At 37.0% G+C, this 144179-nt stretch overlaps 2 protein-coding genes across 2 annotated transcripts; both read left to right on the top strand.

Annotated features, from left to right (window-relative positions):
* Positions 1-27565: 27565 nt before the first annotated feature.
* On the top strand, positions 27566-106246 carry LOC110781002 (uncharacterized mitochondrial protein AtMg00810-like). Its single transcript, XM_056839599.1, has 4 exons — positions 27566-27605; positions 93619-93677; positions 93795-93939; positions 105609-106246. Exons 1-4 carry the CDS (start codon positions 27566-27568, stop codon positions 106244-106246), a joined length of 882 nt encoding a protein of 293 aa, XP_056695577.1.
* A 31345-nt stretch (positions 106247-137591) lies between these two features.
* Positions 137592-140295, top strand: LOC110781082 (transcription factor bHLH30). The gene is made up of 3 exons (XM_021985336.2): positions 137592-138027; positions 138216-138482; positions 139625-140295. The coding sequence occupies exons 2-3, from the start codon at positions 138234-138236 to the stop codon at positions 140048-140050; spliced, it is 675 nt and encodes a 224-aa protein (XP_021841028.1). The 5' UTR covers positions 137592-138027; positions 138216-138233; the 3' UTR covers positions 140051-140295.
* Positions 140296-144179: the final 3884 nt, after the last annotated feature.

The raw sequence follows: 144179 nt of genomic DNA, 5'->3' as shown, positions 1-144179 counted from the left end.
AATGGAATTAAATACTCTATCTACGGATATTCGGAATCGACGGATCTTGGTTTCAGTGGGAGCTAATATCGTCACAAGCAAGAAAATGAATACTCCGGAAACGATGATATTGCCGGAAACGGAAATATGGATCGTATCGGAAATATAAATATTATCCAAGTCGTAGATGTTGCCGGAAACGGAAACATGGTACGTATCGGAAAATATTATCGGAAATATTGCTGGAAACGGAAATATTGTCAGAATCGGAAATATTATCGGAATCGGAAAATAGTTCCGGAAACGGAAATATTAAATATTTGTTCGAAACGGAAATTAATTCCGGAATCGGAAATATTAAATATTGTTCGTATCGGAAATGAATTCCGGAACCGGGAATTTAATCGGAAGCCTATCGTACGAATAAGCATCGGACGAGGCCTGCCGGACGAAGGCCCAGCACGAAGCCAGGCCATCGCCCAGCAAGCAAAGACGCGCGCCAACGCCCAGCCCAAGGCAGCGCCAGGCCCACCGCAAGGCAGCCCAGCGCGCCAAGGCAAGGCTGCCCAGCGTGGGCTGCGTGGGCCGAGCGCACGCGTGCGGGCGCCCTCGTGGCTCCGTGCGTGTGTGTTTGTGTCCATGCACAATTCCTAAATCTATTAGGATTTGGTGTGTGATTAAATTCCTATTCCTATTAGGATTATTTAATTAATTAGAGTCCTTGTAGGATTCTAAGTTTAATTAAATCGTATCCTACTAGGATTCCAATTCCCTTTCCAAACCTCTATAAATAAGGGCCTAGGGTCATAATTTATAAACACGATTGAAGTATTCAAAAGGGTAAGTTTTGAAAGAAAAATCAGCCATACACTTGCAAACACAATAGCCGAAATTCCTAGTAACCTTAAGGGCGATTCTAGTTGGTCTAACTTGAGGCGGATCCGGACGTACTGTGGACTATCTACGGAGGGACGATATTTGGAGTCCTAAAGACTTGTTCTTATTCGGTTCGGGCGCAGCTAGGGAAGGCACGCTACAAAGTGTATGCATCTATACTATGCTAAATGATTATGTGTAAATAATATGCTTTCCTGGCTTTATGGTTTTTCCGCATGATTTATGTATTGTCATATGTATCATAACCTAACAGTGGTATCACGAGCCTCTTATTATTTTCATAATCTAAATTGCATAAACATGGTTAAATATTACAAATTTGCAAGAATTAATTAAAAGGGGTGATTAATTTTCGTAATTGTTAATTAATTGCAAATTGCGTTTATTTAATTGTATGTACGCAGTTTTTCGGCAGTTTCTTCGTTACTCATCCAAATCGAGTGATTTTTGTATCAATTCCGCATGTAAAAGGTATTCTAAAATTTTGACAAAAGTAGTGGTTTTCGGCCGAACCCAGAATTCTCAAATTCGAAGCCTAACTATGACTTTTCGGAGGTTTTAGTTTTTCGAACGCAAAATTTTGTAAATTTAAGATGTTAAATTAAATATTTGCGATTCTTGTTGATAAATCTTGAATTTTTGATTGACCTACTGTATATGTTTAACAAGTTTGAATGCCTATCCTTGTTAATTATGCAATCTAATTTGTAATTATGATTAATTTGTTGAAAATTGGAATAATTTAGAATTAATTTGATTTTCATAATTAGTTAATAATTTAATTAGATACCTATAATTAAAAACCACCATAAAAATTGTAAATTTGTGTTAAATTTTAAACTTTTATGACCTAGACTTGAATCCATGTTAATCGGAAATCAATTAATTAATAAATTTTCGATTTTTCGCCCTAAAATTATGAAATTAATATGATTTATTAATTTGTCATTAATTTTGAAAATAAAATTTTAAATTTTTATGCGATTCGCTCATATAACTTGCACGCACAAAGCAATGGACACTACGTGTTACCCTTAAGGGGTGTTGTATAGTGCGGGCATGCGACGACGAGCAAAGGAGCTCGTCGCTCATGCGGTACGAATGCAATAAGCAAGGCTAGGGTGCACGAGCACAAGGCAGCAGCCCTGCCTTGTGTCGTGTGCTGTGTGCGATGGGCGAGTGGGCAAGGGCGAGAGCAAGGCAGCGAGCAGTCGCGTGCAACGCGCACTGCCTCACGCAGCGATCGAAGCCTCGCGCACAGCGAGCGCTGGCTCGCGTGCGACGAGCGCTACGACTGCATCGAAGCCTCGCGCGCAGCGAGCGCTGGCTCGCGTGCGACGAGCGCTGGCGCGCGCCCAGCGATGGTGAGCAGCGAGCGTGCTTCGATGATGCCTTGCGATGGTGAGCAGCAGCAGATGCGACGCAACACATAGGCTGCGCGCACATGGCCAGCGATGGCTGCGTGCGTGTGGCCTATGGCTGTGCGTTGCATGGTGATGTTGCGTACCTTATGTTACGATTAGATCGTTTTGAAATTTTAATTTGAAATTTTCAGTTTATTTAATTTTAATTAATTTTAAAGTTAATAATTTAAATTATTTTCTTGGATTTTAATTTTGAATATTATAATTATAATAAATTTCATTTATTCTAATTATTTTACTAAAATTAAAATCATGAATTAATTTAAATACGACTGAAAATAAATTAAATATGTGGATTCAATTATAAATTTATATGAGCTTTAAATTTTAATTAAATTTGTATGTTTCCGGTTAGACTAGAAATACATTTTTATGTTTAAAATTAGTAAAGCATATGAATTTATTGGTTTAAGTGGGAGCCCTTTTAGTCATAAACTCTTGATTAGGTCTACAAATCCTTAAGGTTAAAACAACTTGATTAGAATTAATAAGGACTGAATAATTTGTAGATTATTGGTGCCTTTGATTAATTTCTGCAAATATTTATGTGATGCATAACGTGTTTTACTAACCAGCTATGTGGGCCATTCATGATAATGAATGGGTGAATGGTATATATTGTATATGTACTGTTTTGCAGGTTCTGAAGTGACTAGTATGACCCAAATAGGATAGAAAATATGGTCTGCGTACCATTAATTTGAATGTAATTGGTCTAAAGTACCAAAATTGTTTTTCAATTCAAATATGGTCTGCGTACCATCAAATAGTTGTAATTAGTTTAATTATAGCTTATCCTATTTGAAGAAAATGGTGCCTCCCACGGAGATTTTTGAGACGGACTTTGAAGTTGAAGCTTCAAGATGAAGTCGGGCCATACTAGATCACATTTATCTTATGCATGCTTCAAGTTATTTATTGCTTTAAATATGTCTTAATTATGCATGAGATTGTGGCTTGATTATGTTGGATGATTAAGGATTTTAGTTCACTTAAAATCTAACCAACATAGTAAGAGCCTTAAGTTCCAAACTTAAAAATTGAGTTAAAAGGTGCCATGCCAAAATATACACTTGCTTGGATATCCTTTACATCAATCTAGTAATAGTTTTCGCTCAGCGAGGTGTTACTTATTGGTCCTAAAGGGGCAAGGTACACAAATAATTGTGAGTACATGTTAGTTTTGGTGAAACTCAACGATATAAGTAAGGAGTCCTTTTATGTCGTGGCAAAATCGATAGGTTTACCTAATAAGTTCTTAGACATGCCTATCAACCAATAATAGTTTCTAGACTATTAGCAAAAGGTTTTTGCTTACCTAAGAGGTTTTAGGATTGAGTCGACAAACTGTGCTTAATTCTTCAATGGATTTTAGGATCTTGGAATCATTTTATTCACACCTGTCGGAACAATAAATTCGAATAAAATGCTAATAACTTGTTTGAATTGCATGATTGCTTTAATTTTCAAGTTATTATTCATGATAAATGTTTAGACTTTGCATGCTTCAATGTATGTTTTAATTATTGAATATCTTGCACTGCAATAAATCCTTTTAGAAAGGTAACAGTAAATTTCCTCGATTGGTAGTGAATCCAAGAACGATTCACGGAAATGAGAGATGTGAGCAATTTTAAAATGTACGTTTCTTTTAGCGACTTTTATGGTTGTTTTCGAGTATCAAAGTTGAATGGCAAACCGATTGGTGATTGTGAATTCAAAATACAATGTAGTTTTGAGATCATAAAGCATTGAGTTTAAACGCTCAGCCTTACCAATGGTTAACAACCTAATATCTTTGTCCATTTAATTCTCGAATGAGTCTAGTCCCTAGACATTCGAATAGATCGATGCTTAGAGAACTTTAGAAGCTTCTGGTAAGATCATCTAGTTGAAACAAAATATTCAACATAAATTAAAATGGAAAAGAACCTTGTTGGTGACATTGGACATGTCTAAACAAAGTATAAAAGTCAACACTAGAGAATTCAATTCTTAAGACTATAAGAAAGGGTACAAGAAATAGGAAAACAAAGGAACAAATGAAAGGAATTTACAATTCCGTTTCTACATCAAAGTTAATGTTTAAAGAGAAATGAACTAGCAATCAAACTTCCTTGGTATCATATACCGCTTGAGGTTCTTACTTCGGTAATAACTCAAACAATGGAAGCTAGTGTACACTAATGGCCTACAAGTAGGAAATGAAGCATGGCAATGCTACATTAGTTGTAGGGTCATCTAGTTTGTTTTAAAGTCCTTTCAAAGGCTGGAACTTAATGGCTATTTTGTTCCACATTCAGCATACCTAAATTTCTGTTTTCAAACACAGAAAGACTCACATTCAGAAGAACAAAAACTATGTTTGTTTGTTTATTTGAATGAAATGGTCATTTACGGGTTGAGTCAATATGCTTGATCAAAACAAACAAATCTTTAACAATAAAACTTTACTAGGTTCAAATCAATCTCTTGATTTGAGTTCCACTAACCTGTAGCATTGTTTCTTAGACCATATCAACAAGTTAACATTCAAAAGCTCTATTTTGATGGACTTTTGAAATTTGATTGATTTCTAGATCAATTTAAGACAACTAGTCTTACTTGTTGAAAGTAACAAAAGTTATGAACTATTGTTAGAACGCCTAGACAATAGAATTCAAAGCTAAAGAAAGATTTTATGACTTTATTATTTCACATGGATTTGAGTTAATATAGGTTTATTTACTTAAAGTGATATAAACTTGAATCTGTTTGGCTAGTTCAAAGATTCAGAAGTATAAAATCCCCTTGGCAAAAAATCATAAAGATCTAGGATAGATCATGTTAATGATTACTTGAGACCAAAAATAATCATCAATGGTTGTGTGTTGTAATTTCACGATCTAGCTCCATAAGATATGGCATATCTAAGTTGGAACGATTGAAGTCAATTAGTACTTGATTCGATCAATGATGAATCATAAAGACTTTTCCTATAATTTCTAAAACAAAATGCTCCACTACCACCAACTAAACCAAATTCGTCAAAGCTATTGAAAAGTAATATCAGAATATCTTTTCAAATATATATATCTAGAGAGTTGCTAAACTCAGTGGGAGCTTAGTGTTTGTCATTCGACAAACTAAGGCTCAAGTATAGATATATGTTTCATTGTGATTTATTCAAATGAGACACAAGGGTATTGTTTCTACCACGAACTTTTGAGAACATAATGTTTGTTTGCTCGAAATAATGTCCTTTTGGAGATTCGTTTCCAAAATGACAAGTGGGAGAAAATAGACCTCGAAAGTCTTCGAGGCGAACAACAAACATAAACGGACATTCCGGAGGCTTTTCGAAGTTCTTTAGAAAATCCGAACACTTATTCTTTGAGGACCTTAGAAGTGGCTTTAAAGAATAGACATCTCTTAGAAGACATTACAAGTGCTTCAAGGAGAACAGAATATTCAAAGGACTTTCAAGTGGCTATTGATATTCTGTTGTTTGATGTTCTAAACCCATGTAGGCATAGAGTTCAAGTCACTATGATATTCTTCTATTAGATAGTGAAGAAACCTACAACTTGCAGTCAAACTATTATCATGTAGATTAATGAGTTTGTGACTTGTAAGAAAGCTATGACGAAACCCAGATTCCCTAAAATGGTTAGAGGCCATATATAGACTCAAATGTTTTAGATGGTTAGAGGCCATAAAACATACTCAATGTTTTGATGACAAAATTGAAATTTTGTTGATTTGCAAGAATAGTTTCACACCTATTGGTTGCAAGTTTGTTTTAAGGATAAAAACCATCAAATATGAAATTGTGTTCACACACAAAGCTAGATTAGTTGCTAAAGGTTACAAGCAAATTCACGATGTGGATTGTGTTGAAACCTCATGCAAAATCGTAATGCTTAAGTCTATAATTCAAGCAATGATTGCATATTGGTACATATGGCAGTTGGATGACAAAACATCTTCCTCAGTCAAATGTTGGAAGAAACTATGTACATGGTATGTCATAGGATTTGTGGATCCAAATAAATACTTGAAAAGAAAAGCTAGCTTATGAAATCTAAGTACAAATTTAAGCAAGCAATTGGGAATTGGAAATGTATTTTAGTGAAACTAATAAGTATTTTAGTTTCATAAAACGTACATAATTCTTATAGATATATAAGAAGTTTAGTGGGAGTACGTAAAACTTAATTGGTCCTATGTGTATCACACACATATCTCTCTATTGTGAAATAACATTCAAATGCTAATGACTTAGATTTGAGATTATTCATCAATGATGGACCATGGTGAAACTTAGTACATAGTGGGTATTAAGATCTATTTACAAAGATCTTATATTATTGTTTTGGATTAAGTAATGGCATTTACTAAATCAAACAAGAAATACTCCATTGGAGATATTCGACCCATGTGAATAAATCTAAGCAAATAATGTTTGAACTATGTATAAGCATTTACTAAGTTAAACATCAAAGGATCTAAATGAGATTCCTAACCTATATTATATGTCAAAGAATTAAGCGGGATTTAGTATCTACTGAAACTAGAATGAGCTAAAGTTATATGAATAGAATTCAATTGGGAATTATTCTGCAAAAGAATTTATCATGTATGATATAATATGAGGATTGCCAAAAACGTATCGTATGACTTTAGGCATGACGAACATATACCAATCTCTATTGATCTAAGTGAAGATCAACTAGATTGAGATCAAGAATACTTATGGTACTTGAAAAGGTACATAGGAATAGTTCTTGATTCAAGGAAATAAAGATATGCTAAATATTGATGATACACGCATAAACACTGGCAAAGGATTAAGCAAGACCCTTTGGAGTTAACCATTGATCAGGACGAGCTATAGAGCATCGTGTTTTGAAATGGCAACATGGATTGGAGACCATGAGTTGTTGCGTGGGAAATTAAATATTAATTTCTATGTTCTAAGATATAGCTGGAAAGTCTTCCACAAATCTGTGAACTGCTTGGATAAGTAATTCCAAACAAAGCATCACTAGAAACCTATAAAGTTGAAGTAAAAGTACTTATTGCCTAAGAAGCAATAAAACAGGGTTGTTAATGTTAAAGAGTTCTTCACTGAACTTGGGTAGATCACATGTCTGCTGGCTTGATGGTTCTTCATTGAAAAATGCGTAGAACCACTCTTGAAGCAAGAAAAGCCTAGATCACAAAATAAACATACTCAAAAGATCTTATCATCTATCTCGAAGAACATTCGATGAAAAGGATATTAAGATTGGCAAAGCATGATAACTAAACCTATGCAACAAGTGAGAAACAACACTCACATTGTGGCACTGGAAATCAAGCATAGCTTTGAATTCCATGAACTGTTTTAGAAGATGGGTTTGAGGCCCATGGTTGTAAAACATTGGGGTTGAACATTTATCATATATGAAATGCATTTTCATATTTCATTTAATCTTGGTTTAGTATTAAATGATGAGTCCCTTCAATTTGACGATGTATTCAAGATAGACTGTCAGGACCAGTCCTGTGACTAAGAAATGTCTATCAAGTGAACTTGAATGTCAAAGGTTGTAAATGGTCCCTGGTCGGAGTTTTCTATAAAATTGGACGCATAGAAAACGTTAAACGACTAGAATGCAAGATGACTAGTAGTTCTGTTTCTTGAACTATGTGGACATGGCAATGTCATAATCATTTGCATAGATACTTACTTTGAGAAGACTAGTATCGGACAGACCTATGAAACTTTACTGTAAGAGATGAAAATCTGTCATAAGTAAATTTCATTAAAATTATTAGACACTAAATCCTCAATACCTGAGTGATTTGAGATTATTTGTTTGAGAACTGGTTGCTTTGACGTTGACCAACCGTCCCACCGTAAAAGGAGGCTATAAAGGCAACGCTCAGGTAATTACCTATCAAACGAAGTCTAATGTCAAGATCGCAAGATTAGGATTGTCCTCCCATAAATCGGGATGAGATGCTTAAAAGTTGTACAAGGCCACTCGGAGAGCTAGAAACTGTGAAATGCATGGCCGTGCTCGGATGAATCATAGGCTATGATTATCTGTTTATTTGATCAGTTGAACTCTGAAACCGAGAAACACCTCTGGACATAATAAGGATGACAACTCTTACCTTATGTTCAAGAGCAAGCATCGAGCGACAAAGGAATTAGGAAATGCACACTTGTCCCTAAGGACAAGTGGGAGACTGAAGGAAATAATGCCCTTGGTCCAAGTATGCATTCAATGTTAAGTCTAATAAATGCGGTTCAGTATTAATTAACAAGTTAATAATTCAGTAAGATCAAGTGAGCTAAATGCCTAGCTAGAGGCCGCTTCAGTTCAAGTGGAATTAATGATATTAATCCACAGCGTACTCTTGACTGAACCCGTAGGGTCACACAAATAGTACGTAAACGGATCAAGTATTTAATGGCATTAAATACTCTATCTATGGATATTCGGAATCGACGGATCTTGGTTTCAGTGGGAGCTAAGATCGTCACAAGCAAGAAAATGAATACTCTGGAAACGATGATATTGTCGAAAACGGAAATATGGATCGTATCGGAAATATAAATATTATCCAAGTCGTAGATGTTGCCGGAAACGGAAACATGGTACGTATCGGAAAATATTATCGGAAATATTGCCGGAAACGGAAATATTGTCAGAATCGGAAATATTATCGGAATCGGAAAATAGTTTCGGAAACGTAAATATTAAATATTTGTTCGAAACGGAAATTAATTTCGGAATCGAAAATATTAAATATTGTTCGTATCGGAAATGAATTCCGGAACCGGGAATTTAATCGGAAGCGTATTGTAACGCCCCGACCTCTAATTCAATTATTAAAGCATAATTAGCAGCGGAATTAACCTAATTGGTCGGGACATTACCTGCCGTAACTCCCTTTTTGGAAATTACAAGGCAAACATCAATCATAAGCCATTAAATACTCCAAAATATATATAATAATCCTTTATATTATCAAAATAAAAGTACATAACTTACTAAAAGTCTTTAATTAAAACTATTAAAACTTTAAGCATAAACTAGGTGAATATTATTAACGTGAAATTCCTCGCCACTACTCGTGTCCATCGTCCCCATCAGTACCTAAAACAGAAAACGAAACGGTGAGCCGAAGACTCAGTAACAACTACCCTAGCAACGTAAATTCATTTCAACTCATTTTATTTAATAACACAGGGAGAATAGAAATAAGTAAAACATTTAATAAAACATCATATTTAATTCATTTATAAACTTTGCAATTTAACATGCTAGTTGTCGGCAAGTACGAACCGTGAAGGATTTCTCCACTGGGCCTGGGCCCTGAGCCTGGGCTCATCATCGTAACATGGGCCTGGGCCCTGAGCCTGGGCTCATCATCGTAACATGGGCCTGGGCCCTGAGCCTGGGCTCATAAACCATGGGAGCCTGGGCTCGTAATCCATGGGTGGACAGGTGTCCGTGGTGCATGCATGACCGGTAGATAGGAAGATGGTAGTTTATATACCGCCAGACAAACCAGGTCTTTCACTTTCATTTTATCATGTTTTATGTATTTTTACTAAGCCTTGGCTTGTATTTCAGTTCGAAATAACATAACTCATTTAGCTCATAAAACATCATTTTGATCCTGGGATCAATAAACATATTATTTCTTTCAAAGCATTGCATAAACATAATTTTATGAGAAAACTCAATCAAATCATATTATAATAAACAATTCAAACAAATCATATTTCATTCCCACAATCCATAAAACATGACAAAACATTTAATTCATAAATTCAATCATAACGTCATAATTTCATAAATCATATTTATAAGGGGATTGCGGGTACTAGCAATAGCCGTTACCTCACTTCCGCGATTTGCTAAGGGTTTTCGTTGGTTCGTTCGTCCTGAGCTCCGAGTCCAATTTCTTAAAAATATTAAATAATTGAATTAGTACCAAATTGATAAATAATTTAACTTAATAATTTCGAAACTTTATAATTAACCAATTTTCTAATAATAATGTTAAAAATATATATATATATATATATATATATATATAATTTCATAGTTTTAATGAAAATATAATAAAACGCCAATTTTAGTGAAGAATATAATTAATTGAAATTTCAATCGAAAAAAATGTATATATTTTCCTTAATTAATTTACACGAAAATCTTATTTAAATTTTGTCCTTGATAAATCCATTTAGTAACTTATTTTAGTTAAATCGATAATATAATTTAAAATCAATATTTTATAAAATCATAAATTTTATACGTAATGAATTTTTAAATAACGAATTTTAATGAAAATATTATTAATCTAATTTTCAATCAAAATATATAAATATTTCATAAGTTGATTTTCATGAATATTACTTAAATTCCGTTTTTGTTGGATAAAACTAGTAATTTATTTTATTAAAATGATTAACTAAACCTGAAAAATATTAAACCATTTATTAGTAAATATTTAAATCATAAACATTATCATAACATGCAAATTCATAATTTTGGAAATCTGAAATTAACAAATTAGCTCAAACTCACCCAAAGGCCCAACTGAAATGGCCCAACCTCAAAATGGGTTTGAGGGAAATAAAAACAAACTCTTAAAATCTGATTTTTGGTTTTGGGTTTTCTGGGAAGGAGGCACGACAGGGAGGATGGAGAGGAGGAAAGAGAAAGGGAGGGAGGCGATTGGGGCTGGGTGGTGCCGATTAATGCGACGGTGGTGTTGGTTGGTCCACGGCGGCGAGCGGTGAGGGGAGGTGGTAATTTGCGCCCGAAAAGGGGGAAAGAAACAGGGGAGATTTGTGTGGTGGTTTGCGGCGGTTCTGGGAGGAGTAAGGGGGGTGGCTTGCTGGTGAAAGTGAGCGGCGGAGGTTAGTGTGAAAGGGTGGTGATGTTGGCCGGTGGTGGCGGTGGTGTGTGGGTGGTGCAGCGCGACAGAGAAGGGAAAGAACAAAGGAGGGGGCAGGGGATATACGAAGAGCAGGGAGGTGAGGGTGGTGCGTGCGGTGGGTGTGGCGGCGGTCGTGGTTGATCAGGGTGGTTGGGATGGTGATAGGTGGCAGGCAAAGGTGGTGGTAGACCGTGGTTGTAGTGATCGTTGTTGGTGGTGGTGGTTCGAGCAATTGGAGGAATAAGGGGGAATGGTTTTCAGTTTTGTGAATTGATTTTGGGTTGAGAAACAAAAGGTGTTGTCTGATTATAAAAGAGTGAAGAACAATGTGCATTCCTTGGGCTCCAAGGAGTGAATTTGGACAGCATTTGAGGGAAGGAAGGAAGTATTGACTTCCTGGTTTGAGCGTGGGGAGCAAGAAAAATAAAGCTGACATTTTCAATTTTTTTTTTTTTTTTTTTTTTTTAATAATAATAAATTCACAATATTTGGCCAAAAATCCAGAATTTGTAATAAAATGTTTAATTAAAATAATTCCTTAAAAATAAATAAATTATCGTTAACGAAATTAAATAATTTCGGTTTATAAATTTATCGTTTAAAATAATTCGTAAAAACGATTAAAATAACGAAATTCGATTATTCGTAATTTAATTAAAACGAAATTAAGTTAATAAATATATTTAATTTTAATAAATCGAATTTAAAATTCCGGGGTATTACACGTATCGTACGAATAAGCATCGGACGAGGCCTGCCGGACGAAGGCCCAGCACGAAGCCAGGCCATCGCCCAGCAAGCAAAGACGCGCGCCAACGCCCAGCCCAAGGCAGCGCCAGGCCCACCGGAAGGCAGGCCCAGCGCGCCAAGGCAAGGCTGCCCAACGTGGGCTGCGTGGGCCGAGGGCACGCGTGTGGGCGCCCTCGTGGCTCCGTGCGTGTGTGTTTGTGTCCATGCACAATTCCTAAATCTATTAGGATTTGGTGTGTGATTAAATTCCTATTCCTATTAGGATTATTTAATTAATTAGAGTCCTTGTAGGATTCTAAGTTTAATTAAATTGTATCATACTAGGATTCCAATTCCCTTTCCAAACCTCTATATATAAGGTCCTAGAGTCATAATTTATAAACACGATTGAAGTATTCGAAAGGGTAAGTTTTGAAAGAAAAATCAGCCATACACTTGCAAACACAATAGCCGAAATTCCTAGTAACCTTAAGTGCGATTCTAGTTGGTCTAACTTGAGGCGGATCCGGACGTACTGTGGACTATCTACGGAGGGACGACATTTGGAGTCCTAAAGACTTGTTCTTGTTCGGTTCGGGCGCAGCTAGGGAAGGCACGCTACAAAGTGTATGCATCTATACTATGTTAAATGATTATGTGTAAATAATATGCTTTCCTGGCTTTATGGTTTTTCCGCATGATTTATGTATTGTCATATGTATCATAACCTAACACAACCTTCCATCTATACAACTCACCGGTCATCTCACGACGCCACTAACTCGAGTGGCCTATGTCTGTGAGGCTAGTTATATAGATCTTCTCATGACACCATTAACTCGAATGGTTCCGGTCTATGAGGCTAAGCAAAGAAGTACCGTATCTACAGAGCATCTCATGACATCAGTTAGACAAGTGACCTCGGTTTATGAGGCTAGACACATCCAGAGATTTTCCTCACATACATCATCCCTTTAGGGATGGCTCACCACACGGGTTTAGTATCTCTCAAACCCATACCTCTTGATGAATCAAGTACCTTCCTTCTGTCCAACCCTTTCGTAAAAGGATCCGCTAGGTTCTTCTCCGTTCTAACATATTCCAGAGAAATCACACCATTCACAATAAACTGTCTTACAGACTCATGTCTGACACGAATGTGTCTCTTCTTGCCATTATACACACTATTCTTCGCAACAGCTATGGCAGCTTGTGAATCACAATGAATAGGTACAGAAGGAGTTGGCTTACCCCATAATGGAATGTCTGCTAACAAGTTTCTCAACCAATCGGCCTCCTGCGTCGCAAGATCTAAAGCAATGAACTCCGACTCCATGGTAGACCGAGCTATGCACGTTTGTTTAGATGACTTCCATGAAATTGCACTTCCACACAAGGTAAAAACATACCCACTTGTCGAGCTCACCTCATCACTGTCTGTCACCCAGTTCGCATTACAATACCCTTCGAGCACCAATGGAAAACTAGTGAAGTTTAAGCCCCATTCCATGGTGCCTCTAAGGTATCTCAATAGATGTTTGAGGGCACTCTAGTGCTCCCCGCTTGGATTATGGGTATAACGACTGAGTCTACTCACTGCAAAAGCAATATCAGGTCTTGTGCAATTCATCAGGAACATAAGACTACCAATCACCTTGGCATATTCCTCCTGAGAAACACTCGTTCCATTATTCTTGAACCGATGGTTGTTCGGATCACACGGCGTCCTCACGGGCACCACATCAAAGCAATCAAACTTCTTCAATATCTTCTCCACATAATGGGTTTGAGACAACATGTAGCCCTTGTCGATTTTAGTGACTCTCACACCAAGTATCACATCAACCTCACCCAAGTCTTTCATCTCAAATTTGGAGGACAAGAAGTTCTTAGTTTCATTTATGGCATCAATACTAGCACTGAATAATAACATATCATCAACATATAAGCATATAATCACACATTCAGTACCAAACATCTTTGTGTAGACACACGCGTCACTGCCATTCACCATAAAGCCAAAACTAAGAATAGTGTTATGAAATTTTTCATACCATTGCTTCGGTGCCTGCTTCAAACCATATAACGATTTTTTCAGTCTACATACCTTATTCTCCATCCCAGGAACTACATGTTAGGTTATGATACATATGACATTTACATAGATCATGCGGAAACAACCATTAACCCGGGAAACATATTATTTACACATAATCACATAGCATAATTAGATGCATACTCTTTGTTGCGTGCCCTCCCTAGCTGCGCCCGAACCGAACAAGAACAAGTCTTTTAGGACTCCAAGTGTCGTCCCTCCGTAGATAGTCCACAGCACGTCCGGATCCGCCTTAAGATTGACCAACTAGAATCGCCCTTAAGGTACTAGAAAATTTCGGCACTTTTGAGCAAGATGTGTGTTTGATTTTCTCTCAAAAAAAACTCACTTTTGAATACTTTGAAACTTGTATATAAATTATGACCCCTAGGCCTTTATTTATAGAGTTATGGAAAAGGAATCGTAATCCTAGTAGGATGCGAATTAATTGGAATTAGAATCCTATATGAATTCTATTTAATTAATTTATCCAATTAGGAATAGACATTTAATCATACACTGACTCTTGCTGATTCAGGAATCACGCATGAGCACAAACTCACACACACACGGCAGCCACAAGGACTGCCCATGCGTGCGAGCTGCAGCCCACGCAGCAAGGCCCACGCATCCGTGGCCTTGGCGCGCGCTGGGCTTGTGGCGTGCGTGCTTGCTGGGCGACGGCCTGGCTTCGTGCTGGGCCTTCGTCCGGCAGGCCTCGTCCGATGCTAATTCGTACGATACGCTTCCGATTAAATTTCCATTTCCGGAATCTATTTCCGATACGAACAATATTTAATATTTCCGATTCCGGAATTAATTTCCGTTTCGAACAAATATTTAATATTTCCGTTTCCGGAATTATTTTCCGATTCCGGCAATATTTCCGATTCTGACAATATTTCCGTTTCCGGCAATATTTCCGATTCTGGTAATATTTCCATTTCCAATAATATTTTCCGATACGTACCATGTTTCCGTTTCCGGTAACATCTACGACTTGGATAATATTCATATTTCCGATACGATCCATATTTCCGTTTCCGGCAATATCATCGTTTCCGGAGTATTCATTTCTTGCCTGTGACGATCTTAGCTCCCACTGAAACCAAGATCCGTCGGTTCCGAATATTCATAGATGGAGTATTTAATGCCATTAAATACTTGATCCGTTTACGTACTATTTGTGTGACCCTACGGGTTCAGTCAAGAGTAAGCTGTGGATTAATATCATTTATTCCACTTGAACTGAAGCGGCCTCTAGCTAGGCATTCAGCTCACTTGATCTCACTGAATTATTAACTTGTTAATTAATACTGAACCGCATTTATTAGACTTAATATAGAATGCATACTTGGACCAAGGGCATTATTTCCTTCAGTCTCCCACTTGTCCTTAGGGACAAGTGTGCATTTCCTAATTCCTTTGTCGCTCGATGCTTGCTCTTGAACATAAGGTAAGAGTTGTCATCCTTATTATGTCTAGAGGTGTTCCTCGGTTTCAGAGTTCAACTGATCAAATAAACAGATAATCATAGCCTATGATTCATCCGAGCACGGCCATGCATTTCACAGTTTCTAGCTCTCCGAGTGGCCTTGTACAACTTTTAAGCATCTCATCCCGATTTATGCGAGGACAATCCCAATCTTGCGATCTTGAGATTAGACTTCGTTTGATAGGTGATTACCTGAGCGTTGCCTTTATAGCCTCCTTTTACGGTGCGACGGTTGGTCAACGTCAAAGCAACCAGTTCTCAAACAAGTAATCTCAAATCACTCAGGTATTGAGGATTTAGTGTCTAATAATTTAATGAAATTTACTTATGACAGATTTTCATCTCTTACAGTAAAGTTTCATAGGTCTTGTCCGATACTAGTCTTCCCAAAGTAAGTATCTATGCAAATGATTATGACATTGCCATGTCCACATAGTTCAAGAAACAGAACTACTAGTCATCTTGCACTCTAATCGTCTAACGTTTTCTATGCGTCCAATTTTATAGAAAACTCCAATTAGGGACCATTTTCAACCTTTGACATTCAAGTTCACTTGATAGACATTTCTTAGTCACAGGACTGGTCCTGACAGTCTATCTTGAATATATCGTCAAGTTGAAGGGACTCATCATTTAATAAACCACAAATTAAATGGAAAAATGAATTTCTTTCATTTATTGTGAATGATTAACCAATAATGTTTTACAAAGATTTAAACTCTAAAACTTTAAAACATTAAACAGAGACATCAAAGCCATTCTCCAATATGCTTGATTCCCATAGCTGCAGTGTGCGAGTTGTGCTTCGCTTGCGGCAGAGGTTTAGTTAATGGATCTGATATGTTGTCATCAGTTCCAATTTTGCTTATCTCGACTTCTTTTCTTTCAACGAACACTCGTAGAAGGTGAAATCTACGAAGTACATGCTTGACTCTCTGGTGGTGTCTAGGCTCTTTTGCCTGTGCAATAGCTCCGTTATTATCACAATACAGGGCTATTGGTCCTTTAATGGAGGGGACTACACCAAGTTCTCCTATGAACTTCCTTAGCCATATAGCTTCCTTTGCTGCTTCATGTGCAGCAATGTACTCCGCTTCAGTTGTAGAATCCGCAATGGTGCTTTGCTTAGCACTTTTCCAGCTTACTGCTCCTCCGTTGAGGCAGAAGACAAACCCAGACTGTGATCTGAAATCATCTTTGTCGGTTTGGAAACTTGCGTCCGTATAGCTTTTAACAATTAATTCATCATCTCCACCATAGACCAGGAAGTCATCTTTGTGCCTTTTCAGGTACTTCAGAATGTTCTTGGCAGCAGTCCAATGCGCCTCTCCTGGGTCTGACTGGTATCTGCTCGTAGCACTGAGTGCGTACGCAACATCCGGGCGTGTACATATCATAGCATACATTATTGAACCAATCAATGATGCATATGGAATCCCATTCATTCGTCTACGCTCATCAAGTGTTTTTGGGCACTGAGTCTTGCTTAGAGTCATTCCATGAGACATGGGTAGGTAGCCTCGCTTGGAGTCCGCCATTTTGAACCTATCAAGCACCTTATTGATATAAGTGCTTTGACTAAGTCCAATCATCCTTTTAGATCTATCTCTGTAAATCTTGATGCCCAATATGTACTGTGCTTCTCCTAGATCCTTCATCGAAAAACATTTCCCAAGCCAAATCTTGACAGAGTTTAACATAGGAATGTCATTTCCGATAAGCAATATGTCGTCGACATATAATACTAGGAAAGCAATTTTGCTCCCACTGACCTTCTTGTATACACAAGATTCGTCTGCGTTCTTGATGAAACCAAAGTCACTGACTGCTTCATCAAAACGTATATTCCAGCTCCTGGATGCCTGCTTCAATCCGTAGATTGATTTCTTTAGCTTGCATACCTTTTTAGCATTCTTTGGATCCTCAAAACCTTCAGGCTGTGTCATAAACACAGTTTCTGTTAAAACGCCGTTTAAGAAAGCAGTTTTGACATCCATCTGCCATATTTCGTAATCGTAATATGCAGCGATTGCTAACATTATTCGAATAGACTTTAGCATTGCAACTGGTGAAAAGGTTTCATCGTAATCCACACCGTGGACTTGCCTGTAACCTTTTGCAACCAATCTAGCTTTGAAAACTTCAAGTTTCCCATCCTTGTCCTTTTTCAGTTTGAAAACCCATTTGCTTCCAATGGCTTGGTAGCCATCTGGCAAATCGACCAAATCCCATACTTGGTTTTCAGACATGGAGTCTAATTCAGATTGCATGGCTTCTTGCCATTGCTTGGAGCTAGGGCTCGTCATAGCTTGCTTGTAAGTCGCAGGTTCATCACTTTCAAGTAATAGAACGTCATAGCTCTCGTTCGTCAAAATACCTAAGTACCTTTCCGGTTGAGATCTATATCTTTGCGATCTACGCGGGGTAACATTTCTAGATTGACCATGATTCTCACCAGATTCTTCTAAAGATCTCTGAGTTTCATCCTGAATGTCATCTTGAGCATTCTCTAGAGTTTGTTGTTCGACTCGAATTTCTTCGAGGTCTACTTTTCTCCCACTTGTCATTTTGGAAATGTGATCTTTCTCCAAAAAGACACCATCTCGAGCAACAAACACTTTGTTCTCAGATGTATTGTAGAAGTAATACCCCTTTGTTTCCTTTGGATAGCCCACAAGGATACATTTGTCAGATTTTGGATGAAGTTTGTCTGAAATTAATCGTTTGACGTATACTTCACATCCCCAAATCTTAAGAAAAGACACATTTGGAGGCTTTCCAAACCATAATTCGTATGGAGTCTTTTCGACAGCTTTAGACGGAGCTCTGTTTATAGTGAGTGCAGCTGTATTTAGTGCATGTCCCCAAAATTCTAATGGAAGTTCGGCCTGACCCATCATTGACCTGACCATGTCTAGCAAGGTTCTGTTCCTCCGTTCTGACACACCGTTCCATTGTGGTGTTCCAGGAGGAGTCAATTCTGATAGAATTCCACATTCTTTCAGATGGTCATCAAATTCATAGCTCAGATATTCACCGCCTCTATCAGACCGCAGTGCCTTGATCTTCTTGCCTAATTGATTCTCTACTTCACTCTGAAATTCCTTGAATTTGTCAAAGGATTCAGACTTATGCTTCATTAGGTAGACATAACCATACCTACTGAAGTCATCAGTGAAAGTGATAAAGTAGCTGAAACCACCTCTAGCATTTGTACTCATTGGTCCACATACATCTGTATGGATTAAACCCAATAGTTCATTTGCTCTTTCTCCAACTTTAGAGAAAGGTTGCTTTGTCATTTTGCCAAGTAAACATGATTCGCATTTACCATAATCCTCTAAGTCAAATGGTTCTAGAATTCCTTCTCTTTGAAGTCTTTCTAAGCGTTTCAAGTTTATATGGCCTAATCGACAATGCCACAGATAGGTGAGATCTGAATCATCCTTTTTGGCCTTTTTGGTATTTATGTTATATACTTGTTTGTCGTGATCTAATAAATAAAGTCCATTGACTAATCTAGCAGATCCATAAAACATCTCTTTAAAATAAAACGAACAACTATTGTCTTTTATTATAAAGGAAAATCCCTTAGCATCTAAGCAAGAAACCGAAATGATGTTTTTAGTAAGACTTGGAACATGGAAACATTCTTCCAGTTCCAAAACTAGCCCGGAGGGCAACGACAAATAGTAAGTTCCTACAGCTAATGCAGCAATCCGTGCTCCATTTCCCACTCGTAGGTCGACTTCACCCTTGCTTAACTTTCTACTTCTTCTTAGTCCCTGTGGATTGGAACATAAGTGTGAGCCACAACCTGTATCTAATACCCAAGAAGTTGAATTAGCAAGTATACAGTCTATAACGAAAATACCTGAAGATGGAACGACTGTTCCGTTCTTCTGATCTTCCTTTAGCTTCAAGCAATCTCTCTTCCAATGCCCCTTCTTCTTGCAGTAGAAGCATTCGGATTCAGAAGTGGGTTGACTGACCTTCCTCTTTGCAGATTTGGCGCCAGTTTGCTTAGTTGGGCTGGCCTTGTTGCCACCTTTCTTAGCATTCCTCTTCTTTCCAGATTTCTTGAACTTGCCCCCACGCACCATAAGCACATCCTGCTTATCACTTTTGAGCGTCTTTTCAGCGGTCTTCAGCATACCGTGAAGCTCAGTGAGCGTTTTGTCCAGACTATTCATACTGTAGTTCAGTTTGAACTGATCATACCCGCTATGAAGAGAATGGAGGATGGTGTCTATAGCCATTTCCTGAGAAAATTGCTGATCCAGCCGACTCATATTCTCAATGAGTCCAATCATTTTGAGAACATGTGGACTTACGGGCTCGCCTTTCTTAAGCTTGGTCTCAAGAATTTGCCTATGAGTCTCGAATCTTTCGACTCGAGCCAGATCTTGGAACATGTTCTTTAACTCACTGATGATTGTGAAAGCATCTGAGTTGATGAACGTTTTCTGCAGATCCGCACTCATAGTGGCGAGCATTAGACATTTCACATCCTTGTTGGCATCAATCCAACGATTGAGGGCTGCCTGAGTGATCCCGTCGCCTGGAGCTTCGGGCATCGCCTCATCTAGGACATACTCCTTTTCTTCCTGCATAAGAACTATTTGCAAGTTCCTTTGCCAGTCAAGGAAGTTTTTCCCGTTCAACTTCTCCTTTTCGAGAATTGATCGAATGTTGAATGAATTGTTGTTTGCCATATTAAAAACTACAATTGAAAAGAATAAACAAATAAATAACCATTCACAGTTTCTCTTAATAAACTTAAATTCTAGCATACATGCATAATTCAATGTTTATTAAGCATTTTATTCAAGTTATGTGTTCCGGCAGGTGTGAATAAAATGATTCCAAGATCCTAAAATCATTGAAGAACTAAGCACAGTTTGTCGACTTAATCCTAGAACATCTTAGGTAAGCAAAAGCCTTTTGCTAATAGTCTAGAAACTATTCTTGGTTGATAGGTACGTCTAAGAACTTATTAGGTAAACCTATCGAATTTGCCACGACATAAAAGGACTCCTTACTTATATCGTTGAGTTTCACCAAAACTAACATGTACTCACAATTATTTGTGTACCTTGCCCCTTTAGGACCAATAAGTAACACCTCGCTGAGCGAAAACTATTACTAGATTGATGTAAAGGATATCCAAGCAAGTGTATATTTTGGCATGGCACCTTTTAACTCAATTTTTAAGTTTGGAACTTAAGGCTCTTACTATGTTGGTTAGATTTTAAGTGAACTAAAATCCTTAATCATGCAACATAATCAAGCTTTTGATCTCATGCATTTTAAGACATATTTAAAGCAATAAATAACTTAAAACATGCATAAGATATTTGTGATCTAGTATGGCCCGACTTCATCTTGAAGCTTTGACTTCAAAGTCCGTCTTGAAAATCTCCGTGGGAGGCACCATTTTCTTCAAATAGGATAAGCTATAACTAATTACAACTATTTGATGGTACGCAGACCATATTTGAATTGAAAAATAACTTTGGTGCTTTAGACCAATTACATTCAAATTAATGGTACGCAGACCATATTTTCTATCCTATTTGGGCCATACTAGTCACTTCATAACCTGCAAAACAGTACATATACAATATATACCATTCACCCATTCATTATCATGAATGGCCCACATAGCTGGTTAGTAAAACACATTATGCATCACGTAAACATTTGCAGCAATTAATCAAGGTCACCAATAATCTACCAATTATTCAGTCCTTATTAATTCTAATCGAGTTGTTTTAACCTTAAGGATTTGTAGACCTAATCAAGAGTTTATGACTAAAAAGCGCTCCCACTCAAACCAATAAATTCATATGCTTTACTAATTTTAAACATAAAATTGTATTTCTAGTCTAACCGGAAACATACAAATTTAATTAAAATTTAAAGCTCATATAAATTTATAATTGAATCCAAAAATTTAATTTAATTTCAGTCGCATTTAAATTAATTCATAATTTTAATTTTAGTAAAATAATTAGAATAAATTCCATTTATTATAATTATAATATTCAAAATTAAAATCCAAGAAATTAATTCAAATTATTAATTTTAAAATTAATTAAAATTACGTGAACTGAAATTTTCAAATTAAACATTCAAAACGATCTAATCGAAACGCAAACACCCTACGCGTTGCACGCCCATGGGCCGTACGCACACAGCCATTGCTGGCCATGTGCGCGCAGCCCATGCGCTCGTAGCATAGCTGCTGCTGTCCCAACGCAAGCCTCCGCACAGCGCCCCATCGCACGCGAGCTATCGCTCGCAGTGCGCGCGCGAGATCGCTCGCTGGGCGCGCTGGCTCGCTCGCTGGCGCGCGAGATCGCTCGCTGGCGCGCGAGATCGCTCGCTGGTGCGCGCGAGCCATCGCTCGCTGGCGCGCGAGATCGCTCGCTGGTGCGCGCGAGCCATCGCTCGCTGGCGCGCGAGATCGCTCGCTGCGCGCGCGCGAGCCATCGCTCGCTGGTGCGCGACATCGCTCGCTGGGCGGGCGACGTCGCGCGCTGTGCGCGCGAGTGATGCTGTGCGCAGCGCTCGTGGCACGCGAGCTTGCGCTCGCTGCGCGCGAGGCTGCGCGCACTTGTGCGAGGCAGCGCGCGTTGTGGCGCAGCTCGCTTGCTGCCCACACGCGACTGCCTTGGCTCGCCCCTCGCCCATGCCCATACGTTCATTGCTCGTGGCACACGACACAAGGCAGGGCTGCTGCCTTGCGCTCGTGCACTACGCCCTTGCTCATTGCATTCGTGCCGCACGGGCGACGAGCTCCCTTGCTCGTCGTCGCATGCCCGCATTATACAACACCCCTTAAGGGTAACACGAAGCGTCCATTGCTTCGTGCGTGCGAGTTATTTGAACGAATCGCATAAAAATTTAAAATTTATATTTAAAATTAATGACAAATTAATAAATATTATTAATTTCATAATTTTAGGGCGAAAAATCGAAAATTTATTATCCAATTGATTTCCGATTGTTATGGATTCAAGTCTAGGTCATAAAAATTTAAAATTTATCGTAAATTTACAATTTTTATGGTGGTTTTTAATCATAGGTTTCTAATTAAATTATAATTAATTATGAAAATCAAATTAATTCTAAATTATTCTAATTTTCAACAAATTAATCATAATTACAAATTAGATTGCATAATTAACAAGACTAGGCATTCAAACTTGTTAAACATATGCAGTAGGTCAATCAAAAATTCAAGATTTATCAACAAGAATCGCAAATATTTAATTTAACATCTTAAATTTACGAAATTTTGCATTCGAAAAACTAAAACCTTCGAAAAGTCATAGTTAGGCTTCGAATTTGAGAATTCTGGGTTCGGCAGAAAAATACTATTTTTGTCAAAATTTTAGAATGCCTTTTACATGCGAAATTGACACAAAAATCACTCAATTCGGATGAGTAACGAAGAAACTGCCGAAAAACTGCGTACATATAATTAAATAAACGCAATTTGCAATTAATTAACAATTACGAAAATTAATCACCCCTTTTAATTCTTGCAAATTTGTAATATTTAACCATGTTCATGCAATTTAGATTATGAAAATAATAAGGGGCTCGTGATACCACTGTTAGGTTATGATACATATGACATTTACATAGATCATGCGGAAACAACCATTAACCCAGGAAACATATTATTTACACATAATCACATAGCATAATTAGATGCATACTCTTTGTTGCGTGCCCTCCCTAGCTGCGCCCGAACCGAACAAGAACAAGTCTTTTAGGACTCCAAGTGTCGTCCCTCCGTAGATAGTCCACAGCACGTCCGGATCCGCCTTAAGATTGACCAACTAGAATCGCCCTTAAGGTACTAGAAAATTTCGGCACTTTTGAGCAAGATGTGTGTTTGATTTTCTCTCAAAAAAAACTCACTTTTGAATACTTTGAAACTTGTATATAAATTATGACCCCTAGGCCTTTATTTATAGAGTTATGGAAAAGGAATCGTAATCCTAGTAGGATGCGAATTAATTGGAATTAGAATCCTATATGAATTCTATTTAATTAATTTATCCAATTAGGAATAGACATTTAATCATACACTGACTCTTGCTGATTCAGGAATCACGCATGAGCACAAACTCACACACACACGGCAGCCACAAGGACTGCCCATGCGTGCGAGTTGCAGCCCACGCAGCAAGGCCCACGCATCCGTGGCCTTGGCGCGCGCTGGGCTTGTGGCGTGCGTGCTTGCTGGGCGACGGCCTGGCTTCGTGCTGGGCCTTCGTCCGGCAGGCCTCGTCCGATGCTAATTCGTACGATACGCTTCCGATTAAATTTCCATTTCCGGAATCTATTTCCGATACGAACAATATTTAATATTTCCGATTCCGGAATTAATTTCCGTTTCGAACAAATATTTAATATTTCCGTTTCCGGAATTATTTTCCGATTCCGGCAATATTTCCGATTCTGACAATATTTCCGTTTCCGGCAATATTTCCGATTCTGGTAATATTTCCATTTCCAATAATATTTTCCGATACGTACCATGTTTCCGTTTCCGGTAACATCTACGACTTGGATAATATTCATATTTCCGATACGATCCATATTTCCGTTTCCGGCAATATCATCGTTTCCGGAGTATTCATTTCTTGCCTGTGACGATCTTAGCTCCCACTGAAACCAAGATCCGTCGGTTCCGAATATTCATAGATGGAGTATTTAATGCCATTAAATACTTGATCCGTTTACGTACTATTTGTGTGACCCTACGGGTTCAGTCAAGAGTAAGCTGTGGATTAATATCATTTATTCCACTTGAACTGAAGCGGCCTCTAGCTAGGCATTCAGCTCACTTGATCTCACTGAATTATTAACTTGTTAATTAATACTGAACCGCATTTATTAGACTTAATATAGAATGCATACTTGGACCAAGGGCATTATTTCCTTCACTACAAAGCCAGGGGGATGCTCCATGTAGATTTCCTCCTCCAGATCTCCATTTAGGAAAGCTATTTTAACATCCATCTGATGAACAATTAAATTAAATGCAGATGCTAACGCAAATAAGATACGAATAGTAGCTATCTTAGTCACAGGAGAGTAAGTATAGAAATAATCAACATCAAATTTCTGAGAGAATCCTCGAATCACAAGCCTGGCCTTGAACCTTTCAACTGAACCATCAATCTTCTTTTTCCTCTTGAAAATCCACTTGCATCCTATGGCCCTACTCCCTTTCGGGAGCTCCACCAACTCCCATGTTTGATTTGTCAAGATGGATTCGAGTTCACTATTGATCACTTCCTTCCAGAAACTCGCATCAACGGACCTCATAGCTTCTTCATAGGTTTTGGGGTCATCATCTACTACCTGTAGACACACCATTATTTCATCCAAACCATCCATACTTTCCATCTCCGCGAGGAACGCTGTGAGAAAGTCAGGTCCAAAACTTGTTTCTGTCCTTTGCCTTTTACTTCTCCTAGGTTGCACTTGATCATCAACCCTAGAGGAAGTTTCAAAATGTTCTGCAGAAGGTCTAACTTGGGAAGACTGTCCTGCAGGTGGGGTAGCAAAGGAAGAATCATTAGTATCAACATTAGTTTTTAAGGGAAATACCTGCTCGAAGAACTCAGCATCACGAGCCTCGCATATCGAGTGATCATCAAGTCTCATGAACCTGTATGCTGCACTGTTCTCCGCATAGCCTACCAACACAGTATCAAATGTTCTCGATCCTACAGTAGGCCGTTTGAAAGATGGATAACCTACTTTTGCCAAACACCCCCACACCTTCAAGTAGCTCAGATTAGGAGCAAAGCCCTTCCAATACTCATACCGGGTCTTGTCCAGCTTTTTATGAGTGACCCTGTTCAGCACAAAGTTTGCAGATAGCACTGCTTCCCCCCACAAGTTATCGGGAAGACCTGAACTCAAAAGCATTGCATTCATCATTTATTTCAACGTTCGGTTCTTTCTTTCAGCTATGCCATTTTGTTGTGGGGTATAGGGAGCTGTCACCTCATGAATAATGCCTTCCTTCTCGCACACTTCCTTTAGAAATGTCAACCCATATTCTCCACCTCTGTCAGACCGTACCCTTTTGATTTTTTGATCTAACTGATTTTCTACCTCTGCTTTATACACCAGGAACTTGGACTCTGCTTCATCTTTAGACCTTAAAAGGTAGACTTTGCTATACCTTGAAAAATCATCAATGAAAGTAATGTAATAGCGTTTTCCACCTCTACTTTCCAAGTTCTTGAAATCTGCCAAGTCAGTGTGAATTAACTCTAGCAATGTTGTTTCCCTCTTTGTGACTGGTTTGTATGGTTTCTTCACAAACTTTGACTCAACGCATACACCACATTTATTGTGTCCATCAATTGTCATATTCGGGAGCATATTTAAGCTCTTCATACGTTTCAATTTGCTCACCCCCACATGTCCCAGTCTACTATGCCACAGATCAATGGACTCAACAATATAAGTAGAAGAAGAATTCTTATTAATGGTAGAATCAAATACAAAGTCAAGAACAAATAAACCCCCATTCAGGTATCCCTTTCCTACATATTCGCCATTGCGAGTCAGAACAAGCTTATTAGCTTCAAAGACTAACTTAACACCTACTTTGTTTAGCAAAGCACCAGAAATTAAATTCCTACGAAGGGATGGTACATACAGTACATTGTGTAAAGCTAGTGTTTTGCCAGAAGTGAGCTTGAGAAGCACCTTGCCCTTGCCAAGTACCTCAGAGCTGCTTGAATTTCCCATGTAGACTTGTTCTCCCTCTTCAGCTTTCTCAAATTCCACGAACATGTTTTTGTTGGCACAAAAATGTCTCGAAGCCCTTGTGTCAAAAATCCACTCAGTTATGTTTTCCACCAGGTTCACCTCAGAAATCACAGCAACTATCACATCATCTGTCTCTGCAATATGAGCCTCACTCTTTGGTTTAGCCCTGTTGTTACTCTTCTTGTTCCGACACTGGTACTTGTAATGTCCCTCCTTTCCATATCCATAGCACACACCTGTGAACTTCTTCTCAATTCTCCCTTTCTGCACAAACTTGCCTTTCTTAGCGTTTCCTGAACTTTGTCCCCTGTTCAAGTTTCCATGACCTGCATTCTTATCAGAATTAACATTAGTTTCCACAAGATTAGCTCTCACAGCAAGTTCATTCTTGGGTTTTAATGGAGTATCTTTGAGCCGGTTTGCTTCTTCAACCTTCATATGACTCAATAGCTCAACAAGAGTTAGATCCCTTTTCTCATGCTTCAGACGGTTCCTGTAGTCAGACCAAGAATCAGGCAATTTCTTAATCAATACATTTGCCTGAAGAATTTCGCACATCTTCATGCCTTCAGCAAGAACTTCACCAACTAGGGTCTCATATTCATGGACTTGCTCCATGACAGGCTTAGTATCAACCATCTTAAAATTGAGCCAATTTCCAGTAACATACTTCTTCTTCCCAGCATCATCTGCACCATACTTGTTCTCAAGAGATTCCCAAATTGCCTTAGCCGATTTTTCTTTAATACAGAGATCAAAAATTGGGATAGTCATGTGGTACACCATGTGAGCCCTAACAACCTTATTGTCTTTGTCATACTTTTTAACATACTCCTCATTACTCGTAGCAGTTGTACTACTAGTTGATTTTCCAGTTTGAACAGGTGTATCAAGAACATTAATAGTTTTTTCAGTTGAGGTTGTAGGGATGGGACGATCATTGAACAACACATAATCAATATCAGCTTGTTCAAAATAAATTAACAATTTTTGAGACCACCTCTTATAATTAGTCCCGTCAAGTGGTTCTAATTTTGACAGATCCAACATCAAACGAGATTGCGGTAATCCAGACATGATTTCAATAGTATAAATTCGCTTCTAAATTGTGAGAAATAAAGGCTATTGAAATCAAATAAATAAGAGAAATTTAATAACTTTACTTGATTGATAATCTCCGGATTACAATGATTGTGTCGTGATATGAAGGCCACTGACTTAGAAGCGAATTTCGCCACTACCGGTACAGGCTCTCAAGTGACGAACGCCCCCCAAGGTTAACACAATCCTCCTCTAAATTCGTGCACCCGAACTCAGAAGGTGAAACTGCTCAAGAACTGCTCAGATCTCTAATTGGGTTTAGGGTTTGTGTTTTTGGTATATTGTGTTTTTTGTGTGTACCAAAAAATTATTTCTTTTCGAAATAATATATATACTCGGCACTTCATATTTGAGGGAAGCCCAGCAAACATAAACTCACAATCTCCAAAAGAAAAGATAGGATTAGGTGGGCCACACCATGTTGGAAAGGTTTTAATATATGTGGAAACCCACAACTTCACAAGCACTAGGTCACGTGGCTTTAGTAATTAAAAAGCAAGGAGGCAATTACAATTTGTAGCAACAATTAATCAACGATCAGCATGCTCCGCGGGTTGGTTGTGGCAAAGTGATATTTGCCACGGTGCAACTGTGGTTCAAACTGATTCCTTCGCATAATTATAGTCTACGAAGAAAATACTTTGCATTATCATTAACAAGGACATTGTCGGTGTGGCTATTCTACGGCTAGTAGTTTAATTTCTTTTCCTTGTACGTAGATTTCTCCTCATTTTTATCAAAAAAGAATGAGGGAAAGCCACTAACATACAAACAAAAGAGACATAATAGACATAGGAGATGAACATGCTCGAGGAATTGCCTTGATTTAAAACAGTGGCTCGGAGCCTGGAGAATTATGTAAGACTCAAACTAGCTAGAGTTAGAACTTGAACTCACACCACATACATTACAAGGGAAGTGTGAAAGATGATGATGGTGGGAGAATGACTGATGTGCTTGTAATTAGCATATTTTAAGGGGACAATTAAGATCTCTTTTGTGTATATATTAGCGTATTTTAGTTGTATTTAGAGCTATTTCTACTCTTGCCTTTCTTTGTTTGTTTTCTATAGAGAGGCTCTCTCTCCTTATTTTTAGGACAAGCTAAAGCGACGCTCGGAGTATGGATATCCCGCTAATCTAAAAGAGAGCTGACCAATGAGGTTCGGGTTCAAGCTTCGGGTCATCCTTGTCATCCTCGTCATCCCACCTCATCACTATCATTGAAGGCTCCCACAAATGAAGGAAACGTATGGGTGGAAAACTTCCACCAAATCGAGTCTATGCACTTGAAGTAACTGTAGGGGAATTGAAGGAAATAATGCCCTTGGTCCAAGTATGCATTTAATGTTAAGTCTAATAAATGCGGTTCAGTATTAATTAACAAGTTAATAATTCAGTGAGATCAAGTGAGCTGAATGCCTAGCTAGAGGCCGCTTAAGTTCAAGTGGAATTAATGATATTAATCCACAGCTTACTCTTGACTGAACCCGTAGGGTCACACAAATAGTACGTAAACGGATCAAGTATTTAATGGAATTAAATACTCCATCTATGGATATTCGGAATCGACGGATCTTGGTTTCAGTGGGAGCTGAGATCGTCAAAGGCAAGAAATGAATACTCCGGAAACGATGATATTCCCGGAAACGGAAATATGGATCATATCGGAAATATAAATATTATCCAAGTCGTAGATGTTGCCGGAAACGGAAACAGGTACGTATCGGAAAATATTATTGGAAATTGAAAAATTGCCGGAATCGGAAATATTGCCGGAAACGGAAATATTGTCAGAATCGGAAATATTATCGAAATCGGAAAATAATTCCGGAAACGGAAATATTAAATATTTGTTCGAAACGGAAATTATTTCCGGAATCGAAAATATTAAATATTGTTCGTATCGGAAATGAATTCCGGAATCGGGAATTTAATCGGAAGCGCATCGTACGAATTAGCATCGGACGAGACTTGCTAGACGAAGGCCTAGCACGAAGCCAGGCCTACGCCCAGCAAGCCGAGCGCCCAAACACACACTGCCAAGCCACGCCAGGCCCAGCGCAAGGCCAGGCCCAACAATGGCCTTGGCGCGCGCGCGCGGGCTGATGCTAGTGGGCTGCGAGCAGTGCCAGCTCGTGTGGGCCGCATGATAGGTTATGATACATATGACAAAACATAAATCATGCGGAAAAACCTTAATTCCAGGAAACATATTATTTACACATAATCATTTAGCATAATTTAGGAGCATACACTTTGTAGCGTGCCCTCCCTATCTGCGCTCGAACCGAACAAGAACAAGCCTTTAGGACTCCAAATGTCGTCCCTCCGTAGATAGTCCACAGTACGTCCGGATCCGCCTCAAGTTAGACCAACTAGAATCGCCCTTAAGGTTACTAGGAAATTCGGTTAAGTGTTTGCAAGTGTTTGGCTTATTTTTCTTTCAAAACTTACCCTTAGAATACTTCAATCCCGTATCCATAAATTATGACCCTAGGTCCTTATTTATAGAGGTTTGGAAAGGGAATTGGAATCCTAGTAGGATACGATTTAATTAAACTTAGAATCCTACAAGGACTCTAATTAATTAAATAATACTTTAAGGAATAGGAATTTAATCATACACCAAATCCTAATAGATTTAGGAATTGTGCATGGACACAAACACACACACGCACGGAGCCACGAGGGCGCCCGCACACGTGCGCTCGGCCCACGCAGCCCACGCTGCGCATCCTCGCCTAGGTGCGCTGGGCCTGCCTTGCGGTGGGCCTGGCGCTGCCTTGGGCTTGGCGTTGGCGCGCGTCTTTGCTTGCTGGGCAATGAACTGGCTTCGTGCTGGGCCTTCGTCCGGCAGGCCTCTTCCGATGCTTATTCGTACGATACGCTTCTGTAGACACCTACTTTTGTCCCCATTCCCGAAAGGGAAGGTTCGATGATGAAAATGTAAATCTCCACTTGACAACGCATCTCCTATAAAATAACGAATCTCAATTCCCCTTTTCATTTCACCCGAAACCTGCTATTTATGGAAACCTGCTAAAAATAGTAACTGCCGTAAAGGGTAGTTGCTAAAAGTAGTAAGAATAAAAAGATAGAAACCTGTCAAAATTAGGTGTTGCACTCCAACATAAATCCTAACAGAGATAGAAATTGTAAAAGGAATTCTATTCCTATCGCAGTTCGATAAAAGAGTTAACGTATTAATTAAACTCATAACGAACCTAGAGTTCGTAAAGGGCCCAGACGCATTCCGTCGTAAATTGATACGCACCAAATAACTCGGATTAAGTCTCTTAATGAACTCCGTACTCTAGAGTCCAATCTGAAAAAGAATTCTGCCAGAACCTATTTTCAACGCCCAGCCCTGGGCGCCGAAATCTTTGACGCCCAGAGCTGGGCGCCGAAAATACCAGGGACGGATTCTTTTCCTAATCCGTTTCATATTCAAATTCCTGAAAAACTATCTTTCTACGCCACTTTTTCTTATAAATAGACCCCTAAGTTCGACGTGAAAGGAACACACAACAAACAATTATATTCTGAGTATTGACTCCAACCCTTAGCCTAAGCCTCACGCTGCGAAATTGTTCACGCGTTCTGTCGCAATCGATCCATAAATCGAACAGAACGTATCCTGTCCCATAATTTGAGATTCGTTAAATAAAAAGGAGAAATAGCAAAGTCAAAGTGGTTAGTTTTCTGAGAACCGTGACGCACCTCTCAAGGGTGCGTCGTAATGTGTCCCTTTTCGATGATTTAATTGCTTTCCTCGCCCTTTTTATGAACTGTTAAACTAACTAATTCTGATTGTTCTATCACGCTTAATAAATATAATATTTTTGGGAAATTGGATTATCATGCTAGGTCCCTTAATGCAATCTAAATCAGATAATCGCGATCGATCTAGTATTATATGTTGCATATTGCTAAAATCAACTCAGATTAGTTTAATAGTTAACGCATGTCCCTTCAATTATTTATGCTGAGCTAGTAAGGATATCCTGCCTCTGGAGTTATCGACGAGCGAGTACTCCTCTCGGTAGTTACAGTCCCCCGAACCCTCAATCTCTACCTTGCGGGTGTATGTTGAGAGATCCCCACACCAGGGATCACAAGGGAACCTACGGCCGTCGTGGTCAAACATAATTGCACTCCCTTTATGTCACGATAACCCGGTTTTGTCAGTTTTTCTCATTGTCGTTAAAAACTGAATGGCGACTCCTATATTACTAGTCAATTGGGTGTATACTCACAGGAAATCCAATTACACTTGATTGAATAAAAAGAATCGTCACACCCACGAGGGACAAGGTCACGCATTAGCCTCGTGCTTTTTCGACCCCCTCACAGTGGCGACTCCACTGGGGATAGTGAAGGAAATACTCGTGCTTGTAGGTAATCAAAATAGCCGAAGGGTGAAACGATCCTACCCCGCGTTTATTTCCCCATCAAGTTGGGACGACCTGAAAATCAGCATATTAATGTGAACGGGCAGAACCGCATAACGAATCTCGGCTCCCTCGGGAGTTGGGACTAAGGATACCTTTTTTCGCCAAAAGGGGGGTGCATACGCCGCGCATGTTGCCCACTCGGTACTTGTGCAGGTAGTACACCTATCACGAACCCAATCGCTCGCTCATTAGGTCCCTCTCGCCTGCATGCCCCCTTGGCTTGCACTTGCGGGTTGGCCTCTTGGGCGAAATTCGTCTGTTGAAGACACTACCTCGACCGGGGCATGTGTTGGATCTACGATAGAAGCGGTACCAAGCCAGGCGCAAATACTACCCATAGAAGCCTATCATGAATTACGTGACATATTTAATTTTCAAATCCATGTTTGTAATGTAGTTATGTGTAGTGAACTATGTGACTATGTTATGATTGTGCGTACGAATAATAATGTTAGCAAACCAACGACCCTTAAAAACTGCCCAAACATTCATAAACCAATTGGCCAAAGAGTTATACCAAAATACATGTTCCGCAAGCCCGAACGGTCGCCACAAAAATAAGCGACGCTCGGGATGGCCTGTAACGAATCCCACAAACGCTGCACAACGCGTAAAGGACGTTATAAGGCAAGCACACAAAATTAAAGTCGCAAAAACAAAAGTAGACGCAAACAGAAAACGAGAACCAGCCAGGGACGCATTTTAAACGCCCCTAGCTGGGCGCCGCAATTTCTCACGCCCACAGCTGGGCGCTGAAGTTTCTGCCTGGCCTTTTGGTCAGGCACAGCAGCCTCGGTGCCTGCGCATAAAAAAAAATACGTAGCAAAAAAAAAAAAATTTTGAAAAATTTTGCTGCGAGGGCGTATGAAAAGGCACTCGATTCTAAAAAGCGACTTGTAAAAAATAAAATAACTCTTTGTGTCGTTGTTAGGCCTCCTACGACGACAATGCTCGGCACCAAAACTGAACATGCTAATTGAAATAACCTTGAATGTCACATGGGCAAAGTGTTCAAAAAATAATGTTCAAATGAATTTTTCAGGAAAAATAATGTTCGAATAAAAAAAATCCGAGTCTAAACTAGGCTATGCCAAAGTACAATCTAAATCCTAAGTCTTAGTTGTCTTATCCATAGAATCGGTCCTAATACTTGGTGTCGTTCTGCAAGTTAAAAGGTTAAACCATATTGAGTCTTCCCTCCTAACATTTAAATCAATAAGCACCCATATGTAATTGTTATCCCTTGCTAAGAATCCACGACCTCAATACTCTCTCACCAATAAAAAGAATATACTATAGTATTTGCAAAATGGAAACAGTCACATTCAAGAAATCATCCCCCATAGTCGCACAACCCCAAAGTGAACCTAAGGTGTCAATACCATTGGCAAGAAAAATTAATGGCCTCAAGGCTTATAATCACATTGGGTCACGACTATCATAGTCCTCTCGAGTCACTCGCTCCTTGAAATACTACTAAGTACGGACTAAAAGATTTTACATGAATGCAACATGACCAACCATGAAAATACCCAAATCGGCATACCATAAGGCTACCATTGGGGTAAAGCAATACACACTAAGAGAGAAGCCGCACTAATGATTCTAGTCTTGCAAAAATAAAAATTCGATCTCCCCAATTAACTACCTTGCCAACATTAAACAAAATGGCGCATGACAAATGAACACCCAAGGGTTAAAATCTAAAGTGTCAACCAACGAAAGTTATGGTCCAATTAGCCTAAGTCTGAGAGTTTCTTGGTCAAGTATTATAGGCTTACGCCACGTCATTATTTTGAGTCTAGGCCACCTCCTTGTATTCATACACGGGTTATAATTAGAAAGATTAATGAAAGTTTGAGTCTAAATCACAACTTCCAATTAAATCCCAGAAACTGGAATCTGAAAAGAAACAAAAAATTACTTTCGATGTAATTCTTTCGTTAAAATTCAATAAGGTAAAAACAACATTTTGAATCTACGCTATTTGCATATTTTAAGAAACGACTAAATACGCTTGCAAAGTAAGACAATTTAAAGGTCCACCCTAGGCCTACTAAAATTAAAGGTCCACTATAGGCCTACCAAACGAGGCTCACTCAGTCTCGCCTCGTGACTCAAAGACCACAACCATCTACCTTTTAGCCCAAATTAAAAATTGAAGAATTTATGTTGGGGAGGAATCCCAAGAAAAAAGAAAGAAAAAATAGAAAGAGAAAAGGGAGAGCGAAAAGAGAAAGCCAGGGAATACTTATCTCGTAGTGCAACATTTACCTAAGTAAACGAAGGAAAACAATTGAGTCAACCAATCCAAATCATAAAATTCTACGATGTCTACCCTTTCCAATCCTTATGCTCTTAGACGCCTTTGCTCTGGGGTCCCTGTTCAGCTCATTTTAACCTAACCATGTTCTCATTTCCATGACCCAAGAAACCATTACCTCGACTCTTGTTCTTGAACTTGTTGTCAACCGCAAACCACGCACGGCCATTGACACGTGCGTCATACCCCTTATTTCCAAAACCCGCTCTTATACCACCATTAGCATAATGACCATATAACTTGTGTGGATACATCCTGTTGATATACCCTTGAGCCGTCCCCATGCTACTCATTGGCCTTGACTGATGTAAGCTCGTGACACTAGCTTGAGGCTGCAAATTGTGAGTCCTAGTAGATGTGATCCTCATGCTTGACTAATACCCATACAAACCATCCTATCTCATTCGACCCAAGCCGTCTTGAGTCACGAATAAAAAAGGAGACAAATGAAAAGTACATTCTATGCTCAACGTGCAAAAAATATAATATAAAAAATATGAATAATAAAAAAGAAACTTTGCAAAGCGCCTCTAAAGTTAGTCTAAAAAGAAAAAGAAGCATCTAGCGCACCAAAAAAGATCCGCCCAGAAGTCATTTTCAGCGCCTACAGCTGGGCGCCGAAATCTTTAGCGCCCCAGCCTGGGCGCTGAATCTCTCTGCTTGCCAAATTTTGTCCAGAAGTGCTCGTCATTTTATCCGCACATACACGGAAAAGTAACGAACACTTGGAGGGGTACAACACGTATTCAGATATACGAACCACCAAGAAATACATGTACTCAAAATAAAATATATAAAACAAATTTTTGGCTTACGGCAAAGCAGCAGATTAAAATAATAATAAACTTCACTTATTCTACCGTTTCAAATAATATGTTTCCACCTCAGAACGTACTTGTTTAAAATCGGCATTCTAAGAAAGCATTTTCTGGCTAAGAACTACGCAAGACCTGATTCCAAATTAAATCTATTTAAGGCGGATACGTAGGCAATCCATGATTCGGTCCAACCAATTTGCAAAAATATTAAAGCCTATAGAAAAACAAGAATAAAGATAGAAGTCCCTTATTGAAATTTAATTACTTGCAACCCAAGTCGAAAAAATTTAAGTCAAAGGAAGAATCCAAGTCATCAAGATGCCAAAATAAGCACACATCGAAAAATAATGAGGGCACGTACCCTTGCCAGAAGGAGCACTCACACTCCTAGGCACTTAGCCAAGACTCAAAAAGATCGCTTTGCCTCAATTGAATGGGGGCTAGCGCAAGCGTCTATGACCTCTAAAGTACTCGACTTGACCCTCCCTAAAGCGAACTAACTCACTTAAAGACTTTCTTTCACCACTAGACATAGTCGTTTGCTTAAAGACCTTCTTTCACCATTAGACACAGTCATAATCGCCAACAAGTAGTAAAGGCAGTAAGCTTGCAATAAAGAGGATTGTTCTACGGCGTCGCCCCATCGTTCCTTCGAACTCAGGGCACCCGTTCATGGTAATTCAAATGCTTGCTAATCCCCTTTGGAAAAAATAAGACATTGTCAATAGGTCTTGGCACTTAACCGAGGCTCACCCTACTCAGACATGTGACACGGGCATCTAAAATCGAAATCTGAAAGCATCATTAATGAGAAGACATAATAGCAACTGGGGGCTAAAAAATTGAAATGAAAGAGCTAGGGAAAGAACTAAGTATACCTTGACCTTTTGTGCAGACATACACCAAGTAAATCTAAGTCTATTTGAAAACGGTTTATATTCCCGCAATTTTGGAAAAGATGGCCCTAAAAGCCTAAAGCATATGCCAAACGGGCGCAAGTGTATCTTGACGCCTGCACCCTGGCTTCCAGCAAATCCTTAGACAGCATTCCAAAAATCGTAACAGTATTTTTGATTCACTCGTGTAATCCTGTACGAACCCTTCTATAAGTCAACTTACTTAGGACACCTCGGATTGTACACAGTAGGATTCGGATTTTAAATAATTTCCAAATAATTTTCAAAGACTTCTTCGAACATAATAAAGAGTCGTTGGTTTAATCTAAGTATGCGTTGCAAGTGAGTCAAAAAGATTTTTAAATATGATTATGGGTAAAGAAAGGCACCTAGATTTTGGTCAAGGCACACTTCGACATGTGACTACCTTGACCATGGCAATGTCGCACAATACGACATTTACAAGAGAAGTAGCAGATCACTACTCGAACGTACCTCGCACTAAACGAGTCTTGTTCAAACTATTCATGATCCGTGTCACCATGAATACATAAAAAGCGTATGCAAAGCATTATAGCACCAAGCCAATCCCGTAGCTACAATTGGGGCTTGAGAAAAACACTCTAAAAATGCTCGAAATGACGATTTTATCGCAAATTCTCGACGCTAATGCTATACATATGTCATAGGGGCTCAATCCTAAGCTTTAATCGTGCAAAACGAACCTTAGAATGGCTACAACCCCTCCCAAATTCTAAGCACTACTTAGAATATATAAAGTCACCCCACTAACAAGGGTAACTGAAAATCGCGAGTCACCAAAACTCCGATCAAACCACTGCACATAACGCTCCCCCTATAAAGCGCCGTTACACAGTCTACATCGTTCCAAAGCAAAAGCGAAAGAAAAAATACTGTCAAAGTTCTGCCCAGAAATCATTTTCAACGCCCAGAGCTGGGCGCCGATATCTTTAACGCCCCAGCCTGGGCGCTGAATCTTTCTGCTAGCCAAGTTTTGCCCAGATATAAAAATAAGAAAGAAACACCTATGAATCCTCGCATCGAACGAAGTAATAAGCCGTGCAAACCCACGCAGAAAGTGCCACACTTGTTCGGACACCTGAACGAGGCATGATGAAATACTCCAATGCAAAAAATAATAATATCCCAACACCTGGAGGAATGTTCTAAGACACGCCGTTAGGCCACACAAGCCTACGTCGCACCATAAGTTCAACCATCCCACGGTACAAGTCTAAAAGAAGAGTAAGGCATATTGCACTAATGTAGGCACGACCAAGAGCACGTGTAAAAGAGGCAAAGACTACTTATCGCCCAAATTCAAAATGCAAGCCACACGACTTCTACATTAAGGATTAAAGGTAGCAAAATATTACCTACCACGGAAGGGATAGCTCGCACCTACACGAGCGGAACCCCAAGGCATCTTTCTCGAAAGAACCTACAAAAATCGTACGGCAAAAGGAAAGCATCCCAACATGCATACTTGGGAGCTCCAAGCTACGAAACAACCATAGCAAAATTAAAAAAAAATCTCGAAGCAAATGTTTGAACAATCGAAAGGGCACGATGTTTGAGCCCACTTCATGAATGGGCCTGAACCCTATCAAGCTTCTAAGAAAACTATTCAAAATCAGTCGTTGCTCAAAAAAAAAAAAATGAAACAATGCAAGCAAACTGATTAATGGACCGCACACCACGGCCATTCTATGAACGCTCGTTCGCACACACATATCATCTTTTCTAAGTATCGAACATTTACGAACGCGTTCAAAAGAAAAAAAAGAGGAAAAACAAGAGACCGGCTGTGTCATCAAGAAACCTTGCCAGAAATTATTAGCGCCTAGCGCTGGGCGCCGAAATCATTAACGCCCAGGCATGGGCGCAAAAAATGATTCCTGACCCAAAAAACAGCTCTAACTTCTAGTGGGCCCTGCCATACTCATTCGACTTGAAAATTGCCGAAAGTCGCACCTCACGACTTTGTCAAAGTAGCACACCACTACAAAGATCGCTCGCACTTACGAGCACGATCCCAAACACGATCAAAGACATTACAAAATGCGTAGGAACCTCTTTGACAAAAAATGACCGTCAAGCACGAGTGCTTGGGGGCTCGAAAGAAAATATATATTTCAAAAGAAAGTGTGCAAAGTTAAAACGGTATTCCCAGACCACACTGTAAGAAGTCCCGTGTTTGGATAATCTCAAAAAATAAAACCGGATTACGACCTCAAAATAAAGGTCGCCGTTGATACTTGTACATGGTCCCCTAATCAAGGACCTAGGTAGCGGCAAAATTGAGCCGTAAAGACTAGCTCAAACCATGAAAAGGTGATGACCACGAGACTATGGTCCATCTAAACACATTGTCAACCCACATTCAGGTTGCAACTAAATCCGAGCATCCCTCGGAAGAATTCGCTCCTATAAGAATGAATAAAAAGAAATTCTCAAAAGAAATCACAAGAAAAAATGAAATAGGGACTTGCCCACCTCAATCGGGCAAGATCGCGAACCACGCGAGTTCCCAAATCGAAAAAACGAATTCAGGGACGTCCACCCTCAGCGGACAGTGCTCGCCCACCCTCAGCGGGCGGGGTCTGCGTCACTAGCCGCGCAGGTCCATAGTTTTCGAAAAATAAAAGTCTTCAAATTCAAAACAGGCTCGCCATCTTCAGTCGGCGGGGTCTACGGCGCAAACCATGTAGGTCCTCATTTTAAAAAATCAACACAAAACAAATTTCAAAATAGATTCGTCCACTTCTATCGGACGGGGTGTCCACCCTTAGCGGACAGGTTCGCCATCTTTAGCCGGCGGGGTCTACGTCACAAGCCGCGTAGGTCCTTATTTTCAAATTTCAAAAAATAGATTCGTCCACTTCTATCGGACGGGGTGTCCACCCTTAGCGGACAGGCTCGCCGTCTTTAGCCGGCGGGGTCTACGTCACAAGCCGGGTAGGTCCTTATTTTCAAAATTCAAAAATAGATTCGTCCACTTCTATCGGACGGGGTGTCCACCCTTAGCGGACAGGCTCGCCATCTTTAGCCGGCGGGGTCTGCGTCACTAACCGCGCAGGTCCTTAGTCGCTACAGCGATAACTTTTTTCGGTTTTCCCTTTTTCCAAAAATTAAAGGATCGGTTTTCCGTTTTTCCAAAAAAGAACGATGTGCTGGATTTTCCTTCGTTTTACGTCCCATAAAAACAAGGGGGTTTTCTCGTTTAGCTAGCCCTGAAAATGAGAATCTTTAAAAACATTTTTACCTCGTGATTGGGCTTGGCCAGGCCCAATTACACTTTATAGCTTTGATTTCGAAAAACTCGGTAGCTACTCCCAATGACAAAGTGAGGGAGTTTCTGCGCACCTTTAGATCCTTCCAATGACAAAGTGAGGAAGTTTCTATACTATTCGTTGACAAATCCCAATGACACGTGAGGGATATGTCGACACTTCAAGTGATGACCCTTAAGTCAAATGTTATCACTCGGGGGCTCGTGAGACCCTCGCCAAAACAGGTCACCATGGCTTGTGCGACGCACTCCGTCTAATACTTTGACCATCGTCTTATTCCAAGACTCAGTCAAAGTGGGGGCTAACTGTAGACACCTACTTTTGTCCCCATTCCCGAAAGGGAAGGTTCGATGATGAAAACGTAAATCTCCACTTGAAAACGCATCTCCTATAAAATAACGAATCTCAATTCCCCTTTTCATTTCACCCGAAACCTGCTATTTATGGAAACCTGCTAAAAATAGTAACTGCCGTAAAGGGTAGTTGCTAAAAGTAGTAAGAATAAAAAGATAGAAACCTGTCAGAATTAGGTGTTGCACTCAAACATAAATCCTAAAAGAGATAGAAATTGTAAAAGGAATTCTATTCCTATCGCAGTTCGATAAAAGAGTTAACGTATTAATTAAACTCATAACGAACCTAGAGTTCGTAAAGGGCCCAGACGCATTCCGTCGTAAATTGATACGCACCAAATAACTCGGATTAAGTCTCTTAATGAACTCCGTACTCTAGAGTCCAATCTGAAAAAGAATTCTGCCAGACCCTATTTTCAACGCCCAGCCCTGGGCGCCGAAATCTTTGACGCCCAGAGCTGGGCGCCGAAAATACCAGGGACGGATTCTTTTCCTAATCCGTTTCATATTCAAATTCCTGAAAAACTATCTTTCTACGCCACTTTTACCTATAAATAGACCCCTAAGTTCGACGTGAAAGGACCACACAACACACAATTATATTCTGAGTATTGACTCCAACCCTTAGCCTAAGCCTCACGCTGCGAAATTGTTCACGCGTTCTGTCGCAATCGATCCATAAATCGAACAGAACGTATCCTGTCCCATAATTTGAGATTCGTTAAATAAAAAGGAGAAATAGCAAAGTCAAAGTGGTTAGTTTTCTGAGAACCGTGACGCACCTCTCAAGGGTGCGTCGTAATGTGTCCCTTTTCGATGATTTAATTGCTTTCCTCGCCCTTTTTATGAACTGTTAAACTAACTAAATCTGATTGTTCTATCACGCTTAATAAATATAATATTTTTGGGAAATTGGATTATCATGCTAGGTCCCTTAATGCAATCTAAATCAGATAATCGCGATCGATCTAGTATTATATGTTGCATATTGCTAAAATCAACTCAGATTAGTTTAATAGTTAACGCATGTCCCTTCAATTATTTATGCTGAGCTAGTAAGGATATCTTGCCTCTGGGGTTATCGACGAGCGAGTACTCCTCTCGGTAGTTACAGTCCCCCGAACCCTCAATCTCTACCTTGCGGGTGTATGTTGAGAGATCCCCACACCAGGGATCACAAGGGAACCTACGGCCGTCGTGGTCAAACATAATTGCACTCCCTTTATGTCACGATAACCGGGTTTTGTCAGTTTTTCTCATTGTCGTTAAAAACTGAATGGCGACTCCTATATTACTAGTCAATTGGGTGTATACCCACAGGAAATCCAATTACACTTGATTGAATAAAAAGAATGGTCGCACCCACGAGGGACGAGGTCACGCATTAGCCTCGTGCTTTTTCGACCCCCTCACAGCTTCCGATTAAATTCCCGGTTCCGGAATTCATTTCCGATACGAACAATATTAATATTTCCGATTCCGGAATTAATTTCCGTTTCGAACAAATATTTAATATTTCCGTTTTCGGAACTATTTTCCGATTCCGATAATATTTCCGATTCTGACAATATTTCCGTTTCCGGCAATATTTCCGTTTCCGTCAATATTTCCGATTCCGGCAATATTTCCATTTCCAATAATATTTTCCGCTACGTACCATGTTTCCGTTTCCAGCAACATTTACGACTTGGATAATATTTATATTTCCGATTCGATCCCTATTTCCGTTTCCGGCAATATCATCGTTTCCGGAGTATTCACTTGCTTGTGACGATCTCAGCTCCCACTGAAACCAAGATCCGTCGATTCCGAATATCCATAGATAGAGTATTTAATGCCATTAAATACTTGATCCGTTTACGTACTATTTGTGTGACCCTACGGGTTCAGTCAAGAGTAAGCTGTGGATTAATATCATTAATTCCACTTGAACTGAAGCGGCCTCTAGCTAGGCATTCAGCTCACTTGATCTCACTGAATTATTAACTTGTTAATTAATACTAAACCGCATTTATTAGACTTATCATTGAATGCATACTTGGACCAAGGGCATTATTTCCTTCAGTCTCCCACTTGTCCTTAGGGACAAGTGTGCACTTCCTAATTCCTTTGTCGCTCGATGCTTGCTCTTGAACATAAGGTAAGAGTTGTCATCCTTATTACGTCCAGAGGTGTTTCTCGGTTTCAGAGTTCAACTGATCAAATAAACAAATAATCATAACCTATGATTCATCCGAGCACGACCATGCATTTTACAGTTTCTAGCTCTCCGAGTGGCCTTGTACAACTTTTAAGCATCTCATCCCGATTTATGGGAGGACAATCCCAATCTTGCGATCTTGAGATTAGACTTCGTTTGATAGGTGATTACCTGAGCGTTGCCTTTATAGCCTCCTTTTACGATGCGACGGTTGGTCAACGTCAAAGTAACCAGTTCTCAAACAAGTAATCTCAAATCACTCAGGTATTGAGGATTTAGTGTCTAATAATTTTAATGAAATTTACTTATGACAGATTTTCATCTCTTACAGTAAAGTTTCATAGGTCTGTCCGATACTAGTCTTCCCAAAGTAAGTATCTATGCAAATGATTTTGACATTGCCATGTCCACATAGTTCAAGAAACAGAACTACTAGTCATCTTGCATTCTAGTCGTCTAACGTTTTCTATGCGTCCAATTTTATAGAAAACTCCGACCAGGGACCATTTTCAACCTTTGACATTCAAGTTCACTTGATAGACATTTCTTAGTCACAGGACTGGTCCTGACAGTCTATCTTGAATATTTCGTCAAATTGAAGAGACTCATCAATTAATACTAAACCAAGATTAAATGGAATATGAAAATACATTTCATATATGATAAATGTTCAACCCCATTGTTTTAGAACCATGGGCCTCAAACCCATCTTTAAAACAGTTCATGGAATTCAAAGCTATGCTTGATTTCCAGTGCTACAACGTGAGTGTTGCTTCTCACTTGTTGCATAGGTTTAGTTATCATGCTTTGCCAATCTTAATATCCTTTTCATCGAATGTTCTTCGAGATATGATGATAAGATCTTTCTGAGTTTGTTTATTATGTGATCTAGTCTTTCTTACTTTGATAGTGGTTTTACGCATTTTACAATGAAGAACCATCAAGTTAGCAGACGTTTTTCTTGCTTCAAGAGTGGTTCTACGCATTTTTCAATGAAGAACCATCAAGCCAGCAGATAGGTGATCTACGCAAGTTCAGTGAAGTAACTTTAAACAACCCTGTTTTATTGCTTCTTAGTCAATAATTACTTTTACTTCAACTGTATAGGTTGCTAGTGATGCTTTGTTTGGATTTACCTATCCAAGCAGTTCATAGATATGTGGAAGACTCTCCAACTATATCTTAGAACATAGAAATTATTATTTTAATTTCCCATGCAGCAACTCATGGTCTTCAATCCATGTTGCCATTTCAAAACACGATGCTCTTTAGCTTGTCTTTTTCAATGGTTAACTCCAAAGGAATCTTGCTTGATCCTTTGCCAGTGTTTATGCGTGTAGCATCAATATTTAACATATCTTTATTTCCTTGAATCAAGAACTAATCCTATGTACCTTTTCAAGTACCATAAGTTTTTCTTGATTTCAATCTAGTTGATCTTCACTTAGATCAATTGAGATTGGTATATGTTCGTCATGCCTAAAGTCATACGATACGTTTTTGGCGATCCTCATATTATATCATACATGATAAATTCTTTTGCAGAATAATTCCCAATGGAAATTTATTCAAGTAACTTTAGCTCATCTAGTTTCAGTAGATACTAAATACAGCTAAATTCTATAATATAGGTTAAGAATCTTACTTAGATCCTTTGATGTTTAACTTAGTAAATCCTTATACATAGTTCAAAACATCCTTTACTTAGATTTATTCACATGGGTCGAATATCTCCAATGGAGTCTTTCGTGTTTGATTTAGTAAATGCCATTACTTAATCCAAAACAATATTATAAGATCTTTGTAAATAGATCTTAATACCCAGTATGCACTAAGTTTCTCCATGGTCCATCATTGATGAATAATTTCAAATCTAAGTCATTAGCATTTGAATGGCATTTTACAATAGAGAGATATGTGTGTGATACACATAGGACCAATTAAGTTTTATGTACTCCCACTAAACTTCTTATATATCTATAAGAGTCATGTACATTTTATGAAACAAAAATACTTATTAGCTTCACTAAAATACATTTCTAATTCCCAATTGCTTGCTTAAATCTGTACTTAGATTTCATAAGCTAGCATTCATTTCAAGCATTATTTGGATCCACAAATCCTATGACATGCCATGTACATAGTTTTCTTCCAACATTTGACTGAGGAATACGTTTTGTCATCCAATTGCCATATGTACCAATATGAAATCATTGCTTAAATTATAGACTTGAGCATTACGATTATGCATGAGGTTTCAACACAATCCATGCCATGAATTTGCTTTTAACCTTTTAGCAACTAATCTAGCTTTGTGTGTGAACACAATTCTATGTTTGATGGTTTTTATCCTTAAAATAAACTTGCAACCAATAGGTGTGAAACTATTCTTGCAAATCAACAAAATTTCAATTTTGTCATCAAAACATTGAGTATGTTTTATGGCCTCTAACCATCTAAAACATTTGAGTCTATATATGGCCTCTAACCATTTTAGGGAATCTATATTTCGTCATAGCTTTCTTACAAGTCACAAACTCATTAATCTTTGTGATAATAGTTTGACTGCAAGTTGTAGGTTTCTTCACTATCTAATAGAAGAATCGCATAGTTTCAGTGACTTGAACTCTATGCCTACTTGGGTATAGAACATCAAACAATAGAATATCAATAGCCACTTAAAAGTCCTTTGAATATTCTGTTCTCCTTGAAGCACTTGTAAAGTCTTCTAAGAGATGTCTATTCTTTAAAAGCCACTTCTAAAGTCCTTAAAGAATACGTGTTCGGATTTTCTAAAGAACTTCGAAAAGCCTCCGGAATGTCCGTTTGTTCGCCTCGAAGACTTTCGAGGTCTATTTTCTCCCACTTGTCATTTTGGAAACGGATCTCCAAAAGGACATCATTTCGAGCAAACAAACATTATGTTCTCAAAAATATGTGGTGGAAACAATACCCTTGTGTCTCATTTGAATAAATCACAATGAATCATATATCTATATTTGGGCCTTAGTTTGTTGAATAACAAACACTAAGCTCCCACTGAGTTTAGCAACTCTTTAGATATATATAATTGAAAAGATATCCTGAAATTACTTTTCAATAGCGTTGACGAATTTTGTTTAGTTTGGTGGTAGTTGAGCATTTTGTTTTAGAAATTATAGGAAAAGTCTTTATGATTCATCATTGATCGAATCAAGTACTAATTGACTTCGATCATTCCAACTTAGATATGTCATATCTTATGGAGCTAGATTGTGAATTTTTCTACACACAATCATTGATGATCATTCTTGACTTAAGTAATCATCAACATGATCAAACCTAGATCTTTATGATTTCTTGCCATGTGGATTTTATACTTTTGAATCTTTGAACTAGCCAAACAGATTCAAACTTATATCACTTTGAGTAAATAAACCAATATTCACTCAAATCTAGGTGAAATAATAAAGTCATAAAATCTTTCTTTAGCTTTGAACTATATTGTCTAGGCGTTCTAACAATAGTTCGTATCTTTTGTTACTTTCAACAAGTAAGACTAGCTCGTCTTGAATGATCTAGAAATCAATCAACTTTCAAAAAGTCCATCAAAATAGAGCTTTTGAATGTTAACTTGTTGATATGGTCTAAGCAACAATGCCAAAGATTAGTGGAACTCAAATCAAGGGTTTGATTTGAACCTAGTAAAGTTTTTATTGTCAAAGAGTTGTTTGTTTTCAATCAAGCATATTGACTCAACCCGTAAGTGACCATTTCATTCAAATAAACAAACAAACATTGTTTTTGTTTTTCTTGAATGTGAGTCTTTCTGTGTTTAAAAACAGAAATTTAGGTATGCTGATTATGGAACAAAATAGCCATTAAGTTCCAGCCTTTGAAAGGTCTTAAAACAAACCAGATGACCCTACAACTAATGTATCATTGCCATGCTTCATTTCCCACTTGTAGGCAATTAGTGTATCCTAGCTTCCATTGTTTGAGTTATTACCGAAGTAAGAACCTCAAGCGGTATATGATACCAAGGAAGTTTGATTGCTAGGTCACTGCTCTTTTAAACATAAACTTATAGGTAGAAACGGAATTGTAAATTCCTTTCATTTGTTCCTTTGTTTTCCTATTTCTCGTACCCATTCTAATAGCCTTAAGAATTGAATTCTCTATTGTTGACTTTTATACTTTGTTTAGACATGTCCAATGTCACTCCAACAAAGTTCTTACCATTTATGTTGAATATTCTGTTTCAACTAGATGATCTTACCAGTAGCTTCTAAAGTTCTCTAAGCATCGATCTATTCGAATGTCTAAGGACTAGACTCATTCGAGAATTAAATGGACAAAGATATTAGGTTGTTAACCATTGGTAAAGCTGAGCGTTTAAACTCAATGCTTTATGATCTCAAAACTACATTGTATTTTGAATTCACAAGCACCAATCGGTTTGCCATTCGACTTTGATATTCGAAAACAACCATAAAAGTCGCTAAAAGAAACGTACATTTTAAATCGCTCAGTTTCTCTCATTTCCATGAATCGTTCTTGGATTCACAACCAATCGAGGAAATTTACTGTTACCTTTCTAAAAGGATTTATTGCAGTGCAAGATATTTAATTATAAACAATAATTAAAACATACATTGAAGCATGCAAAGTCTAAACATTTATCATGAGTAATAACTTGAAAATTAAAGCAATCATGCAATTTAAACAAGTTATTAGCATTTTATTCGATTTTATTGTTCCGGCAGGTGTGAATAAAATGATTCCAAGATCCTAAAACCATTGAAGAATTAAGCACAGTTTGTCGACTCAATCCTAAAAAATTTTAGGTAAGCAAAAACCTTTTGCTAATAGTCTAGAAACTATTCTTGGTTGATAGGTACGTCTAAGAACTTATTAAGTAAACCTATCGATTTTTCCACGACATAAAAGGACTCCTTACTTATATCGTTGAGTTTCACCAAAACTAACATGTACTCACAATTATTTGTGTACCTTACCCCTTTAGTATCGACAAGTAACACCTCGCTATGGCGGAAAACTATTACTAAGATCGATGTAAAGGATATCCAAGTAAGTGTTATTTTGGCATGGCACCTTTTAACTCAATTTTTAAGTTTGGAACTTAAGGCTCTTACTATGTTGGTTAGATTTTAAGTGAACTAAAATCCTTAATCATGCAACATAATCAAGCTTTGATCTCATGCATATTTAAGACATATTTAAAGCAATAAATAACTTAAAACATGCATAAGATAAATGTGATCTAGTATGGCCCGACTTCATCTTGAAGCTTCAACTTCAAAGTCCGTCTTGAAAATCTCCGTGGGAGGCGCCATTTTCTTCAAATAGGATAAGCTATAATTAAACTAATTACAACTATTTGATGGTACGCAGACCATATTTGAATTGAAAAACAATTTTGGTACTTTAGACCAATTAAATTCAAATTAATGGTACGCAGACCATATTTTCTATCCTATTTGGGCCATACTAGTCACTTCATAACCTGCAAAACAGTACATATACAATATATACCATTCACCCATTCATTATCATGAATGGCCCACATAGCTGGTTAGTAAAACACGTTATGCATCACTTAAATATTTGCAGCAATTAATCAAGGGCACCAATAATCTACAAATTATTCAGTCCTTATTAATTCTAATCAAGTTGTTTTAACCTTAAGGATTTGTAGACCTAATCAAAAGTTTATGACTAAAAGGGCTCCCACTTAAACCAATAAATTCATATGCTTTACTAATTTTAAACATAAAATGTATTTCTAGTCTAACCGGAAACATACAAATTTAATTAAAATTTAAAGCTCATATAAATTTATAATTGAATCCACATATTTAATTTATTTTCAGTCGTATTTAAATTAATTCATGATTTTAATTTTAGTAAAATAATTAGAATAAATGAAATTTATTATAATTATAATATTCAAAATTAAAATCCAAGAAAACAATTTAAATTATTAATTTTAAAATTAATTAAAATTACATAAACTGAAAATTTCAAACTAAAATTTTAAAACGATCTAATCGTAACACAAGGTACGCAACATCACCACGCAACGCACAGCCATAGGCCACACGCACGCAGCCATCGCTGGCCATGTGCGTGCAGCCTATATGCTGCGTCGCATCCATCGTTGCACACCATCGCAAGGCGCCTCGAGGCACGCTTGGCCTCTGGCTCGCTGCGCACGCCTGCCCTCGACGCACGCGAGCTTGCGCGCGCTGCGCGCGAGTGTTCGTCGCTGGGCGTAGCACTCGTCGCACGCGAGCTTGCGCTCGCTGCGCGCGGCAGTTGTGTCGTGGCGCAGCTCGCCTGCTTCCCACACGCGACTGTCGCTGCCTTGCTCTCGCCCTTGCCCACTCGCCCATCGCACATAGCACACGCCACAAGGTAGGGCTGCTGCCTTGTGGTCGTGCACCATAGACTTGCTCGCTGCATTCGTACCGCATGGACGACGAGCTCCCTTGCTCGTCGTCGCATGCCCGCACTATACAACACCCCTTAAGGGTAACACGTAGCGTCCATTGCTTTGTGCGTGCAAGTTATATGAGCGAATCGCATAAAAATTTAAAATTTTATTTTCAAAATTAATGACAAATTAATAAATCATATTAATTTCATAATTTTAGGGCGAAAAATCGAAAATTTATTAATTACTTAATTTCCGATTAACATGGATTCAAGTCTAGGTCATAAAAATTTAAAATTTAACACAAATTAACAGTTTTTATGGTGGTTTTTAATCATAGGTATCTAATTAAATTATTAATTAATTATGAAAATCAAATCAATTCTAAATTATTCGAATTTTCAACAAATTAATTACAATTACATATACAGTAGGTCAATCAAAAATTCAAGATTTATCAACAAGAATCGCAAATATTTAATTTAACATCTTAAATTTACAAACTTTTGCGTTCGAAAAACTAAAACCTCCGAAAAGTCATAGTTAGGCTTCGAATTTGAGAATTCTGGGTTCGGCCGAAAAATTCTAATTTTGTCAAAATTTTAGAATGCCTTTTACATGCGGAATTGACACAAAAATCACTCGATTTGGATGAGTAACGAAGAAACTGTCGAAAAACTGCGTACATATAATTAAATAAACGCAATTTGCAATTAATTAACAATTACGAAAATTAATCACCCCTTTTAATTCTTGCAAATTTGTAAAATTTAACCATGTTTATGCAATTTAGATTATGAAAATAATAAGAGGCTCGTGATACCACTGATAGGTTATGATACATATGACACAACATAAATCATGCGGAAAAACCTTAATGCCAGGAAACATATTATTTACACATAATCATTTAGCATAATTTAGGAGCATACACTTTGTAGCGTGCCCTCCCTAGCTGCGCCCGAACCGAACAAGAACAAGCCTTTAGGACTCCAAATGTCGTCCCTCCGTAGATAGTCCACAGTACGTCCGGATCCGCCTCAAGTTAGACCAACTAGAATCGCCCTTAAGGTTACTAGGAAATTCGGTAAAGTGTTTGCAAGTGTTTGGCTTATTTTTCTTTCAAAACTTACCCTTAGAATACTTCAATCCCGTATCCATAAATTATGACCCTAGGCCCTTATTTATAGAGGTTTGGAAAGGGAATTGGAATCCTAGTAGGATACGATTTAATTAAACTTAGAATCCTACAAGAACTCTAATTAATTAAATAATCCTTTTAGGAATAGGAATTTAATCATACACCAAATCCTAATAGATTTAGGAATTTTGCATGGACACAAACACACACACGCACGGAGCCACGAGGGCGCCCGCACGCGTGCGCTCGGCCCACGCAGCCCAAGCTGCGCAGCCTCGCCTTGGCGCGGTGGGCCTGCCTTGCGGTGGGCCTGGCGCTGCCTTGGGCTGGGCGTTGGCGCGCGTCTTTGCTTGCTGGACGATGGCCTGGCTTCGTGCTGGGCCTTCGTCCGGCAGGCCTCGTCCGATGCTTATTCGTACGATACGCTTCCGATTAAATTCCCGGTTCCGGAATTCATTTCCGATACGAACAATATTTAATATTTCCGATTCCGAAATTAATTTCCGTTTCGAACAAATATTTAATATTTCCGTTTCCGGAACTATTTTCCGATTCCGATAATATTTCCGATTCTGACAATATTTCCGTTTCCGGCAATATTTCCGATTCCGGCAATATTTCCATTTCCAATAATATTTTCCGATACGTACCATGTTTCCGTTTCCGGCAACATCTACGACTTGGATAATATTTATATTTCCGATACGATCCATATTTCCGTTTCCGGCAATATCATCGTTTCCGGAGTATTCACTTGCTTGTGACGATCTCAGCTCCCACTGAAACCAAGATCCGTCGATTCTGAATATCCATGGATAGAGTATTTAATGCCATTAAATACTTGATCCGTTTACGTACTATTTGTGTGACCCAACGGGTTCAGTCAAGAGTAAGATGTGGATTAATATCATTAATTCCACTTGAACTGAAGCGGCCTCTAGCTAGGCATTCAGCTCACTTCATCTCACTGAATTATTAACTTGTTAATTAATACTGAACCGCATTTATTAGACTTATCATTGAATGCATACTTTGGACCAAGGGCATTATTTCCTTCACCGCAAGGCCTGCGCGGGTTTGTGCGATGCTCGTGCTCGTGCAACGTTTGTGTTTCAATACAAATCCTAAAGCTAATGGAATTTGTTCTATGATTAAATCCTAATCCTAATAAAGATAGAATTTGTTTAATAGAGTTTTAATAAGATTCTAATTAAATCAATTAGTATCCTAATAGGATTCCAAGTCCTTTTCCATAACTCTATAAATAGGTGCCTAGGGTCACATATTTACATCGAGAATTGAAGTATTCAAAGGTAAGATTTTCAAGCAAAAAATCAGCCACAAACACTTGCCTATTAGCCGAAAATCCTAGTACCTTAAGGGCGATTCTAGTTGGTCAAGTTTAAGGCGGATCCGGACGTGCTGTGGACTATCTACGGAGGGACGACACTTGGAGTCCTAAAGACTTGTTCTTGTTCGGTTCGGGCGCAGCTAGGGAGGGCACGCTACAAAGTGTATGCATCTGAATTATGCTAAATGATTATGTGTTAATAATATGTTTCCTGGCTTTATGGTTTTTCCGCATGATTTATGTTTATTCATATGTATCATAACCTAACAGTGGTATCACGAGCCTCTTATTATTTTCATAATCTAAATTGCATAAACATGGTTAAATTTTACAAATTTGCAAAGAATTAAAGGGGTGATTAATTTTCGTAATTAATTGCAAATTGCGTTTATTTAATTATATGTACGCAGTTTTTCGGCAGTTTCTTCGTTACTCATCCAAATCGAGTGATTTTTGTGTCAATTCCGCATGTAAAAGGCATTCTAAAATTTTGACAAAAAAAATACATTTTTCGGCCGAACCCAGAATTCTCAAATTCGAAGCCTAACTATGACTTTTCGGAGGTTTTAGTTTTTCGAACGCAAAAGTTTGTAAATTTAAGATGTTAAATTAAGTATTTGCGATTCTTGTTGATAAATCTTGAGTTTTTGATTGACCTACAGTATATGTTTAACAATTATGAATGTCTAGACTTGTTAATTATACAACCTAATTTGTAATTATGATTAATTTGTTGAAATTCGAATAATTTAGAATTGATTTGTTTTTCATAATTAATTAATAATTTAATTAGGTATCCATGATTAAAATCCACCATAAAAATTGTTAATTTATGTTAAATTTTTAATTTTTATGACCTAGATATGAATCCATATTAATGGGAAATTAATTGATTAATAAATTTTCGATTTTTCGCCCTAAAATTATGAAATTAATATGATTTATTAATTTGTCATTAATTTTGAATTAAAAATTTTAAATTATTATATAACACGCCCATAAATCTTGCACGAACAAAGAAATGGACGCTACGTGTTACCCTTAAGGGGTGTTGTATAGTGCGGGCATGCGACGACGAGCAAGGGAGCTCGTCGCCCATGCGGTACAATGCAGCGAGCAAGAGCCATGGCACACGAGCACAAGGCAGCACGCTGCCCTTGTGTCGAGTGTTGTGCGCACAGTGGGCGAGTAGGCAAGGGCGATGGGCCAAGGCGCAAGACAGCAAGCAGACGCGTGTGGGCAGCAAGCGTGCTGCGCCACAACGCGCGCTGCCGCGCCCAGCGAAGCAAGCAGACGCGAAGCAAACAGGCGCGACGAGCAAGCGGGCTGCTCGCAGCGTGGCCTGTGCTTGCTGCGTTGCGTGTGGCCTGCTTGCTTAGTGCTGTACGATCGATCGAGGGGCGTTAAGCCTCATGCACTCGACGGGGCTTGGGCGCAAGCCCATGTGACTGTCGTGTTACGATTGAGTCGTTTTGAATTTTAATTTGAAATTTGCAGTTCGAAAATAATTTTAATTAATTTTAAAATTAATAATTTTAATTGTTTTCTCGGATTGTAATTTTGAATATTATAATTATTATAATTTTTTTTATTTATACTAATTATTTTACTAAAATTAAACCTTGAATTAATTTAAATTCATTTAATTCAACTGAAAAATAAATTAAATAAAATGGATTCAATTATAATTTTATATGAGCTTTAAATTTTTATTAAATTTGTATGTTTCCGGCTAGACTAGAAATACATTTTTATGTTTAAAATTAGTAAATCATATAAATTTATTGGTTTAAGTGGGAGAAATTTTAGTCATAAACTCTTGATTAGGTCTACAAATCCTTTAAGATTAAACAACTTGATTAGAATTAATAAGGACTGAATAATTGGTAGATTATTGGTGCCCTTAATTAATTGCTGCAAATATTTATGTGATGCATACAATGTGTTTTAACTAACCAATTATGTGGGCCATTCATGATAATGAATGGATGAATGGTATATATTGTATATGTACTGTTTTGCAGGTTATGAAGTGACTAGTATGGCCCAAATAGGATAGAAAATATGGTCTGCGTACCATTAATTTGAATGTAATTGGTCTAAAGCACCAAATTTGTTTTTCAATTCAAATATGGTCTGCGTACCATCAAATAGTTGTAATTAATCTAATTATAGCTTATCGTATTTGAAGAAAATGGCGCCTCCCACGGTGAAATTCAAGACGGAGTTTCCAATCCATTTTTAAGACGGACTTTGAAGTTGAAGCATCAAGATGAAGTCGGGCCATACTAGATCACATTTATCTTATGCATGCTTTAAGTTATTTATTGCTTTTAAATATGTCTTAAATATGCATGAGATCGAAGCTTGATTATGTTGCATGATTAAGGATTTTAGTTCACTTAAAATCTAACCAACATAGTAAGATCCTTAAGTTTCAAACTTAAAAATTGAGTTAAAAGGTGCCATGCCAAAATAACACTTACTTGGATATCCTTTACATCGATCTTAGTAATAGGTTTCCGCCATAGCGAGGTGTTACTTATCAATACTAAAGGGGTAAGGTACACAAATAATTGTGAGTACATGTTAGTTTGGTGAAACTCAACGATATAAGTAAGGAGTCCTTTTATGTCGTGGCAAAATCGCTAGGTTTACCTAATAAGTTCTTAGACGTACCTATCAACCAAGAGTAGTTTCTAGACTATTAGCAAAAGGCTTTTGCTTACCTAAAAGATTTTAGAATTGAGTCTAAATACATAATGTGCTTAATTCTTCAATGGATTTTAGGATCTTGGAATCATTTTATTCACACCTGTCGGAACAATAAAATCGAATAAAATGCTAATAACTTGTATGAATTGCATGATTGCTTTAATTTTCAAGTTATTACACATGATAAATGTTTAGACTTAGCATGCTTCAATGTATGTTTTAATTATTGTTTATAATTAAATATCTTGCACTGCAGTAAATCCTTTTAGAAAGGTAATAGTAAATTTCCTCGATTGGTAGTGAATCCAAGAACGATTCACGGAAATGAGAGAAAATGAGCAATTTAAAATGTACGTTTCTTTTAGAGACTTTTATGGTTGTTTTCGAGTATCAAAGTCGAATGGCGAACCGATTGGTGCTTGTGAATTCAAAATACAATGTAGTTTTGAGATCATAAAGCATTGAGTTTAAAACGCTCAGCTTTACCAATGGTTAACAACCTAAAATCTTTTTCCATTTAATTCTCGAATGAGTCTAATCCCTAGACATTCGAATAGATCGATGCTTAGAGAACTTTAGAAGCTTCTGGTAAGATCATCTAGTTGAAAAAGAATATTCAACATAAATAAAATGGTAAGAACTTTGTAGTGACATTGGACATGTCTAACAAAATATAAAAGTCAACACTAAAGAATTCAATTCTTAAGACTATAAGAAAGGGTACAAGAAATAGGAAAACAAGGAACAAAGGAAAGGAATTTGCTATTCCGTTTCTACCTATAAGTTTATATTTAAAGAGAAGTGACCTAGTGTTAGGTTATGATACATATGACAATTCATAAATCATGCGGAAACAACCATTAAGCCAGGAATACATATTATTTACACATAATCATTTAGCATAGTTTAGATGCATACTCTTTGTTGCGTGCCTTCCCTAGCTGCGCCCGAACCGAACAAGAACAAGTCTTTAGGACTCCAAGTGTCGTCCCTCCGTAGATAGTCCACAGCACGTCCGGATCCGCCTTAAGATTGACCAACTAGAATCGCCCTTAAGGTACTTAGAATTTTCGGCACTTTATAGGCAATTGTATGACTGAATTTTGCTCTCAAAAACTCACTTTGAATACTTGAAAACTCGTTTTAAATATGTGACCGTAGGCACCTATTTATAGAGTTATGGAAAAGGATTTGGAATCCTATTAGGATACTAATTTATTTAACTATAATCCTACTAGGACTATAATTAAATAAACTAAATCTTTTAGGATTAGATTTAATCATATGACGAATCCCGGTTGCCTTAGGATTCGAGTAACACACTTCGAGTAATACACTAGCACCGCACGCAGGCCTTGCGGCCCACGCACAGCGCCAGCCCACTCGTCGCAGCCCCCCGCGCGCGCCCAAGCTTCGGCTGGGCCTGGCTTCTGCGCTGGGCCTGGTCGTATGCTTGGCGTGTGGTTGTTGCGCTTGGTTTGCTGGGCGATGGCCCGGCTTCGTGCTGGGCCTTCGTCTGGCAGGCCTCGTCCGATGCTAATTCGTACGATACGCTTCCGATTAAATTCCCGGTTTCGGAATTCATTTCCGATACGAACAATATTTAATATTTCCGATTCCGGAATTAATTTCCGTTTCGAACAAATATTTAATATTTCCGTTTCCGGAATTATTTTCCGATTCCGATAATATTTCCGATTCTGACAATATTTCCGTTTCCGGCAATATTTCCGATTCCGGTAATATTTCCATTTCCGATAATATTTTCCGATACGTACCATGTTTCCGTTTCCGGCAACATCTACGACTTGGATAATATTTATATTTCCGATACGATCCATATTTCCGTTTCCGGCAATATCATCGTTTCCGGAGTATTTATTTCTTGCCTGTGACGATCTCAGCTCCCACTGAAACCAAGATCCGTCGATTCCGAATATCCATAGATGGAGTATTTAATGCCATTAAATACTTGATCCGTTTACGTACTATTTGTGTGACCCTACGGGTTCAGTCAAGAGTAAGTTGTGGATTAATATCATTAATTCCACTTGAACTGAAGCGGCCTCTAGCTAGGCATTCAGCTCACTTGATCTCACTGAATTATTAACTTGTTAATTAATACTGAACCGCATTTATTAGACTTAACATTGAATGCATACTTGGACCAAGGGCATTATTTCCTTCAGTCTCCCACTTGTCCTTAGGGACAAGTGTGCATTTCCTAATTCCTTTGTCGCTCGATGCTTGCTCTTGAACATAAGGTAAGAGTTGTCATCCTTATTATGTCCAGAGGTGTTCCTCGGTTTCAGAGTTCAACAGATCAAATAAACAGATAATCATAGCCTATGATTCATCCGAGCACGGCCATGCATTTCACAGTTTCTAGCTCTCCGAGTGGCCTTGTACAACTTTTAAGCATCTCATCCCGATTTATGGGAGGACAATCCCAATCTTGCGATCTTGAGATTAGACTTCGTTTGATAGGTGAATACCTGAGCGTTTCCTTTATAGCCTCCTTTTACGGTGCGACGGTTGGTCAACGTCAAAGCAACCAGTTCTCAAACAAGTAATCTCAAATCACTCAGGTATTGAGGATTTAGTGTCTAATAATTTTAATGAAATTTACTTATGACAGATTTTCAACTCTTACAGTAAATTTTCATAGGTCTTGTCCGATACTAGTCTTCCCAAAGTAAGTATCTATGCAAATGATTATGACATTGCCATGTCCATAGTTCAAGAAACAGAACAACTAGTCATCTTGCATTCTAATCGTCTAACGTTTTCTATGCGTCCATTTTTATAGAAAACTCCGACTAGGGACTATTTTCAACTTTTGACATTCAAGTTCACTTGATAGACATTTCTTAGTCACAGGACTGGTCCTGACAGTCTATCTTGAATATATCGTCAAATGGAAGGGACTCATCATTTAATACTAAACCAAGATTAAATGAAATATGAAAATACATTTCATATATGATAAATGTTCAACCCTAATGTTCTACAGCCATGGGCCTCGAACCCATCCTTAAAACAGTTCATGGAATTCAAAGCTATGCTTGATTTCCAGTGCCACAATGTGAGTGTTGTTTCTCACTTGTTGCATAGGTTTAGTTATCATGCTTTGCCAATCTTAATATCTTTTCATCGAATGTTCTTCGAGATATGATGATAAGATCTTTTGAGTGTGTTTATTTTGTGATCTATTCCTTCTAGCTACAAGAGTAGTTCTACGCATCTTGCAATGAAGAACCATCAAGTCAGAAGACATATGATCTACCCAAGTTCAGTGAAGAACTCTTTAACATAAACAAACAACCCTGTTTTATTGCTTCTTAGGCAATAAGTACTTTTACTTCAACTGTTTAGGTTGCTAGTGATGCTTTGTTTGGATTTACTTATCCAAGCAGTTCACAGATATGTGGAAGACTTTCCAGTTGTATCTTAGAATATAGAAATTAATATTTAATTTCCCACGCAACAACTCATGGTCTCCAATCCATGTTGCCATTTCAAAACACGATGCTCTATAGCTCGTCCTTATCAATGGTTAACTCCAAAGGGTCTTGCTTGATCCTTTGCCAGTGTTTATGCGTGTAGCATCAATATTTAGCATATCTTTATTTCCTTGAATCAAGAACTATTCCTATGTACCTTTTCAAGTACCATAAGTGTTCTTGATCTCAATCTAGTTGATCTTCACTTAGATCAATAGAGATTGGTATATGTTCGTCATGCCTAAATTCATACGATACGTTTTTGGCGATCCTCATATTATATTATATACATGATAAATTCTTTTGCAGAATTCTATTCATGTAACTTTAGCTCGTTCAGTTACAGTAGATACTGAATCCAACTAAATTCTTTGACATATAATATAGGTGAAGAATCTCATTAGATTCTTTGATGTTTAACTTAGTAAATGCTTATACATAGTTCAAACATTCATTACTTAGATTTATTCATATGGATCGAATATCTCCAATGGAGTCTTTCGTGTTTGATTTAGTAAATGCCATTACTAAACAATATCATAAGATCTTTGTAAATAGATCTTAATACCCAGTATGTACTAAGTTTCGCCTTGGTCCATCATTGATGAATAATTTCAAACCTAAGTCATTAGCATTTGAATGTTATTTCACAATAGAGAGATATGTGTGATATACATAGGACCAAATAAGTTTTACGTACTCCCACTAAACTTCTTATATATCTATAAGAATCATGTAAATTTTATGAAACTAAAATACTTATTAGCTTCACTAAAATACATTTCTAATTCCCAATTGTTGCTTAAATCTGTACTTAGATTTCATAAGCTAGCTTTTCTTTTTCAAGCATTTATTTGGATCCACAAATCCTATGACATACCATGTACATAGTTTATTCCAACATTTTATTGAGGAATTGTTTTGTCATCCAATTGCCATATGTACCAATATGCAATCATCGCTTGATTTATAGACTTTGAGCATTATGATTATGCATGTGGTTTCAACACAATCCATGCCATGAATTTTATTGTAACCTTTAGCAACTAATCTAGCTTTTTGTGTGAACACAATTCTATGTTTGATGGTTTTTTATCCTTAAAACAAATTTGCAACCAACAGGTGTCAACCAACAGGTGTTAACCTATTCTTGCAAATCAACAAAATTTCAATTTTGTCATCAAAACATTGAGTATGTTTTATGGCCTCTAACCATTTAAAACATTTGAGTCTATATATGGCCTCTAACCATTTTAGGGAATCTGGGTTTCGTCATAGCTTTCTTACAGGTCACAAACTCATTAATCTACATGATAATAGTTTGACTGCAAGTTGTAGGTTTCTTCACTATATAATAGAAGAATCTCATAGTTTCATTGACCTAATCTCTATGTTTCTTCACTATCTAATAGAAGAATCTCATAGTTTCAGTGACTTGAATTCTATGCCTACTTGGGTATAGAACATCAAACAATAGAATATCAATAGCCACTTAAAAGTCCTTTGAATATTCTGTTCTCCTTGAAGCACTTGTAAAGTCTTCTAAGAGATGTCTATTCTTTAAAGCCACTTGTAAAGTCCTTACAGAATAAGTTCGGATTTTCTGAAGCACTTCGAAAAGCCTCCGGAATGTCCGTTTATGTTTGTTGTTCGCCTCGAAGACTTTCGAGGTCTTTTTCTCCCACTTGTCATTTTGGAAACGAATCTCCAAAAGGACATTATTTCGAGCAAACAAACATTATGTTCTCAAAATTTCGTGGTAGAAACAGTACCCTTGTGTCTCATTTGAATAAATCACAATGAAACATATATCTATACTTGGGCCTTAGTTTGTCGAATGACAAACACTAAGCTCCCACTGAGTTTTGCAACTCTCTAGATATATTTTATGAAAAGTTATTCTGAAATTACTTTTCAATAGCTTTGACGAATTTGGTTTAGTTTGGTGGTAGTTGAGCATTTTGTTTTAGAAATTATAGGAAAAGTCTTTATGATTCATCATTAATCGAATCAAGTACTAATTGACTTCGATTATTCCAACTAAGATATGCCATATCTTATGGACCTAGATTGTGAAATTACAACACACAATCATTGATGATCATATTTGGTCTCAAGTAATCATCAACATGATCTAACCTAGATCTTTATGATTTCTTGCCAAGTGGATTTTATACTTCTGAATCTTTGAACTAGCCAAACAGATTCAACTTATATCACATTTGAGTAAATAAACCTATATTCACTAAAATCCATGTGAAATAATAAAGTCATAAAACCTTTCTTTAGCTTTGAACTCTATCGTCTAGGGGTTCTAACAATAGTTCATATTCTTTGTTACTTTCAACAAGTAAGACTAGTTGTCTTAAATTGATTTAGAAATCAATAAACTTTCAAAAGTCCATCAAAATAGAGCTTATGAATGTTAACTTGTTGATATGGTCTAAGCAACAATGCCAAAGATTAGTGGAACTCAAATCAAGGGGTTGATTTGAACCTAGTAAAGTTCTTTAAAGAGTTGTTTGTTTTAATCAAGCATATTGACTCATCCCGTAAATGACCATTTCATTCAAATAAACAAACAAACAAGCATTATTTTTGTTCTTCTGAATGTGAGTCTTTCTGTGTTTGAAGCAGAAATTTAGGTATGTTGATTATGGAACAAAATAGCCATTTAGTTCCAGCCTTTAAAACAAACTAGATGACCCTACAACTAATGTAGCATTGCCATGCTTCATTTCCCACTTGTAGGCCATTAGTGTAGCCTAGCTTCCATTATTTGAGTTATTACCGAAGTAAGAACCTCAAGCGGTATATGATACCAAGGAAGTTTGATTCCTAGGTCACTTCTCTTTAAACATAAACTTATAGGTAGAAACGGAATTATAAATTCCTTTCATTTGTTCCTTTGTTTTCCTATTTCTTGTACCCTTTCTTATAGTCTTAAGAATTGAATTCTTTAGTGTTGACTTTTATACTTTGTTAGACATGTCCAATGTCACCAACAAGGTTCTTTACCATTTTAATTTATGTTGAATATTTTGTTTCAACTAGATGATCTTACCAGAAGCTTCTAAAGTTCTCTAAGCATCGATCTATTCGAATGTCTAGGGACTAGACTCATTCGAGAATTAAATGGACAAAGATATTAGGTTGTTAACCATTGGTAAAGCTGAGCGTATTAAACTCAATGCTTCATGATTTCAAAACTACATTGTATTTTGATTTCACAAGCACCAATTGGTTCGCCAATCGATTTTGATGTTCGAAAACAACCATAAAAGTCGCTAAAAGAAACGTACATTTTAAATTGCTCATTTTCTCTCATTTCCGTGAATCGTTCTTGGATTCACTACCAATCGAGGAAATTTACTGTTACCTTTCTAAAAGGATTTATTGCAGTGCAAGATATTCAATAATTAAAACATACATTGAAGCATGCAAAGTCTAAACATTTATCATGATTAATAACTTGAAAATTAAAGCAATCATGCAATTCAAACAAGTTATTAGCATTTTATTCGAATTTTTTGTTCCGGCAGGTGTGAATAAAATGATTCCAATACCCTAAAACCATTGAAGAATTAAGCACGGTTTGTCGACTCAATTCTAAAACATCTTAGGTAAGCAAAAACCTTTTGCTAATAGTCTAGAAACTATTCTTGGTTGATAGGCACGTCTAAGAACTTATTAGGTAAACCTATCGATTTTGCCACGACATAAAAGGACTCCTTACTTATATCGTTGAGTTTCACCAAAACTAACATGTACTCACAATTATTTGTGTACCTTGCCCCTTTAGGACCAATAAGTAACACCTCGCTGAGCGAAAACTATTACTAGATTGATGTAAAGGATATCCAAGCAAGTGTATATTTTGGCATGGCGCCTTTTAACTCAATTTTTAAGTTTGGAACTTAAGGCTCTTACTATGTTGGTTAGATTTTAAGTGAACTAAAATCCTTAATCATGCAACATAATCAAGCTTTTGATCTCATGCATTTTAAGACATATTTAAAAGCAATAAATTACTTAAAACATGCATAAGATAAATGTGATCTAGTATGGCTCGACTTCATCTTGAAGCTTTAACTTCAAAGTCCGTCTCGAAAATCTCCGTGGGAGGCACCATTTTCTTCAAATAAAATAAGCTATAATTAAAACTAATTACAACTATTTGATGGTACGCAGACCATATTTGAATTGAAAAACAACTTTGGTACTTTAGACCAATTACATCCAAATTAATGGTACGCAGACCATATTTTTCTATTCTATTTGGGCCATACTAGTCACTTCATAACCTGCAAAACAGTACATATACAATATATACCATTCACCCATTCATTATCATGAATGGCCCACATACCTGGTTAGTAAAACATTTATGCATCACGTAAACATTTCATCATTTAATCAAGGGCACCAATAATCTACCAATTATTCAGTCCTTATTAATTCTTATCAAGTTGTTTTAACCTTAAGGATTTGTAGACCTAATCAAGAGTTTATGACTAAAAGGGCTCCCACTTAAACCAATAAATTCATATGCTTTACTAATTTTAAAAATAAAAATGTATTTCTAGTCTAACCGGAAACATACAAATTTAATTAAAATTTAAAGCTCATATAAATTTATAATTGAATCCAAAAAGTTTAATTTAATTTCAGTCGTATTTAAATTAATTCATGATTTTAATTTTAGTAAAATAATTAGAATAAATAAAATTTATTATAATTACAATATTCAAAATTAAAATCCAAGAAAATAATTTAAATTATTAATTTTAAAATTAATTAAAATTACGTAAACTGAAAATTTCAAATTAAAATTTCAAAACGATCTAATCGCAACGCAACAACCCTACGCGACGTACGCCCATGGGCCACACGCACACAGCCATCGCTGGCCATGTGCGCGTAGCCCATGCGCTGCGTCGCATCGCTGCTGCTGCTTTCCTTCGCAAGGCCTCATGCGAGCTGGTGCTTGCTGCGCGCGCGACAGCGCTCGATGCACGCGAGCCATCGCTCGCTGCATGCGCTTGCCAGCGCTCGATGCTGCGAGGCATCGACGCTGGGCGCAGCACTCGTGGCACGCGAGCTTGCGCTCGCTGCGCGCGCTTGTGCGAGGCAGTGCGCGTTGTGGCGCAGCTCGCTTGCTTCCCACACGCGACTGCCGTGCCTTGCCTTCGCCCATGCCCATTCGTCCATTGCTCATAGCCCACGACACAAGGCAGGGCTGCTGCCTTGTGTTCGTGCACCATGGCCTTGCTCATTGCATTCGTGCCGCATGGGCGACGAGCTCCCTTGCTCGTCGTCACATGCCCGCACTATACAACACCCCTTAAGGGTAACACGTAGCGTCCATTGCTTTGTGCGTGCAAGTTATATGAATGAATCGCATAAAATTTAAAAAATTTATATTTAAAATTAATGACAAATTAATAAATAATATTAATTTCATAATTTTAGGGCGAAAAATCGAAAATTTATTATTCAATTAATTTCCGATTATCATGGATTCAAGCCTAGGTCATAAAAATTTAAAATTTATCATAAATTTACAATTTTTATGGTGGTTTTTAATCATAGGTATCTAATTAAATTATAATTAATTATGAAAATCAAATTAATTCTAAATTATTCTAATTTTCAACAAATTAATCATAATTACAAATTAGATTGCATAATTAACAAGGCTAGGCATTCAAACTTGTTAAACATATACAGTAGGTAAATCAAAAATTCAAGATTTATCAACAAGAATCGCAAATATTTAATTTAACATCTTAAATTTACGAAATTTTGCATTCGAAAAACTAAAACCTCCGAAAAGTCATAGTTAGGCTTCGAATTTCAGAATTCTGGGTTCGGCAGAAAAATACAAAATTTTTGTCAAAAATTTTAGAATGCCTTTTACATGCGGAATTGACACAAAAATCACTAGATTTGGATGAGTAACGAAGAAACTGCCGAAAAACAGCGTACGTATAATTAAATAAACGCAATTTGCAATTAATTAACAATTACGAAAATTAATCACCCCTTTTAATTCTTGCAAATTTGTAACATTTAACCATGTTCATGCAATTTAGATTATGAAAATAATAAGAGGCTCGTGATACCACTGTTAGGTTATGATACATATGACAATTCATAAATCATGCGGAAACAACCATTAAGCCAGGAATACATATTATTTACACATAATCATTTAGCATAGTTTAGATGCATACTCTTTGTTGCGTGCCTTCCCTAGCTGCGCCCGAACCGAACAAGAACAAGTCTTTAGGACTCCAAGTGTCGTCCCTCCGTAGATAGTCCACAGCACGTCCGGATCCGCCTTAAGATTGACCAACTAGAATCGCCCTTAAGGTACTTAGAATTTTCGGCACTTTATAGGCAATTGTATGACTGAATTTTGCTCTCAAAAACTCACTTTGAATACTTGAAAAATCGTTGTAAATATGTGACCCTAGGCACCTATTTATAGAGTTATGGAAAAGGATTTGGAATCCTATTAGGATACTAATTTATTTAATTATAATCCTACTAGGACTCTAATTAAATAAACTAAATCTTTTAGGATTAGATTTAATCATATGAAGAATCCCGGTAGCCTTAGAATTCGAGTAACACACTTCGAGTAATACGCTAGCACCGCACGCAGGCCTTGTGGCCCACGCACAGCGCCAGCCCACTCGTCGCAACCCCGCGCGCGCGCCCAAGCTTCGGCTGGGCCTGGCTTCTGCGCTGGGCCTGGTCGTATGCTTGGCGTGTGGTTGTTACGCTTGGCTTGCTGGGCGATGGCCCGGCTTCGTGTTGGGCCTTCATCTGGCAGGCCTCGTCCGATGCTAATTCGTACGATACGCTTCCGATTAAATTCCCGGTTCCGGAATTCATTTCCGATACGAACAATATTTAATATTTCCGATTCCGGAATTAATTTCCGTTTCGAACAAATATTTAATATTTCCGTTTCCGGAATTATTTTCTGATTCCGATAATATTTCCGATTGTGACAATATTTCCGTTTCCGGCAATATTTCCGATTCCGGCAATATTTCCATTTCCGATAATATTTTCCGATACGTACCATGTTTCCGTTTCCGGCAACATCTACGACTTGGATAATATTTATATTTCCGATACGATCCATATTTCCGTTTCCGGCAATATCATCGTTTCCGGAGTATTCATTTCTTGCCTGTGACGATCTCAGCTCCCACTGAAACCAAGATCCGTTGATTCCGAATATCCATAGATGGAGTATTTAATGCCATTAAATACTTGATCCGTTTACGTACTATTTGTGTGACCCTACGGGTTCAGTCAAGAGTAAGCTGTGGATTAATATCATTAATTCCACTTGAACTGAAGCGGCCTCTAGCTAGGCATTCAGCTCACTTGATCTCACTGAATTATTAACTTGTTAATTAATACTGAACCGCATTTATTAGACTTAACATTGAATGCATACTTGGACCAAGGGCATTATTTCCTTCACCTAGCAATCAAACTTCCTTGGTATCATATACCGCTTGAGGTTCTTACTTCGGTAATAACTCAAACAATGGAAGCTAGGCTACACTAATGACCTACAAGTGGGAAATGAAGCATGGCAATGCTACATTAGTTGTAGGGTCATCTAGTTTGTTTTAAGTCCTTTCAAAGGCTGGAACTTAATGGCTATTTTTTTCCATAATCAGCATACCTAAATTTCTGCTTCAAACACAGAAAGACTCGCATTCAAGAAAAACAAAAACAATGTTTGTTTATTTGAATGAAATGGTCATTTACGGGTTGAGTCAATATGCTTGATTAAAACAAACAAATCTTTAACAATAAGAACTTTACTAGGTTCAAATCAACCCCTTGATTTGAGTTCCACTAATCTTTGGCATTGTTGCTTAGACCATATCAACAAGTTAACGTTCTATAGCTCTATTTTGATGGACTTTTGAAAGTTGGTTGATTTCTAGATCAATTCAAGACAAGCTAGTCTTGCTTGTTGAAAGTAACAAAAGATATGAACTATTGTTAGAACTCCTAGACAATAGAGTTCAAAGCTAAAGAAATATTTTATGACTTTATTATATCATCTGGATTTGAGTTAAAATGGATTTATTTACTCAATGTGATATAAGTTTGAATCTGTTTGGCTAGTTCAAGGATTCAGAAGTATAAAATCTACTTAGCAAGAAATCAGAAAGATCTAGGTTAGATCATGTCGATGATTACTTTAAGACCAAATATGATCATCTATGATTGTGTGTTGTAATTTCACAATCTAGCTCCATACGACATGGCATATCTAAGTTGGAATGATCGAAGTCAATTAATACTTGATTCGATCAATGATGAATCATGAAGACTTTTCCTATAATTTCTAAAACAAAATGCTCAACTACCACCAAACTAAACCAAATTCGTCAAAGCTATTGAAAAGTAATTTCCGAATATCTTTTCAATAAATTATATATCTAAAGAGTTGCTAAACTCAGTGGGAGCTTAGTGTTTGTTATTCGACAAACTAAGGCCCAAGTATGGATATATGTTTCATTGTGATTTATTCAAATGAGACACAAGGGTATTTTTTCTACCACGAATTTTTGAGAACATAATGTTTGTTTTCTCGAAATAATGTCCTTTTGGAGATTTGTTTCCAAAATGACAAGTGGGAGAAAATAGCCCTCGAAAGTCTTCGAGGCGAACAACAAACATAAACGGACATTCAGGAGGCTTTTCAAAGTTCTTTAGAAAATCCGAACACGTATTCTTTAAGGACTTTTGAAGTGGCTTTAAAGAATAGACATCTCTTAGAAGACTTTACAAGTGCTTTAAGGAGAACAGAATATTCAAAGGACTTTCAAGTGGCTGTTGATATTCTATTGTTTGATCGATGTTCTATACCCAAGTAGGCATAGAGTTCAAGTCACTGAAACTATGAGATTCTTCTATTAGATAGTGAAGAAACATGGAGTTCAGGTCATTGAAGCTATGCGATTCTTCTATTAGATAGTGAAGAAACCTACAACTTGCAGTCAAACTATTATCATATAGATTAATGAGTTTGTGACCTGTAAGAAAGCTATGACGAAACCTAGATTCCCTAAAATGGTTAGAGGCTATATATAGACTCAAATGTTTTAAATGGTTAGAGGCCATAAAACATACTCAATGTTTTGATGAGAAAATTGAAATTTTGTTGATTTGCAATAATAGTTTCCCACCTATTGGTTGCAAGTTTGTTTTAAGGATAAAAACCATCAAACATGAAATTGTGTTCACACACAAAGCTAGATTAGTTGCTAAAGGTTACAAGCAAATTCACGGTGTGGATTGTGTTGAAACCTCATGCAAAATCGTAATGCGTAAGTCTATAATTCAAGCAATGATTGCATATTGGTACATATGGCAATTGGATCACAAAACGTATTCCTCAATCAAATGTTGGAATAAACTGTGTACATGGTATGTCCTAGGATTTGTGGATCCAAATGAATGCTTGAAAAGAAAAGCTAGCTTATGAAATCTAAGTACAGATTTAAGCAAGCAATTGGGAATTGGAACTATATTTTAGTGTAACTAATAAGTATTTTAGTTTCATAAAATGTACATGATTCTTATGGATATATAAGAAGTTTAGTGGGAGTACATAAAAATTATTTGGTCCTATGTGTATCGCACACATATCTCTCTATTGTGAAATAGCATTCAAATGCTAATGACTTAGATTTGAAATTATTCATCAATAATGGACCAAGGCGAAACTTAGTACATATTGGGTATTAAGATCTATTTACATAGATTTTATAATATTGTTTTGGATTAAGTAATGGAATTTACTAAATCAAACACGAAAGACTCCATTGGAGACATTCGACCCATATGAATAAATCTAAGTAAAGGATGTTTTAACTATGTATAAGCATTTACTAAGTTAAACATCAAAGGATCTAAGTGAGATTCTTAACCTATATTATGTGTCAAAGAATTTAGCTGAAATTAGTATCTACTGAAACTAGATGAGCTAAAGTTACATGAATAGAATGCAATTGGGAATTATTCTGCAAGAGAATTTATCATGTATGATATAATATGAGGATCGCCAAAAAGGTATCGTATGGCTTTAGGCATGACGAACATATACCAGTCTCTATTGATCTGAGTGAAGATCAACTAGATTGAGATCAAGAAAAACTTATGATACTTGAAAAGGTACATAGGAAGTGTTCTTGACTTAAGGAAATAAAGATATGCTAAATATTGATGCTACACGCATAAACACTGGCAAAGGATTAAGCAACATTGTGTTTTGAAATGGCAACATGGATCGGAGACCATGAGTTGTTGCGTGGAAAATTAAATATTAATTTATGTGTTCTAAGATACAGCTGGAAAGTCTTCTACATATCTGTGAACTGCTTGGATAAGTAAATCCAAACAAAGCATCACTAACAACTTAAACAGTTGAAGTAAAAGTACTTATTGCCTAAGAAGCAATAAAACAGGGTTGTTTACGTTAAAGAGTTCTTCATTGAACTTGGGTAGATCACATGTCTGTTGACTTAATAGTTCTTCATTGCAAAATGCGTAGAACCACTATTGTAGCAAGAAAGACTAGATCACAAAATAAACATACTCAAAAGATCTTATTATGTATCTCGAAAAACATTCGATGAAAAGGATATTAAGATTGGCAAAGCATGATAACTAAACCTATGCAACAAGTGAGAAACAACACTCACATTGTGGCACTGGAAATCAAGCATAGCTTTGAATTCCATTAATTGTTTTAAAGATGGGTTTGAGGCCCATGGTTGTAAAACATTGGGGTTGAACATTTATCATATATGAAATGTATTTTCATATTCCATTTAATCTTGGTTTAGTATTAAATGATGAGTCCCTTCAATTTGACGATATATTCAAGATAGACTGTCAGGACCAGTCCTGTGACTAAGAAATGTCTATCAAGTGAACTTGAATGTCAAAAGTTGAAAATGGTCCCTGGTCGGAGTTTTCTATAAAGATGGACGCATAGAAAACGTTAGACGACTAGAATGCAAGATGACTAGTAGTTCTGTTTCTTGAACTATGTGGACATGGCAATGTCGTAATCATTTGCATAGATACTTACTTTGGGAAGACTAGTATCGGACAGACCTATGAAACTTTACTGTAAGAGATGAAAATCTGTCGTAAGTAAATTTCATTAAAATTATTAGACACTAAATCCTCAATACCTGAGTGATTTGAGATTACTTGTTTGAGAACTGCTTACTTTCACGTTGACCAACCATCGCACCTTAAAAGGAGGCTATAAAGGCAACGCTCAGGTAATCACCTATCAAACGAAGTCTAATCTCAAGATCACAAGATTGGGATTGTCCTCCCATAAATCGGGATGAGATGCTTAAAAGTTGTACACGGCCACTCGGAGATCTAGAAACTGTAAAATGCATGGCCGTGCTCGGATGAATCATAGGCTATGATTATCTGTTTATTTGATCAGTTGAACTCTGAAACCGAGAAACACCTCTGGGCATAATAAGGATGACAACTCTTACCTTATGTTCAAGAGCAAGCATCGAGCGACAAAGGAATTAGGAAATGCACACTTGTCCCTAAGGACAAGTGGGAGACTGGAGCAAAAAATGCCCTTGGTCCAAGTATGCTTTTAATGTTAAGTCTAATAAATGCGGTTTAGTATTAATTAACAAGTTAATGATTCAGTGAGATCAAGTGAGCTGAATGCCTAGCTAGAGGTCGCTTCAGTTCAAGTGGAATTAATGATATTCATCCACAGCTTACTCTTGACTGAAACCGTAGGGTCACACAAATAGTACGTAAACGGATCAAGTATTTAATGGAATTAAATACTCCATCTATGGATATTCGATATCGATGGATCTTGGTTTTAGTGGGAGCTGAGATCGTCAAAGGCAAGAAATGAATACTCCGAAAACGATGATATTCCCGAAAACGGAAATATGGATCGTATCGGAAATATAAATATTATCCAAGTTGTAGATGTTGCCGGAAACAGAAACAGGTACGTATCGGAAAATAATATTTGAAATGGAGATATTGCGGGAATCGGAAATATTGCCGGAAACGGAAATATTGTCAGAATCGGAAATATTATCGAAATCGGAAAATAATTCCGAAAACGAAAATATTAAATATTTGTTCGAAACGGAAATTAAGTCCGGAATCGGAAATATTAAATATTGTTCGTATCGGAAATGAATTCCGGAATCGAGAATTTAATCGGAAGCCCGTCGTACGAATTAGCATCGGACGAGACTTGCTAGACGAAGGCCCAACACGAAGCCAGGCCTACGCCCAGCAAGACGAGCGCCCAAACACACGCTGCCAAGCCACGCCAGGCCCAGCGCAAGGCCAGGCCCAACAATGGCCTTGGCGCGCGCGCGCGGGCTGTTGCTCGTGGGCTGCGAGCAGCGCCAGCTCGTGTGGGCCGCAAGGCCTGCGCGGTTTTGTGCGATGCTCGTGCTCGTGCAACGTTTGTGTTTCAATACAAATCCTAAAGCTAATGGAATTTGTTCTATGATTAAATCCTAATCCTAATAAAGATAGAATTTGTTTAATAGAGTTTTAATAAGATTCTAATTAAATAAATTAGTATCCTAATAGGATTCCAAGTCCTTTTCCATAACTCTATAAATAGGTGCCTAGGGTCACATATTTACATCGAGAATTGAAGTATTCAAAGGTAAGATTTTCAAGCAAAAAATCAGCCACAAACACTTGCCTATTAGCCGAAAATCCTAGTACCTTAAGGGCGATTCTAGTTGGTCAAGCTTAAGGCGGATCCGGACGTGCTGTGAACTATCTACGGAGGGACTTGGAGTCCTAAATATTTGTTCTTGTTCGGTTCGGGCGCAGCTAGGGAGGGCACGCTACAAAGTGTATGCATCTGAATTATGCTAAATGATTATGTGTTAATAATATGTTTCCTGGCTTTATGGTTTTTCCGCATGATTTATGTTTATTCATATGTATCATAACCTAACAGGAATATAGTTAAACATCATAACATGTGCGGAACAATCCCCAAAGCCAGGAAACATGTATAAAGCACAAATTAAACAAACTTACATTCGAAGCGTGTTTTCCACAATAATATGTCAACGAACACGAAAAAAGAACTCCACTTTTCGTTCCTCTACTTGTTTCACCGACACGTTCAGATCCGTCTTGATTATCGTAGCTTAGACAAACGATCAAGATACTTTGCTTTTGGGAAGAACTCACTTTGGAGGCACAGAGAGAATTAGGGTTCTCTGTGTCTAGGGTTTGAGTAATATGAATTGTATGTTGGTATAATACAATTGACCTATTGTATTAATGATGTAACCGGCCAAGAACCAAAGGCCTTGACCGGCCAAATCAAGCAAGCACACGGACCACACAGCCCGCGCCCAGCGACACACTGCAGGCCGAAGCCCACAGCGCGCGCGCCGACCAGCTGGGCCGTGGGCCTGCTCGCTCGTCGCTGCGTTGCTTGCACTGTTGCGTGCTCGCTCCCAATGGGCTGGCCTTGCTCTCCTTTTCTCGCGAGCTTGCTGGCTCGTTGGGCCTTGCACGCTTACGTGCTTGGCTCGACGGGCCGAAAACTCCGATGCCCCTTCGTATTCGCGATTTAATATATTTCCGATATATTACTTATCGTATACGACGAATCACCGTCGTACGATACGATTTATTCGTGTCCCCCAGCTTACGAATATTCGCGATACGATATACGATTCCGATGAAGGTCGTATTGTATAATATGTTTCCAACTAATTCCCGAAAAGCTATTAAATGAATTTCCGATTCTTTTAATCCGTTGATCTGTTACGTGTCATTGGTGTGACCTTGTTGGTTCAGTCAAGAGTAAGCTGTGAGTTCAATATCCATTAGAACTCACTGATCAGAAGCATTGCTCCAGCTAGCTGTTCCGATCACTTGATCTCACTGAATTAATTGTTCGCAATTAATCTGAACCTTAGTATTAGACTTAATGCACCTTGGGTGAAGGACATATTTCCTTCAATCTCCCACTTGTCATTCAGACAAGTGTGCATTCACATTCCTTTGTCACTTAGTGTTACTTACTAAACATAAGGTAAGATCCAAGCCATCCTTATTAGGTCCAGAATTGTTTCTCGGATTACAGAGCTCAACGGTTAAACTTTTACAGAAGGTTAAGCCTTAACCATTCTGAGCACGGCCATGCATTTTACAGTATCTAACTCTCCGAGAGGCCTTGTTACACAACAACACCATATCCTATCAAAGATAGGAGGAAAATCCATTCTTGCAATCCATGAACACTCACTTTGATTCATAGTATGCCCAATAACTGCTTTTATAGCCTCCTTTTACGGTGCGACGTTTAGCTAGTATCAAAGCGAAGTAATTCTCAAACGAGCAAACATAATCGCTCATGTTCTGAGGAACGGTTTCTAATCACCATTAATGAGAACTACCTATGACATGACTTTAATCTCTTAAAGTGTTCTCATGGTCAATCCGATACAAGATCCAATAAGTATCTAAGCAAAAGATTCTGACATCCAGTCACTCTAGTTCAAGAAACAGAACTAAGTAATCTACTTGCAATCTAATCTTCATTAGTCATTGGCCGTCCACCTTTCAATGACCTGGATTAGGGATCCTTTGTGACTTCAATATTCAAGTTCACTTATGGGTGTTTCTTTGTCGAAGAATCCATCTTGACGTCCCATTTGAATGATTTGAATCACATGGACTTATCATTTAATTTTAAACCACAATTAAATGAATATGAAATAAATAAATTTCATAAATATGAAATGGTTAAACCAATTGTTTTAAACATAGATCTAACAAATGTTCTAAAACAATACTTAGAAAATCAAAGCCATTCTCCAACATGCTTGATTCCCATGGTTGCTACATGTGCGTTGTTTTTTACTTGTAGCAACGATTTAGTCAATGGATCCGCGACGTTGTCGTCAGTTCCAACCTTGCAAATCTCGATTTCCTTTCTTTCAACGATCTCTCGAAGTATATGAAATCGCCGCAGTACGTGCTTGGACTTCTGGTGGCTCCTAGGCTCCTTTTCCTGGGCAATGGCTCCGCTATTGTCGCAATACAAAGCCACTGGTCCTTTGATGGAGGGGACAACATCAAGTTCTTCGATCAACTTTCGAATCCAAACAACTTCCTTTGCTTCTTCTGAGGCAGCAATGTACTCGGCTTCTGTTGTAGAATCCGCAATAGTGCTTTGCTTAGCACTTTTCCAGCTTAGTGCTCCGCCGTTGAGGCAGAACACAAACCCATACTGTGATCTGAAATCATCTCTATCGGTTTGAAAGCTTGCGTCTGTATAGCCCTTAACAATCAACTCATCTGCACCACCATAAACCAGAAACTAATCATTAGTCCTTTTCAGGTACTTTAGGATGTTCTTGGCAGCAGCCCAATGCGCCTCACCTGGTTCTGACTAGTACCTGCTCGTTGCACTGAGTGCGAATGAAACATCCGGCCTTGTACAAATCATAGAATACATGATGGATCATAGCATACAAATCATAGCAATAGCTGTTGCGTGCTCGCGCCCGGGGCTGGCCTTGCTCGCCTTTGCTCGCGAGCTTGCTGGCTCATTGGGCCTTGCAAGCTTACGTGCTTGGCTCGACGGGCCGGCAACTCCGATGCCCCTTCGTATTCGCGATTTAATATATTTCCGATATATTACTTATCGTTTCGTATACGACGAATCACCGTCGTACGATACGATTTATTCGTGTCGCCCAGCTTACGAATATTAGCGATACGATATACGATTCCGATGAAGGTCGTATCGTATAATACGTTTCCAACTAATTCCCGAAAAGCTATTAAATGAATTTCCGATTCATTTAATCTGTTGATCTGTTACGTGTCATTAGTGTGACCTTGTAGGTTCGGTCAAGAGTAAGATGTGAGTTCAATATCCATTAGAACTCATTGATCGGAAGCATTGATCCAGCTAGCTATTCCGATCACTTGATCTCACTGAATTAATTGTTCGCAATCAATCTGAACCTTGGTATTAGACTTAATGCACCTTTGGTGAAGGACATATTTCCTTTAGTAACACATATTTATATAACGGAGAAGTGAAGAAGAGAAGAGGGGAAGTTAGGGGTATCATCCATGCATAGGTGATGCTCAGGAAGGAAGAAAGCCATGGGAAGCACCCGAGCACGAGCCGTGCACGAGTTGGCTAAGGTTGTGCAGTTTCTGGTGCACGACCCTGGCACAAGTCGTGCAACACCTGCTACCCATTTCTAGCTCGAGGTTGTGCATGATTGACAAGGGTCGTGCAGAGCCAAAGAGCCTCGTGCAAGGTATGTGGGCACATGTTCCCCTTAATATAAGGCTACCCTTAAGATTAAAGTGTGGAGTGTGTCTTTAGGTTTATTTTTTAGTCATTTAGTTATCTCTGTTAGTGACACACTCTCACCAACCTTTATTGCTTTCTTTGTAGTTTAATTGCTTAATTGTCTTTAGATTTCAGAATTCTTGGAGCAAGATATCCACTTTAAATTCAAGTAATTGCTTTACTTTTCAAGCCTTTTATGTCAAGTAATTTGTTTTTTCAATTCTATGTTTTTAGTGCATGATTTGTGGTTGAAGTTCTTTTCCCAAAGTAGTATGTTCTTGGTGTTCATCCTCAAGTTCGTATCTTAGGTTGAGTTTCTTTATCCGAAATAGTAAGTCATGTTTTCATGTGTAGTTTACTTAGATCTACTTGGTAAGTGTAGCTATGTGTGAGTAGTCTACTTAGGCCTAGGGGTTGGGTGACCCCTAGTAGAATTATGAAATGATTTCTCTTTCTCTGTACTTGTGTATGTAAGTTTGGTGTTTGTCGGGGTTTGCTAGTTGTTTTGGGATTATGTCCTTGTTTGAGATGAGTGTATGAGCATGTTAGGTGCCTTAGGTTGACCCTTGCTTGCTAGATACCTTAGGTTGATCGTAGTTTGCATGATAGAAAGCTTAGGAATGAATCTTGCTTGCTTGTTTCCTTGTACCAAACCCCAAGGAAAAGAGCGATTCATGTGCTATTGTTGTTCTCCAAGATAGACATTGAGCATGAAGCCGTTGACACTAGAAACGCTCCCTATGACATGGGAGAGCGCCCGATCTTCGTGTGGACCCTAGGAGAGTGACTATAGTGTGTGTTGAGCATCATTTCTATTTACCCAGTTTTCACCGTGACTATCGGGAACCTAGGTAGGAAATCGAAAACACAACGCTAGACTCTTGAACCACTCCGTGACTATCGGGTGGGAATGGTTTGTAGTAGTGTACAATGCTCCCTAGAATAACTTGTAATTCGCCAAATGTGCATACTTGAGTAGAGTAGATAGACATTGACATGCCATAACTAGACTAGGTGGAATCCCTCTTTCCTAGTCCTATCCCCTTATTATTGTTTACTCCCCTCGTTTGTACAATTAGTGACAAGTTGTGCAAACAACTCAACATTGATTGTTGTGTTCAAGTAAAGTGTCCAGTGAATGCATGTCCTTTGCTAGTGTAGAAAACGCTTGATCCCCGAGAGTTTGACCCCTTACTTACCCCTTGTCTACTATACATTGTGTAGTTCCATAAGACTGAGTCAAGTGAAAAAAAATTATATCACTTGTGTGTGCTCTCACGATTAGCGACTAGTGGGAGTGCATCAGTGACACTGGAAAAGAGGCCTTGATATTACATAGACAGAGAAACTCTTTGGTTGTGGAAGCTGATGAGAAGTGAAGAAAACCCCTAATTAAGAATACAGCCTGTTGAACAACACACACGGACGCATAACACCGCTTCACTCCCAAAGGTCGAACGATAAAACGACCACCCAAAAGTCTCGAAACACTACTCGTACAAGCACTTTCCTTGGTGGCTCAAATGTGAGAAACCTTGCATTTAAATGTAGACCCTCTTCTCACACCTCCTTAAAAGAAATTAGCAAGAAACTGGAGGACATTTCTTACCCCAAATGAAGCTGGAGAGCCTCCTTCAATAGATTTATTAACAACGATGACAGACCAAGTTATCACCGACACACTAACAATGAACACAACAGGAATAACAACCTTGTACGCTGACGAAATTCCCCCCCCCCCCCTCTCAACAAAACCAGAGACTAACCCTTCCATCAAACACCCTCCTAAGGATTACCTGAACCTAACATCCTCATGAATGATACTAATATTGATTTTCCTCCCCACACAGGAGAGGCCTAACGCCCTGTTTCAAATACCTTTGAGCAAGATGAAACTTCCTCCCACAAACCCAAAGAAACAAATACAACCCCTTGACTCGCCCAAACCCACAAACAAACAGTCCCCAAAGATGAAAAACTAATGCAGAGTAAACCAAGCCAACACAACACACTAAAAACCTACTAACTAATTGGCCCACAACCCCATACACCCAATAAAACCGTCAAAAGTAAACATACTAAACAAAAGAGAAAGAAGAAGAGAGTGACCGGGATGAAAACATCAGCCAGAGGAACCCCTTGCATACCTAACCTCGACAAAGAGGAAGACGAGTAGCCACGAAAGAAAATCAACAAGCCCATAAACCACCCAAGTCGGTGGCGGATGAACACCATAAGCCGATTGAATCCGGCAAAATACTCCTAAGAACGCCCAACTGACAACCTATATGAACGATCCTAACAGAAAACCCAAAAGAACTAATCCAACAACCGCCCGCCACGAAAAGGAGGAGAAACCAAGTATGAAAACCGCCGAGAGGGCCAATAGACCAAATAAAGAAAAGGAAATGAAATCAAATAAGAAAACAAACAAAAACAACAGTATCTCAGCGACTGTGAGGGGGTCGAAAAACACGACGGGGGGCCTCTAAAAGAGTATACTGCCCACACGACTTTTTCCCCTCTGGATGTGGCAAGCATTATTAAGTAAAACAGGGACTAACTGTGGGCATTAGCCTCTTTTTACTATTCTGTAGGAATCTCCATTCAGATTTCAACGACATTGAGGGAAACTGACAAAACCCGGTTGCCGTGATATGCATGGAGTGCAAACATATTTGACTCAGAATGGCCATAGGTTCCCTTGTGATCCCTATTATGGAGATCGCTCAACGTACATCCAACAGAGTAGAGATTGAGAGTTATGGAGACGTTTACTAATACGGGGAGTGCCCAACATTAGCCCACGTTGCGGTCCTTACTAGTTCAATGTGACGATGAAAGGGATATGCATTATGCTACATTACTAATCTGAGTTAATTTTAGTGCACAGATAATAACTAAACAGTCTTCAAAACGGTGATGTAGATTGATTTAAGGAGCTTAACAATGATCATATTTGTCCAGAGATTATCTTATTAAGCGTGATTAATAAGCAGAATAAGTGAACAGATTTATAGAGTAATGAAAGTAATAAAAATGTAGATTTTAGGTTACAGTATAGCGTAGGCTATACTGCAGTTCCCAGGAACATCTACCACTCGCCTTAGCAAAGCCTTCTTTTAGCTTTAGAACAACCTTTATACTGACTTTCAGATCCTTATCCTTCCTTCAATTCTGGCGGAGTTTCCTCTTAGATTCCTTGGTTTTGGCTTATGAATTGGCTAGAACTTCGGTAGTAATTGGGATGGTTTGAATGCTTGTACGGAGAGAGTTCTACTTAATAAGAGTTAATACGGAAGAACTATTACGAATACGGGGTGGGACGTCAACGTAAATTTAGTATACCAAGAGGGAAGAGAGAATTAAGAATATAAGAGGAGTGAGACTGAATTGGTGATCGAAATTGGGGTGCATAAGGGATGTATTTATAGTGTAGGTAGTCGAAATAAGATAGATATTTAAAGAGTTTGAGTTTCGGTGAAAATCAAATGGCAGCGCCAGAAAAAAGTGGTTCTGCCAATGTGTGCGCTAGAAAAAAGTGGCGCTTGCTACTATAGCGCTAGAAATTTCTAGCGCACATAAGATAAAATTTGAAGAGTTTGAGTTTCAGTGAGAATTAAAATGAAGCGCCAGAAAAAAAAATGGCGCGCCCCTGAGAGCGCTAGAAATTTTCCAGCGCAGGCAGATCTGCGGATTTCTAGAAAATTCGATCTTTAACAGCTCAAAACTTCTTCAAACAAACTCGATTTCTTGCAAATAATATCTTGTTGTAAATCTACGGAGTCCAGCTTTCCAATGCCTCCAGTCTCGAATCAATGGGCTTCGTAAATCTTGAGTTATGGCCCAAAGAGTGGAGGTTGGTCCGTTTTAGCGAAGCCCAAGTAAAAGCCTTATAACTTATTCGTTTTAAATCGGATTTGGGCTTATGGTAAGTCTATGTAAAGCTTATTCCAAGGCCTATGCAATCATGTGATGTGCATGATCCAAATCATAATTTATAAGACAGACTTTAAGTTCGTAAGGACGTATCATTTGCTAAACGGCTTAACAAGCGATTCTAGGCACTCGTAAGCATTTTTAAGTATCTTTGGTTAACATTTACATGTATAGTGTGAAATAAGTATGAGTTTGAGAAGTTCTTTCGTTCGATCTATGTTATTCTAGAGCCTGAAGGCAAGCACTAGAACATTGTGCAGCGTACAGGTGTGCTGTAATGCGGACAATCATATTCTATCTTTCTATCGATGCAACCAGATATTAAGCTGTATCGGGATGCGAATGAGACTAAATATGTGTCCTGTATATTTCAAGAAGCTTTCTATTTGTGGAAGTTACTATATTTAACAGGTTCTGCTCCGGATGGTTTCTTTAGTCAGTCGAGGGTCGTTCTTTAGCTAATCAGAGTGCTTTGTTGGCGAGCGTGTTATAGTTTCATCATCGAACTCCCCGCTTCGGGCCTAGGGAAAAATGTAGGCGTCAACAGTTATCCCCCACTTTGATTGATTCTTGGTAAGACGATAATCAAAGTATTGGTAGACGAAGTGCGTCTGAAACTCAGTCTGGTTGAGACAAAATTTAGGCGAGGGTCTCACGAGCCCCCAAGTGATAGAATTTGACTTAAGGGTAATCACTAGAAATGCCAAAAGTTCCCTCATGAGTCATTGGGAATCCATTGGCTTGAATCAACTTCTCACAGAGTCATTGAAGACGTTCAGATGGTGAAATGGAGTTTTTCGAAAACAGATACTTAACTTGATTTTTTTACATGATATGGAATGACAACAGAATATATAATATGGGATGACAACAGAATATGGAATACGGAATGACAAAGAAATACGTAATACGAAATACAGAGTGCGGAATATAGAATACATAATACAAAATGCGGAATACAAAATACAGAAAGCGGAATATATAATACCGAATACAGAATGCAGAATACATAATGCAGAATAAAGAATACAAAATATAGAATACATAATACAGAATGCGGAATGCAGAATGCTGAATGCGGAATACAGAATGCAGAATACAGAATACAGAACACTGGCATTTTTTTATTAATGAGGAATGGACAAACCTCGAAACAGAATACGAAAGCAGAATACAGAATATTGGCATTTTTTTTAACGAGGAATGGACAAACCTCGAAACAAAATACGAAATACGGAATGTGGAATGCAGAATAGAAGCATTTTTAGTAACGAGGAATGGACAAACCTCGAAACAAAATACGAAATACGGAATGCGGAATGTAGAATACAGAATACTGGCATTTTTATTAATGAGGAATCGACAAACCTCAAAACTGGGTATTTTAGGATTTTTGGAGGATTCAGTAAATGCTAATAAGAAATGAATTTTAGAGAACCGTTACCTGAATGGGTTACGTTGATTTCCCGGAATGTCGTTGCTTTGCAGGTGGACTAACGAAACAAATTTATTTTTTTAGGAATTAATAATTTGGAAAACCGTTACTCTTCCTGCGGGAAAGAAATAGAGTAAATCAGGCAGTTATTTGCGGTATACGGAGAGGGAGGTGGCCCGAAAGTTTTCCGAACAAGAATAATTACGCCCTAGAATTTTCTGGCACGTGCATTTTTTATATACGGGTAGCAGCACGCGGCAGTTTATTTGCCATTTATATAAGGATTGAAGTGTATCCGGTAGAATAAGATTGATGTTTGGAGAGATTGGAGTTTATTGTGAAACAACCAGCAGGGCCAGAATATATTAGTGCCTTGATCAGGAGCGTTATTATTTTCTAGCGTTAGCCAGATGGGCGCCAGATGTGATTCATGCTGGGTCATTAACAGTTGTTTAAAACTCATTTTTGCCGTGATTAGATGAGAACCAAACTGTAGCGCCAGAACTTTCTGGCGCTGGTATATTAGTGGCGCATGTGTGCCTAGCGCTATAAATATCTAGTGCTAGTGTTTTACTTCCACTTTTTCAGACTTTTTTGGTTTTATTCCGAATCTTACATCTCTATCACGGGTTTTATCTCTTTTAAGGATATCGGTTGGAGGGCAACCTTTATCTTTCCTCAAGGATTAATTATAATGCAATGTAATCACTTTGAATATTTGTCTTGTACGGTTACTACATCTGGTAGTTGTTTAATCATGACAGGTACTATAAATGGCAGTTACTAAAAATGGAAATACAGGTTTCGGGTTCTCGTCAGTCATTTGTTCTTCGTGATTTCGCATTTTCTCTTAACTCTTGCTGCCCATTTTTTCGGATTTTGTCGATGTCTTCACCAAATTCATTCCCAAGTCCCTAAATCCCTAGTATGTAAGTAATTCAGATTTTGCTCGAGTCTTAGGTTTAATTGTTAGGTTATGATTCATATGACAAAACATAAATCATGCGGAAAAACCATAAAGCCAGGAAAGCATATTATTTACACATAATCATTTAGCATAGTTTAGATGCATACACTTTGTTGCGTGCCCTCCCTAGCTGCGCCCGAACCGAACAAGAACAAGTCTTTAGGACTCCAAGTGTCGTCCCTCCGTAGATAGTCCACAGTACGTCCGGATCCGCCTCAAGATTGACTAACTAGAATCGCCCTTAAGGTACTAGGATTTTCGGCTAGGTTAGTGCAAGTGTATGGCTGAATTTTTCTTTCAAAAACTTACCCTTTGAATACTTCCATTGTATCTATAAATTATGACCCTAGGCTCCTATTTATAGAGGTATGGAAAAGGAATTATAATCCTACTAGGATTTGGATTTATTAATTAGAATCCAACTTGAACTCTAAATAATAAATATAATCTTATTAGGATTAGGATTTAATCAATATGTAGAATCCCGATAGCTTTAGGATTCGTACAGGAACACAAACACTTACGTACGCACGAGCCGCACGCCCATGCGCAAGCCTCGCGGCCCACGCACGGCGCACAGCCCCTTTGCCCGCAGCCCATTATGCGCGCGCCAAGGCTTGGCTGGGCCTGGCCTTGCGCTGGGCCTGGTCCAGCTTGGCGTGTGTTTGTTGCGTGTGGCTTGCTGGGCGACGGCCTAGCTTCGTGCTGGGCCTTCGTCTAGCAAGCCTCGTCCGATGCTAATTCGTACGATACGCTTCCGATTAAATTCCCGATTTCGGAAATCATTTCCGATACGAACAATATTTAATATTTCCGATTCCGGAATTAATTTCCGTTTCTAACAAATATTTAATATTTCCGTTTCCGGAATTATTTTCCGATTTCGATAATATTTCCGATTCTGACAATATTTCCGTTTCCGGCAATATTTCCGATTCCGGTAATATTTCCATTTCCAATAATATTTTCCGATACGTACCATGTTTCCGTTTCCGGCAACATATACGACTTGGATAATATTTATATTTCCGATACGATCCATATTTCCGTTTCCGGCAATATCATCGTTTCCGGAGTATTCATTTCTTGCTTGTGACGATCTCAGCTCCCACTGAAACCAAGATCCGTCGATTCCAAATATCCATAGATGGAGTATTTAATGCCATTAAATACTTGATCCGTTTACGTACTATTTGTGTGACCCTACGGGTTCAGTCAAGAGTAAGCTGTGGATTAATATCATTAATTCCACTTGAACTGAAGCGGCCTCTAGCTAGGCATTCAGCTCACTTGATCTCACTGAATTATTAACTTGTTAATTAATACTGAACCGCATTTATTAGACTTAACATTGAATGCATACTTGGACCAAGGGCACTATTTCCTTCAGTCTCCCACTTGTCCTTAAGGACAAGTGTGCATTACCTAATTCCTTTGTCGCTCGATGCTTGCTCTTGAACATAAGGTAAGAGTTGTCATCCTTATTATGTCCAGAGGTGTTTCTCGGTTTCAGAGTTCAACTGATCAAATAAACAGATAATCATAGCCTATGATTCATCCGAGCACGGCCATGCATTTTACAGTTTCTAGCTCTCCGAGTGGCCTTGTACAACTTTTAAGCATCTCATCCCGATTTATGGGAGGACAATCCCAATCTTGCGATCTTGAGATTAGACTTCGTTTGATAGGTGATTACCTGAGCATTGCCTTTATAGCCTCCTTTTACGGTGCGACGGTTGGTCAACGTCAAAGCAACCAGTTCTCAAACAAGTAATCTCAAATCACTCAGGTATTGAGGATTTAGTGTCTAATAATTTTAATGAAATTTACTTATGACAAATTTTCATCTCTTACAGTAAAGTTTCATAGGTCTGTCCGATACTAGTCTTCCCAAAGTAAGTATCTATGCAAATGATTATGACATTGCCATGTCCACATAGTTCAAGAAACAGAACTACTAGTCATCTTGCATTCTAGTCGTCTAACATTTTCTATGCGTCCAATTTTATAGAAAACTCCGACCAGGGACCATTTTCAACCTTTAACATTCAAGTTCACTTGATAGACATTTCTTAGTCACAAGACTGGTCCTGACAGTCTATCTTGAATATATCGTCAAATTGAAGGGACTCATCATTTAATAAACCACAAATTAAATGGAAAAATGAATTCTATTCATTTATTGTAAATGATTAACCAATAATGTTTTACAAAGAATTAAACTCTAAAACTTTAAAACATTAAATAAGGACATCAAAGCCATTCTCCAACATGCTTGATTCCCATAGCTGCAGTGTGCGAGTTGTGCTTCGCCTGCGGTAGAGGTTTAGTCAATGGATCTGATATGTTGTCATCAGTTCCAATCTTGCTTATCTCGACTTCTTTTCTTTCAACGAACTCTCGTAGAAGGTGAAATCTACGAAGTACATGCTTGACTCTTTGGTGGTGTCTAGGCTCCTTTGCCTGTGCAATAGCTCCGTTATTATCACAATACAGGGCTATTGGTCCTTTAATGGAGGGGACTACACCAAGTTCACCTATGAACTTCCTTAGCCATATAGCTTCCTTTGCTTCTTCATGTGCAGCAATGTACTCCGCTTCAGTTGTAGAATCCGCAATGGTGCTTTGCTTAGCACTTTTCCAACTTACTGCACCTCCGTTGAGGCAGAAGACAAACCCAGATTGTGATCTGAAATCATCTTTGTCGGTTTGGAAGCTTGCGTCCATATAGCCTTTAACAATTAATTCATCATCTCCACCATAGACCAGGAAGTCATCTTTGTGCCTTTTCAGGTACTTCAGAATGTTCTTGGCAGCAGTCCAATGTGCCTCTCCTGGGTCTGACTGGTATCTGCTCATAGCACTGAGTGCGTATGCAACATCCGGGCGTGTACATATCATAGCATACATTATTGAACAAATCAATGATGCATATGGAATCCCATTCATTCGTCTACGCTCATCAAGTGTTTTTGGGCACTGAGTCTTGCTTAGAGTCATTCCATGAGACATGGGTAGGTAGCCTCGCTTGGAGTCTGCCATCTTGAACCTATCAAGTACCTTATTGATATAAGTTCTTTGACTAAGTCCAATCATCTTTTTAGATCTATCTCTGTAAATCTTGATGCCCAATATGTACTGTGCTTCTCCTAGATCCTTCATCGAAAAACATTTCCCAAGCCAAATCTTGACAGAGTTCAACATAGGAATATCATTTCCGATAAGTAATATGTCATCGACATATAATACTAGGAAAGCAATTTCGCTCTCACTGGCCTTCTTGCATACACAAGATTCGTCTGCGTTCTTGATGAAACCAAAGTCACTGACTGCTTCATCAAAACGTATATTCCAGCTCCTGGATGCCTGCTTTAATCCGTAGATTGATTTCTTTAGCTTGCATACCTTTTTAGCATTCTTTGGATCCTCAAAACCTTCAGGTTGTGTCATAAACAAAGTTTCTGTTAAAACGTCGTTTAAGAAAGCGGTTTTGACATCCATCTGCCATATTTCGTAATCGTAATATGCAGCGATTGCTAACATTATCCGAATAGACTTTAGCATTAACTGGTGAAAAGGTTTCATCGTAATCCACACCGTGGATTTGCCTGTAACCTTTCGCAACCAATCTAGCTTTGGAAACTTCAAGTTTCCCATCCTTGTCCTTTTTCAGTTTGAAAACCCATTTGCTTCCAATGGCTTGGTAGCCATCTGGCAAATCGACTAAATCCCATACTTGGTTTTCTGACATGGAGTCTAATTCAGATTGCATGGCTTCTTGCCATTGCTTGGAGCTAGGGCACGTCATAGCTTGCTTGTAAGTCGCAGGTTCATCACTTTCAAGTAATAGAACGTCATAGCTCTCGTTCGTTAAAATACCTAAGTACCTTTCCGTTTGAGATCTATATCTCTACGATCTACGCGGGGTAACATTTCTAGATTGACCATGATCCTCACCAGATTCTTCTAAAGATCTCTGAGTTTCATCTTGAATGTCATCTTGAGCATTCTCTAGAGTTTGTTGTTTGACTTGAATTTCTTCGAGGTCTACTTTTCTCCCACTTGTCATTTTGGAAATGTGATCTTTCTCCAAAAAGACACCATCTCGAGCAACAAACACCTTGTTCTCAGATGTATTGTAGAAGTAATACCCCTTTGTTTCCTTTGGATAGCCCACAAGGATACATTTGTTAGATTTTGGATGAAGTTTGTCTGAAATTAATCGTTTGACGTATACTTCACATCCCCAAATCTTAAGAAAAGACACTTTTGGAGGTTTTCCAAACCATAACTCATATGGAGTCTTTTCGACAGCTTTAGACGGAGCTCTATTTATAGTGAGTGCAGCTGTATTTAGTGCATGTCCCCAAAATTCTATTGGAAGTTCGGCCTGACCCATCATTGACCTAACCATGTCTAGCAAGGTTTTGTTCCTCCGTTCCGACACACCGTTCCATTGTGGTGTTCCAGGAGGAGTCAATTCTGATAGAATTCCACATTCTCTCAGATGGTCATCAAATTCATAGCTCAGATATTCACCGCCTCTATCAGACCGCAGTGCCTTAATCTTCTTGCCTAATTTATTCTCTACTTCACTCTGAAATTCCTTGAATTTATCAAAGGATTCAGACTTATGCTTCATTAGGTAGAAATAACCATATCTACTGAAGTCATCAGTGAAAGTGATAAAGTAGCTGAAACCACCTCTAGCATTTGTACTCATTGGTCCACATACATCTGTATGGATTAAACCCAATAGTTTAGTTGCTCTTTCTCCAACTTTAGAGAAAGGTTGCTTTATCATTTTGCCAAGTAAACATGATTCACACTTACCATAATCCTCTAAGTCAAATGGTTCTAGAATTCCTTCCTTTTGAAGTCTTTCCATGCGTTTCAAGTTAATATGGCCTAATCGACAATGCCACAGATAGGTGAGATCTGAATCATCCTTTTTGGCCTTTTTTGTATTTATGTTATAAACTTGTTTGTCGTGATCTAATAAATAAAGTCCATTGACTAATCTAGCAGATCCATAAAACATCTCTTTAAAATAAAACGAACAACTATTGTCTTTTATTAAAAAAGGAAAATCCCTTAGCATCTAAGCAAGAAACTGAAATGATGTTTTTAGTAAGACTTGGAACATGGAAACACTCTTCCAGTTCCAAAACTAGCCCAGAGGGCAACGACAAATAATAAGTTCCTACAGCTAATGCAGCAATCCGTGCTCCATTTCCCACTCGTAGGTCGACTTCACCCTTGCTTAACTTTCTACTTCTTCTTAGTCCCTGAGAATTGGAGCATAAGTGTGAGCCACAACCTGTATCTAATACCCAAGAAGTTGAATTAACAAGTGTACAGTCTATAACGAAAATACCTGAAGATGGAACGACTGTTCCGTTCTTCTGGTCTTCCTTTAGCTTTGGACATTCTCTTTTGTAATGGCCTATTCCATCACAATAAAGACAGCTTGATGTGGACTTGTCCTGCTTTGATTTAGCATTGCCCTTGGACTTTCCACTTTTCTTGAACGGTCTCCCTTTAGCCTTGAGTAAATCTTTGGCTTCGCAGTCCAGTATTATCTCAGCCTTTCTGACAAGGTGAACAAATTCTGCAACTGTTTCTTCTCTTGGTTCACTTAGGTATAGTTGGTTGAAGCGACCAAACCCACTGTGCAGTGAATTGAGCAAGATAGAGACTGCCATTCTTTCGCTTATTGGTGTTCCTAGCAGACTTAGGCGATCAAAATATGAAAGCATAAGATCCACATGGAACCTTAGTGGGACGCCTACCCTTTGTTTAGTGCGAAGGAGCTGAACATGTGTTTCTTGGACTTCCATCCTATAACACCTGTTGGGAGAACTAACCTTTAGACCAAAAATTGATTCAATCAACTCATGGACGTTCAGGTCCCTGTCCTCCGTGCTTCCACGACAGATATCCCTCAGATTCTTGATGAGCGTAAAAGGTTCATAAGCTACAAACCTTCTAGCCCATTCATCAGGGATAACCTTTTTGAGATCCGCATCCCAGGCGGAAAATCTTTCAGCGGTCATGTCTCTGGCATAGTAGCTTGGCATGGGATGTAATAGTATATACTCAAGTCCATTGAGTCTGACTATTTCAACTAGCTTAGCTTCACATTCAAGAAAATTTGTTAGGTTCAGCTTGACCATAAGCTCAGAACCCATGATGATGTTTTGATTGTTGTTTTCCATAGTTAAAACTACAATTGAAAAAGAATAAACAAATAAATAATCATCCACAGTTTCTCTTAATAAACTTAAATTCTAGCATACATGCATAATTCAATGTTCATTAAGCATTTTATTCAAGTTATGTGTTCCGGCAGGTGTGAATAAAATGATTCCAAGATCCTAAAATCCATTGAAGAATTAAGCACATTATGTATTTAGACTTAATTCTAAAATCTTTTAGGTAAGCAAAAGCCTTTTGCTAATAGTCTAGAAACTATTCTTGGTTGATAGGCACGTCTAAGAACTTATTAGGTAAACCTATCGATTTTTCCACGACATAAAAGGACTCCTTACTTATATCGTTGAGTTTCACCAAAACTAACATGTACTCACAATTATTTGTGTACCTTACCCCTTTAGTATCGATAAGTAACACCTCGCTATGGCGGAAAACTATTACTAAGATCGATGAAGAAAGGATATCCAAGTAAGTGTTAATTTGGCATGGCACCTTTTAACTCAATTTTTAAGTTTGGAACTTAAAGCTCTTACTATGTTGGTTAGATTTTAAGTGAACTAAAATCCTTAATCATGCAACATAATCAAGATTTGATCTCATGCATATTTAAGACATATTTAAAAGCAATAAATAACTTAAAACATGCATAAGATAAATGTGATCTAGTATGGCCCGACTTCATCTTGAAGCTTCAACTTCAAAGTCCGTCTTGAAAATCTCCGTGGCAGGCGCCATTTTCTTCAAATAGGATAAGCTATAATTAAACTAATTACAACTATTTGATGGTACGCAGACCATATTTGAATTGAAAAAAAAATTTGGTACTTTAGACCAATTACATTCAAATTAATGGTACGCAGACCATATTTTCTATCCTATTTGGGCCATACTAGTCACTTCATAACTTGCAAAACAGTACATATACAATATATACCATTCACCCATTCATTATCATGAATGGCCCACATAGCTGGTTAGTAAAACACGTTATGCATCACATAAATATTTGCAGCAATTAATCAAGGGCACCAATAATCTACCAATTATCCAGTCCTTATTAATTCTAATCAAGTTGTTTAACCTTAAGGGATTTGTAGACCTAATCAAGAGTTTATGACTAAAAATGCTCCTACTTAAACCAATAAATTCATATGCTTTACTAATTTTAAACATAAAAATGTATTTCTAGTCTAACCGGAAACATACAAATTTAATTAAAATTTAAAGCTCATATAAATTTATAATCGAATCCATTAATTTAATTTATTTCAGTTGATTTAAACGAATTTAAATTAATTCAAGATTTAACTTTAGTAAAATAATTATTATAATTAAAATTTAAAATAATTATAATATTCAAAATTAAATCCAAGAAAACAATTTAAATTTCGAATTTTAAAATTAATTAAAATCGTTTCCGAATTGAAAATTTAAAATTAAAATCAAAACGTACCAATCGTCGCGAGACGAGGCACTTGGGCTTGCGCCCAAGCCCCATCAAGCTACGAGGCTCGCGCCCCATTCGATTGATCGTAGCACAAAGCACACACAGCGACACGCCACGGCTGGCCACGCTGCGCGCAGCCTTGTGCTGTGTCGCGTGCTGCTGCGCAGGCCAGCGCGCGCCGAGCGAGGGATCGCTCCCTGCTCGCGTGTTCTGCTTGCTGGCTGGGCGAGCTAGGCGCGTTGTGGCGCGGCAGCATCGCTGCCCACACCCGTCTTGCTCGTCGCTCGTGCATTGCATCGTCGCCCTCGCCCATCGCATAGCAGACACGCACACACGCATAGGCTGCGTTGTCTCGTGCGCGCGCCATGCGCTATGTTGCTCGCTGCATTCGTACCGCACGGGCGACGAGCTCCCTTGCTCGTCGTCGCGTTCCCGCACTATACAACACCCCTTGAGGGTAACACGTAGCTTCCATTGCTTTGTGCGTGCAACATTAATGAGCGTTTTCATAAAAATTTAAATTTTTTTAATTCAAAAATTAATGACAAATTAATAAAACATATTAATTTCATAATTTTAGGGCGAAAAATCGAAAATTTATTAATCAATTAATTTCCGATTAACATGGATTCAAATCTAGGTCATAAAAATTAAAAATTTAACATAAATTAACAATTTTTATGGTGGATTTTAATCATAGATACCTAATTAAACTATTAATTAATTATGAAAATCAAATTAATTCTAAATTATTCGAATTTCAACAAATTAATCATAATTACGAATTAGGTTGTATAATTAACAAGGCTAGGCATTCAAACTTGTTAAGCATATACTGTAGGTCAATCAAAAATCAAGATTTATCAACAAGAATCGCAAATACTTAATTTAACATCTTAAATTTACAAACTTTTGCGTTCGAAAAACTAAAACCTCCGAAAAGTCATAGTTAGGCTTCGAATTGGGAATTCTGGGTTCGGCCGAAAAATATATTTTTTTTGTCAAAATTTTAGAATGTCTTTTACATGCGGAATTGACACAAAAATCACACGATTTGGATGAGTAACGAAGAAACTGCCGAAAAACTGCGTACATATAATTAAATAAACGCAATTTGCAATTAATTAACAATTACGAAAATTAATCACCCCTTTTAATTCATTGCAAATTTGTGAAATTTAACCATGTTATGCAATTTAGATTATGAAAATAATAAGAGGCTCGTGATACCACTGTTAGGTTATGATTCATATGACAAAACATAAATCATGCGGAAAAACCATAAAGCCAGGAAAGCATATTATTTACACATAATCATTTAGCATAGTTTAGATGCATACACTTTGTTGCGTGCCCTCCCTAGCTGCGCCCGAACCGAACAAGAACAAGTCTTTAGGACTCCAAGTGTCGTCCCTCCGTAGATAGTCCACAGTACGTCCGGATCCGCCTCAAGATTGACCAACTAGAATCGCCCTTAAGGTACTAGGATTTTCGGCTAGGTTAGTGCAAGTGTATGGCTGAATTTTTCTTTCAAAAACTTACCCTTTGAATACTTCAATTGTATCTATAAATTATGACCCTAGGCTCCTATTTATAAAGGTATGGAAAAGGAATTATAATCCTACTAGGATTTGGATTTATTAATTAGAATCCAACTTGAACTCTAAATAATAAATATAATCTTATTAGGATTAGGATTAGGATTAATCAATATGTAGAATCCCGATAGCTTTAGGATTCGTACAGGAACACAAACACTTACGTACGCACGAGCCGCACGCCCATGCGCAAGCCTCGCGGCCCACGCACGGCGCACAGCCCCTTTGCCCGCAGCCCATTATGCGCGCGCGCCAAGGCTTGGTTGGGCCTGGTTGTAGACACCTACTTTTGTCCCCATTCCCGAAAGGGAAAGGTTCGATGATGAAAGCATAAATCTCCACTTGACAACGCATCTCTTGTAAAATAAACGAATCTCAATTCCCCTTTTCATTTCACGCGAAACCTGCTATTTATGGAAACCTGCTAAAAATAGTAACTGCCGTAAAAGGTAGCTTCTAAAAGTGGAAAATCATAAAGGATAGAAACCTGTCAGAATTAGGTGTTGCATTCCAACATAAATCCTAAATGAGATAGAAAACTGCGAGAATCCTATTCCTAATATGATTCGGAAATAAGAGTTACGTATTAATTAAAATCCTAACGAGCCTAGAGTTCGTAACGGGCCCAGACGCATTCCGTCATAAAATTGATACGCGCTAAAAGACTCGATTAAGTCTCAAACTCTACGGATTTCAGGAATCCGAATCTGACTAAAGAAAACAGCCCAGACCCTATTTTCAACGCCTGGCTCTGGGCGCCGAAATCTTCGGCGCCCAGGCCTGGGCGCTGAAAATACCTGGATACGTGTTTTTTCCTAATTCTTTGTGGATTAGAACTCTGCAATTCTATCTTTCCACGAACTCTTCCCTATAAATAGACCCCTAAATTCGACGTGAAAAGAACACACACACACACAATTATATTCTGAGTATTGACTCTAACCCTTAGCCTAAGCCTCACGCTGCGAAACTGTTCACGCGTTCTGTCGCAATCGATCCATAAATCGAACAGAACGTATCCTGTGCCATAATTGAGATTCGTTAAATAAAAAGGAGAAATAGCAAAGTCAAAGTGGTTAGTTTTCTGAGAACCGTGACGCACCTCTCAAGGGTGCGTCGTAATGTGTCCCTTTGCGATGATTTAACTGCTTTCCTCGCCCTTTTTATGAATTGTTAAACTAACTAACTCTGATTGTTCTATCACGCCTAACAAATATAATATTTTTGGGAAATCGGATTATCATGCTAGGTCCCTTAATGCTATTTAAATCAGATAATCACGATCGAATTAGTATTATATGTTGCATATTGCTAAAATCAACTCAGATTAGTTTAATAGTTAACGCATGTCCCTTCATTTATTTATGCTGAGCTAGTAAGAATATCCTACCTCTGGAGTTATCGACGAGCGAAGTACTCCTCTCGGTAGTTACAGTCCCCCGAACCCTCAATCTCTACCTTGCGGGTGTATGTTGAGAGATCCCCACACCAGGGATCACAAGGGAACCTACGGCCGTCGTGGTCAAACATAATTGCACTCCCTTTATGTCACGATAACCGGGTTTTGTCAGTTTTTCTCATTGTCGTTAAAAACTGAATGGCGACTCCTATATTACTAGTCAATTGGGTGTAAACTCACAGGAAATCCAATTACACTTGATTGAATAAAAAGAATCATCACACCCACGAGGGACGAGGTCACGCATTAGCCTCGCGCTTTTTCGACCCCCTCACACTGGTCGAGCTTGGCGTGTGTTTGTTGCGTGTGGCTTGCTGGGCGACGGCCTGGCTTCGTGTTGGGCCTTCGTCTAGCAAGCCTCGTCCGATGCTAATTCGTACGATACGCTTCCGATTAAATTCCCGATTTCGGAATTCATTTCCGATACGAACAATATTTAATATTTCCGATTCCGGAATTAATTTCCGTTTCGAACAAATATTTAATATTTCCGTTTCCGGAATTATTTTCCGATTTCGATAATATTTCCGATTCTGACAATATTTCCGTTTCCGGCAATATTTCCATTTCCAATAATATTTTCCGATACGTACCATGTTTCCGTTTCCGGCAACATATACGACTTGGATAATATTTATATTTCCGATACGATCCATATTTCCGTTTCCGGCAATATCATCGTTTCCGGAGTATTCATTTCTTGCTTGTGACGATCTCAGCTCCCACTGAAACCAAGATCCGTCGACTCCGAATATCCATAGATGGAGTATTTAATGCCATTAAATACTTGATCCGTTTACGTACTATTTGTGTGACCCTACGGGTTCAGTCAAGAGTAAGTTGTGGATTAATATCATTAATTCCACTTGAAATGAAGCGGCCTCTAGCTAGGCATTCAGCTCACTTGATCTCACTGAATTATTAACTTGTTAATTAATACTGAACCGCATTTATTAGACTTAACATTGAATGCATACTTGGACCAAGGGCACTATTTCCTTCATTAATTTCGTGTAAAATTAGTGTAGAAGTTTATGCTCGAATTGATTTGGGGTTTCTTGATTTTACCCCAATTTCTTGCAATTGTTTGCTTGCATGCGATGTTTATAGCATGTATAAGTGTCTAGCATGTTGATTTTCACAAGTTTGTTGATTTTGGGTAATTTTTAGCTTGCTCAAAATTAGCCCCCAAGTATGCCTGTGAATTGATGTCGTGACACAATGTGGGTGTTCTTTGCTTGTTGCTTGCGGTTTACATGGTCTATGCATGAATTTTCATTTTGGAATTGTTTTGATCACTTTTGCATGTACTTGTTCTGCTACCAATTTGAACTTAGTAGCATGTTAGTACCCAGGGAACAAAATTATTTGACTCTCCCAAGTAAGACAAACTTGTCATGAATTTGAATACTTGGAATTTCAGAAGTAATATGTGCTATTTTAGGGTTGAGGTATGACGCCTCTCTACTTTTCGGAATGCTAATCCGTAGAATGTTCTTTTCAGCCTCACTTACTGTTGTCTATTTGCAGTTGTGGGCCTTTGAGCGTTTGCCCTTTCTCATTCCTTGGCCGGGGAGGGAGAACTACGGATACCCCATCGTTACTCGCTAGGGGTGCTGCGAGGCAACTGATGTTAGGTTATGATACATATGACAAAACATAAATCATGCGGAAAACCTTAATGCCAGGAAACATATTATTTACACATAATCATTTAGCATAATTCAGATGCATACACTTTGTAGCGTGCCCTCCCTAGCTGCGCCCGAACCGAACAAGAACAAGTCTTTAGGACTCCAAGTGTCGTCCCTCCGTAGATAGTCCACAGCACGTCCGGATCCGCCTTAAGCTTGACCAACTAGAATCGCCCTTAAGGTACTAGGAATTTTCGGCTAATAGGCTACAAGTGTTTGGCTGATTTTGTTCCAAAATCTTACCTTTGAATACTTCATTTATCGATGTAAATATGTGACCCTAGGCACCTATTTATAGAGTTTATGGAAAGGAATTATAATCCTATTAGAATACAAATCTATTTAATTATAATCCTACTAGGACTCTAATTTAAATAAACTTTATCTATTAGGATTAGATTTAATCACATTACGAATCCCGATAGCCTTAGGATTCCGAGTAACACACACGAGTGGCACGATGCACCGCACGCAGGCCTTACGGCCCATGCACAGCGCACGGCCCAGCTCGCCGCTGCCTTTGATCCGCGTACGCCCAAGGCCTTGGTTGGGCCTGGCCTTTGCGCTGGGCCTGGCCTTGGCTTTGGCGTGTGTTTGCGCTTTGGCTTGCTGGGCGATGGCCCGCCTTCGTGCTGGGCCTTCGTCTGGCAGGCCTCGTCCGATGCTAATTCGTACGATACGCTTCCGATTAAATTCTCGATTCCGGAATTCATTTCCGATACGAATAATATTTAATATTTCCGATTCCGGAATTAATTTCCGTTTCGAACAAATATTTAATATTTCCGTTTCCGGAATTATTTTCCGATTTCGATAATATTTCCGATTCTGACAATATTTCCGTTTCCGGCAATATTTCCGATTCCGGCAATATTTCCATTTCCAATAATATTTTCCGATACGTACCATGTTTCCGTTTCCGGCAACATCTACGACTTGGATAATATTTATATTTCCGATACGATCCATATTTCCGTTTCCGGCAATATCATCGTTTCCGGAGTATTCACTTGCTTGCCTTTGACGATCTCAGGTCCCACTGAAACCAAGATCCGTCGATTCCGAATATCCATAGATGGAGTATTTAATGCCATTAAATACTTGATCCGTTTACGTACTATTTGTGTGACCCTACGGGTTCAGTCAAGAGTAAGCTGTGGATTAATATCATTAATTCCACTTGAACTGAAGCGGCCTCTAGCTAGGCATTCAGCTCACTTGATCTCACTGAATTATTAACTTGTTAATTAATACTGAACCGCATTTATTAGACTTATCATTATATGCATACTTGGACCAAGGGAATTATTTCCTTCAACTGAAGAGGCAGCTTAACCGGCCTATTGGTGTTGCAAGAGATGTTCGGCACTATGAGTCCTACTTAGGTAAGTGTAAGGGTTTTCTTACATTGTATCGTCTCGTTTCATGCGAGATTTAACTGTTCTTTTTTGTCCATTTTCTTCAATGCTGTAGATGCGAAGAACGTCTGTAAGATGCAGAGTCATGAGGGGTATGCCTCATGGGTACTTGGGGTTTGCGGAAAGGACTTTCCGCGGGTTCCCCATTTTTGTGGAGGAATTCAGGGTTTCAGCCCCCGAGTGTTTACCTTTGCTTTTTTTTGTGATAGACATTTTCTCATGGATTTTCAGAGTCTTCTGCAGCAACGGTTGAACTGTACGAATGGATATGTGCAGAGTGATTATCCTGCATGTTCGATGCAGCTGAATGATCGAAGTTCTCATAAAATCGCGATGTTTTATTGCCTTATTAGTTTGGAGCAACTTCAAGCTCTAAGTAATTAACCTTTCTTAGAGTTGAGATAAGGGATTAGCAAACTAAGGTTCATTTTATACGACTGAACACTAGGATTTTGCTCCCTATGACATATGTGTAGCATTAGCATCGAGAATTTGCGGTAAAATCGACATTAAGAGCAGCTTTTAGGTGGTTTCTTCAAGCCCCCAAGCATAGCTATGGGATTGGCTTTGTGCTATGACCCTCGGCATATGTTTTGCATGTTCGTGATGTCCAGGATACACAGAAATCGCTTGGCCACCAAGTTCATGAATAGCTTGAAACATACTTGTTTAATGCAAGGTATGTCTAAGGAACAAGTAGTAATTTCTACTTGTCGTTTTTCTTTGTACGTGTCGTATTAGGCGACATAGCCATGGTCAAGGTGGTCAATAGGTTAAAGTCTGCCCGGACCAAGGCTCGAGTGACTCTTTTTAGCCAGAGTGAAACTCCAACCTGTACTTGAAGAAACCGACATAAAATGACAGCACGCATGATTTAGGTTTAGGGTCAACAACGTCTTTTTGTAGCTTCAGTGGTTTTAAGTCTGTAGAAAGATATCAGTTAAAGGTTGTAGATTTGGTTCCAAATTACACGCAATGGAGATGTCTTGTATGTTCAATCAGTTGTTAAGGAAGAGACTGGACGTGTTGGCTAAGCTAGCCCCCAGTATAAAGCAGAGCAACGTTTTTGCCTCTTTTGAATTAAACATGGGAAGGTGCATCCAAACTCGATTTTTTAACAAGGGAATGAACAGAATGATTATGATAGAGTTCACATCCAACTTTGTTTTTTTTGAAAACGTTTTGAAAACAGAAAATATGAAGTAGATCCCACATTTAAATGCATACTGAGAATATTAATTTTCAAGGAAGTCATTTGACAATGAGGTCGAATGACAGTGCGGTCGCATGGCTTAGTATGGTCTAAGATCAAACAATCTCTTTTTTATTGTATCGGATTCAGAAGCTTCCACTTGGGCTATTGGTTGTAGTACTTGCATATTACTTATCGGTTGCTCGACTTAGGATGAAGTTTTAGATGCTCAAAGTTCAAGAAGGTGAAAGACATTCTTGCGTGAAGAGATGTCGAGAGATGGTAAGGATAGTAAATGCTACCCTTTGCTGTTTATACAGAATGCTTGATTGTCTTACTTAGTTTTTTGGCAATGTTTAAGAAGACGTAGATGCGTCTTTTATTTAAGGAAATTATTAATGACAGGAAACAAGTTATTTAAGGAAGTTATGGTCCTTTTGGAAGTTGTGCCTAAAGAGGCGAGTTGCTTCTACTTTCTGCAAAGTAATTAGGTTCATAAACCCTACACATCATTTAATAAACCACAAAATTAAATGGAAAAATGAATTCTATTCATTTCTATAAATGGTTAACCAAAATGTTTTACAGAGTATTAAACTCTAAAACTTTAAAACATTTATTAAGGACATCAAAGCCATTTTCCAACATGTTTGATTCCCATAGCTGCAGTGTGCGAGTTGTGCTTCGCTTGCGGCAGAGGTTTAGTTAATGGATCTGAGATGTTGTCGTGAGTTCCAATCTTGCTTATCTCGACTTCTTTTCTCCCCACGAACTCTCGTAGAAGGTGAAATCTACGAAGTACATGCTTGACTCTCTGGTGGTGTCAAGGCTCCTTTGCCTGTGCAATAGCTCCGTTATTGTCGCAATATAGAGCTATCGGTCCTTTAATGGAGGGGATTACACCAAGTTCACCTATGAACTTCCTTACCCAAATAGCTTCCTTTGCTGCTTCATGTGCAGCAATGTACTCCGCTTCAGTTGTAGAATCCGCAATGGTGCTCTGTTTAGCACTTTTCCAGCTTACTGCACCTCCGTTGAGGCAGAAGACAAACCCAGACTGTGATATGAAATCATCTTTGTCGGTTTGGAAACTTGCGTCCGTATAGACTTTAACAATTAATTCATCATCTCCACCATACACCAGGAAATCATCTTTGTGCCTTTTCAGGTACTTCAGAATGTTCTTGGCAGTAGTCCAATGTGCCTCTCCTGGGTCTGACTGGTATCTGCTCGTAGCACTGAGTGCGTACGCAACATCCGGGCATGTACATATCATAGCACACATTATTGAACCAATCAATGATGCATATGGAATCCCATTCATTCGTCTTTACTCATCTAGTGTTTTTGGGCATTGAGTCTTGCTTAGAGTCATTACATGAGACATGGGTAGGTAGCCTCGTTTGGAGTCAGCCATATTGAACCTTTCAAGCACCTTTTTGATATAAGTGCTTTGACTAAGTCCAATCATCTTTTTAGATCTATCTCTGTAGATCTTGATGCCCAGTATGTACTGTGCTTATCCTAGATCCTTCATTGAAAAATATTTCGCAAGCCAAATCTCGACAGAGTTCAACTTAGGATTGTCATTTCCGATAAGTAATATGTCATCGACATATAATACTAGGAAAGAAATTTTGCTCCCGCTGACTTTCTTGTATACACAAGATTCGTCTGCGTTCTAGACGAAGCCAAAGTCACTGACTGCTTCATCAAAACGTATATTCCAGCTCCTTGATGCTTGCTTCAATCCATAAATGGATTTCTTAAGCTTGCATACCTTTTTATCATTCTTTGGATCCTCAAAACCCTTAGGTTGTGTCATAAACACAGTTTCTGTTAAAACGCCGTTTAAGAAAGCGTTTTTGACATCCATCTGCCATATTTCGTAATCGTAAAATACATCGATTGCTAACATTATCCGAATAGACTTTAGCATTGCAACTGGTGAAAAGGTTTCATCATAATCCATATTGTGGACTTGCCTGTATCCTTTTACAACCAATCTAGCTTTGAAAACTTATAGTTTCCCATCCTCGACGCTTCTGTTAAGGTCGTCGACCTTCGACGACTTACCCCTTTAATTAAATCTAGACCGTCGATTGATCTCAATCTAATCTAGACCGTTCACTTGATTTTACCCTTTTTATGGGTTGTTTGTCTCTAGGAAAAAAAAAGTACCCAACGTATATTTAATATTCATTATTTAATATTAATGACATCACCGCCGTCCATGATCACCGCCGGCCACCATCACCGCCGGCCAAAAACCACATCGCCGGCCACCATCATTCGACCACCATCATCCGACAACCGACCACCATCATCATCACTCGCCCACCACCATCAACCGACCACCATCATCATCGCCGGCAACCACCAACATCATCCGGCCACTACCATCACCGTCGGCCACCACTCCACATCGTCGGCCACCTAATTTTATAATTAATTAAATAATAATATTTTTAATTCTATAATTAATTAAATAATAATTTTTTTTTTAATTTTAAGCAAAAAATCGTTTAGTTTTTTAAAATATTATTGTTATTTATCTGATATTAGCTAATTTTGACATATATTAAAAAAAATTATCAAATTTAATTTAATAATTTTTATCGAAGTTTTTTTTAAAAAATCTGATTTTATTTAATACGGTATTAGATAATTATTACGAAAGTTTTTTAAATAAAACAGATTTTATTTGATACGATATTATATAATTATTACCGAAATTAAAATAGATTCTGATATTTTAGAATAATAATTATATTTTAGATATTATTTATTTGATTTAGTATCTTAATTTTCCAAAATTGACGCCTTAGATTTCGTTATTGATTTTCCTAAAAAAAAAATCATATTTTATTTGATTACCAAAACAAAAGTAGATTTTGATATTTTTTTAGGGATAAAATAGATTCTGATATTGTAGAATAATATTTGTTTTTTAGATATTTTTTTTAAAAGAATCAGATTTTATTTGTTACGATAAAAAAAAAATATTCTATTTGTTACGATAAAAAAAATTAGATTTTATTTGTTACGATAAGAAAATTCAGATTTTATTCAGATTTTATTCAGAATTTTTTATTTCAATAATTTTTATTTCGGTTATTAACAAATCCCGTATATCTGAATTATATTACTTAATAATTGTTACCGAAATTGTTAACAAATAAAATCTGAACAAATAAAATCTGAATTGTTACCGAAATATTTTAAAAAATTACCGGAAAAAAAAACAGATTTTATTTGATTACCAAAATAAAAATAGATTTTGATACCGTATATCTGAATTATATTAGTTAATAATTGTTACCGAAAAAAATCTGAACAAATAAAATCTGAATTTTTAGGGACCTTTTAACGTGAAGTGATTAGGTTTTAGGGACCTTTTAACGTGAAGTGATTAGGTTTTAGGGACCTTTTAACGTGAAGTGATTAGGTTTTAAGGACCTTTTAACGTGAAATCTAACTTGGTATTTAAGGCACAACAATGATATCTTTTGGGTTTTTAAAGATACTATAAGTTTTGCAGCACGAGAAAGAAAGAAAGGGTGGTAGGAGAGACAAAGAAACCGGGCAACAAGAAGGAGATGAAAGGACGGGAAGGAAGAAATTAGGTTTAGAAGGAGGTGGATGGCAGAAACGTACGTAAATGCAGCAGTTACAAGGATGTTTGCCGTCAATTCACTATGTCTATTGAAAAGGGAAAATTAAGGTGAAATTCTTGCTTTTAAAAGAGTAAGGATATTGAATAAAATCTTCTGAAAAGACGGAGTATATTTTTCTAAATTTACATCATGTATGAAAAAATGTAATTATCTTTTCCCATTATCTTTTGATTCGGTATTTTGCATTCTATAGGTTTCTTAACTAAACCGAATTAAGATTGCGTAAATATATAACTGATACGGAATATTAATTTAATTATGTATTGAATCGGTTTTTTTTATCTTTTTTAATGATTAACTATAATGTAAATTATCTTGTTTAATAATTAACTCTTATTTTTATTAACTAAAATATTCATGTATACTCCTTATAAAGTCATAATATAAGTAAGTTTTTCCTTATGGAAAAGAGATTTTAAGAGCATCTTTAATAGTAAGTAAAATGGTAAGTTCTCTCATTTGCCACATCATAGAAAGATTAATACGTTTTTAGAATACTAGTGGCTTGGCCGCGCGCCTTGCGCGCAGTATGCCTAAGATATCTATTATAGCGGTAATTTTGTTCTAATGCTCTACACGTACTTATACTAATTATACTAATGACATAGAAATAGCTTGATATCTCATCATGCAAAAATATGAACCAATAATTAATGGACAAATCAAGTGAAAATCTATACGAATTTCCAAACGATTTGTGTCTAAAACAGCTAAGTTGGCTTTGTCGTTGGTTTAATGCTATTTGTACCGATAACATAGAAATGGTCGTATACACTATCATGCAAATATATAAACCTGTTGTAGACAAATCAACTTCTAATCATGTTCTCAAGTTCGCATACAACTGTCCAATTAGTTCCTCAACGTTGACAAAATAAATCCGAAGTTGCACAAGAGAGCTCAAACAAAGGTTGCTATATACTCCCTTCGTATTTATTTAAGGGATATATTTGTCTTTTCCCGACGTATTTATTTAAGAGATACACTTGTCATTTTTAGTAACTTATCAACTCCACCATCTAATCAAATAATCTATCTAATATATCTTCTGTTCCACCACCCTATTAAAAAAAAGGACGATGATATAGGTCGCAAGTTGCGACAACAAAATGTTGTCGCAATCTTACGTGTCGGCGTTTTATTGGTACATAAAGGCACCACGTAGGCTACACGTCATCAAATTTTTTTTTACTATCAATTCAATATTTTTACTATGAAAATATATGAATAAGGTAGTCGATACAAATAAGTAAACAAATATTTATTATATTTATAGTAAATATATATTTCTATGAATAAGGTAGTCGATACAAATAAGTAAATAAATATTTATTATATTTATGGTAAATATATATTTCCTTTTATCTTATAAATTACAAATAAAAAAATAAAAATTATAATCTAATAATATATTTTTGTGTAATTACGAAAATACATCAATTAATTTAAAAAATACACTAATTTATAATTTAATAATATTATTCTATGTAAGTACAACTTCATAATTATACATCACTTTAAAATATTATTTTAATTTGGAATTGAGTCATAGACTTGAACGCAAGCAATTGAGCCATAGACTTGATCAACGCAACACGGAAACGGGAAAGAACAAAGTGAAAGAACAAACCCAATAAACTAATACGGAGTAAAGATGAAATACCTTTTCTAATCTTTTATTTTCTACACTAATGTAGTGTATATTTCTAAGTATAAATTAGTAAATGTATTTTTCATTTAATAATTAAAAGTATTTTTTCTAATTTCCTAGAATTATTTTCTGAAATAAAATATTACATTATTCAATTTGTAAATTAGAATATAAGATTTTCCTACCTGTTTTATAACATATATAATAGGTTATATAATCTAAATATTTTAGTTTCCAAATATATTTGTGGCACATAGGCGTGCCATGTCACCACTGTGACACGGCTTAAAGGTCGCATGTTGCGACCTTTATCATTTTCGAAAAAAAAATTCAGAACAAAACCCCACCCCTCACTCCCTAAAATATATGACACGTTCCCCACTTGTTTTACCTATTAAAATATCTACCCAACCCCACCCCCCACTCCCTAAAATGACACGTTCCCCACTTGTTTTACCTATTAAAATATCTACCCAACCCCACTTGTTGTATTACTTTATTTCATTCAATTCTTTTTCTTAATACTCGTGCTTGACCAAGTGTATCCTTTAAATAAATACGGAGGGAGTATTATGTATAAAAGTATCCAAGAGTAATGAGTTTGGACTGTTAATCTACAAAAGAAATCTAATACTTCGTATAAAGCTCTCGTTTGACCAACTTCTAAGAAATGTACTATGTATGAATGAAAAATACTATAGTACAAAACTCTCAATTTTAGTGAAACAAAATACAATTGAATCATTTTGACGTCAAGCTAGGTTTCAAGCCTTTCAAGTTGGTACACACTAATTGTTTTTCCTTATTAATTTTCTTGAGATTGAAAGTCCGTAAATCAACATTTTGTATAGAACCTCACTTTCCTCTCAATTTTAACTGTAAAAAATATTTCCCAAAAAAAAAACAAAAGTGAGAATAAAAATAAAGTAAAAAAGTTCCATGTACGAGCGCTCAAACAAAGGCTACTATGCATTATGCATGTACAAATTATCCATGAGTTTGGATTTATTAATCGACAAAAGTAATTTAACTTAAGGAACAAGAATCTATCACCTCTTGATAAGCATTGCCCCTGCATTATTCTCAATTGAATATGCAATCTATCACCTCCAGAATAAGCACTGCCCCTGCATTCTCAATTGACTATTTTGCAATTGTTACACCATCATTAATTACTTTTAAACTTTTAGGAGTTAAGCTAATAAATGGGGTCTAACCTTTTGAACTTTTCACCGTTTAGGACCTATATCTTTTTTTTCACCGTTTGGGACCTCATTCCCCTTTTCCGGCCAAATTTAACTAGAGTACATTAAAAGGTTAGGTCCTTGGGTTAAAAGGTTAAAGTAAATCTAAATCAAAAGTTTGAGAACTAACCTTTTCGTTTTTTCACCTTTCAGGACCTGAACTTTCTTTTTTCACCTTTTGAGACCTCATTCAAGTTTTCATGTAATTCCAATTCAATTATTAAAGTTTCTAATCATTAATACATAATAAGTTCAAATTGAAATGATATGTAACTTAATTCATAAATTTAGCCCATATATAAATTGATTTGGGTATCAAATAATCTAATGAATAAAGAAGCAAATAATTATTTACAAGCTGATCATATTTTATATATTCGGTTATGGTGTCCAATGACAATAGAAGAATTAAGCAATTTATATAGTAGAGTACGATATTCATACAATTATACTCAAAGGTTTACGGGGATGGTGGAACTAAAAATACACTACGGAATTTTCCGCCCTGGGACCCAAGTTGTTAGGAAGATCCGCCATTGATGGTATATCCTCACAATTATTTGTGGTTTGTTTGAAGAATATTAATAATGGCCACACAAAAACGTAAAAATAATAAAAATAGGTTAATTTTGAACGAATTCTGATTTTGATCACAAGTTAATATATCATACTATTTCTTGATTGTTTTATGACAGTAAAGACAATTGGGTTATTGATTCTCATATTTGATGCGGTACTTAAATGATTTATGCTTAACTCGATCAAAATTAATCAGCAATTTCCGAATTAAAATTTCTGACCTCAAATTTTCTATAAACATATTCAAATCAGTTGTTATTGGATTACGTAAATTAAGTTTTAACTATTAAATGTCTTATGAATGAGTAAATATTATCTATGATGTTTGGAGAAGAGTACTATGTAGTTTTAATTGTATGATGGGGCTTGGGAAAGATGAATTATTATTATTGTTAAATATATTAATAACAATTATTACACAATAATTAATAAAAATAAAAATATTAATAACTATTATTATAATTATTAATTTGAGCGATAACTTTTTTTTTTTTGCATTTCCTGATTTTTTTTATAGTAAATAATGTTGGTATACAAAAAATGGATATGAGGTCCCCAAAGGTGAAAAAAAATATTCGGGTCCTAAACGGTGAAAAAATCAAAAAGTTGGACCATAAACTTTGTCTTAATTTATTGTTTGAGTGATAGTATGGTTAACGGTGAGTTAAACTATGGTTAACTGGCCGGAAAATGAACATGAGTCCCCAAAAGGTGAAAAAAAAAAAGTTAAGGTCCTAAAGGGTGAAAAAACCAAAAGGTTGGACCCCAACCTTTAGCTTAACTCAAACTTTTAGTATCGGAAAGAATCACAATCTGGGGACTCATGCTAACAAACTTTTAGTATCGGAAAGAATCACAATCTGGGTCACAATTATTATTATTATTATTATTATTATTATTATTATTATTATTATTATTATTAATATTATCAAATGCTAACAAATTTATACATTTTTAAATAATTAGTGGGAAGCCGAGATACAATCTGGGCCCCCACTCAATGTTATACATTATTTACAAAGTTATCACTATTATTAGAATTATAATTATTATTATTATTATATTACAATACTCTTATTTTTGTTTGAACTTATTCGAACTTATCTTATCTGAACCTAGATTAAATTATCTTAACTTATGAGAATCAATTAACTGACCTTATCTTATATTACCTAGACTTATTTGAACTTATATGAACTTATTTTATCTGAGTTAAGTCAAAATAAGTCAAACAAAACAAGCCAATAGTCACCTACTACCTCCGTTTCAAAATGATCTTTACATTTTCCATTTTAGTCCGTTTCATAATGTTCTTTACACTTTGATTTATTCTATTTTTGGACATGAAATTCACTACCTTACCCTTCGCTTACTTTATTCATTTATTTCTTACACCCACCCATCTTTTTAACCATTTATCTTACTAGCTTTATCCATATTTTATTATATTCATCAAACTTTTCTACTTTTGTCTTAATATTTGTGCAAATAGTTACTATAAAGATCTTTATGAAACGGAGTAGTACATGGTAATAATCTTAGGAAACAAATTTGTGTTTACAATATAAAGATTTTAATCCATTAAATAATATATTTTACAAGTATATCTGTTTTCTTACCAACAACAATGTACACAATAGTACTTGTTAACAAAAAAAAAAGGCATGTTGTCACTTTATTTGAATATTCTCATCGTTTTCGGCCTTTGGGTCTTTCCAAATTTGTATAAGAGTGACTAGATCATTGGAACAATATGTTTTCCGAAACTCATGAATTATGTGACCACATACATTATTGTATGCTTAGTTTCTTTCATTTTGTATGAGGCTTGCCTCTCTTTTGTATAAAAAAGAACATACTAATATTGGAAATAATTTTATTTCTAATTATTTTATTGTTCAAACACTTTTTCCACATAACCTAATTGGTTGAGTGTGCCTAATATTTGTTTCAAGGGGCCTAAACATAAATGTTTAATGTCTATACTATTTTTCACCTTTTTGAAATGCTACCCACCTTTAGTAAGTGGGTTAATATTAATGTATATACTATTTGATTGAATCGTAAAACTTGCAACCTTTACAATATATAATACGTTCTCGTAAAAATATTTGATTAATATTAGTTGTTATGTGGGTATTAATAATGAAAGGGTCGCACTAGATAAAGAAATGCTTAGAATAAATAAGAAATTCCATAACTAAGTAAGAAAGAACCAGCTAATATTTGTTTCGTTCGTTACATTACATCACGTTAAATTATCCAACACGACCCAAACGAGATTGCTTATGTCATGTAAAGAGTAACGCAAGAAAGTAAATAGGTTATCCAACACTTCCGTAATATTTTTTCCTTTTTTTATTTTTATTTTCGGTTACAATTACCAAATATAGGATTATATTAAATTTGATTTTTTATTATTTCGTTAAAAGTTACAGAATATAGGTTTAAATTAAATTTAATTTGTTTTTAAAAATTTCGGTCCATATTACAGAATATCGATCAAATTAAATTTGCAATTTTTTCATTTCGGTAAAATTTACAGAATATAGGATTAAATTAAATTAGAATTTTTGTTAAAAAAAATTCGGTCTAAGGTAAAGAATTAGTTTTTGGTAAAAATAATTAAAAAATTATAGTATTCTTCAAATTGATTTAGTCTCAATTATAAAGATATCAGATAAACGTTATCTTGTCAATGATTTAGTATCTATTTAGCAAAATTAGGGAACTAAATAGGAGAATAAATCTTAGAGAATATCTAAATAAATAAATATTACTCTCCATTAAATAAAGGAAAATATCCGATGGAGCAAATCAGATATACGGTATACCATCATCAATATCCGTAACAAATAAAATCTGATTTTAAAAAAAAAAACTTCGGTAAAAATTATTGAATTAAATTTGATAGTTTTTTTTAATATATGTCAAAATTAGCTAATATAGGATAAATAAAAATAATATTTTAAAAAACTGAACGGTTATTTACTTATAATTAAATAAGATTATTATTTAATTAATCATAAAATTAAAGAAGAATATTATTTAATTAATCTGGTTTAGGGTTTATATGAACTTATTTTTTCTAATCTAACCTAATCTGATAAATGAAAAGACCTAGTTAGTACCAATAACGGTAAATGTCGTCAGCTAGTACCAGCAAGTACCAATTACAGAATACCCGGAAAAAAAATTATAACGTAATTGATTTTGTATAAATCAGATAAACGATATCTTGTAAATGATTTAGTATCAATAACGTAATCTAAGGCATCAATTTTAGGAAAATTAGGAGACTAAATAAGAGACTAAATCAATTAGAGAATATATATTTTAATTTTGGTAATAAAAAAATCTGATTTTTTTAAAAAAAATTCGGTAACAATCAAATAAAATCAAGTAAGAAGTGGAAGTTATTCCAGTTAGATACTAACAATGCTTTTCTACATGGGAATCTTGATGAAGAAGTCTATATGAAGGTGCCTGAAGGTGTTCATGCCCCTCCTAGTCATGTTTGTAAACTCATCAGGTCCTTATATGGCCTCAAACAGGCTTCTAGGTAGTGGTTTGCTCGACTTCTAGATGAGCTAAAATCTCAGGGATACAAGCAATCTAAGAATGACTATTCTTTATTTATTAAACATGATTCTCCTGACATCACTGTGGTTGTTGTCTATGTTGATGACATCATTATCACAGGCTCTAATGAGAACATCATTCATGATCTAACGACTCATCTCCATCAAACATTCAGTATCAAGGATCTTGGTCTCCTAAATTATTTCCTTGGCATTGAAATATGTCACACAACTGAAGGATACATCCTCACTCAGAGAAAGTACACTAAGGAAATGTTACATGATTGTGAACTTGACATTTCCAAGCCTGCTCTCACACCATTTCCTTTGAATTTGAAACTTACTTCTGAAGGTGAAGCTTGTTCCATTCCTGATCTATATAGATGTTATGTTGGCAAACTCAATTTTCTTACTCATACAAGACCTGACCTAGATTTTGTTGTTCAGTCCCTCAGACAATTCATGCACTGCCCCAAACTCTCTCACATTGCTGCTCTTACTCATACTCTTAGGTATGTTAATCATACAGCAAGTCAAGGTATCTTGTTGAAAGCAACAGATAAGCTTACTTTACAAGCTTTTTCAGATTCTGATTGGGCTGCTTGCCCATCCACCAGAAGATCAGTTACTAGTTATGTTCTTCTTCTTGGTAATTCACCTATCAGCTGGAAATCTAAGAAACAATCTACCATTTCTAAGAGTTCCTCTGAGGCAGAATACAGAGCTATGTCTCAAGCTGCCAGTGAGGTTACTGGATAGTCAGACTGCTTGAAGAATTGGGGATACAAGGCCTTCAACATGTTCAACTCAACTGTGATAACCAATCTGCCTTGCACATTGCTAAGAATCCAATTTTTCATGAACGAACCAAACATATTGAGGTTGATTGCCACTTTACTAGAGACAAGGTTCTTGAAGGATTGCTTAAGTTGAGTTATCTCCCCACACATAACCAATTAAATGACATTTTCACTAAGGTTCTACCTGGTTCACAACACAGGGTTTTATCTTCCAAACTTGGAATGATCAACACTTTTCCCATGCTAAGTTTGAGGGGGGGGGGGGGGGGTATTGGTGTACATTTCCCTATTACAAGTGCTAATCTTATTCTTTCTGCAGTCCTAAACTACAGCAACAAACTAATGTGCAGCAGTTCCAACAGGGACTATGATCATCCCACTCAATCCGCATTGCAACATTCTAGAAGGTCTCCTAATTATCAACTACAAACACCTGCTCCAGCTCTAACAACATGCCTTAAATCTAGGGAATATGTTAGTTCAGTTTTACAGCATTGTTGTAATAAACTCTACCTAGATAACTGCAGTTGCTGAGGTGTACATATAGTGTAACCTCATTGGATGAAACACCTCATCATCCCTAATTTATATATAGTGTACTTGTTGTAAGAATTCATTCGATTGATTCATTAATAAAACTATTCATTTGTTTAGACACACTCTCTCTCTCTCTCTCTCTCTCTCTCTCTCTCTCTCTCTCTCTCTCTCTCTCTATCTATCTCAGATGCTTAACTGACTTCCAGTTCAAGCAAAGAAATCATGCTAAATGTTGATTTCTGATACTAGCATAACAACTAATCACTCAATTAGCGTGGCACAACTTTCATTGTCACCTTTTCTAATGTTATAGTCGGTAATTACCACTATGTAGTGATTTTTTTTTTTGTACCCAAGGATATTTTAATATTATTAGTGGTTGTTTTCACATTTTCTCCTTATATGTAAATCAACTCGCTTCTATTTGTTGGAAAAATATTAATTAACGTGAAAGAAAGTGAAAGAAATAAGCGAATAACATTGCATTGCAAATCAAAATACACGTACAATATATATTTATATACTGCTAGAGATAACTAATAAACCTAAAATCAAGGGAAACATAATCCCATGATGACCCACTAACCAAATAAATCAGAAAACTTATCCCATTAACTTTGACCTACTATTCTCATTAACCCATGCTTAGTAAACAACTAGGTAACTGACTCCTAGAAAAACTCTAACAAAGTAAATACTATTTTTAATCAATAATCTAACATTATTCTCTCCTCATGAGCCATTAATCACTATTCAAACTCCTTAACACCTTGCCCACAATTGTCTCATTTGAGATATTATCACCATATATTTTCATTTGACTAATAATTGAAGACACTTTAGACAAATAATCTTGAATTGATTCTTTCTTTGTCATTGTTAAACTCTCAAATTGTGTACGAAGAGTTTGTAATTTTACAGCAATTACCTTCTTATCACCAAAATACTCTTGCTTGATAATTTCCCAGGCTTGTTCCGATGTTGACGCAGCGGATATTCGTGGGAAAATTTCATCATCCAATGCCGATTGGATAAAGAACAGAGTCTTTGCATCTCTCTTCCTATTTTCTCGTAGCCTTTGATCCGGTTCAGCCGGTGCCTCTGCTGGTTCCGTATACCCATTCTCCACCATATCTCACAACTCTTGAGACTTGAACATAGTTTTCATCTTAAATCTCCATAAATGATCATTCCCCCCCTTAAACAATGGGATTATGGGTTGAGAACTAGAACCATTACCATTAATTTCCATACTCCAAACAATTAATTCACTCACAAACAAACTCTCACTATAATAGAAAAGAAAGCTATGTTGCTTTCTTTGATTCTCACGACTCACAATTTTTTTGTTTTTTTGTTTGTTTGTTGTGTTCTCACGGTACTTTTCTCTCACCCTCTCCCTTTTTTTTGGTTCGGATCTAACCTGGAGCTCTGATACCATGTTGAAAAAATATTAACGTGAAAGAGAGTGAAAGAAATAAGCGAATAACATTGCATTGCAAATCAAAATACACGTACAACATATATTTATATACTGCTAGAGATAACTAATAAACCTAAAATCAAGGGAAACATAATCCCATGATGATCCACTAACCAAATAAATCAGAAAACTTATCCCATTAACTTTGACCCACTATTCCCATTAACACATGCTTAGTAAACATCTAGGTAACTAACTCCTAGAAAAACTATAACAAAGTAAATATTAATTTGAATCAATAATCTAACATTATTCTCGTTGGGATTGGGAGAAATGTAAAAGGGTGCACCGTATATCCAGATTTTTCTTTTTATATATACACATGAGGGTAGAATATTGTACTCCCTCCGTTCCTAAATACGTGTCCACTTTGGACATGTACACGGTAATTAATAAAATTGAATGGTGTGTAATAGGTAATGATTGGGAATGTTTTTTTTTTTTAGAAAGGAAAAAGTAGATAATTGTTTATTGATAAAGTATAAATAAAAGTGGAGGTGGTGATTGAAAAGTGAAAAAAGTATAGAATGTGTAAGAAAAGGTAATAATGATGTATAGAAAAGTGGAAAAATTGTATGAAAGAGTGGGGAAAGTGTATAGAAAAGTGGGAAATGTGTATGTCCAAAAACGGAAAAAGGACACATAAAAGAGAACGCCATAAATGAAAACTGGACACGTATTTAGGAACGGAGGGAGTACAAAGAAAGCAAGAAATTAAACAAAAATCCTTGGCAATTGAACCTAAAACCTGTCATACATTAACACTCGATTTTAACTATTAGATCGATACATCATTATTATAACCTCCCACAAAATGATTGACATGATTATTTTGAGAGAAGTATTTGTGGTGATTGAAATGTCGAGAATAACGAAGATAAAGGCAAAGCAACAAATATTCCTCTCAGAGGTCAATCGTCACTTCACTTATCAGGTCAGAAATAATCAGTATCAGGCCTACTCCTATTATTCAAACCAAACATATACTTCGTACTATACTATTCTGCTGCTTTTTTTTGCTAATCATTTTGTCCCTCAATCAGTTCTAAATTCGTCAATTTTGGAACTCTGCTCATTTACTGTAACATTCAAAATCAAACTACCATGGAAAATTACTACAGTAATCTTCTTTTGGATATGCCCATAATTCAACATTCCGACTAGGCGGTAGTACCCACGCATTGTAGTTAACTTTTTAAAGTGAAGATAACGTAAAAGTTATTGAGCACAAATAAGTGTTTCTTTTTGCATAAAAAACCGATCAGTTAAGTGCCCGTTTGGTATCATTGTTACTTTTTCAAAATGTTTGTTACATAAAGAATCTTTCTATTTATAAATTTGTTATTATTATTATTTTTGAGCAACCTTTTATTTATAATTGGTCCAATTTTTCAACTCAATAAATCTCATGCAACCAAAAGTCACATTATGACAAGTTAGCAATCCGTGTGATTTTTAATTATTGGTTCATTTTGATAATAAAATAATCTTATTGGTTGTTTCAATGATTAGTGGATTGAGGTATATTTTTTTTAATAAAAGATTTGCACTATATTCAAAGAGAGTAATAAATGTCAGAATTTGAAAAGATGGAATCAGATTTATGATGGAATCTAGAACATTTAAAATTAAAAATAAAAAAATCTTAATTATACGTTAATAAACGTGCCAAAATCCAAACGTAACAAACATTTTGAAACGGAGGGAGTAGTTTTTATTTCTTTATTTTGATTGAATCTTGAACTAAAAAACAGTTATACATGTAGTAACACTACAAGAAATTGTAATATTAACGACGGGAAATCCCGTCGCGAAAGGCCAATAATCGTTGATTAACGACGGGATTTCCTGTCGCGAACCCGTCATAAAAGGGGGCCGTCGTTAATAGAAAATCCCGTCGTAAATCCGTCGTAAAAGACATTTCTGAAAAAAATCCCTTTTTGGATAAGTCCGACGACTCAGCAGCAGTGCGGAATTGAGTTTCTGCTTCTTTCTCTTTTTACGGGTAGAAGGAGCTATTTTTTATGATCAATTAATGGGACTTGGCCGGAAAGTGTTCTTGCCTTGCGACGTTTATTCCCGTCATTGTTTGGTTGTTAGCCCCGTCGCAAAAGGCTTTTGCGACGGAATTTTTGACCCGTCGTAATTAGGTTGTCGTTAAAGATACAAATTCTTGTAGTGTAAGCATGTTCACAACAAAAATATGAATTTTTTTTTTTTGTTTTCATATTTTTGTTTTCGAAAAAAAAATAGAAATAAAAAACTATACCAAAGACAAACAGAACCTTAGTTTTCCACTTTTCGGTATAAGTTATTTCCTCCATTCTACAATAGATGCATCATTTCTCATTTGTGCACTATTTATCAATCAACTTTGACAACATTTCTTTCACCGTTGTGTAAGAAAAAACATAGTCAAGTGAGATCTTGTTAAATTCGTATTACTGCTAGGATTCCAAATATCAACTTCTTATAATTTTTACTTATACTCATTTAGAGATATTAATGTTCAAATAAGCGCGTTGGCATACGTGCAATGAGAAATGATGCATCTAATGTGGAACGGATGAAGTATTAAGTAAGGAAACACATGATTTTTTGTTTAACGAAATAAGTTAACTACAATTACAGAATAACTCAACAACCCTCTTTCAGTCTTTCTGGACTATTCAATAATGGAGTATAATCTCATTCGAATTAGTATGCGCGCTAATACTCGGAAGTAAGCTATAGTACACAGTATGTAACTAATACATTAGTTTATACTTTCTTTCCTCCTCATTGTTTTCCACATACACTAAATATGCTTTATTAAAACTTGCTTGAACGAAATTAAAAAGAGATAAAAGAGTGGAACCAAATATATTTTACACTCGATACACATTTTGAGTGATAGGATAATATTTTAAGAGCGGATGAAAATGATAAATGGGATAAAAAGAAACGAAGAGAATAGGGTGCAGACTTTATTCAATAATTCCTTACTTTATCGTTAGAGTTTCACCAAACGAAAAAGTTGAAAGGAAGGGCAGGAATTAAAAGGAAACAAAAATAGTTAGGCCGTACTTGGTATTATCTTTTGTGTTTGATCGATAAAGTAAAGGAGGAATGTCTGCTGGGAATAGCAATATAGCATAGGAGATAGGAGTTTAAATGAACTGTTATGCATGTTATTGTTCCGGTGTTCCCGGCCCTTTTCATCATGTAACAATTATACAAGTACTACCTCATCATTCCATCTCTTTAAATTAACTTAATTAATAATGGAGTACAATTTATAAACCCTAATATATACAGTATCTCAGATTGCATGAGATAAATTGCATGCATGCATACATGATACATAACCTAAATCTACCTTATTTACTTATTTTGCCATGCTCATATGTATTCCTTATTAGATAATAGGCTTGAGTTATTGGGCCAAGTGGGGTTTTGGGCTTTACGTTAATCTTTTGCGGTTATTAATATTAATTAGTTAAAATATTAATTATTTCTTTGTTTTAATAGGATAATATCAGAGATGGTTATTTTGGTAACTGCCTATTATTTTCCTATTTAACATAAGGCATGATATTAACGCTATATAACGTTTTTTCATATTTCTTACAATGTCAATTTTTTTCCAAAAGACATGTTCATGAGAATGGTTGAGTTTGTTTTATTCTATTCGTGATTAGGGAATCCTGATAATATATTAGCTTTTGAATCTCATCAGCAATATAGTGGGAGCTAATATTATCTTAAGGACGGAGATTAACACGTCCTAATCTAATTTTTGTATTTTTATTTTTTTAATTCAAAGTATAGTTTATAACATTCCTTAATGACTTAATGTATTGATAAGTATAAAGTTTCATCAATATTATGCAGAAAGATTAAAGAGTACTGTACGTCTGTACCAATTCAATTTGTGTACTAAAATTGAACCTTGGGTACATTTTGTGCATGTTATTAGTGTCCAAAATTTTACGGCATGCATTTACTGTAAAACTCAGTATTTACTGTAAAACTCAGTAACTTACACAGGATAAGAACTCAGAACTCAGAACTCAGAAGAGTTTTGTGTTGTGTTGTGTGTGTTTGTATTTTATTTTTACCGTGGCTAATGTTAAAAAAGATAATTAAATTAAATGAAGATAACAGCTAGGCTTGGCGTAAGAAAATGACTGCCCTTTCTGTTTTTACTACTCCTATACTCCGTATTAGTTCAGGACCGGCCAGGCAGTCATCACTTATCAGTCATCACTGCTGAACCAAATACAGTAATTGCAGCAGGAATATTCCACTTGCCTTCTTTGCTTTTCTCCTTGTCTCTCTTTTGTTGTTATGTCTTCTTTTTTTCTCAACTACTGAGTAGATAATTGTAATTTAGGCTCAGATTACTTATCTTCTGATTGGAAGAAGATACAACCAATTGTATGTAAACTTAAGTGTAACCAAATAACTTTATACGGAGTATTTTTAATCCTTCAAAAACACATGTATACCGATCAAAAGCATATTTTTACAGAAAAAAAATATATCCGCATTAGAAAAAGCATATGGTTAAATACAACCCAATCACTTAAATAAAAAGGAAATTTTAAAATAAATAAAATTTCATAAAATAAAATGCACATTCGGAACAACAAATAAATTATGTTTATTATTATGATACTCCGTAAATAGTGTAAGTGTCCTAATGTTTGAGATATGTGTTAAAGTCAAAAGAGTACGCGCGTGATTAATTGAACTTATAATTGGATTATTATGGATAAAATAGATTTGTCGACTATAAAATTACATAACGATTAATCCAAAATAAACAAAGTTCTCCTTAAAAAAAAAAGTACATAAAATTAACGAAATATAACCAAAATACTTCCTCTGTTCATCAATACTCGCAATATTTGATATTTTTACACTATTCATAATATTTCACTTTGACTATTGTTGATGATTTGTATGTCAAATAAAACATAGTCATGTGGGATCTTGTTAGATTCTGTCAGTTTTCTCCTTTTAGGATGAAAACTTTGAGAGAATTTGAGAGAGAAAGCTAAGTAGAATAGAGTTTATTATTTGATTGAATGAATGAATCATAATTACAGCATGAAGAGTATATATATACAGCCTAAATGCTAACTCCTATGAGGTGTTTCCACCAATCAAAACACAGTAAATGTACAGCTCATTACTGACTAAATGAATCAGCAACTAACTACAACTAACTACCTTCTAACAGCCTAACAACCTTCCTTATTTCTAGGAGAATCTGTTAGGCTTTTTTCTAGAAGGAAAGGAGCTGGCTTTTGCATGAAGTAAGGCAGTGCTGCTTGTATTGCTTTGCTGAGTGTGTTGTTGTTTGCTCGTGTGATGGCAAGCCTGTACACCAACACCCCCCCCCCCTCAAACTAGGCATGGGGAAGACATTAACCATGCCAAGTTTGGTGGATAAGTTTCTGTGTTGAGCACTTGGGAGTACCTTAGTGAATATATCAGCCAATTGATTTTGGGTAGGCAAATAACTTAATTGTAGTAAACCCTCTAGAATCTTGTCCCTTGTGAAATGGCAATCCACCTCAATATGCTTAGTTCTTTCATGGAATATGGGATTAGTAGCAATATGAATTGCTGATTGGTTGTCACAGTGAAGCTCCACTGGCTTGAGATTGTCAACACCAAGCTCTTCTAGTAATCTGACAACCCATGTAACCTCTCCTGCTGCTTGTGACATAGCTCTATACTCTGCTTCAGAGGAGCTCTTGGAAATAGTAGATTGTTTCTTTGATTTCCAATTGATGGGTGAATTGCCTAGCAGAAGAATATATCCAGTAACAGATCTTCTGGTAGTAGGGCAAGAAGCCCAATCAGAGTCAGAAAATGCTTGAAGAGTAAGTTGATCTGTTGCCTTTAATAAGATTCCTTGACCAGCAGTACCCTTAATGTATCTGAGAGTGTGAGTAAGAGCTTCAACATGTTGTAAAGTGGGAGAATGCATGAACTGGCTCAAGGATTGAACAGCAAAAGAGATGTCAGGTCTGGTGTGAGTAAGAAAGTTTAACTTTCCCACATAACATCTATACAGTTCTGCATTGGGATATGGATCACCATCTGTAGTTAACTTCAAGTTGAGAGGAAATGGAGTGACAGTGGGTTTAGATAAGTCCCATTCACAATCAAGGAGAAGTTCTTTGGTATACTTCTTCTGAGTCAGAATGTAACCATCTGGAGTTTGACTAATTTCAATCCCAAGAAAGAATTTAAGAAGGCCAAGATCTTTGATACTGAAAGTGTGATGGAGGTGTTGTTTGAGAGCAGCAATAGTAGCCTCATTAGATCCTGTGATGATTATATCATCAACATAAACAGCCACCACTGTAAGATCTGTAGAATCATGCTTGGTGAAGAGTGAATAATCATTCTTGGATTGTATAAAGCCTTGGGATTTGAGCTCACAGTGAAGTCTAGCAAACCATTGCCTTGAAGCTTGTTTGAGTCCATAAAGAGACTTGTTTAGCTTACACACATAGCCATTTGGAGCTGTTACACCCTCAGGAACTTTCATATACACTTCTTCTTTAAGAGTGCCATGAAGAAAAGCATTGTTAATGTCCAATTGAAAGAGTTTCCATTGCTTGCTGCCAGCTAGACTGATAAGACATCTCACAGTAGACATTTTGACAACAGGAGAGAAAGTTTCATGATAATCTATCCCATATTTTTGTGTGAATCCCTTTGCAACCAGCCTAGCTTTGTATCTTTCCACTGAACCATCTGCATTCTTTTTGATTCTGTAGACCCATTTGCAGCCAATAGCCTTTTTACCTTTGGGCAATAAAACATAATCCCAGGTTTTATTATGTTGCAATGCAGCTATTTCTTTATCCATTGCATCTATCCACTGAGAATGTGCAGCAGCTTCAGAATATGTAGTAGGTTCAATCAGTTCCATATGTGAAGCAATAAGAAGTTTGTGGTGATCTGGTAATTTGTCATATGCAACTAAATTGCACCGGTGCCTTGGAGGCTTATGACAAACAAAATCACTGAAATGTGAGGGTGGTTTTATAGTTCTGGTAGATTTTCTAGGTACTGGAGCAGGAGTAGGAGATATGGTTGGACTAGATGGAATAATAGGAGATTTATTAGGAGAGTTTGTTGGTGTAAGAACAGGTGATTGAGAAGAATAAGTTGAAGACTGTGATGATGAATCATTGAAAGGGGTAGAAGAACTGGTGATATTAAGGTTTTCAAGTGAGATATCAGGAAAATCTGAAGAGTAAGGAGTAACAATTGGTAAGAAAAATTGATTTGAGTAGGCATCTGATGGGTTAGATGAGAAATGAAAAGGGAAATGGTGCTCATGGAATACAACATCTCGAGAAACAACTGATTTTTTGTGATAAGATTGTAAACTTTGTAGGCTTTCTGAGTGGGAGGATATCCAAGCAGAACACATGGATTAGCCCTGGGATCAAATTTAGATCTGTTGACCTTTGATGTTGTAATGTAACATAAGCATCCAAAAACCTTCAAATGAGACAAATCAGGTGGTTGTCTGAATAGTTTTTCATATGGAGTACTGAAGTTGATACTCTTTAGGGGCATTCTTTTTTTTTTTTTTTTTTTGCTAGGCAAGTAAGGATAATATTAAGCACAAAACCAAATTACAACCTAAGCTTAACTTCAAGAGGCACGAACCAACTAGGTTGGACCTTACCACCAAGAAGCAAGCAAACAGAAACACCTATACAAGCTCACAGAGCCAAAAACCAAGTACAATCCCTTCTACTAACCTTCTTAGGCATTACAACTTTGATTCTATCTTTCACAGCATGCTTAATGCTCTTTACAGAATTCTGCACTGTAGGAACATACTTATCCCAAAAGCTACCATTTCTGCACTGCCAAACTACATAGACAATTGCTGCAAGGCCTGCATACCAGACTTGCTTCTTGAAATGAGAATTCCTGCTATGATCAATCCCCCTTGTGATCTGCTGAAGATCAGAAGAAACACCAGGGATACTCATCCAGCTTCTAATATCATTAAGGCATTGCTGACTGTAGGAGCAAGAGAAGAACAAATGCTTATGATCCTCATCCTGTTGCCCACACAATAAACACAGTGGGGACACACTAACACCAACTCTAGCAAGCTTTGCTGTGGTTTGAAGCCTAGCTTGAACAGCCATCCAGCAAATAAATCTATGTCTTGGAACATTTAGCCTATTCCAAACTAACCTGTCCCAGGTGACCAAAGGTCTAGCCTCAATTAATTTCTCATATACCACTTTAACTGAGTACTGAGCAATAGTACTAAATTCATTCTGAGAGTAATATTGCTTCAAAACCTCCTTAGTTTCACAAACTTTCCTCCAATACCAGCTGGCTGAAGCATTAGGCTGGTAATCCCACCAAACCCCATCTTTAACATATACAGCATTGACCCACTTAATCCAAACATTATCCTGTTTGGAAGCAACAGCCCACACATATTTGCCCATCAGTAAAATGTTCCACTTAACAACATCTCTGAAGCCTAAACCACCCTCTTTCTTGTGACAGCAAGACTGTGCCCAAGAGATATTACTTGGTTTTGTGCTGTAAGCTTTGCCACTCCAAAGAAAAGACCTGCAGATCTTATTAATCTCATATAAAACTTGCTTAGGGAGTACATACACCTGGGCCCAATACATATGCAAACTCAATAAGACTGAATTGATCAGTTGCATTCTAGCTGAGTAGGAGAGATTCCTGGAGCTCCAAACTTTAATTCTTGCAATCATCTTGTCCACCAACATATCACACTGAGCTGTGGTGATTTTCTTAGAACAAATTGGTACCCCCAAGTACTTGAAAGGCAAAAAACTTCTGGTAAAACCAGAAACCAATTCTACCCTATTATTATCAGAATCAGACATCCCATAGCAATAGATAGAAGATTTCTGTTTGTTAGGCTGTAAACCAGAAGTATCAGAGAATAGCTTGAAAGCCTGTAGCAACAGATAGATAGAAGAAAAATCACCTTTGCAGCATAAGATCAGATCATCTGCAAAGCAGAGATGAGTGAGCTTTACAGCTTTACACCTTGGATGGTACTGGAACAAAGGCAGCAAGCTCATGCTGTGCAGAACCCTGGACAAATATTCCATGCAAATGACAAAGAGCAAAGGAGACATGGGATCACCTTGTCTTAGCCCTCTCTGAGATTTAAAAAACCCATGCATAGTGCCATTGATCATCAAGGAGAACATAGGAGTGGTGACACACTCCATCACAATATGCACAAAATGTTCAGGGAAACCCAATTGCTCCAACATCTCCTGTAAGAAATTCCAATCCACGGTATCATAAGCTTTTTCTAAGTCAATCTTCATTAAGCAGCTAGGTTTGACATCCTTCCTACCATAATGCTTCACTAAGTCCTGCACCACCATAATGTTATGGACAATGTGCCTTCCATGAACAAAACCACCCCGATTTTCCATGATCAAATCAGGTAAGATTTGTCTAAGCCTATTACACAGCACCTTAGTAACACACTTATACAATGTGTTACAGCAAGAAATGGGTCTAAAATCACTCACAGTATTAGGACATTTAATCTTAGGAATAAGAGTGATCACTGTGTGATTAAGCTCTTTCAAAAGCTTCCTTTGCTGTAGAACATCTAAAACAGCAGCCACCACTTCATCACCAACAATACTCCAGGCATCTTTAAAGAAAAAGGTACCAAAACCATCTGGACCTGGAGCTTTAACCCCGGGAATAGAAAACAAAGCCTTCCTTACTTCATCTGCAGTGTATGGACCATTCAGAATTGCTCTATGTTGATCATTTATGAGTGGACCTAGCTGGACCACTTGACTGAGAACTGCTTTCCTATTGGTCTGAGTAGTACCCAATAAGGAAGTATAATACTCCAAGAAAGCCATAGACACCTCAGTAGAATCTTCTTTCCAATTGCCATGCATATCATGAATGCTATAAATCTGATTCAGAGTTCTTCTCTGTCTGATGCTCTGGTGAAAAAGAGCAGTGTTTTCATCACCTGCTTTGAGCCAGTCCATCTTTGCTTTTTGTCTCAAAAAATCCAAATATGCCTGATGTTTTAATCTATATTCACTGATAGCCTGTAGTTCCAGATCAGCCAAAGTTACATCAGAAGGATTCAGATGCATAGCCTGTTGAGCTGCATTCATATCATTAAATCCCTTAATATCTGCAGCATGAATATCAGAGAAACCCAATCTATTCAGATCCTTCAAAGCACCCTTAACTTGCTTCAATTTGTTAACAACCACATACATCTTTGTGCCATGAAATTGCTTGTTCCATTGTTGCTGAATGATAGAGAGAAAATCAGGAGAACTCTTCCACATAGTGAAATATTTAAAAGGCTTCTTTCCCCCTCCAGTTCTAGGATAAACAGTAAGCAAACCAGGGGAATAATCAAAGGTGCCCTCATTCATAAAACAAACCTCAGCTGTGGGAAATTGAGTTTGCCAATTAGAATTTCCCATAATTCTGTCAAGCTTTGAAAATACTCTGGCAGCACCTTGCTGTTTATTGTTCCAAGTGTAATAATTCCCCACACTCTTAATATCTTCCATTCCACAGAAATGCATACATTGACATATATCCACAATCTCAGCATTCCTAACAGGAGCCCCAATCTTCTCTTCAGTGGTCATTACACAATTAAAATCACCACACATAATCCAAGCATCCTGAGTGTATAAAGCTTTGAGATCACTCCAAAGATCCAATCTCTTATGACTTTCATTGAAGGCATAGATGAAAGTACAATAAAAACTATAAGAACCACCCACTGGCTTAACCAAGCATTGAATAAGCTGGCTTGTAACTTGTAGAATAGTCACAACAAACCTGCTAGGATTCCAAGCAAGCACAATCCTACCCCCATCATGATAACTGCTATTACTAGTGAAAGACCAATTCAAAAATACTTTTTGGTAAAGATTCCCAAGATTAGGAACCTTCACCTTATGCTCCAGAAGTCCTACTAGCCCCACATGGTGTTTGTGAATGAAATGCTTCACTACACCTTGCTTATGAGCTAAATTAAGACCCCTGACATTCCAAGTTACAATTCTATCCATAAGAGTGGGAGGAGTTCCCTCCTTCTATCTCACCTGCCCCATCTTCAATGTCCACCTCCACTACTACAAGTTCAACTTCACCAATTTCCTCTTCATTTAACAAATGAAAAGTGTTTTTCAAGTGTGTTGGTGCTGCAATTGAGTTTCTCACCCTGATAGGCCTAAGAGCTTGTTGAAAACCCTCTTGATCCACTGCAGGAGCTTGCACCATTGGTTTCACTGGCTGCACTGAGTGTTTCTGCACCCAAACTTTCCTAGTACCCCGCCTACATTCAGCATCTTGGTGTCCCACCATCTTACACACCCCACACTTACTAGGTTTCCATTCATACTTTATGTCTACCTTAATCAATTCACCATGTTCATCCATGAAAGAAACTTGATCAGGCAAACTGTGAGTAATAGGCATGTCCACTAAAACCCTAGCAAAGTGAAACTTATCCCTATTAGTAGTGGCAGAATCTCTTTTCACAGGTTTCCCTATTTGATTCACAATTTTGAAGAGTGCCTTTTCCCCCCAATATTTGATATTAAGTTTTAATTGGATCCATATAGGAACAGACCTAATCTCCTCCTTCTCCACTTTAGGGGCATTCTATTAATCAAATAAGTTGCAGTAAGAATGCAGTCACTCCAGAACTTATCAGGAAGCTTTGATTGGAAAAACAAAGCTCTTGCAGTCTCAAGAAGGTGTTTATGTTTCCTTTCCACTACACCATTCTGCTGAGGTGTGTGGCTGCAGCTTTTCTGTTGTAGAATCCCTTTGCTAAGAAACAGTTCCTTCATTGCACCTTCTGTTAAGTCAGGAGCATTGTCTGATCTAACTGATTTGACTGTGGAACCAAATTGATTCTCAACATACAGAAGAAAATCAGTCATTATTTTAACAGAATCTGTTTTATTTCTCATTAAGTGAGTCCAAATCATTCTAGTGTAATCATCCACAATTGCAAGAAATTGATTACACCTAGAAGAATCATGTACAGAATATGGTCCCCACACATCTACATGTAACAAATCAAATGGCTGCACTGACTTAATGCTACTAACAGAGAAGGGAAACCTTGTTTGTGTTGCCAATGGACAAATTTGACAAAAACATTCAGCTAAGCAACCTTTTACATCAATGCCTTTAACATTCTTTATTTTGCCAAAAGAAATGTGTCCTAATCTAAGATGCCACAGTTTAGCTTCTTCAATCTCAGATGTAAAGCTGGAAAGAGCATAGTTGTTTGGTACTGTTTTGTTGTCAGATGTCAACAATTCTTCATTTAAGCAATACAAGCCTTTGTCCAATCTACCAAGCAGAATGTGCTTGTTCTTGGAAAGGTCCTGGGCAAAGCATTCATCATGTGTAAATAATACTGAACACTGAATATCATTGCACAGCTGAGACACACTAATCAGATTGAACTCAAAACCTGGAACATACAACACATTTCTGAGTGTTATATTATTTCCTAGATCAACTAAGCCTTTGTGTGTTACCTGTAATTCAGTACCATCAGGAATTGTGATAGTGTGATTCTTGTCATCAACAGATTCTAATTTGCTGAACATGCTTTTATTTGAACACATGTGATCACTTGCACCACTATCTATAATCCACTTAGTTTTGAATTTAGAAAAGAGACAGAATGTACCTCTCAATCGAGTTGTAGTTGCTAAGCCAAGAGAACCAGAACCAGAAGGTTCAGCTTGGTTAGCAGCTTTCTGAGTGTTAAGAAGGCTCAAAAGATTGTTGTACTGTTCTTCTGTGAATGTGGCATGAACAACTCCTGTATCTGCCTCATTTCCACTTTCCTTCTCAGTAAATTCTTCTAGTTGAGCTGCTGCTGCTACTCCTTTGCCTTTGCCTTTAAAATCCTTAGGATAGCCATGTAGCTTCCAACATTTATCAACTGTATGGTTTTTCATTCTGCAAAGCTCACAAAACAAGTTGTTCCTATTGTAAGTAAAATTCCTTGTCTGATTTCCACCTGTATTTAGTGTGCCAGAATTGGAACCATAATTGGATTTATAAGTCCTATTATCAGTGAACTTTCTTGCAGTAAACACAGTAGATTCCAAGTTGTGATTTCTGTTGCTATTTACTTCTTTCTGTTGTTCTTCTTGAAGCAATAATCCATAGGCTTTTGAAATTGTTAGAAGTGGACTCATCATGAGGATAGTGCTCTTAGAGTGATCATATTTTTCGTTCAGTTTCATCAAGAACTGAATCAACCTTTGGTTTTGCTGAGATTTCAGGAGTTTTTGTGTGAGAGTGCAATTACATCCAGTACAAACACAAGATGGCAGAGGATCCAAACCATCTAGTTGATCCCAAAGAAGTTTGATCTTAGTGAAAAATCCAGAAATCAGTTCATCATTTTCTTGATTTAAATCACACAATTTCTGCTGGACTGAGAACAATTGAGGACCAGATGATTGACAAAATCTTTCTTCAAGATCCAACCAGATATCTCTTGCTGTTTTGAGGTATAGAACACTTCTTGCAATCGAAACTTCAAGAGATCCTAACATCCATGAGATCACCAAGTCATTACACCTGTTCCAGATTATAAAATCTTGAGAGTTTGCTGCTGGTTGATCCAATGTTCCATCAACAAAGCACAATTTGTTTCTAGCAGACAATGCTATCATCATAGACCTTTTCCAGTCATTGAAACACTTTCCATCAAACACTATATTGACCAATTTTGAAGTATTGAGGTCATTGTTGCTAATATAGTAAGCTGAATTAGGATTGAGTGAAGAATCAACTTCAGTAGGCATTTTGAAAATCACAGAACGAAATTTTACAGAATTTCAGTTGCTTATACCAAAATCAAAGAAATCAAAATATGAAAACAACTTGATCAATTGATCAAGCAATTAAGAAGAAGAAATCTGCGGAAACAATTTTGGCAGGATCTAAAGATCTTGCTCTGATACCATGTCAGTTTTCTCCTTTTAGGATGAAAACTTTGAGAGAATTTGAGAGAGAAAGCTAAGTAGAATAGAGTTTATTATTTGATTGAATGAATGAATCATAATTACAGCATGAAGAGTATATATATACAGCCTAAATGCTAACTCCTATGAGGTGTTTCCACCAATCAAAACACAGTAAATGTACATCTCATTACTGACTAAATGAATCAGCAACTAACTACAACTAACTACCTTCTAACAGCCTAACAACCTTCCTTATTTCTAGGAGAATCTGTTAGGCTTTTTTCTAGAAGGAAAGGAGCTGGCTTTTGCATGAAGTAAGGCAGTGCTGCTTGTATTGCTTTGCTGAGTGTGTTGTTGTTTGCTCGTGTGATGGCAAGCCTGTACACCAACAGATTCGTCTCAATACGTATTTTCAAAATATCAAATTTTTATAATTTTTGCTTGGAGATCGAGAATTTAAAATATTGACGATCTAAATTGTGCATTGGCAAGCGTAAAAGTGATAAACGTTGCGAGTATTTATGAACGGAGTAAGTATGAAATATTCTAATAAAATTATATAAAATTTCCAAAAGAGATATAATTAATCACTAAGATAATTTAAATATACACGTAGTACTTGAATAATTGGAGTTCACAAATTTGAGCGCAAAAGATTTAGAAGGATATATATGTAAATTGTCACCTATTACATTTAGGTTTTAAATTATTTTTCTGAATTGTATTATACTCTAAAAAAATATACTTCGTATTTGATTTTAAACTGTAAAAATGCGTTTTTAAACCGCAAAAATGTACTTTTAACCTGGTTGCATGTAGAACTACATACAACTGAGTACTTCCAACTATGATTGGCGTGAGTAGTTAATTGCACTAGTAGAAAAAACCCTTATTGCAACGGGCTTTTAGACCCCTGTTGCAGCGTACATCGTATGCTGCGACTGGGGGGCCTGCAACAAGTCTGAACTTGTTGCAGCGTACAATGTTCGCTGCTAAAAGTGGTTTTTTGCAGCGTACATATGTATGTACGCTGCAACAAGTGCCAAAAAATTGGCAAAAATTTGGATATATGTTCGCTGCAAAAGACTCAACTTTTTGCAGCGTACATTTATTTGTACGCTGTAACAAGTCTGGAATTTTGCGAAATTTTTTTCCCTTGTTGCAGCGTACAATATATATGTACGCTGCAACAAAGCACTTTTGGCGGGAAAATTCTAATTTTGTTTAGGGATACCTAGAGTGCCTTGCACCAAATATAGAAACCTGTCAAAACAATAATAGAATAACGCAACCTGTATAACAAATATAAAAACAACAACTGGAGTTTTGTATATATCCCAAAACCAAAGTGTACGTACCACATACAATTAAATATATGTATGTTCCAATTTCAACAAACGCATACATTTTAATATAAAAGATTGTTCTATAACATCTAAACCAACTCGATCAAGCGCTCATGCCAATAACAAATACTTGCTGGTAAAAACCTTAGCCCATTGCTCACGAACCACATCAATTTCCTCACTAGCATAAGGCGCATTCCTCGGAGTATATACCTTTACAAAAATAAAAATAAAAATTAAGCATTAGATTAAATGCAAATTAAATGTCACATTTTTACATTCAAACAACTAATGACAATGTCCTAACAGTCTAGAATACGAATCAAAAGTAAGGAAAATGTCATTTTAGCAAATGTTGGTACTACGGGAAAACAGATCCAGCAAATGTTGGTGTTGTGAAATCTCTGTATGAAGACCTCAATCTTCAGGTATAATGAATGAAAAAATTATCCTAGAATAGCATGCACAGTAAGTGCTGATTGTTTTCTCCCTCATTTAACTTTTTTTTTGTTTTTGGTGTGATAATGATATGTTTATGGTAGGGGATCTTTGCTGAGTATGAGAATCTAACAGTCAGCATTGAGATTCATGCTGCTTTGTTTGTGATTATGAAAAAATAACGACAGTCCCACTTTATGCTGACTGATCTAAATTGAGAAATGGGAAGTCTGGAAGCAAAGACAGACTATTATGATGATCTGGCTTAGGGTATTTAGAATATACCTTCTTTACTTGCATACGCCCATTTTTATCAGGATATACAACTGCAAATGACAATTTTGCATCTCGTCTTCTGGCAGCTGGAGATACTTCTTTCACCTGAAGGTAATAACAACCAATATCACACACATGAAACCTGTGGATACGAGTGAGAGAAGACAGGAGATAAAAATGATGAATAATAATGCGGAGTTCAGGTTTGCAAACATACGAGATCAGTCATCTCTCTAAGTGTAGCATCCATCCAGGTATAAATTTGAACCTTGTCCTTGGGTTCTCCTTGCCTCTCACTGAAAAATCTTCTTGGGTATGGTGACCTCCAATCTAAAGAAGATGAGGAAATTAAATTTAAATTCAGCCAATCTGCAAAATAAACCTGTTTGACAAACCAGGAAATGCATACTAGATACAGAATCATTACAAAGCCATTATCATCTCATAATGACAGCACCAACATATTTTAAAGCATTAAAGAAATGGTCACTAAATAAGTGAAAAGACTGTAGTTTGATCTGCTAGCGCGCAAACGGATAGGAACCTTATGAGAATCATGGCAATCTAAAGAGCTAAAATGCTCACAGGCTAACCATAAGTTATTCAGCAAATGTGCTTTCTCAAAAACATCTTGAGCTAAAAAAGAATCAGTAACAGAATGCTTCTGAGGAAAAGGCGAAATCAAAATTGGAGTATGATTATTTAACTGGATGTGCGGCCGGAGCTCGAGAGATTGCTGACAAGAAAGTGTCAGCAGCTCATGCATGGGTAGAAGCATTAAAGGCCAGTGAGAGAGAGATCAACATAAAAACTGCACTAGTGGAGAGAAAAATTGGAGAACTGAAGCTAGAAGAAGTAAAGAGGATAGAAGAATCGAAAAACATGGCAGAATCGACAACAGAGGAGCTACAGCAAGAGAGACACCAAAAAAACAAGAGCTTTCAGGAAAAAAAACAAGAGACCATGAGTATACCTCAACACCAGTAAGTCAACCAAAGTTCTGGAGATCTCTCAACTCTCCTACTACAAGACGTATGAGCACTTCAACTTCTTTATCTGTGAAAAGGAGGATAAATGCAATGCTCAAAGTTGCTTAATATTTTTCTAATGAACGCACTGAGAATGACAAGGCAGACACTCACAATTAATCAGGTTCTCTTATATTTATTCCATAGAATCACATTCAACTGCTATGGGATATACAAACCTGCTTCTTCAGAGTGTATTTCTTTTTGGAGATTTTGTAGCCAATACAATGATTTAATAACAAAGTTCTACAGTTAATCTTTAGCAAACTTCAAAAGCAGTCTACTCGTACTTTAAAGCCGATTACAGTAGAAAGCATACCAATCAAAGTTGTACTATACTGCAAGCAGCAAGAGGTGATCAAGCTGACTCCAAACCGAGAATGACCTGTCAAGTCTTCAGGCCCATCACTCCAATTATCTTCATACGCTTTGCGCCAGATTCATGTTAATACGAATCTCAATTGCATACTGCGCTTTCTGAAATTGCACGGAGAAGTTTTATAGGTCAAAAACTGTAGAAAGAGAACACACCCAGGGAGAAAAGATGCAGCTCAGAGAGATAGAGAGGACCTCTATAACCGGAAGAGAGGCAAATGTCCTCTTTGCTTGAGCATTCTTCAAATAATGCGACTCATCTGCTATGACGACCTGCATAAACACAATAGTTCCTAAGACTTTTACCTTGATTTTTATTTGCAATTTCAAGAAAAACCCATCACTAAATTAAATTCACCAACCACATTTATCAACGAAGAAACAAAAACTAACAAAATTCAGTCAATTGCAAGAGTAGCAGCTAGATCTGTATTTTATCTATTTCCTCAAAAATATGTTTTTTCTTGCAGGCCAAGGCAAGAAAGGAGCCAAGAAATCAATACCAGGCATCCAGACCAACAGTGAGACAGAGTGTTGCATTTTGGGAACAGGGAGCAGGTCAGTGATCAGCCAACGAACCAGGTTTAGACAGACAAATATCTGTTCAAATCCAAATCAAATTTTCACAGACTGAATACAGAAAAGGGATAGTGAACCCTCCTAAGACACTAAATCAGAAAAATACAATTAAAGAAGCGAGCTAGAAAGTCTAAATAAAGCTCAATAAGAGAATCAAACAAACAACTTTTCTTGTGGAGATATCCTCTGGAAAATATCCACCACTAGGACTCTCGAATAAATTACACGTGACCTAATGCTTCATATTTATATTTCTTAAGCCTATAACTAAGGCTATCTACGAAGTAATATCAAGCACCAATATCAACAACACTGGTACAATAAAAAGATCAAGAATTCAACCAGAAAAGAAAAAAAGAGATCAAGAATGAAGAATCAAATATGGCCATCATCTTTTGGAGGCCGAACTCTGAGTTAGATCCATTTTCAACTCAAAACTGAAACAATTCAAGAGTTCTTGCAGATAAAATGGAGAAAAGATAAGAAGAGATTTCATGAAGTGTGTATATTGTAATTCATGTGTATCATTTAATTCCTACTTTGTGCAACATCAAACCCATAGCTTTTTTAATAATTCAACATGTACACATTTATTCCATGAGTTATTAATGTGACCAACATGTTCAAATGCCGCATTTAACAATCATTGTAAGGTTAGTGGTTACATGAATACAAGGTGCTTAAGGTAGAGACCAAAAGCTAAACTGTAATTATGTCAAACCATTTCCCCCGTAAAATATCCCAACAGAAAATTGGGTGTAGTTAGCAGAGAACAGCAGTGGAATTGTGTGTGAATGCATGAGAATTTACTCAGAGAATTACTTAAGGTTTATTACAAGGTTGTAAGCTTTGACAGTTTTCCGATAGTCGTTGGAAGTGAACCTGTAATCCCTTTATAGAAGGATATATCACTGCATTAATTAAAGAGAATGAATCAGAATCTCAACAGGACAAGTAAAATACCTTCAAGCCTATCAACTTGTTCGATTGAACATGGGCATATTTCAGATGCATTACATGTATAATGTGGTTAAAAAGTTATGAAAACCTACAGAATCTGCAGTTCAGACAATGAATCCAGGTCTCCAGTTAGCTGACCTGTCAAATCCATACTTGTTAGTGTTCTGAACAACAACAAAACAACATTGAAAAGTTAGTTTTCACCCCAGAAAAGTTGTATAGGAATTGTGAGCAGGAAAAGACATCATGAATCTTCAGGTTGCTGCGAATCTTAAGAGCAGGAAAAGAATTTTCAGATATCAAAAGAAGATAAAATCTGAACAACAAAAACCCCTAAAAGTACCTAGACTTAGAAAATTCGTAAATTGACAGAAGGTAGGAATTTGAAACAACTAAAACCCCTAAAATTCGAATTTAAAATACCAAGACCCTAGACAATGCAGAAATTGAGAGAAGCGAATCTGAAACACCAAAAACCCTAAAAAAATCGAAAATTCTAAAAATCAAATTCAGCCCCAAATTATAGAAAAGAAAACCCTAATATACAATTAAATTCATCGAAAATTTTTAGTCACTAAGCCAATAATGGAACAACTTGTATAAATTCAAATTCTACAGAGAAAAAGAAGATGTAAAATTTGAAGAACTTACCTAGTACATATGGTGAGAGGTTGAGAGCATAACTGCAGGAAGGAGAGAGGAAATCATGAAGAAACGAAGTTCGTAGGAGGAGGAGGGACTGAGGAAGTTCGTAGGAGGAGGAGGGACTGAGGAAGTTTGTAGGAGGAGGGACTCGTCAGTGAATTTCGTAGGAGGAAAGAAAAGGATAGAGATGAGGATAGAGAGGAAAGAAAAGAAAAACCAATATTGCAGCAAACTAATTTTTTACCCGGGCTATTGCAGGGGGCTTTTACTATGTACGCTGCAAAATGAAAGGTCTATTGCAGGGGGCTTTTACTATGTACGCTACAACAAACTCTTTTGCAGGGGGCAATTAATTTGTACGCTGCAATAACCCTTTAAAGGGTTTGACCCGCGTTGACCTACAGGTTGTTGAAGCGTATTAATCTTTGTACGCTGCAACAAGGGGGCTGCAAAAGGGGGTTTTTCTACTAGTGTTGGTCTCTTGCTTCTTAACCTAGGTCCTTACCAAGGTATCGATTCGAGCGTTGGGCATGAAAAAACCTCAGTTGGGAAGATGTTTTCCATCGAGATACTCATACAATTGCCGTGGGAGATTAGTCCACTCGCCGAATGCGGTGGGAACTACTCGTTGTAGAACAAAAAAACAAATTAATAACCGAGTGCACCTTTAAATTTGTGGCTAAAATAGGAACAAAGTTAAACTGGTAATTAACCAATAAAAAGAAGGTGGATAAAAATGAAAGGTGCATGAACAAAAAAAATCGGAGGACTTGTGATGAAGTAGGGTGCAATTAAGGAAAATAATGTCGATTAACATGCTACTGTTTTACGTAGTACTCCCTCCGTCCTTTAATACTCGCACCGCTTTCCTTTTCGAGTCATTCCTTAATACTTGCACCGCTTCTATAAATGAAATTTTTTATCAATATTATATTATTTCTCACACTTACCTACTAACCTACTATACCCATACTCCCTACAAAAAATCATTTAAAAATTCACACCCCGCACTCACTACTTCTCACCCCTTATACATTTTCCACTAACTACATTAAAAAATACTCCACTATCAACTAACACACATTAAATTAAGAAGTCAATTCAAATTTCTTAAACTCCGCACCGGTCAAACCGGTGCGAATATTAAGGGACGGAGAGAGTACATATATAAGACGAAGTGAGATATGAGTACACAAATACGAAGTAATCAATTTACAAACGTTATTTCAAAGTCCAAAATTGCCAATCAAAAAGTTAGTTCTTCAGCTATATATGTTGAAAAATGACAGACAGCCTGGCCTGCAAAAAGAAAAACCCTTAATTTGTTCCAAACTGTGTCTGTTTCACATCCCTTTCATTCAGTTTCATATAGTATACCGTACATTATTGTTTGCCCTATTGGAAAAACATCTTTTTTAATTATGGACCAAAATTTTACAAGGAGATGATAAAGTTTACTGTATTTGTCTTTTTACTTTTATGGGTGCACAATTTATAAGTAGGGCAGGGTAAATGATGGAAACCTACTATGAAAATCTATGCAAGGAAATGAGGTTTTCTGAATCTATACTGGGTATACCATTAAAATGGTATACTAAAGTTAAAATAGTAACTTCAGTCGGTATATTAAGGGCTAAATGGTAAGTTCAAGTAAAAAATTAAGCCTGGCCCACGAAAATTAACATTTATCTTTGACTTGTGAGTACCAAACTATGTTGTTTGGAACCAAATAAAACTGAAACCACGTTACCAAACTATGTTGTTTGGTATCGCATGAGAAAATACAACTACTCTTCTTGTATCAAACTATGTGGTTTGGTACTAAATAAAAATGCAGAATATTAGTATACCATTTCAATGGTATACCCAGTATAGATTAAGACTTCCTCCAAGGAAATAGGCCGGAAAATCTTTATTTCACGCAAATACATAATACAACCGATCGTTTAAATAAACGTTGTACGTACTTATTATTCAGAAAAAGATAAGGGAAATTCTCTATGGTAGCAATATACTTTTGCAATTTCTCATTGGTAACAAAATTTTTAACACTTTCTCTAAAATAGCATCAATAATATATAATCTCTCTAAAATAGCATTATTTTTATAATTTCATCATAAGTAACTAATATAATACTGACTATGGTTAAATATTAGAAAAATTACAAAGTAACCCTCTTTTTACTAACCTAAAATATTCCCAACCAAAATTCCGGAAAAAAAATTCAACAGCGAATCCCAACCAAAATTCCTCGGCATTGTTGAGTGTTCTTATGTGAGAATGATATACTTTGACCTAAGTTCTACTACTTTAAGTCGATCAATTCTTTGTTTGTTCGTTAAATCGATTCAATTGGGTGACTTTCAGGTTGATTTGCAGGAACTTAGCCTTGATTGGTTTATTACTCATGAAGTAAACAAAGACTTGCGAATCAAAGTAGTTGAATATGATTTTTGCTAGATTTTGGTGAATGACAAATTTCTATGAATATATCAGCAATGTACCCATACTGCTTACTTTGGAGTAAACATAGCAGGCATTCAACCAGACTTGCGAATCATTAAATTTCAGCACTGTGCACCATATTCTATCATGGAGTTCCTGGAAAGAGAAATTCTAGCTAGATATCCTTGTTTTCATTTGATTTTCATGAATATTCCAGCAACAAGACTCATGTGTCATTAAAATTTCAGCATTGTACACCGTAATTATAGGCTAAAGCCTTAGAATTGAGGAGATGGGCAACAACTCGGTCGTTTTAGACTGTTACTTTAGCTAATTAGGTTGTTTCTGTAATTAATCGACTAAGTATATGCTTCATTATTTTGCTGGAAATCTGGCAGCCTTGTAATTTTAGTAACAGTAATTAATCGATGGTTTTGCAGAGGACTTCTTTGAATTTTTTAGTAATTAATCGATGATTTTGCAGAGGACTTCTTTGAATTTTTTTTCCAGAATTTTGGTTGGGGATATTTTAGGTTAGTAAAAAGAGGGTTATTTTGTAACTTTCTAATATTTAACCATGGTCAGTATTATATTAGTTACTTAGGTTGAAAGTATAAAAATAATGCTATATTAGAGAGATTATATATTATTGATGCTATTTTAGAGAAAGTGTTACCAATCAGAAATTGCAAAAGTATATTGCTACCGTAGAGAATTTCCCAAAAGATAAAGAGTAATTAAAACTGCATAGTTGAGGCTTAGAGCAAACTGATTGACAAAAGGGAAAAAGTTTAAAGTTTAGATGACTAGCGAATGCTTGGAATAAAGATATTGTAATCATTGTGCTTTTCCTGTCTTCGCGACAAATGGTAAAATCACTGACTTACCCTTAAGACTAATATGGAAGATAGAAGATTAGGTGCCATGCAATTATAGAACCAATTGATACTCCAAAGTTTAAAAGTTAGTTACTCATCGTCTATCTTCTTTATCATTGTGATTGAGATAATACTCTCAACACACTACGTGAGTTTCTCCCTAGCTACTCCCTCCTTTCTTAAAAATGGTCACATATTCATTTTCACTTTATTACAAAGAAGGTAAAAGAAAAACAAGTCAACTGATAGTTTTATCATCTTATTAATTTAAATAATAAAATATGAGAGAAATCATGTAAGCATTATATATCATGAACGATATAGGAAAAACAAAATAATAATTAAGGCAACCTTTTTGAAACAAAGGGAGTACATTTTAACAATAAAGTGTACTTAACACTTCACCAACTTCACTAGAGAATAAAGTTACTAGTTTAGTTAAGAAGTTTAATTGCTACATATATTTTCAGATACTTTACGTTTTAATTTATTTCATAATGTACTTTACACTTTATTTTATTCTGTTTTTGGACATGAAAATTACTACCTTACCTCACAATATTTATAATTTTCTACTCATTTTCTCTTATTTTATTCATATTTTTACCCTCTCCCACCTTTTTACACATTTCTCTTACTTTATCCATATTTTATTACTCCGTATATTTAACACTTTTCTACTTTTATCTTTATATTTGTGCAAATAGTAACCGTAAATATCTTTATGAAACTGAGGTAGTAGGACACTTCACTTTACCTTATGAAAAAAAGTAATGACACCAATATTTCTTTTTTCATATAGATTTTTTATCGTCGTTCTTATAAATACACCAATATGATTATGAGAATGTAATTCCCTGAGATATTATTGATTCGTGGAATTCAATATATACATGCATTACATACAAATGTATTCTAACGTGATACTAGGCTATAAATTAGGATAATTTACAAATTAATTATATACAAAATATTGACCAAATAAATAAATATTATATCACACCCCCGCAGTCAAAGCGGGAGATTGTCGTACGTTGAGACTGTCCCGAAAATCATCAAATAGTACGTGCGGAAGCCCTTTTGTAAATATATCTGGAATCTGATGACGAGACGAGACATGTAGAACACGGACCTAACCACGAGCAATCTTCTCACGTACAAAGTGAATATCCATCTCAATATGTTTAGTGAGTTGATGTCGAACTGGATTAGCGGTGAGGTATATAGCACTAACATTGTCGCAGTAAACCAATGTAGCTTTCTGTATTGGGCAATGAAGCTCTAGAAGAAGATTGCGAAGCCAACAAGATTCTAAAACTACATTAGCGACTCCTCTGTACTCGGCCTCAGCACTTGATTTAGAAATAGTGGGTTGCCGTTTGGCAGACCAAGAAATCAAGTTGTCACCGAGATAAACACAATATCCGGAGGTGGACCGACGGGTATCCGGGCATCCACCCCAATCTGCATCTTTATATGAGACGAGGGACTCAATAGAAGATTTATACAAATGCAGGCCATAAGTGATAGTACCTTGTATGTAGCGAATGATTTGCTTAAGTGCATTCATATGCTCAACCTTCGGATCATGCATGTAAAGGCATACCTGTTGCCCGCCTAAGAGATGTCTGATCGAGTAAATGTAAGATATACTGGAGTCTACTCGCAAGTTTGCGGTAATGTGTGGGGTCCTCATAGGATGCACCATCCGTGGCGTCGAGCTTGGCTTTTGTGTCCATCGGAGTATGACATGGCTTACAATGGGCCATGCCCGCACGTTCAATAATTTCCGCTCCATATTTCTTTTGAGAAAGGAACATACTGTTTTGATCACGTGAGACTGTAATACCCAAGAAGTAGCTTAGATGGCTCAAGTCTTTCATGGCAAACTCGACACTTAGAAGATACATAATGGACTTGCGGAGAGTATTCGAAGAAGCTGTGAGAATAATTTTATCAACATATAGAAGAATGTAAGCAATGTCAGTGCCACGACAATAAATAAAAAGGGATTGATCAGATTTACTGTGAGTGAAGCCAATCTTAGAGACATAATCTGCAAACCGTTGATACCATGCCCATGGAGCCTGTTTCAACCCATACAAAGATTTTCTCAAGAGGCAGACATAATCTGGATGAACGGGATCCTTAAATCCCAAAGGTTGATGCATGTATACAGTTTCATTAAGATTACCATGAAAAAAATGCATTTTTGACGTCCAACTGATGAAAGGGCCAAGACCTGGACAAAGCAATGCTCAACACAATGCGAATAGAAGCCGGTTTTACAACCGGACTGAATGTTTCTTCATAATCAACGCCAACCTGTTGTCCACTTCCATCACCTACAAGGCGGGCTTTGTGTCTCTCAAAAGAACCATCAGATTTCTTTTTATGATGAAAAATCCACATAGAACGAATTAAATTCACATTCGAAGGGCGTGGAACTAAGTCCCACGTCTTATTTTTAGTTAGAGCATCATATTCATCAGACATAGCGGCTTTCCAATATGGTCATTAAGAGCATGGATAGGATTCCGAGAAATGGGAGAGATGGAGGGAGTAGTAGAGGTGCTCAAATTGAATTGTCGTTTAGGCTTGAAGATGTCGTGTTAGCTTCTAGTAGCCATACGAGTGGGCTGTTGTGGTGTTGGATCTGGATGAGGAGATGCGAAAGGTGTGGTCTGGTGTGGAGTTGAGCTCAACGAGATTGGGCTTGGGGAAACATCTACTTGAGTTGGTGAAGTTGGATTAGGGTGAGGCCTAAAAGGAGAAGTTGGATTTTGTAACTGGGTCGTGGGCTATAAGGGTAAAGGTGGGTTATGCAGTGGCTTAGTAGGAGAAGTTGGACAAGGAGATTCCAGCTGGGTCGTGGGCTGCATGGCAGCAGCTGGGCCATTGCCATTGTGTACTGCTGCGTGATTGGGAATAGAAGAGGATTGGGTTTGTGGCAAATTATAAATGAATTGAGGGGATATTCCATTATCTAAGAATCCGTAGGAATTCAAGGATGGTTTATGTAACTTAGAAAATGGAAAATGTAATACGTCAAATATAACATGCCGAGAAATGATGATCTTATTGCTCAATAGATCAAAGCATTTGTATCCCCTATGATTGGTAGGATATCCCGCTTTACCATTTTGAGGAGAAGTATTGGGACAAGAGAAACGAAATCGCAACCAATTGTTCTTGCAAAAAGTGTGAAAAGGACCATTGTCAAATTCCCAACAATTGTCACATTGAATGTTTTTGATGTCATGTTCAAATTGAGTTCTAACTAATGCCTTGAAGGATTAAAAAATAGAGTAAACTTGAGACTTTTTAGAGATCGGAAAAGTCCACAACAAATTACTAAAATTATCTAGAAATAGGACATAATAACGAAGCTCGCTAGAACTCAAGATAGGTGATGTCCAAAGATCACTGTGAATAATATCAAAAGACATAGAAGTGACATTCAAAGAGTCATGAAACGGTAATTTAATGTGTTTCCCCAAAGGACAAGAATTGTAAAAATTACGAGCTTTATTACATTTAATGAAATCATTACTACGAAGAGAATTAATAATGATATCTCCCGGATGACCCAGTCGAGAGTGCCAAATATTTGATGAGGCAACAACATGGAAAGTAGAGTGAGTTTGGATGGCTCGAGTGTTTGTAGTGAATGGATATAGATCCCCCGAGCTCTCACATCTCATTAGGTGTCTCCCCGTCCGGAAATCCTTCACAGAAAACCAAAAAGGATCAAACTCAACGGAAATCATATTATCATTAGTGAACTTTCTAACGGAAATAAGATTCTTAATGAGTTTAGGAGCATGTAAGACATTGGACAGATTCAAAGAAGGTTTGGATTTAGTGAGGGATGCATAACCATAACCATGAATAGGAATAGTGCTACCATTTCCAACAACAATACCATTATTTGTGATCAATTTAAAATAAGACGTGAGACTACCTGAGTTTGCAGTCATGTGTGAAATTGCTCCGGTGTCCATATACCAGTTGTCATCCGGTTGATGGAGGGAGAGAGTGTGTGCATGGAAGCCTCTATATCTGTTGGAGTATAACCTACTTGAGTGGAAGTTTGCACATTGTATGACTGTTGTGGACGAGCCACGAGCACCCCTGCCTGAGAGTTGGGTCGCGGTTGCTGCTGCCACGACACTGTTGGATACAAACAGGGTGGTACAACCCATTGAGGTGAGGCCCAAGCTCACTGGGTAGGGAACTTCCAGTACGGCCCAGTGGGTGGTGTTGTGTTGTTTTGTGTGTCGCGGCCTCGGCCAGCCCCTCCATGACCCCCGCCTGAGTCGTTGTCGATGTAGCTGCCGCCACAACCGTTATGCCCTCCACGGTAGTGGTTGTTGTTATTACCCTTGCCGCGATACGGTTTCTTGCTACGGTAATTGTTTCTCCCACTATTGGTGTGGTTGTGGTTGTTATTATTGTGGTGAGGCTAAGGTGGTGGAGGGGGCGGTGCGTTGTCATTAGCCATCAACAGGGCAACACCTCCGTTGTCACGCGCGACCCACTCCTTGTTGGTGGTGTCTTCAAGATTCAATCGAGAGACCATTTCCACGAATCCAAGGAGTTTCTTTTTCTGCTGCATTTGGGTAACAAAATGCCGGTATGCCTCTGGAAGTCCGGCGAGGAAGCGGAGGACAAGTCGGTGCTCAGAGACAGGGGCACCGACGTTGGCAAGCTAGGTGGCCGGAGATTGCAGGCGAGTAGAATAGGCGAGGAGGGTTGGGAAATCTGCCATGACTGTTGTTGTGAACTGAGTTTCCAGATATACTGCCCTCGTGTTTTATTGTCATGGAACAAATTTTCTACCCGTTTCCATGCGGTTTCAGCGAGGTCGTCTTGGACCAGAATTGTGTCCAGAATATCAGGAGATACGGTGCCATAAATCCACTGCAAAACAACGTTATCAAGGCGTGTCCATAGAGATGGGTCAGCCTGTTTGGCGGCGAGGTAGGCTTTGGCAGCATCGGTTTCAGTTGGAGGGATAATATGCTCAAGAACAAAGTGAACATTTGCTTGAACTTTGAATAGAGTAGCCCAAGAATGGTATTTGTCGGTTTTCATGTCTAACGTGATGGGGATGAGAGTTTTTACGTTGGTAACCGTGAGAGCAGAATGAAATTTTGAAGGTTCAGCCATGGTGAGCAGGAGAAAGGAGGAAGAAGGAGAATGACGGATAGGGTATAAGGTGACCTATAGTCTGATACCATGCGAGAATGTAACTCCCTGAGATATTATTGATTTGTAGAAGTCAATATATACATCACATACAGTTGTATTCTAACGTGATACTAGGCTATAAATTAGGATAATTAATAAATTAATTCTATACAAAATATTGACCAAATAAATAAATATTCTGTCAATGATTCATGACCAATGAGGTCTTGGCGTAGTGATTCAGTTTGAAGGTCTGTATACGATATCTAATGTTTGAATCCCCCTCTCCATTTGTAATTTGTATTGTCCTTGTATGATCACATTCGCACACACAAAAATAAAACATTATTGTTTAACAATAATTATTACACTCAGAAGGAAGGCCTCATTATATAATTTTGGAAAATTTGACTTTCACCGCTTCAAAAAATTGATAAATTGTATTTTACCACTTAAAAAAATAGAAATTGTATTTTACCACCTAAAAATAAAATAAAAATTATTTTTTATCACCTCTTAAAGGTAAGATGGGCATAAACGTTATGCGCAATGTACCCCGATTCTAAAAAAAATAAAGCAACGTTAAGAGGTCAGTTATGTCAAAAAGATCGATCTCTTAGTTATACTAAATAATCTACCACAACGCATGCATAACAAGCAGGGTAACGTTCATAATAATACTAAGAGACCAGCTATTTGGAACAAATGGTCTCTTATATTAATGGATAAGTAACAACCCATGTCTTTAAATTCTGTTTAAAACACTAACAGAACTGGTTATTTAAAATTAAGATAGTGACGTGGAATGAATTAATTACTCAAGTTGGCAAAAAAGAAATTGCGTCATAATGCAGAGATTTTTTTAAGTCTAATATTATGTCCCAATTCGCAAATTTCTAGATCCACCACTGGTTATGCGGATCCCATGCCATTTCAACGACTATATTCCTAATTACCTACTTTACTCCCACGATTTTCATATATATAAGCTATCATTTTCCCTTTGCTTCCAATCAATTCACATAATTTGGTAATATTTCTAAAAATTGTTCTCCATATATCACTCTACTTAAAAAAAAAAACATATTGTAGGTGAGAAGACTTACCTTATAGACCTAGCTTTGGTTAATTCGACGGGTTAGTAAGATTGGCCCTTTGGGTGGATGGGTCATGGGTGGGTGGGTGGGGTATATATAGGATTCGGGTTCCCCCACCCCCACACCCGGCCCCAAGTTCCTAATAGTTGTAATCTTTAACCTTAATAACGGCCATCAAGGAGATAGACAAGCTTTTCCCTTGAATAATATTTTTACAAACATAACTCGGTAACTTTACTTATTTACAATATTGATAGTTAAATGGAAAAGACAAGAGAGATTTACAAATAATAGGATTTTACATTTTGAAAGCAAGGATGTTACCCTTCTATAAGTAGACAGCACAATTAGCATATACTCGTACTAAAAAGCAACATATCAGGTTCCTCAGAGATTCTTCATAAAACCAAGGTACGTATAGTTTTCGTGAAACAATAATAATAATCATTCTATAAGATTCACTTTTATTTTGTTTTAATTATTCTATTTATTTCTCCCTACCAAAAATTAATGCACTTAACTATAGTATCATCTTCATCTTACATTATCAATTTTTAATAGTGATATTGTTTCCTCCTACATTACTCATCTTACAATAGGGCATAAAAAGAACAACAATGTTGGTGAATACAATGGCAAATATTTATGAAATGGGAACGTCTTCAAATAATATTCATGAGGAAAACGGTTCAATAATAGCAAATGCCGCAACCAAATATGTGGTTTGTTCATCAAAGGTAGGGATATCACCTGAGGCTAAAGCTCTAGCAGCTTGCAAGAGCCACAAAGAGGCCGAGAGGCGGCGTCGCAAGCGTATCAACGGTCACTTTGCCACCTTACGCTCCGTTCTCCCTAACCTCGTCAAAGTAAGCATCATTTTCAATTTCCCGGCTTATTAGTTTTTCCCGGCATATTTTTTTTTTATAAAAGGTCATTCTTATATTTACACATGTTAATGAAATTATTGATTATTCATGGATGCATGGTTACTACTCGTAATTAATTCAAAAAATATTCATACTCATAAGGTAAATTTGTGGACAACTCACTAATATGACATACTTTTCTAAAAACTTCCTGTCTTATGAGATTTTTTTTTTTTTTTTTGTAAATTTTTAAAACGACGTAGTTAAGTTAGTTGTTTCAAAGAAAAGAAAAATTCATATAAGGTAGTTGTATTTTTTAAAAAACTTATAAGGTAGTTAGTTGTTTTGATAAAAATGTATCATATCAAGTAGTTCAATACAAAATTTCCCAGTCATAAGAGGTAAGAATGATGAAATATTTTAATCTTTAATTTTTCGTAATGTAATCTTTAAGCCTCGTATTCTAATCGGATTTTTTAGACTATTGACACACCCCGGTCACATTTGGCCGTCTTTATTGATATTAGTCTATGTGTTGTCCCTTTTGAAATGATTTTCATTGATAGTTTTGGTAGGGTCTATATATATTACGGAGTATCAATCCTCTAAAAAAGGCAGGATAGATGGTTAGCCAAAGATTTTGCTAGCTGTTGGATTTGTTTGTTCGTTTAAGTTGTTGGCATGTACAAAAGTAGAGACAAATCATCAAATTTTGGCTGTGGAATGTAGCTCAACAGATCAGATCATATAATAGCATATACTCTCTCCATTCTTTATTATTTGCATCACTTGGACCGACACACTTATAAATGCACTTAATTTAACCATTAAGTATCTCTAATTGTGTATTTGTAAAAATTATAAAACTTGGAATTATGAAAATATGTAATTGAACAACATTTTACCTAATAATATTTGATTATTATATATTGGTAAAAAATTCTAGTCAAACCTAATATATGAATAGTCCCAAATTCAAAGTGATGCAAGGTAACAAAAAATAGAGGGTGTAAACCTTCAACCATTGAGCTTTCCTTTTCAACAAGTTACTCATTGAGATTACTCCGTACATTCTACATGTTATAAGTAGCAAAATACATATGTAATGTGATCTTGACATGACATTATTAATTTATGTATAGACAGACAAGGCCACGGTGTTAGCAGAGGTGGTCCGGCGAGTGAAGGAGCTGAAAAAGGCCACATCGGAATTGACAGAGGCTGATTACGATGCCTGTTTGCTACCAGGGGACATAGACAAGGTTAGCCTTCGACGTAATGAAAATGACAATACTACCCTCATTGCTACCTTGTGTAGTGAGGACAGGCCAGACCTCATTGTGGACATGACAAGGGCATTAAGGTCAGTTAAAGGCAAAGTTGTAAAGGCTGAGATGGCTACGGTGGGGGGCCGGACTAAGAATGTTTTGTGGGTCCGAGGAGTTGGTGGTGGTGTGCCTGAGGGGTTGTTGAAGCGGGCCTTGGAAGTGGTGGTGGACAAGCCTGTTTCTTCTTCTTCTTCTTTTTCTGGGTTGGGCCATGGGCTGAGGATACACCGACCATATTAATGGGTTGGGTCTGTCAATTGAAGGTTAACTTTATGGCACCTGTGGTATTGGTAGTTAGTAACTTAGTATACAGTTGGAAAATCCTAACTAACAAATTGGTATATTTTTCTAACTGCTTATTATGGGAAAAAGATGGGGAGGTAATGATAAATTGGTAATTGACTAATAGGCAGAGAAATTGTACTTTGTATTATGTATGAATATGATTATATGATAATGATATTGTTAGTTTGTTAATCCGATCATATTTCATCATTACTCTAACCATATTGTTAGGTAAATTATCACCTTTATACATTATTGATGATTTTGAAATAATATTTTTTTTATCGTTAGCACTTTTAAAGGGTTAATCTATATTAATTTTACTCATTTATATAGAAGTTTAGAACTAGCCAGAATACATAATTTTGGAATGTTGTAAAACCTGTGATTACGGAGATGCCTCCTCAAAACCGTTAAAAGTCTGGATCCTCTAGAGTTTTAATAAAACTCTACAGGGTAGAGTTGTATATAAACCATACATTTTAAAATCAATGGCTCATGTTGATGAGGAAAAATAGGGAAATTTTTGGAAAGATAATATATCAACCATTGATTTTTCATTCAATGGTTGATATGCTCAAACTCTACCTTGTAGAGTTATTTTAGAACTCTAGAGGATCCAAAACCATTTGAACAATATCAATGAGAATAACACAACCTTACAATACCTTTCTCTATACTCCGTATGTTGTTTCATTACCATGGACATTAATTGTCATGTTATTTTTCTTATCAAATAACACTTAGATTTATTCTCATTACCATTTTTTTTTTGTGTTAGCACCCGGTTCACCATTAGGGCTAATCCGGATTCAAGGCGAGTTCTGGATGGATATGTTCCAGTCCCCTCCCAATTGTTATTGCGGGGGACTGAACACGGGTCATCCCTACCAAATTCACCCCCAATCACCACTGAAACAACAGACAATTGGTTCATTCCCACCATTTATTATTAGCTACTAAATGGGCGGTGCCGGTTAGGGTATATTGGTTTACATAATGAAACTCACTATATAGAATTGGTTGATAGCAACTATTCAAGTTTCACACAAAATATACTTTATATAATTCCTTACTTATGGTCCCAATTGTTTGCATTGTTTGTTTCCCCCTTAAATCACATGCTCTCTTTAGACTACCTATACTTATGGACCTTCTCACCCTTACCAGTTACCGCCAGACACCAGTAGGAAACTTCTCAAGGTTGCACTCTTTCGAACTATTCTCTATTATCGGCTGCGGGTTATCGGGGAGCGCATTATGGGAGGTTCAGTCTAGGTTGATATATATTCATAGACGACATAGTCTACTTAGTGCCCACACATGCACCAGCGGACCACATATACGCGTGAATATTTTTAAGGCACATTTGGTATAAATTTAGGAAAAGAAATAGATGAAAGGGGGAAAAGAATAATATTACCTATTACCATTATTAGATGTTTGGTATACCTTAGGAAAAGAATCACTTGTAATAAATTGAGATTGAGGAGCCTAAAAATAACAATGTTGTTATCATATGGTTGGGAGAAGTAACAAATGTTGAAGTTTAGATCCTCTAGAGTTTTAATAAAACTCTACAAGGTAGAGTTGTATCTAAACCACATATTTTAAAATCAAGGGTTATATATTAGTGGGAAGGGAAAATCAGGAGGTGAATATTAATGAGAAAAAATAAAGGGAATTTTGAAAATATAATATATAAGCCATTGATTTTTCATTCAATGGTAGATATTGTTCAAACTCTACCTTGTAGAGCTTTATTAGAACACTAGAGGATCCAAAACTCAAATATTGGTAATGGTTACCCTTAGGAAGTGGATTACGTTACCACACCTCTATACACTAGAGGAAAAAACATCATAAGTTGCTCTTAAAATAGGCTAATAAGTTGCCATTTGTAAGGGCAACCTATGGCTGGGTCACTTTTGTAAAATTATCAAAAGTTGCCCTTAACAAGGGCAACTTATAAGCTTCACATAAGTTGCTCTTGTTTGCAACAAGGGCAACTTATAAGCTTCACATAAGTTGCTCTTGTTGCAAACAAGGGCAACTTTGAGTTTGGTTTTAAAAAAAAAAATTCTGCAATATAATTCCTGATATTCTGCAATATAATTTCTGATTTTGCAATATAAAATTCTGCATTAGAATTTATAGAATACTGTTTCACCAAACATCAGCTTGACATTCCTCAAATATGATATGAATTTCAAATTTCCAATAATATTACCGAATTAATTCAAATGTAATTAATTAAATCGATAAATAACAAAATAATGTAAGAGTCACGGATAACTACAAACCTGATCTATTTATTACACTGAGGGTAGTTCACAATCGTTGAAGCAAGTAGCCCACTTGTCTCGAACTTCATCCAACCCCTCTTTGGTAAAGGGCCAATCCCTTGGAGTTTTGAAAACCTTTAAAAGAACAACGTACATGCAAACCAATAAATTAAATTAAGTTTCATATGCGAAACCAGAAATCATACTGGTCGTGAAAACAACTTTCTGAGTGTACTAGGATTCATTTCAAGTTCTTTATGCACATCTAAGGCTCATTTGGCTCGATATAGATCATATTTGGCCAAAAATTGCATTTTTTCGATCCCAAATATCAACAAATGAACCTAAGGACACTTTCTAAATCTTTTTCATGATTCATATGATTAGTTATATGATTATAAGACTCATTTCAAGTTCGTTATGCACGCCTATGGGTCATTTGGGTCGATATAGGTCATTTATGGCCAAAAATGGCATTTTCGATCCCAACTACCAACAAATGAACCTATATCCACATTCTAAACTTTTTTCTTAATTTATATGATTAGTTATATGTTTATGAAACTCATTTCAAGTTCGTTATGCACGCCTATGGGTCATTTGGGTCGATATAGGTCATTTATGGCCAAAAATGGCATTTTCGATCCCAACTACCAACAAACGAACCTATATCCACATTATAAACCTTTTTCATGATTCATATGATTAGTTATATGATTATAAGACTCATTTCAAGTTCGTTATGCATGCCTATAGGTCATTTATGGCCAAAAATGGCATTTTCGATTCCAACTACTAACAAACGAACCTATTTCCACATTATAACCCTTTTTCATGATTTATATGATTGGTTATATGTTTATGAAACTTATTTCAAATTCTTTATGCACGCCTATGGGTCATTTGGGTCGATATAGGTCATTTATGGCCAAAAATGGCATTTTCGATCCCAACTACCAACAAAAGAACCTATATCCACATTCTAAACGTTTTTCATGATTCATATGATTAGTTATATGTTTATGAAACTCATTTCAAGTTCGTTATGCACGCCTATGGGTCATTTCGGTCGATTAGGTCATCTATAGCCAAAAATGGCATTTTCGATCCCAACTACCAACAAACGAACCTATATCCACATTCTCAACCTTTTTCATGATTCATATTATTAGTTATATGTTTATGAAACTCATTTCAAGTTCGTTATGCACGCCTATGGGTCATTTGGGTCGATATAGGGCATTTATGGCCAAAAATGGCATTTTCCACCCCAACTACCAACAAACGAACTTATATTCAAATTCTAAACCTTTTTCATGATTCATATGTTTAGTTATATGTTTATAAGACTCATTTAAAGTTCTTTATGCACGCCTATAAGTCATTTGGGTCGATATAGGTCATTTACGGCCAAAAATGGCATTTTCGATCCCAACTACCAACAAACGAACCTATTTCAATATTCTAAACGTTTTTCATGATTCATATGATTAGTTATATGTTTATGAAACTCATTTCAAGTTCTTTATGCACATCTAAGGCTCCTTTGGGAACGATAAAACGTGTAAAGGGTTAATAATTCCTATGGCATATAACGATCAAACGAGCCTTAAATGTGCATAAATTGACCAAAGTATATGAGAATGAGGGACAACCTAATACTAAGTATTTTAAACCTGTAAAGGGTTAATAATTCCTATTCTGGTTCATTAGTTGAGAGTTGGGAGCGAAAACGGCTCTTTTAGTCAAAATATGATAGGTAGGGATCGAACGAGCCTTAAATGTGCATAAATTGACAA

This window comes from Spinacia oleracea, chromosome 3 (genome assembly GCF_020520425.1).
Source record: "Spinacia oleracea cultivar Varoflay chromosome 3, BTI_SOV_V1, whole genome shotgun sequence".
NCBI lineage: Eukaryota > Viridiplantae > Streptophyta > Magnoliopsida > Caryophyllales > Amaranthaceae > Spinacia > Spinacia oleracea.
The sequence above is the reverse complement of the archived record's forward strand: the minus strand, read 5'-3'. Positions and strand labels throughout refer to the sequence as shown.

What these genes read in the sequence shown, in the direction of transcription:
- LOC110781002 (XM_056839599.1), top strand. Translation starts at nt 27,566, where the DNA reads ATGAAGGCCACTGACTTAGAAGCGAATTTCGCCACTACCG. An exon ending in ATGCCTCATGGGTACTTGGG is followed by an intron (nt 93,678 to 93,794) that starts GTTTGCGGAAAG and finishes ATGGATTTTCAG; the next exon opens with AGTCTTCTGCAGCAACGGTT. An exon ending in GGAGCAACTTCAAGCTCTAA is followed by an intron (nt 93,940 to 105,608) that starts GTAATTAACCTT and finishes TCATTATCACAG; the next exon opens with GCTCTAATGAGAACATCATT.
- LOC110781082 (XM_021985336.2), top strand. Translation starts at nt 138,234, where the DNA reads ATGTTGGTGAATACAATGGCAAATATTTATGAAATGGGAACGTCTTCA. An exon ending in TTCTCCCTAACCTCGTCAAA is followed by an intron (nt 138,483 to 139,624) that starts GTAAGCATCATT and finishes ATTTATGTATAG; the next exon opens with ACAGACAAGGCCACGGTGTT.